General features: G+C 42.0%; 1 protein-coding gene and 1 non-coding gene across 5 annotated transcripts; both read left to right on the plus strand.

Moving 5' to 3' along the window:
- Positions 1-2,351: 2,351 nt before the first annotated feature.
- SLCO4C1 (solute carrier organic anion transporter family member 4C1) lies at positions 2,352-64,794 on the plus strand. Of its 4 annotated transcripts, none has more exons than XR_009461081.1 (13): positions 2,352-2,609; positions 9,515-9,778; positions 30,430-30,624; positions 41,506-41,602; positions 43,865-43,986; positions 44,236-44,351; positions 44,703-44,847; positions 48,754-48,949; positions 50,828-50,981; positions 52,821-53,005; positions 59,904-60,005; positions 62,629-62,766; positions 63,646-63,732. XR_009461081.1 is itself a non-coding variant. In XM_059724987.1 (13 exons), the coding sequence occupies exons 1-13, from the start codon at positions 2,396-2,398 to the stop codon at positions 63,768-63,770; spliced, it is 2,016 nt and encodes a 671-aa protein (XP_059580970.1). In that variant the 5' UTR covers positions 2,352-2,395; the 3' UTR covers positions 63,771-64,794. The 4 variants fall into 4 exon arrangements, 3 of the variants coding, with proteins under 3 accessions (XP_059580970.1, XP_059580972.1, XP_059580971.1); XM_059724987.1 differs by having other exon boundaries at positions 59,904-59,968; positions 63,646-64,794; XM_059724988.1 differs by lacking the exon at positions 2,352-2,609 and adding an exon at positions 6,704-6,815 and having other exon boundaries at positions 59,904-59,968; positions 63,646-64,794.
- A 68,164-nt stretch (positions 64,795-132,958) lies between these two features.
- LOC132249691 (small nucleolar RNA SNORD36) lies at positions 132,959-133,027 on the plus strand. Its single transcript, XR_009461257.1, has one exon. It is a non-coding gene; the product is annotated as a small nucleolar RNA SNORD36 (small nucleolar RNA).
- Positions 133,028-144,179: the final 11,152 nt, after the last annotated feature.

Below are 144,179 nucleotides of genomic sequence, written 5' to 3' on the forward strand. Positions count from 1 at the left end.
AGTTGCATTCCAGAGTTCACTGGTCTCCTCAAAAGGGTCACTTGCCATGAAGTATTTTTCCTCTTCTTTCATAATCACTCCTCTAGAAAAGATCAGGTTACCTTCTGAAAGAAAACACGTTCATATTCTTTATTCTGCTTTTGCTTTCTTAAGACCCTTGTCCCTTTCACATGGTATGTCCTCTTGCTTGCTTTGGGGCTTGAGGAATGCTTGAACCTCCATGCTATTGTTCTGTTGGCTACAAATGTCCAACTGGGGATCCTTAAAACTCTGGTTTATTAGGCAGATTGAAACACTGTAATGAAGTCAAATCATAACCTTGGAGCTGGTCCCCTTACATGCACACACATGCACACACACAGTAGCAAGCTACAAATGTTTGGGGGGGGGGGGGCACCAGAGTTGGGTATACTTATCCCACAAGCACTGGAGTCTGCCATCGATGGCCAGTCGAGGCTTCTTCCAGGGTGGTGGTATCTTCCAGAAGGGGGTCGCCAGCTGGTCCTTCTGGCTGGACAGGTCGGGTGCTGGTCAAGTTGGAGATCAAGAGGGCGCCACTGATGGTCACTTTTCACTGCTTTTTATCTGTCCTTGGCAGACTTTGGTGACTCCCCAGTTTTCAGGTGTGCCCAATCTAGGGGATGTTGACCCTTGTGGGACTTCCCCCTCTGTGGCTATTGGATGGCATCTGTCAGCCCCAGAGGTCATCTGCATGTACATGCAGGTTTGGGAGTCCGTTGATGAATTTTGAATAGGGCTCTGGGAGTGGTCGATCTGGAGATATTCAGCCCCAAAAGTTGGTCCCCAGGGTTGATTAACTCAGAACAGGGCTTCTAGCCCGTGAACAGTGAAGTTTCGAGAATTTCTGGTGGCTACATTGTTTTCTATTGATTTCTTTCTTGGTTGATCTGTGGTTTCCCTAGGTGTTAATTGGTGCTTGTTACTGAAGCCTGGTACTGTGTTAGGCAGACAAGGTTCCTTGGCTGAATCTGATATCTTTTATTAGACCAACCCAAATAGTTGGAGAATAGTTATTAAGCAAGCTTTCGGGTTTAAAAACCCTTCATCTACACCCTGGTACTGTGTTAGGCATTCAATCACTTTCACTTGTTCTTTCAGGGGCCTGCCTGATACAGGGGGAAGCAGGGGTTTGATTCCTGCCCTTGTTAACATTGTTACAGTGTATAACTTACTTCTGAAACTAAAACACATTTAGTTAAAAGGTGAAGAATATAAAATATAAGCTACAAGAGTAATGCCATGAAACACAAATAGATAAAAATACCAAAATACAAGGGGAGATACAAAATGCACATATACAAACTTTAAAACACAATTCCTTATCTTACAGTGAAAGAAAGGAAGGAAGAAAAGGTAGAAGAGGAAAAACATATCCAAGGAGGGGAGAGCAACTGCAGGCAAGAGGAAAAGGGGGCTGTTTGCTACAGTTCTAAGATGCGTGTGGACAGAGAGAAACCTGTTTGGAAAGTCTGACTTGAGGATTTAACCCAGGTCATTGCTGACACCTGCTGGCTCGGTTGTATTTCCCCGATCTAAAATGTTTTGACTCCAGAGAGGAGGGCGCTGTGGGATAAACCTATGGCCTGGTTATTAGCAGGTCTTGGGTGACAGGCACTGAGCCTTGTGCAGACACTCCTAGCACATGCAAGCCGAACTGGTCCTGCCACTGACCACTACTGCTGACACCTCAAAAAAAGCGAACAGCCCCGATCTGGGTTGGGGTATATTTCAAGGCTTAGTGGGGCGGGTTGATTCTCAGCACCAGCCCAGGAAAAACAGTTCCTGGCGACATTTTTCAGATGTCCAGCCAGTCGGCGGGGCAGGGGCCCTCCGCGGCGCTGGACGGGAGAAAGCCGCACAGCGTCTGCAGCCACTTCCCGGTGACTTGAAGTTTCCCCCAGGGGTCCTGGATGCTTGGCAGGTTTCCCTCGAAGGGACACAGCCTTGTAGTGGGGCTTGTTTTTATTCTGGGCACTTAGTTTCTTGCTTTCCAAGGGGGGGGGGGGGGGGACGACGACTATTTTGAGTCAACCGTGTCACTAACTCCTTCCAGTCGAGGCATGAGGCCCCCCGTCCCCCGCGTGGTGTTGTGCAGCCGTCCCCTCAGCCGGGCTCCCTGAGGGAAGCTCCCCGTAGCTCCCCCCGGCCTGAGCTCAGGCTGCGCAGCTCCCCCGGGAGTCGGGGCATTTCCAGGGAGCTTCCCTCCTCAGCTGGGAGCGGGGCCAGCGGAGCAGGCCCCCGAGGCTGGGCCGGGCCGGGGCGGGGCCTGCGGGGGGAGGTGGCTGCGGTCACCTGCGGCGCGAGGCCGCCCTCACGGTATTTAGGCGGGCCGGGCCGGGAGCCGCGGCAGGCGGGAGTGGAGTGAGGTGTCAGCATGACGGAGGGCGGCGTGGAAAACCCGGTCTTCGAGCCGCCCAGCCCCGACCTGAGGCGGCAGCAGCAGTGTAGCGCCGGCCCGCCTCCCGCGCCGCAGCAGGTGTACGAGGAGGGGCCGTGCGGCTGGGGCCGCTTGGCCCCCCGCGCCCTGCAGCTCTGCAACAACGCCGAAGGCTACCTGGCCGCCTACAGCCTGCTGGCCATCTTCCAAGGTAACCGCGGCCTCTCCTCGCCCTCCTGTTGTCCCCACCCTCAGCTCTGCGGCAGCAGGCGCCGCCGCCGGCTCTTTGCAGCGAGGGAAGTTGAGGTTGGGTGGTAGAAAAATCTCTCTTGATGAGGGCGTACCCAAAAACCGGGAACTCTTGGTTCTGAAATGATACTTTTTATTAGACCAACTGGGGAACTGTGAGGAAATAAGGCCCTGCAGCAGGTTGCCTGTGAGGTGGTGGCATCTCCATCCTTAGAGGCTTTCAGGGGTGAAGCCCTGGCTGGGATGATGCAGCAGGGGCTGGGCTGGGTGACCCCCCCCTTCCCCCCCCCCCCCCAGCAGGGGCAGGAAGGCACCTCTCCATGCTTCCCAGCTGATACTTGTGGATGGGGCTTGAGGTGACTTGGGAGTCTAGTCCTCCAGCTATGGGGCTGCCTGTGGAAGCTGCAACTTCTCTCTCAGGGGAGAGAGTAGGGTGGTGGGGTGCCACTCCTCCCTCTGCTCCCTGCTTTGAGGACAAGGTGTCCCACCCCAATGGGCTGCTGCTTGGTTGAGGCTGCAGCATCCTTGGAGTCGGTCAGTTGCCAGCTCTGGATGCCAGCCTTTGTTTTCTTGATGGCAGTGTGCCCTCCTAGTGTTTCCTCCACCCACTGTGGGATCTTGGGCTGTTGCTGAGCTGGGAGCCGAGTGCTTGTTTTGGGAGCTGACTTGAGATAACATACCACAGCAGTGTTGGAAAATGGTTCTCCAAAAAACCTTCTCCCAACCCAAAATCCATGTCTTTCCAACTAAGCAATGACAAGCAATAGCTGTGTGCCAAGGCAAGCTGGTGCTGCCTTTCACTCCCCAAAAAAGTATTGGTGAACTAGAAGTGGTTTTTTAAACCCTTGCTTTCCTCATGCTGCTAACCAGTGTAGCACTGGAAAGAAACCAACAGTGGATTCAGCTAGAGCGTAGTGCATCAGCCTGGAGGGCCCTAATCCTGGCAACCTATAACTCTGGGAAGTTGTATGTGTACCCAAGTCTTGTCAGGACTAGGACTGACACAGGCAGGGTAACTTAAGCAGGTCTTGCAAACACCTTGGGCTTTATGGAGTCTGAAACAAATAGTTTCTTTCTGACTTTAAAATCGGTGGTTCTTGACCTTGTTGAGCTCAAGGCTCCCCTCACTCTTGAATACAGAAAAATAACAGCAATCTTTCTGTTGCCAAGAACTCTGGTCAGACTGTTTTTAACACTATGGATTCCCATTTGAAACTTGTTTACCTTGTGACTCACATTTGCACATTAGACAGTTTTTCAGTGCTCTGTGGCACCCTTGAAAGGATTAAGGCACTCTGCTGCATCCTGGTTGAGCATCATTGTCATTACTATACACCAAAACCAATCATTAAGTCTTTATGACTTTAATAACCTGCAGAAAAGCTTGCAACAAATAGATGGCAGTTCAGTTTGTCATCATACAAGTAGTCTTAGTGAAGTCCTAGAGATGTGGGAATTAGTTTGTCAAGTACCTTCTAGATGGCATAGGTAGTGTAGCTTGAGTATGGATGTGGGTCCAACTCCCATCAAGGAACCATATGTATAAAGTATCTGATGTTTCTTTAGAAGCTGTTTGAAATAAGTTATTTTGTGAAAATGAATTTATGAAAATTCTTCCATATGGAGGTGAGGTGGGAGGCAAGAGTCTAAATTCCTTTCTTGGACAAAAGGCAGAGAGCCCTGTGCTAACAGTAGCCCATAGACTGGTTATGAGGGCACTTGCTTGGGTAGTAGAAGACTTGGTCAGAGCCAGGTAGGCTCTTCTGGGACAGAGGCTTGTCTTCAGATTTTGATCAGAAATGTGATTCTGGACATGATTTTTGGAGACCTGAACCACTTTCATGAAAAGCTCTTATTTTTGAGAAGTTAACATCATCTGATGAACTTGATGGATGCGGTGGTGGGGAATTCCACCGAGTAAGTCTAGAAATGTGGCCCAGATAGATTTGCTTACCTTTTTGAGATAAGAATCTGTATAGACTCGGATATAATACTGCAGACACTTAAAACTTCTTGATATAGGTCAGCCTTGGTTGCTATCCTTTTAGTAGTAAAATTGTGAGCTATTTTGAGCAGAAGCTGCCACTTATGGTGTGCTATTCTGATGTACATAACCTCTGCTGGACATGGGAGAAAGCAGGTTAGCTTCCTACTGACACTTGGCAATCTTGCTCTCATTGAAAATTTGTTTTCACTGTGTCTGGGGAGTTAAGGGTTTTCTAAAGTGTCTTCTAAAGCACCCAGGCTTGACTCAAATGCTAAAGGAGTTGTAGCACTCTGGCAAACAGTGCCATTAATCTATCAACATTTAGAAACTACTATCAAAGGCTCTCTTGAAAATCATGTTGCTCCAAATATATTTGGAAATTGGAAGGGGCATGGTAGGATTAGTTTGGTTTGGTTTGTTTTTACTAGGCAAACTTCTTTACTTACAAAATTCATATGTTTAGATGCTAGTAGCATCCAGGTTTTTATAGTTAAGTGCCTTAAATTTTTGGTTTCATGGTGCTTGTATTACTTGGCCTTAAATGAGTAACTTTATGCATGTCTTTGTATCATTTTTGAATGGTACAAAGTGGAAAAATGTTTATGGTCTTTACCAAGGTTCAAAAGGTTTTATAACAGGCCAAATGAGTTGAGAGTAGCTTTTTCAAATGGGAATTGGCACTTTAATGATCTATGCTAAACCCAATTGGAAAACTTGTTTGATTTGAACTGCAAACTAAACTCTTCCTTATTCCTTGTGGTACCAGTCACCAAGTTGCTATATTTGTTTAGTTCTTGAGTATTAAGTATCTCTTTGGGCCATGGCCCAAAATGGTGAATGGCTCTTAAAGTACTGGGTGCTGACTTGGACCTACAAGTTGTATTTCTGGTTATGTAGCACACCATCCTTGGGTAACTCAGAACTGCATTGAGATCCACATGCATGTTTGCATACTGAGCACTACTGCTGATGCCGCCACAAAAGTTAACAGCTGCTTGCACTAATGAGACTTATTTTAGGCTTTCACTAGCAGGAAACTTGCTTATTTCTTCCTGAAACAACACTTTTATAACTATAATGTAGGTGAAGCTGCTGTAGAAAGCTATAAAATACTAATAATATTGTGGTTAGTGAGGTTGAAACATAACTTTATGCCAGGTTCCAAGAAGACTTGGGCATACAAGTAAAAAGCCACTGCATAGCAGTTTGCTACTCTTACAGGTGGCCACCCTCACTAGGCACCTGTCCTTGAATTGAAAGCCTGTACCTGCTTGATGTTCTGATTTGGCATGTCTGGACTGGCTCTAGCTGAAATTAAGGTAATCCCTATGTGAACCCAGTGGGAGTGAGAAACTAGATTGTGATGTTTGTGGGAGATGTGCTCTATCTACATTGAACACATCCCAATAGGTGTGGGGCCTGAAATAGCTGTGGCACCTTTCACTTTCACTGCAACTGCTAAACATGGAGGTGGTCATGATTCTCTATAATAGAATAATTAGAGTACCCCACTAGAAGTAGGGGAGCTGGATGCTGTTCTTCTGTTGACTTAATTGAGTTCCAGCATACATTTCTGACCTCCTAGAAGAGTGCCCTAGCCACTTGGCTGTAGACTTATGGAGATGGAGAACAGAGATCCTTTCTGTTGCAGCTCTGCTGCTACTAAGAAATGACAGGGTGTATGGTTTTGAGGCTTTGGGTTTTGTTTTTTTTTTTTTCCTTTCGGGACGGAAGAAACTTCATAGCTTAAGGGCAAGGGTACTGAATTGTGTGGAGGAAGTTCCCTGGTCCTCTACATCTTGTTAGAATCCAACTACCTGTTTCATATTTGGGGGGGGGGGGGGGGAGTACCAATCTGTTTCCCAGATTCACTGTACATCAGAGACTTGCCCTCTTGTGGGCCTAAGCCACTGAGCTACACAGCCATGCATTCCTGCTATATCAAATGCATTTTTGCATTGCTTTTTGTATTATAGCCTAGCCTTCGTAGGTGTGAAAGGCACCCATGCTCAGAACCACCTTCAAATTGGGGTTAGGGCACCATTTTGGAAGTCTGAGGGTGTGGGTCTGAGGTGGAGGAAGACATGGAACCCTTGTCTCCTCCTTCAAAAGAACCCATATTTGGCTTTGGATGCATAAGAGGAATATTGCTCCTTTGGCAGCTGAATTTTAAAAAGAAAGGTAAGTTCTCGCTAGTTTTCATCCTTGGGAGGATTCCAGGTTCTGGATCCCAAGTACTACATGAAACCCTATTTTGATCATCCAGGCTAGGGACAGACATTCAAAAAGCCTGAGCCTGAATTGATTTTATCTTTGCAGGTTAGTCTAACCTGCCTAGCTTGAATCAGTTTGCAACTGTACAGAATTTCCCTCTGAACTGAAGAAATGCAGGCATATGCCTGCAGTGGCTTGGGCTAGAAACTGAGGGGAGGGGGGGGCACTAGAGCAGCCCTCCTTTTCCTTCCATAGTGCTGAGTAGGGTATGGCCAGGCCCTGGCAGGACCTTTGATTAGGGAGGGGTTTAAACCCCTACCCTGCCTGCACATTCCCAGGCTTTTCCCTGCTTACTGCTTAAGGCGTGAGTGTTGCCAGACCCTAGAGGCAAAACAGGTGTGTGGAGTGATGCAGCACTTTTCAGTCTCCCCCTCCTGGATTCTTCATACTGTCTGCAAACCTGACAGGTGAGGGAGTCAGCAAGGAGCTGATAACACAGCATTTATCAGCCCATCAACAAAACAAAAGCTTCTCATTGGTTCAAGCTCTTCTTAAACAGCTTTTTCCAAGCAAGGAATGGAGGAACACTACCAGTTCAGCTGTTGACTAAAGCCCTAAGTGGACACTGTTTTGTGTGCCTGTTCCAGTGAAATTGGATGGACACTTATACCTACCCACCTCTGCATTACCTAGCATACTACCTGCTTGGGGTCTGTGGGGTTGGGATCCATACTGTGGGAGATGGGGCTAGTTCTCAGTGATTCCACTTGATGCATGACCTATTCTGTGTTTTCCTTTTGATCTAAAATCTTTACTCCAGACCCTGGATTCTGTTGTGAAACCAGGTGCTCTAAAGAAGTATTATGTGAACTTGTCTGTCCTTTTTGTATTGATTTGAACCTCTGTAAATAAGACTGCTATTTATAGTCTTACAGTGTTGCTAGTGTCAGTGGGAGTTCTGAGAAAAAGTTTCTCTTGCTTAACTAGCTTTAATTGCCTCCTGTTACTAAATAGTAATGATGCATCAGATGACCATGTGTAATAGGGAAATGTTCATTCATTTAAAATATAATTGAAAGTTAATAGTGATTGTCAGGAAAAGCACTGCATATGCACATGTAGACTCTCAATGAGATGTGCATCTAGCGCTTAATTCAAAGTAAGTTTATGCACTGGCAATATGCTACAAAGTGTCTTAAACTAATGCATATTGTATAGTTAATCCATCTCCTGGGTTAGGGAGGGATAAGAAGCCTAACTTGATATCAAAGTGGCTTAGACTTGATATCCAGGTTATAAATTTGTCTTATGGAAGGGCAGTGGGGGACAATAGGTCACACTTTAAAAGAATATTGTAGCTCTTGCATATCCCAACTCCCTTTAGATCGTATCTAAAACAAACTTCCCACAATTGTTTGGAAAATGGTAGATGCAGAGTTACAGTAGTCCAAACAACTGAAATGCCATTGTTCACGTAGTGATATGGTGCAAAATCACTTCTGATGTAGCTACAAGTCTATCTGCCTTCCACACTTCAGAAGCCAGTATCTGAGAAGGTGAAATGTTCTTTGCCTATGCCAGTTCCCAGAATACTAAAATATCACCAGTATTATCCAGCATAGTATTGCATCTTTTATTGAGCCTCCAAATAATGTGTCAAACAGTTCCCTAACAACTTTTTTCTTACGTGGGAAGGAGGGAGCTCTCAATTTTTATTGGAGCATAAAATATTGAAAGCTGAGAAATAATTCAGCAGATTGAAATGGAGTAGTGTGCATACATACTAGTGTGGTCTAACTTAAGGCTTGTCAGCAATGCTTAAGACTTAATGAGCTTTTTATAAAGACTTTGCAGTGTAGTAGTCACTCCTGAAAGCAGCTACCATTATTAGTAGCTAATAGCTTTTTGTATGTCACACAGAACTGGCTAGAAAACTGCCTGCTTTCATTTGGCTTTGCCTTTTCTGGCCTCTTACGGTGTTGGTATTCCCACATTTCTGGAATATATCACTCTGAACTTGTAAGGCAGCATGTGCTTAGGTGACTAAATTTGAAATCTGAGTTGCTGCTGCATGTATGCATTTATGTATTAGCAAATCCAGAATACATGTCCAAGTCGAACTGCCATGAGTGGAGATCCTGCAGTATACAACTGCAGGAGGGAATGATAATAAAGACTGTCTTCACTCCTTTTTCCAAATATTGTTCTGTCTTCTGTGAAAATCCGGGCTTTGCTTGTGTAGGCAGATCTTGACTCCTTGTGCTGATGCCAGCAATAAGATAAATAGAGTAAAGTAGATTTGAAAATCATTGTCCACAACCCTACTCTAACTATATTCTGCCTATCTGGAGGAAGTTCAGGTACTTGAGCAAACATTTAGCAAGCAAAGCTAAGGGGGATATTGTTTATGGTGTGCGCTTTTTTTACTAAACATACCTTTCAGTTATGTTTTCTTTACAGTAAGATTTTTCTAAGACTGTTGGGAAGAACAGATTGTGAACTTGAAGAACATTACATATCCAAACTGATGTTTTAAATTATGCTTGGGCACAATGTCTGTAACAATGTAAGAGCTATTGGAACAGTATAAGGCAGGTAGGGATAGGGTAATCTCCTCTCTTTTTCCTTTTGTCTTGTCATAACTATCTTTCTTTCTCCTTCTCCAGGTATTGTGGTAAATGGCCTGGTAAATGTTAGCATCTCTACTATTGAAAAACGTTATGAACTGAACAGTTCCCTCACTGGATTAATCTCTTCAAGCTATGACATCGCATTTTGTGTACTGTCGCTATTTGTATCTTTCTTTGGAGAAAGAGGGCACAAACCGAGATGGCTTGCCTTTTCTTCATTTATGCTGGGATTAGGCTCACTTGTATTTTCCTTGCCACACTTCTATAGTGGAACATACCACTATGGATCCAAAATTGAAGGTAGGTGATGTGTCAATTTAATTTTTAAGAAAACAAAAGCCAGCAATACTACCATGTAATTGAACATGTATATGTTTGTATTAATACATTATATCCTCTATTCCAAATCTTCTGTCAGTTTTATCAGAAGTGTCTTATGAGAGAGTTTCTGTGGTGGGAGAGGGAACAACATTCTTTTTTCTACCTTACTGGAGGTTTGGTTATATTGAATTATACTTGCCTGTATGTAGCTGGGTTAGGTTCATGTGTAGGCTCAGAGTTAACTAGATTACACTGCACACGTTAAGAAACATAGACTTAAATGGTTTGGCTTTCCTTTCTGTTTTGTATAAACAAACACAATCCTACTTTCTAAGAGTTCTTCTGAATAGACTGGCTACAGGCATTGTAGCTTCTTTCAACCTGTGATTTATGTTTGCTAAACACTTTGTGCATCTCTTCTTAAAGAGGACTTCCTCCTCCCAGTCCTTTTATCAGATTAGTAGACCACAGCCAAGCAGTTTTTACTAGTCCAAAGTCTCTAGAAGCCAGCATGGCTTTGGGCCTTGGCCTCCCTTATTTTATTTTATTTTTTTTTCCTCTGGCATGCTTTCATTACATCAGGCAAGAATTGCCTGTGATTAGTAGGAGAAACTCAGTAGCTTTGGACAGTAAACTCTTTTTATTTTGGAACAGCTTGCAACTGGAAGATCTCTTGTGCCAAAAATACATCAGCCTTCTTATTTGATTTGGTACTTTCCCTGCTGCTACTCCTGTAAGTAGGGCTTCCTTTGATTTGTCCTATTTGTGTAGGTGCTTTTTCATAGCAAGATGTATTTTTACTGTATTTGTTTTCCTCCATCTTCCTGCTTCAGTCTTTCCTGTGTAAGTGGTATGTGGGGGGAGAGGGGAAGGAAGAACTATTGCACTCCAGCAGTCTCAGTCCATTCATCCTTGGTGTGCTTCCATCACAGTTACAGGACTTGGCTTAAAGCCCTAGGATCCTCATGCTTGCCTGTAGCTGTGACTTGTAGCTCTGGAAGTATTTGTTCAGAACTTGTCTATCTATTTTTGTGCTAGCTTAATGTCTCCCATGGAAGTGCTGTGAGGAAATAGCTTCCAAGGGGGTGGTATATGTGTGTGTGGCTTCATCTCCATCTACAGCTTTCTTTTCCTAGGTATGTCTCCTATTTGGTCTATGGCCCTGGCTTTCGGTTTGGGGAGGGAGTGGGGGGAGGAGGAACATAAGAAGAATCTAGCCATTCTTTAGAACAATAAAATTTTCTATTAATAGCTAATCAACTTAATCTGAGCTCAGTATTACAAGGTATCAAATCAAAGTGAGAGTATCTTGCCCTCCACATGCAAAGTTGTTGCTGTGTTTAACACGATGGGGAAGGCTCTTATAAATCGCTCCATCATCATAAAGGTAAATTTAGAGAGAAGAAAGTGAGTTCAATCACTGTATGTTAAGCAAAATCAATTGGGCATAACTAACTGCCAGAGAAAGTCGTGGTACTCGAGGAGAGATGGCCAAAAATGATTACTTGTGAACTGACCTTGTGTTGCATCCACTCCTTGCTCGAAAGGAGTAGATATAGATGATTCAAGTCCCTTTTTAGCCTTGAATAATGGTATTAAGATCTATGCTAATATTTTTATCCAGTTGCATAAATAATGCATTTTCTGAGGGTTTTTGTTTGGAAATCATAGCTTGGTATTTGAAGGTTGATCTGGGTTCTTGCCCACATCTCATGTAGTTGGGCTCTTTCTTTTTTTGTCTCAAATTTTATGCTATGTAAACTTTTTCTTTTAATGCTTTAATTTTTTTTTCTCAAGGTAAACCGTATCTAGGTATATATTTATACAATACATGTTTTACAATAGTTGCTACTAAAGTTGCATTAAGGTAGTCTACTCCAAAAATCTCTCTGATTTTTTCTTCTTGCCTACCTTGTTTCCTTTTGCTTTAAAAAAAACAACAACAAAAAAACCAAACAACTTGTTACAGTAGTACAAAGTGCAGGAAGTAGAAAACACACCTTCTAACAGGCAATAATTCACTATTCTTGGATGTTTCCACTCCTCCATTTTAGTAAGCAGTCTTTTTTTTTTTTTTTTTCCTTTTTAAAGGATCACACTTCCTTTCATTTAGGTGATTTTCCCCCCCCCCCCCCCCCCCAAATTGCTTTTGTGGGAATGTGACAAAATTGGGAAGATGCAATTTCTATGTTCTCTTACAATAGATGCCTACTACTTGAGGGGAGAGGAGGGTTGGAATGGAGTCTGTAACTCCAGGAATGGAGGTCTTGTGTGGATAAGTTCTCTTGGCATTTGGCTTGCCACTGAGCAGCTGGTTTGAAAACAATATTCAGTACTAGGTTTTTGTTTATTTTTTAAGCAAAATGTAAAACTTACCTGTTGATGTAAGTGTTCCCTCAATACTGCCAAAACTTTTAAATTGCAACAGTATTATTGTTTTATAAGACAGTTTGAGCAAAACTACTTGAAGTGTGAGACTTACAAATGGGCTTCATATAACTGCACTCCAGGAAACAGTTCATTATGGTGCTATTTTTGTTTAATGTTTGGCCCACTTTCAGGTAGGAAAAAGCAATTTAAAGGTGTGCTTGTGAAACTTGTTAATGAATTGCTTAAATTCCTCTGAAGTTGATTAGAAATGTTGCTTGTGCTGAGGAGGAAACAGAACTTCTCCTTTCTTGGAATAAACAGCACTGAGGGTAAGATACTGAACATGTCTGCTTCTCATGAGGCACAAATCAACATGCCCACAATATAGATGCATTGTGTCACTAGTTTGACAATTATTCCAACATGTAATTGGATATATAGAAACAAATGGATCTCTAAACTGTTTATCTTGGTTTGTAGTGTACTCTAAGCAATATTTTGGCTGTGAAATTCCTAACCTTTTAGAACGAAGATGGCCAATGACTAATCAACTCACTTTAATATGAAACTGTTTAAATTAGGATTAACAACTTTTTTTAATAAGTGCTTTTCACAACAGAATAATTCTGAGGTTATAATAAATCACTTATGCTTTTCAAAGCACTGTACAGAAACTGAGAAACCCTGAAATCCTTCGTTGCATGTTATTTCCCCACTTATTACAAGGGACTGGTTTTCTTTGTGACATGGTGATGGAGTCTACATGATGAATACAAGTTGTTTTGCCTAGTGAACTATATCATTCGCCTCCATCCTTTCTCTAAATGGAAAAGGGGTGGAAGATAAAGAACTTGAATTTTCTCATTATTTTGCTTTGAGCCATTGTCACTGAAATTAAGAATTGCTTCTGTAGGTGCAGAGTAGTATCTCCGCAAAGTATTGCTCAGCCAGTTTTGACTCTACTATCCTATTTTTAGGAAGATTTGGCATGCACTTGAACTACAACATCCAGTTCTAGTTCTCCAAATTATAATTCATGAGACTTGGCATTTGTCATGGGTGGATGTATGCTGTTCAGGGAACAGGCTAGTAAGGTAAAAGGAGGCAGTGTTGCCTCCTTTAGTAAAGATTAATATCCTCATCCTCTACTTCTTTCTACAGTAGGAGGTAACCTGTGTACAATCTGTGGCTTAAGGTAAAGGGGTATGGACAACAAGGGAGATGTCACAATGGGTATCTAAGGTTCCCACACCAAGAAGAGAAGGTGGACAAGGCCCTCTTCAACTTAATTGAGGATTGTGCATTAAAGGATCTAGAGCCTTGGGGTAGGGAGGGAGGGGATGCTAGCTACTAAGACATCCTGCTAGGGTAGAAACAATGTACAGGCAGTCCAGCAAATGGTTTCTTCATTACCTATGCTAAATGTCCATTCCAAATAAGAGCGAAAACAACTGGGATGAAAGCTCTTTTTTTTTTTTTTTTCTTTTTTCCTGCTTATTAATAGGGAAGAACTAGTTAAGAATCTGAATGGACTCAGAGTAGGCCAGGAGCCTATGGGATGCAAGTCAAGGGAGTGTGGAAAAGTGTGGGGGGATTGGCTGTAGGCTGACTATATTAAGGGCTCAAGATCATGGTTGCTCAATACAAAGGAATGAAAGGAAGTTTGGCCAGAGACGAGCTTTGCTAAACAAAGAGCTCAGATATTCCTTGGAACTTGAAGGAATCTATCAAAGTGCAACCTTGGCCATCTTGCAAAAGATCAGTGCAAGCATGTAAGGACAATTGCATGTCTGTCGGGGAAATAAAAAAAGAAAAAATAGCAAAGCATCCTAGATATCGCAGAAAAATGGATGGGGAAAGATTCCTCTTTCCAAAAGGAGAAGGAAATTGGGTAATGGACAGTGGGTGAAGCATTTATACTCTTCTATGGAAACCAAACTTTTTTTTTCTTTCTTTAACTGACAAATGTTAAGGATAGGGAAGAGGATGATGTTCTTTCCTATACTAAATTGATCAGGTTAAACTTCAGATTGGCAGTGCTGGAGAAGACTTGGTCCTAGAATGTTCTTGGAGTTTGCTGAAGTAATTGTAGAGTACCTGGCTATTATCTGTACTACTAGAAGTCAGCTAGAACCTCACCTCCTTAGGAAAGGGGAAATATAATGCACTACTGCTTAGGAAAAGGAGGATCTATAGAATTATAGACTAGTTGGGCTAAGACCAATATGTAGATGGATACTAGGATCATATTATCAAGATGATAACCTGTTTCTAAGCACCTGGAGTCTAACAAGGTATCTGGTATTGCAGAAGGACTTGCTCTTAAGTGCTTGCTTGATTTTTTTTTTTTTTTTTTTTTTCCTTCAGTGAGCAGATGATGGGCTTTGAGTGCGATTACAACCCCCATAAAGAAAAGCTTTTGAGATTTTTACCATGGCATTCTCATAAGTAAGCAAAGAACTTACAGTCCTGATAAAAACTATAGTAAAGCAGATGTGGAATGGTTTAGTAGAAAGCAACAAAAAGTAAAGGTCTAGAAGATATGACTGAAGTTTAGAAGTAGCATTGTTCTCTCTGGAGAGAAGGCTACTGAGTGGGGGATTTGGGACTTAGGATACAGAATTTAATAATCCTCTTTAGAACCACCCTTTCTTCTATGCAAGTAGGGAACAGGATAAGAAGTGATTTAGTCTTACCTTGAAAGAAGAGGATTTAGATGTTAGGAAGAATCCTTTGGCAGCGTGCTATACCAGATTGCCTAGGAGCTGGGCAGTTGTTTTCATTACAAAGTTTTTAAGAGGAGTTGGACACTCTCTCTCTTGTCTGGATGGTGTAGGTAAGAACATCTGTCTGAGCAGGGTGTCTTCTGGGGGGGGTGAACTCTGATTTGCCTCCCCCCCCCCCCCAATCCTCCTAAGTTGTTGGGTTTTTTTTTTTTGTGCTTAAGAGAGCAGAATTAAAGTGGCAATAGGTTCAGACTTGATGACTTCCAGCTCTTCTTGAGCATTTGACTTCAACTATACTCTTAATGTGTATTCTATATATTGCACTGAAGCATCTGTGCTAAACATGCGGTTAGTGCAATGACTATCACTGCTCTTCTTCAATGAATGTTTTGAGGTTTAGTACCACTTTCCTGTGTGACTTGTTTCAGGGTGTGGTCCTTATCTCCAGAGACTGTAGTAGGCCAGTAGGAACAGCTGCACATACAATAAATTGGATTTTTTAAATGTTAACTGCCTATATTTTGTAGGGCTCTGATATGAAACATCCAATCTGGTCACTGAGGCTAGGGACAGACATTCAAAAAGCCTGAGCCTGAACTAATTCAATCCTTGCAAGGTAGTTTAACCTGGCTAGGCTGAACCAGTATGTAACTGCACAGACATCCCCTCGTGCCTGTATTTCTTCAGTCCAATGCCTGCAGTGGCTCAGGCTAGTCCCCCTCTTTCCCCCCCCCCAGGCTTCTAGAGCATTCCTCCCTTCCCTTCACCAGTGCTGAAGGGCCAGGCCCTGGCAAGAAGCTCGGGGGGGGGGGGGGGGGGGGGTCTTCCCCCATGCTCCTAACCAGCCCAGCAGGGAGTTAACATGGTGTTTTATCAGCTCATTAAGAAAACAAAAGCCTCTCATTAGTTCAAGATCTTCTTTAAACGACTTTCTCCCCCCTCCCCCCCCCCCCCCCCAAGGAATGGAGGGACATTACCAGCTAAGCTGTTGACTAGCTCCAAAAAGCCTTAAGTGGGCACTGTCCTGTCTGCCTTAAACAGATACCTCCCAAGGATTTAACTAGAATACCACATACTGGCTATGGTTCATGCTGTGGGAGAAGGGAGTCGGGAATCCTTGCTTGAGCAGGGAGTATTTTGTGGGTGGGGGTTGCACAGAGAAATCAGCAAGGGGTCTGGGACAGACATTGCACAAACTGGTTTGACCCAAATTAATTGAGTCTGATACTACATTCAACCAGGTTTATCTCAAATTGGTTTCAGCCCTTTTCAGACTGGCTTATGTGTACTGAATGTCTGTTCTGTTACAGGTTTTAAACTAGTTTGTGTGTAGTATCTGTCCCTAGCCTGAGGAATCTGAAGCAACATCTAAAATTGCTTAGGGTCACTCAAGAAGTTGGGTCTCCTGTGCCCATCCTAATGCTGCTATTCTAATAATGCTTGCTCTTGCAACAGCAACCTCTTGGGTCTAAGGCTTCAGCAAACCCAATAGCCAGTCATGGTAACAGGTGCATGGTAGAAACTTGATGCAGCACTACTTCAGTAAATCAAACCACACTTCACTGGTTTAATAATAAAGAAGTCTGTTCCTTTTTATTCTATTCCTATATAACAGGCATCACTTTATTTTAGTAATCCCCTTTCTACCCTTGACTACCAACAGCATGTTTGAAAGTTATACAATGATACTTGGCATGACAAATGGGAAGAGTTCAGTCAGTGGCTTTGCATGGGGTGGATGACGTTTGATATTGACTAGGTAGTGTTGTATGCTTACTTTAATATTGGGAAAACCAAAGGGGGTGTGTGTATAGTTTTTGTTTGTGGTTTTTCTGTTTTTTAATACTTGGCTTGGTGTGTTTTGTTTTTCCCCCAGTTTTCACAAGTTCTTAAACTACTATTAAGAATAATGTGTGCACACATGTACAGGTTGGGGGCTTTTAAAAACAATTAAAAAAAATGGATTTTTAAACAGGGGGCTCTAAGCAGGGGTGAGCAATATACAGGAATTTGTCACCTGTTTCCACCTCCTGCAAAGAATTTTTAAAAATTACATACTAAGACAAGACACTTGTCAGCCTTGGCTACTGTGGTGTGAAGGACTGGATTGGACTATTTTGGAAGCTAATATCAAGTGCTAGTAAATTTGGTCATCAGACTATTTGTCCTGGTGACTTCTTAATTTTCATTGTCTACTGGAGTTGGAAAACCTTTCTTTTTTTTTTTTTTTCCTTCTCTCTTCCTGTTCTTTCACATACGAAAACTAGAAAAATGGTCTAGTTCTGGGCCCCACACATCAAGAAGGATGTGGACAGATTGGAAAGACTACAGCACAGAATAACAGTGTTTAGGGGCCTGGGAGGCAAGGCTTGTGAAGAAAAGCTGAAAGAACTAGAGTTACTTTAGTCTGGAGAAGAAAAGCCAGGGAGGTGGGGATTTGATCCCAGTCTTCAAATAGCTGAATGGTGATTTACAAAGAAGATGGAGACTGGCACTTATCTGGCTGTAGGGCACAGGAGTAGGAGCAATGGCTTCAGGCTGCAGCAGGGGAATTTTTTTTAGGTTGGAAATTTCTAAAAAGAACCTTTTAGTAGTGAAGCATTGAAATATATAGCATGTAGAGAAACTGGCTTCCAAGGGTGGAGATTCCAGTTACCCTAACACCTGGTGGGAATGATCCTGCCTTATGCAGTGGGGCTGCACTAGAGGACCTTGTGAGGTCCCTTCCAGTCCTACTTCCTTGGTCACAGTTTCATAGGATCACAAGGAAGTAACATTATTTGAGCAGGCCATGAGTTGTTTTGAACTGCTTTCCATGTTACTTCCTTTTTAAAGGATTTTGAGACAACTTTACCATGCACATTTTACCCCTCTCCCTCCATCCCAAGGCAGCAAGGGGTGGGGGATGGGACACTCAGAATTGCCTCTTGGCTTTGAGGGGATGTAAGAAGGCCAGGGTCACTCTTGCCTGAATTAGGTCTAAACTTCTAATAACATGGCTGCATCTGCCAAGGCAGTAACAGTACACATTCAACATCAGTCTGAATTTAAAGGTGTTCTCTGACTGCAGCTGCCTTTAACTTCTAGAAGGTTCTAAAATTGTACATTCATAAGAAGCTCACTTACAAACTGGTGACACTTGAAAGGTGATGTTGAAACAAGAATAGTGGTTTTCTTGGTGCAAGACTTCAGTATCTAGTAACTCTTCAGGTTATCTATAACAGATAAAGTTGCCTACATAGCATATTGAACCTAACACGCTTAATTTTTTTTTCTTCTTAATGAAGGGAAAAGGCATAAGAACTCTAGGTGTAGGCAAAATGTTTGTGTAGTATCTACACTATCCTTCAAATACTGAAGAGTGCTAATGTCTTAAGAACTAGAACTGAGAATGAGGAGACTAGTAAATTTGGTCATGAGATGCTGCCTAAATTCTGTATTCTTGGTTACTTTTTCTAAATACTTTTTTTACAGTGGTTAAAGTAGAACAAGTATGCTGATCAGAACATGGGGTGCACATGTCTAATTGTTCAAGAGCGTGAAAGGTACATGTACATCCTCTGGGGAGACAGTGGCCAACTGAATTTCATTGCTTCAGATGAAGCTTGCTACTGATCATCAGTTTAAAAAAAAAAATAAAAATAAAGACAGCAATGTTATGATCTATTAGCTTTTAGTGGAGGTTTAACTTTTTGATCTTGGAGGCCATTGGTCTCAGGCTGGGATACCAGAACTGCACACAGTATTTAGGTTTCTTCTCTTCTCACCCCTTCCTCCCCTCCCCCCCAATCTCCTGAAAAAAATCTAGAAGAATTAAAAAAAGTACAAAGAGAGGCAATAATGATCAGGAGTATGGAGGAGAAGGGGTTCCTTATGAGTGGGGACCTATCCAAATCACAGTGGTTGCCACCAGATTATAGTCCTGGTGCAGCACCAGTTGCCACTTTTTTTTATGGCAGAGTATGCTGCCCTCCCCCATCCCTGCTTCCAATTGGCCATTTTCCTGCTTTTTCTGTGGACTGGATTCTTCCATGGGGGACTCTGCAAATTTGCAGTTTCCTCAAAAATCACAAATTTGGTAGGTCCCTGCTTATGAGGAGAGTATAATAGTTTAGGACTCATGATACCCTATAATCTGTATGCTGATAGGATTATTAAAATAAATAGGGATTTATATCCTAGAGTTCTAGAATTTTGGAAAACAATGAAAACAATTTAGATAAAACTTTAATTTTAAAACCTTTCACAAAACCTGCCATTGACTGAAGGCTGGTAACTAAAGCCAATCCAAACGATTGGATAAGTGCAAGGAGGGTGCAGTCTCTGGATTGGAACTTCCTAACCCCTGGGCGCTGCTGTCTGTGCTGGGAGATGAGCAAGATGATGGGAAACTTGGGACCTGCCCTTGTACCTTGCCTCGGCATTCTCCTTCTGCTATGACAAGGACACACTGCAGAGTAAGAGTTTTTTGAAGTGATGGGAGCCCAAGAAGGGTGGCTCCTACTCCTACTCGATTTAGTTGAGTCCGATACTACATTCAACCAGACTTATCTCAAACTGGTTTCAACTATTTTCAAACTGGCTTATGTGCACTGAACATCTGTTCCATTATAGGCTTAAACCAGTTTCTGATCACTTAAACCAGTTTGTGTAAGGTCTGTCCCTAGTTAAGATGTTCTAAATGTTAATCTGTTTGATGCAGTCTCTAACTTCAACTTAATCAGTAGGGTTTAGTCATTCATTAGTTAGACTTGGCAAGCTTATCTAAGTGTCCCTTTGCTCTGCTATTCCTGAGAGGCAATAATAATGGATGCTTCCCCACAGAACTGGCAGAACACCTTTTTAATATTGTAGTTCAAGGCTGACTATCAGAATGACAAGCTTGACTTCATGATTTTTAAGACCTTTCCAGTCTCTTATGATCCTCTTTATTCCAGATAATTGGTAACTGGATGATTTAACATGCCAACTAGAGCAGGGGTGTCCAACCTTCTTGAATGTGGAGCCAGATCATGAATCTTCATCACCCAGTGGGCTGGCAGGAGCGGGTGCTCGCACAATCTGGGGGTGCAGGGGTCAAAGGATGCCACATGACCCAGCTGTGTCCTCCCTGCCACCTGGGTGGCCTTGAGGATGCTCCCACACCTGTGTGCCTGGGCTCAACAGCCAGAGGGCCATGTGGGGGCTCTAAGGGGGATGCGGGATGTGCAGGGACACCCCCCTGCTCCCTTTCCCCTGGGGCAGCCCTAGCCCAAGTGGCTGGGATCCCTCCCTCCCTGGGGCCCGCAACTCGCCACCCCCAGCATGATGTCTGCGGGTGCAGGGGGATGTGGGGAGGCAGGAGCGGCACTGGCTTCCTGCCCTGACAGCCCCAACAGTGGTGGCAGCAGCATATCCTGCAGGCCCAGCAGCAGCATCTTTCCAAGCTGGCATCCACACCCCCTGTGCCTGCCTGCAGCACTGTGACCTGCTCTAGCCCACACTGCTGTTGGGGACTGGTGCAGGGTGGGGCTGGCATGCAAATGAGGAAGGGAGGGGCAGGGCTAGGAACAGAAACCCTGCAATATGGGAGAGGGGAGGAACTAGCATGTAAATGAGGAAGGGAGGGGTGGGGCAAAGAAGGGACACTGAAATGAGGGGGGAGGAGAGGAGCTGCACCATGTTGGCTACATCAAGCTGATGTGGTGTGTATTGGAACCTTGTCCCTTCCCCAGCCCTTCAGCAGCCATTAGGAAGATGCTCAAGGGCTAGGGGAGGAACAAGGGGTGGGAACAAAAGTAAACAGCGTTTACTCTTGTTTCCCATTGCAGCACCGCAGGCCACAGAAAATGGCTTGGTGGGCTGTATGGCAGCCCACAGGCTGTATGTTGGACAAGCCTGAACTAGAGCATTGCAATATTCTACATGAAAAGCAGGGAAGGGTCACATCTGCTCAGATGTGTCTATAGAATTAGAGTTGGGATAACTTCAGACTATGAAACTAGTGAATTAAATGGCTACTGATTCCAGACTGCTCTGTTAACAAGGACATTTCACATGAAGTACACATTGGAACTCATTTTTTGCAATAATTTTAATGTCATCTAAATCTAAATTGGCTGGATTTTAAGTGTGGTAGAATGTAGTTTAGTATGTTTAAAGGGAAATGCACACTTGCACCTCATTAATCAAAGGGTAAAGCACCTTTTGTATGGGCTAGGTACCCTTTAGGTAGGTGCTAGACTCCTTTGAGGCTATTCTGAGTGTTCCCTAGAGTGTGTGTGGGTTTCATAGTAGTTAAGGGTCAGAAGGGACTTGACTAGATCATCTAGTCTAACCCCCTGCCACTGGTTGGAGCACATGCTGGGATCACATGACCCCAGACAGGTGTTCATCCAACCTCTTTTTGAATTTACCTGAGGTAGGAGCGAGGACCACTTCCCTAGCAAGTTGGTTCCAGATCCTAGCTATACTGACAGTGAAATAGTGCCTCCTAATCTCTAACTTGAACCTATTCTCCAGCAGCTTCTGGCCATTGCTCCTTGTCACCCCAGGTGCTGCTGGGAAGAATAGGGCTCTTCCTATTTGCTGTTGATCACCCCTGATGAGCTTGTAGGCAGCCACTAAATCTCCCCTCAGCCTCCACTTGGTAAGGCTGAACAGGTTCAGGTCCCTCAGCCTCTCCTCATAGGACCTGCCCTGTTGCCCTCCAACCAAGCGGGTGGCCCTCCTCTGAACCCTCTCAAGGCAGGCCACATCCTTCTTAAAGTGCGGTGCCCAGAACTGGACGCAGTACTCTAGTTGAGGCCGGACCAATGTTGCGTAGAAGGGGAGTATCGCCTCTCTGGACTGGCTTGAGATGCATCTTTTTTTTTATAGATGGGGACTACATTAGCTAGTTTCCAATCTCCAGGCACCTGGCCTGTGGACCATGATTGCTCATATAGCTGGGCCAAGGGCACAGCAATGACCCCTGCCAGCTCTCTCAACACCCGTGGGTGGGAGGGCATCGGGGCCTGCAGATTTGAAAACATCCAGCCCTTCCAGAAGATCCCTAACTACTTCTGTGCAGACCTGAGGCCTGGCAGTGCTATCCTCAAGATTGCCCCTACCTGTGGTGGGAGAGCTGTCCTGTTCCCTGTCCAAGAAAACAGAGGCAAAGAACTTGTTAAAGATTTCGGCTTTCTCATTTGGCGTAGCCACAAGATTACCACTTGAGTCTAACAGGGGTCCTACATTACCTGGTGCCTGCGTCTTACTCCCAATGTTATTTGAGGAAGACTTTTTGTTGTCCTTAATCCTGGTTGCTAGCCTGAGCTCCCCCGCCTTAGCCTTCCTAATGGCCCTCCTACACTCGCAGGCCAAGGAGGAGTATTCCTCTTTTTGGCGATAGCCCCTCTCTTCCAGTGGGAGTACACCTCCCTTTTGGCCCTCAGGCATTCTTGAATGCCTTTGAGCCATGGGGGTTTCAGAGCACTCTTACTCCTTCTTCTCCTCCTCCTCCTCCTCCCCCCCCCCCCTTTTCTATCGGGCACTGTTGCACTCTGAGCCTGGAGGATGGTCCCCTTAAAGTACGACCATCCCTCCATGGATTCCCATATCGCCTACCTTTTGGGCCCTCAGTGCCTCCCCCACTAATCTCTTAAATTCATTGAAGTTGGCCCTTCTGAAATCAGGGGCTTTGGTCTTTGGTATAAGCCCTCAACACCCTGTGCTGGATGGTAAATTCCAGCAGGCGATGATCACTGTTACCCAGGTGGTCAAGGACCTGCAGTCCCCTCACCAGGTCATTCCCAGTGGCCAAGACCAGGTCCAGCAAGGGTGTCTTGTTTTTTATGGCTTTCCCCCCACCCCTTCTTTTCAGGGACAATAACTTCAACCCAAAGAACTGCCCACTGAGTGTTTTCAGTTGCAGTCCCCTAGCCAATTAGGATCTCCTTGGGCATATGGCTTGCATTGTCCCACAGTGGGAGAGTGAATGTGACAACTGTTAAGATGTCTTAATGCTGTAACTTAAAGGCCTCTTTGGCTGACTTGAGACTTGTGTTGATTATATGATTGGTCTCCCTCCCCTACCCTCTGAGTGGTGGTGAATTTCTGTATATGGAATATACCAACTCTTTATATACAAATAAGCAGTTTCTTCCTTCAACTGGATTCCTTTAGATCATGTTGCCTATGCTTGACCTGCTTGTTTCTCTTCCTTTTCCTTTTATCTTTATTTTTTCCATTTTACTATTGAGGTTTAATTGTTTTGGGGAAGAATAGAGTATCCATCTTGTTTCCTACACTTTGGGTGGATACAGAGGTTCAAGGCATGTAGGGCTATGAGTAATCCTGATGGAAGCATCTCACTTGCTGCTATATGCATGCTCAGTTTTAAAACATGGGTAACTTCTTGAATTCCTGCTTGTTGACACGGTAGCAATTTTCTGCAACCCCCTCTCCCCCAGTTTACTATTAGTGCGTTTGATTTCCAGTCAACTGTGGGAGTTGGGGGGCTGTCTACATTTTGAGCAACTCTAGCAACTCCATTTTTGCTGAATCGGTTGCTACTCCTTTGACTCGGTAGCATTGCATTTGCCTATAGAACATGGGGGATGAAATGGTCCCTGGAATTGGTATCTGCCCAGTTAAAGAGACTTCGTTACTTTTTTGGGTGGGGGGGGTGGATAACCTTCCTCATTCCATAAGGAAATGCTATGATTTTTGTTAACTAGATGTTCATGGGATCTGTCTGGTTCCTGAGAGAATGTTTTGGTGTTCACAGCATGCGTCTGTCTTTTTGATGGTGGTGTGACTTGGTCAGTTTTATAGAATCTAAAAACAAACTCTTAACTTTCAAATCACAGGAAATGGTGCTCATCAACATAGCTGCTTGATGGAAACAAACCCTTTAAAACAGGAAGTGATTCAGAAATGAGCCTATTGGACTCCACAGTGAGTGGAGATCTGACATCCAACATGAGAGTTGGAGGAAAGAGGACTCAAGATGTGCATAACACTTCTTAAAAGCTTTTTGGTGGTTTTTATTGCAGTGACCAGAGCCTTGACACGGGCAATAATTTTGTGTGCTCCTGGAAGAAAAGGCTGGACCTGTGGCAGACATTAGAGTTAAGATGCCATTAACTAGTTAATGGCATCTTAAAGTGTAACATGGTTGCACATTCAGGTGACTTCAATGATGGAATGAAGTGGGGAAACCAGCCCCAAAGTTTTTGCCCAATGTGTATAATAACTCTGTGGCCAGTTGCCACAACATCAGAACTAACGTGTGTGGTGGTTTTTTTTTTTTTTTTTTTTTCTACTCATCACAAACATCAGAACTATATTCTATTTTTTTACTTTAAAAAATCATAGATTTGTAGATGCTAGGGTTGGAAGGGACCTCAACAGATCATTGAGTCTGACCCCCTGCCTAGGCTGGAAAGAGTGCTGGGGTTAGATGACCCCAGCCAGATGCCTATCCAGCCTTCTCTTAAAGACCCCCAAAGTAGGGGAGAGCACCACCTCCCTTGGAAGCCCATTCCAAATTTTGGCCACCCTTACCATATCACCCTTATCAGTAGAGAGATCCAAGTAAGACAAACTAATTCTCTTTGGAATTGTTAACTTTATGGTTTTTAAGTGAAGGGTATGTGTTTGGGTGTTTTTACCATGTTTAAAAAAAGCTGCCTAGTAAAAGCAAATATAGGACCTTCTACACTTTTTTTTTTTCTTCCCTCCAAACCTCTCCACTGTGGTATAGTAAGCACTTGTGATAGGCTTTTCTGTTTTTAAAAAGGAGTGCAGTTTGTCACAGGACTGAGTATTATGTAGCCTACATCTTGAGGAATTGCCATCATCTTGGATTTAGTAATAGAAAAAATGATTAGTATTTTGCTAAGATGAGCACCAGTATTGGAAGCTGTCTAGAACTGAAAGTTGTCCATGGGATTTGTCTTGCTGGATATGCTGTGCAACAGACTGAGAAGTAGGGTTTTTTCCTTCAAAACTGAGGAAGCTGTTTGTGTACATATGCTTGCCTAGGAGTTTGGGGGGGAGGGGGGGGGCGGGGCAGCAAGTGTAGAAGAAAAATTAACTTTTTAGACTTGGCTCTTTGGTCTAACACAACTGTATCAGACTTACAGCAAAAGGAAATGTGGGAATCCAGCTGCAGATCACAACTACAAAGTTAAGACCAGACTTGCTTTTTGAAATATCTTCTATTGATAGATGTTTGTCAGAAGCTGTTACCATCATATGTAAACTCAACTTCAATGGAGGATATGGCCTTACAATTTTTTTTTTTCAGATCCTTCAGGTCAGGAGTTGGTGTATCAATTGAAGTTACTGATTTGATGGTAATACAGCACAAGATAGTCTTCAAAAGCTTTTGAGCAAAAGGCTGGAGACGATTACTACTTAACTTTTATGTGCTTTTGAGACGTTACAAAAATGTAAAAGCTCAAAGCAGATGGCCTGTATGAGAAACAGTGAACATTGCTTGGATCTTCAGTCTTTGCATGCCATGGTGTTTGGTGTTTTTGTGTGTGTGTGTTTGTTTGTTTGTTTGAAATTTGAGGTGCCACATACCATCTTCACAATGAAGAACAGTGGTAAAAAATGTGCTTAGTGCAATAAAGCAAGTAAACTTAATCCTTTTTTTTCTAGTGAGTTGTTTATGGGGGGGGAAGAAGGTTGCTTTAAGAAGAAAAAAGCTTAAAGACTGAGGCAATGGAACTTGTCCTGATATTTAGTTTGACTACCTTTAATTCCCAATACCAAATATCAAATCCAAATCTCATTGGAACTGACCAGGGTGTCTCCAATCTTTAAGGTCAGGGCATTCGCCACCACTTTCTCTTCCTCCTTCCCTCCCCAATTGGAATGCAACAGCACTCCTGTCCGAGAACCACTGCTGGTACTGCCTCAGTTTACCCAAGTACTTCTCAGCTAGGTTCTTCTGCTGGGAAGATCTTTACAACTATAAAGAAACTGCCCTGTGTGGCAAAGCCACCCTGGGAAAAGTTGCACCATGTGTGCTTACTCCTCCTATATTAGGCTCTGATCAGAGCCTAAGCAGCAAGAGGTGCCTTGTGTAGTGCAGCTCTTCATGGTCTCTTTCACCCCCCCCCACCAGTACTTTTTCCTGGAAACAGAAATGGATGGGATAGTTGCACCTACACCTGGCTTCAGGAGGAGTTTGGAGGGAGGGGATAGAATTGCATGAAGCAGGTGGTTTTTTTTTTGGTTTTTTTTTTTGTTTTTTTTTTCCTACCTGTTTTTAAGGACCCCTAACATAAGGCAGTCTTGCCTAGCCACTGCTGTGACATGCCTGAGGGGGGACCCTGTGGCACCCCACTTGAGAACAATTGGAGTAGACTGTGCGCCAAACTGGAAAGGTACCTTACAGGCTTTATGAAAAGCTAATTAAACAAAGTTACTCTAGGTTTTGGGGAAGGGGAAGGCTTTTGCAGTCTTTAAGCATCAGATATCTATAGTTTATTAATAAAGCCAACTATTTTGTCTCAATCTGTGGATCACTTTTTTTTTTTTATATGCAGAACTATGCATACTCAGACTTTCTAAATCTGACCGCTTTTATTTAACAGCAAAATGAATCAAGAATTCAAGCTTTGTAAGTGACTGGAGGAAAACAGGCTTCTCTGACTTTTAACTGTGGCAAAAATATTCCAGTTTCTAGGACTTCTATAGATGTTTTTGTCTGGTTTCATAGTATTTATTAGTAAATGCTTTCCACAATTAAGGCAGAGTACCTGGATCATCTGCTGGCTGAACGTTGTAGACTGAAACTCAAACTGCATGATATTGAGCAATAAGTATTGCCAGTGTAGATTAATAGTACTTCAGCCTCTTAATTCCAGTTACTGGTGTTCTCAAAAGTTGTCTACTAATAGTATTACAGCAACAGGGTATACAACTTAACTAACATATGCTAAACATAGTTCTTTTACAAAAAATACTAAAGATGTGTGGTATTAAGGGGTTAGATCAAACTTTGTATATTCTGCTTTTTGAGATGAAGCCTATTTCCCCTCTTGTATTTTCGTGTGTGTGTATAATTACAACTGAACATTTTCCTCCACACCCCAACAAGTGACCTTGTTTATCTGGGCAATTAAACTCCATTTCTAAGATGCTTGTAATGAGAATTGATCAAGATGTTAAAGCCACAATTGCAAAATCCTGTGCAGGAGTTCCTAATACCTTATTTAAATTTCTAGTGCCACTCATTGCAACATGCATTAACTTACAAGTTTGTAGAACATCAGTTCCTCTGAAGGCTTCCTAATATCTAGATAATGGTAGAAAAAGCATGGTGCAGTACTACATCTTATGTTCCTGCTACCAACATCATGAAGGCATTGCATTTTTAAACTCTTACCTTTTATTTTTTTTATTAATCACTAGCTCTTGCATACTCTCAAGCTTTCATATTAAGCAATTGGTGTTTGTAATACTATAACTTCTGTTTAATATGGAAGTAGAAAAGTTTACCTCCATAGCAAAGGTAAAAGTTAAATATAGCAAAAAGTAAAATTTTATGCATTTGAAGTCTACTAAAATATATGAAGTTTTATATATGCATTCATACCAGTGGACCTGATAGAGGCTTCTTTACATCTTCCAAATATGAGTAAACAATCCATGCCTAATATTTTTAAATTGCTTAAAGATGTTCCTGCAACTTTTGAATCTGGAATCTCACAGGAAAAAAGCCAAAGCAAGGTATGACTGCTTGTCTGGCTTGTATAATGTTTCTCAACTGATAACCTGGACAGGAGTGCCTTCTAGTGGACTGTAAGTTATTGGCAGTCAATATTGTTCAGAACTTCATCCATCTCTGCATAATGTAAAGAATTAAATGGAACCTGTAAGTACAGTGAGGTGCAGTTTTGTAGGTTTTTAAATATACCCCTAAAACTGTATCTGAACTCAATTCAATCTTTGAAAGTACTTGTACAGCATTGAATATACGGATCTAATATTTAAATACACTTGCTTTTTAAAAACAAACCTCTGAACCTTGAACTATTCTGTGAGCTGAGAACACTTGATGGGCTAAGAGAGAAGATGGCTTAACAGTTGCAGCACTCTGTGGTGAGAAACCTGGGCCTATCTTAACCTGTCCCATAGGATTTTTCAGGTATCTTTGCAGAATTATCTTGGCTTGTCCATGCTGAGCATTGCCAAATTTAATGTTTTAACCACCCAGCCCAGGAGTACAGATCAACTTGATCTAGGTGCATAAATTTCTGTCACTCTGAAATGAGATGGCTGGATGCTTTAGAAATGGATTCACAGCAACGACCATAATGTATCTTACCGAATATAAAGAGTTTTAATACACAGTTCCTACTAGGGGAGTGACCATCAGGCTTTGGGTCAAACAGAGCTGATGAGCATTCCTCTTGTACAAGTAGATTCACTGTGCAGAAAGGGAGAAATTCATAAGGCCAAAATCTCTCTAAGCAAGACTACCTTGACTCCTGTACCATAGTTAGATTTATATTCACCTGGGAGTAGGGGAGTTCAGGATTCTGGTCTTACTGCAATACAGCTCTCAAATGTTATCGAGGAGCCTTTTTATAAAAATATTTCTGGTAGGATTAAACACCACAAAACCAAGTGCTTGAAGGGGCTTACCTTTTTTCTTTTTTTTAACTGTCTCTTGCAGGAAGAACTGTTGGTCTGAAGACTACTCCTCTATTATCTTGGCTTTTGCAAAGAAAATAATAGAAAAATCTCCATGGAAAAATAATTTGAGGCAAAATATTAATTAACTTTATCACTTTTTTAAATAAGAATCAAATTATATTACTAAGCATTACATAATAAATGCTTTCTCTTTTATTAATACCTAAACATGCTGCCATAATATAGTAGAATAAGTAGAAGTAGGGACTACACTATTTCGTTTTCTTGCCCCCGACCCTTTTCTATGGGAGTAGCTGCAATGTTAAAGCTGAGTGCTCTTTTTTTTTTTTTTTTTTTTTTGTGATGGGAATACTGCTAGTTCCAGTGATATTTTTTTTTTTTTTTCCCATGGTTTTTTTCCCCCCCCCCCCCCCCCCAAAAAAAAATTGGCATGTTCTTCCTCCAAATCTGGAAAAAACAGTTAGGTGGCCAAATTCTCTTTTCTCTAGAGACGTAAGTACTTAAGAGAATGTGCCAGATACCTAACCTCAGAGACAGGATTTGCAGTGCAGGGGGACTAGAGCCACACATGTAGACCATTCAATAGAAATGAGTTGGAACTATGGGGCTTATTCAGTGCTGCTCCATGTTGGCTATATGCTCTAATGCTTGTTTTTAAACTATACACTTTTTAAAAGGACAAAAGATAGAGCCAGACTAGTGTTTAAAATTTGTTTATTTTTTTTAAAAGTCTAGTTTTTTGTATTTCCCTAAACACAAGACTAGTTCACAAGGTAATTTTGGTATATAGGGGCAATCAAAAGTTAGTTTAAATACAGTTAATAGACCATATATCCCTGCTGGGGTAAAAGCATGGAAGGTAGCACCATTTTCTGTTTCCCAGTACTGCAATCAGGGCCATCCCTAGGGTACAACAAATTGGAGCCCCTGCAAGGCTGTTGGGCACCATGGCTCAGCTTGGGGGTAGAGGGGGGACCTACCACAAGGGTGTCCCTGACCTGACCCAACCCAGCTTGCCCCGCCCCACTTTGGCTGCCCTGTGCTGTAGACACCCCCTGGGGCAGGCTGCACCAGTGACAGCACTCTGTGCCTGGGCCAGGGTTGCTGCTTCTATGCTGCTCTGCAGCCCATGTTACCCAGCTCTCTTAAGGGGGCCCCACACAGGCTGAGCCTTTGCCTCAGGCCCTGCCCCCCCCCCTTTGGGCCACCACTGACTACAGCAATGTAACATGTATGTTGTGTGACCTTAACTGAGAATAGGTAAAAAAGGAAGCCATCTTGTAACTTCTAACGAGTTTCCTTGCATATATAGTATTCTTACAGCTATCCAATGTATCAATTTTTATTGTACAGGCAGTCCTTCCTTGCATTTTTCAGGAACCAATTGTGTTGTAAGTCCATTTCAATTTGAAACGTTTCAACTTGGGACTGACTCCCCACTTCTTTCCCCCCCCAGGAAACAATGTTATAAATGGGGGTTTGGTTCCTAAACCAAGGCCTGATACCTAATTTTCACCAAAAATAACCCAGAATGTTGTACTCTGTCAACTATAGATAAATAACACGGCTACATTAATGTATTTTATGTTGTAAATAGCAATCACATTGCTTTGGAAGGACTTCTTTGAGGTGACTGGACTTCTTGAAGGGTTCTTGGCTGGAGTCTTCTCAGGAGTCTTGGCTGCTTTCTTAAAGTGTCCAAGGAAGTTTGGACAGATGTTCTCCAGGGAGATAGGTGATGCAGTGAACTTGTTCGCTGGTGTGACATTGCGTTGGATCAAGTGTTTGTAAAGTTGAAATGGGGTGTCAGTTTATAAACATTTGTAACTTGACTCACTGTAAGTTGAAGGCTACCTGTACTACATAAATGTGTGCATCTTTTTTCTCTTCAAGAAACATGTCAAATATTGGGAACGAATGCTGCCAACCTCACTTGCAATGCTAGCACAAAATCTTCACTCTCCAACTACCTCTATGTCTTCATCCTGGGACAGCTGCTACTGGGAGTAGGAGGAACTCCCTTGTATACTCTGGGAACAGCCTTCATTGATGATAGTGTCCCAAAACACAAATCTTCACTTTACATAGGTAAATCCTATATGGGTAACTTTTTTGTTTGTTTTTTAAATTTAAAAACAAAGTTGGCAACTAATGCATGAAATTCTGTTTGTAAATGTATTGTCAATCTGCTGTTAAGTCTTCAAATCCAATCGGTCACTTTATTTACATACCTGCAGGAGCTGCTCTAATAGGTGGCGCACAAATATTTAGCGCCTGACCATGTAGTCAGACTAACTTTTAACGTCCTAGGCTGACTAACCTGGAACAAGGGTGGACTCCACAGTGCTTGGATACTTCATTTGGTTAGCTCTTCATGTGTATTCATCCTTGTATTTTGTAAAATACAAAGATAACCATGAATGCAAGATGACCCTCCAATAATTAGATTCTATGTATGGAAAACTTTTAACTTGTTATAATTTTTCCAGGCATAGAACCTTGAATTATTGGAGGCTTGCCTGGAGTCTTCCTCTACTGTAGCAGTGGGAGGGAGACTAATCTGGGAGTGCTCAGGTGGTACCCCTTCACTCCTTACTGCTGGACCCTGCTCTCCCTGAGCACCTGTAAGTGAGGGACAAATTTTTATAACACTGACTTTGAAATAAGCATGCTGGTACCCATAGACTTGGTTTGTACAAAATCTTCTTAGTTTGAACTGCTGCTGGTTTTAGCCCAGGTACTCCCTAAACATTTTTAAGCAGTACTTATGTACTGACTTCATCTATGGTGCAAAACATGCAGTGATACTAATCCCAAACCAAAAGGCTCGTGGCTTACAATGCAACTCATTGGGCTGGGCCCCAGCAGAATCTATGGCATTTCAAGCCATGGTGACCCCACAGTTCAGCATTACTCTGTGTAGGCTTGTACTTCAGATACCACCACTCTACCTCACTTCCCAATTAGAAGGAGGTGGTCTTGTCCTGAGCCCTAGGATCCTCCAAAACTGTATATGCAGATGAGGCACAGGACAACTTGGTTTGGCTTCACCTCACGGAATGTAGACCCACACTAATTGGGTGACTGGTTGGGGGAGAGGGGGTAACCAAAGGGATTTGGTTTGAGGCCCTGTCTGGTGAGGTTTGCTAGATGCTTAAAGCTGGTGAAGAAATAAGGCTTTTTTGAAATAGGAAAAGAAGGGTACAGTTTGGCTACAGGATTAAAGAAGTCAAAATGTGTGCAATGCTGTGCCTCACCGTGACTTTGGGGGGGACCTGTTGGTGCTGATGGGAATTGCACTAGGTGGGCACTACCATGTGTCTTAAGCAGCACCAACCTATCCTTGTGGTTTGCCTGATATGGGCTATGTTTCATAATTGTCCTCAGTGGTTGTATTTAATCAACTGCATACCTGGTTTCTGTGACTGAGCACATGCTGCTTTTTGTAGCAGTTTAATGATGGACAGTGTATACAGATGTAAGAAAGGGGCTCTTCTCTGTGCTGGGGAGAACCTAACTTTGAATTTGAGTAAATGCCATATTGCCTTCAAATGACAACTAATCCACTTTGAACATGACTGGGGTTTTATATCTAGCTATGCTTGGCATCTACTCTACCTCAAGATCTAGAAACTAATTCAGCAATTGATTTTCAGTGTACCTGTTAAATGTCCAATGTCTGGTTGTTCACTTCTTATAAAGAGTATTGCACTCGGCATTTTTGTATTTAGGTGAACTTCCTATGCAGGAATTAGTGAAACAGGCCTTTATTACAGTCAGGATAAATAATTGCTTTAAACATACATTTATCATACCTGCTCCTTTTTTCTCAAATCTTCTACATTGACATGTTGACCTATCTACTTTGTGAATTGCTCTTTTCTAAATGGTACAAGAAAGTCTACTGGTTAGATTTTCTAGTCCTATCTGCACTAGTCTGACTAAAATGTATACTTCTCCCCTCTAACTTTGTAGTGGCTCAAACAATTTTTTGCAGTGTTCTTGACAACTTTTATCTTTGGTTTTGGCTCTATACCACATGTGCATGAGAAGAGGCACAACTTTTGGATTAGATCTCAATTGCACTGTAGTAGGGCATTGGTGTGCCTGCCACTCTTTCTAAGGGTGTAGGGGCTCCATGTGGGGTGTAGAGGCTGTAGGGGCTGATTGCAGGCTCACCAGACTCAATGAAGGCCAGGCTGGGGCTAGATGAGCCAGTTGAGGAGCCTAGCCCTGTGATCATGAGAAGACTCTTCTTTTTTCTTTGTAGGAGGGATCCTGAGGGAATAAAGGATAGGGGAAGCAGAAAGAATATTACCTGGGGCAGAGAAGAAAGTTCAGAAAAGAAGAAACGGGCAAAGGGCCTTTGTTTTACACTGATAATATTGTTTGAGTTGCGAGCCTTGAGTCCTGCTGGAGACTGGCTCAAGGCTTAGAGAATTCCCCAGCCCAGAAAAGGGGCTGAGTGGGGATTGAGCTGGTAGACATTATTCTCTTGCCCTCCTGAGAACTGAGCAGAGCACTGAGGGCCCCCAGCTCCAGAGCAAGACACATGGTCAGATGCCCATTGTGCCCCCACGAGTTCCAGCACCCTCAGACTTGCCCCACCCCCCTAGCCTAGCCAGAGGTAAGCAGGGGCCTGTAGTGGGAGGGACTTAGCCCAGCTTCAGGGAGGCAGTTGAAAAGAGCAGAGAAGGGTCACGCCCTCCCTGGCGCATACTTCACGTAGCCCCCCAGGAAGCCACACAACTAGAGCCTTGTGAACAGAAAGCATAAATGGGCACGCTTCTAGGAGGCCTGGCATGTGACTTAGTGTGGGAGTTTGCACAAGAGGGGCCCAAGGACCTAGGCAGCAAGCCTCAAGGGAGCAGTTGTCACGGTAGTGGCCAAATTACTACTGGTGTAATTGTGGGTGGGATACGTCTTACCTAGGTTCCCCCCTGTGGCTGGATCCCTCCCCTCTGGTACTTCTGAAGTTTCCACCCAGATAAAACCCATGGTTCCAGCCTCTGTTCAGATGGAGCCCCTGGCTGTGGGGGCTGCCTGGCACAACTCCAAGCATTTGGGATAGGGAGCATTGCAACCTCCCTTTTTTGAGGTTTTTGGTCTTGGAGACCATAAAAGCTGAAGAGGCGGTAGTTATGGGGAACCTAAACTACCCAGACATCTGCTGGGAGACGCAGACGGCAAAGTCCCACCACTCACGCAGGTTTCTAACCTGTGTACAAGACCTCCACCTGACACAGGAGGTACACAGTCCCACTAGGGGGAATGCCATACTGGATCTGATATTGGCAACGGGGGATGACATGGTAGGGGACCTACAGATCGGTAGCCATCTGGGGGACAGTGATCACCTAATAATAGAATTCACCATAAGACATCGAGTGGGTAAGGTAACTAGTAGGGTGAAAGTGCTAGACTTTAGGAAAGCTGATTTCAGTGAACTCAGGCGATTAGTCAAGGACGCACTGCAGAGTAGGAGTTTTGAAGGGATGGGAGCCCAAGAAGGGTGGCTGTGCCTTAAGGAAACGATCCTTCAGGCACAAAGCAAGACGATCCCAATACGAGGAAAAAGAGGGAAAGGGTCCAGGAGGCTTCCTTGGCTGACCAGAGAAATCCAGGGCAGCCTAAGGGCCAAAAGAGGAGCACATAAAAAGTGGAAACAGGGAGAGATCACCAAAGATGAATATACCTCCTCTGCTCGTGCTTGTAGGGAGGCAGTTAGACGGGCCAAAGCTACCATGGAGCTGAGGATGGCATCCCAAGTAAAGGACAACAAGAAATTGTTTTTTAGATACATTGGGAGTAAAAGGAAGGCCCAGGGAGGAATAGGACTGCTGCTAAATGGGCAGAAACAATTGGTGACAGATAGGGGGGACAAAGCTGAACTCCTCAACGAGTTATTTGCCTCAGTGTTCCTAAGCGAGGGGCACGACAAGTCTCTCACTGGGGTTGTAGAGAGGCAGCAGCAAGGCGCCAGACTTCCATACGTAGATCCTGAGGTGGTGCAGAGTCACTTGGAAGAACTGGATGCCTTTAAGTCGGCAGGCCCGGAGGGGCTCCATCCGAGGGTGCTGAAAGCACTGGCCGACATCATTGCAGAGCCACTGGCGGGAATATTCGAACGCTCGTGGCGCACAGGCCAAGTCCCAGAGGACTGGAAAAGGGCTAACGTGGTCCCCATTTTCAAAAAGGGGAGGAAGGAAGACCCAGGCAACTATAGGCCAGTCAGTCTCACCTCCATCCTTGGTAAAGTCTTTGAAAAAATTATCAAGGCCCACATTTGTGAGAGCCCGGCAGGGCAAATTATGCTGAGGGGAAACCAGCACGGGTTTGTGGCGGGCAGATCGTGCCTGACCAATCTAGTCTTTCTATGACCAGGTTACGAAACGCCTGGACACAGGAGGAGGGGTGGATGTCGTATACTTAGACTTCAGGAAGGCCTTCGATGGGGTGGGATACCGTATACTGGTGAACAAGCTAAGAGGCTGTGATGTGGATGACTGCACAGTCCGGTGGGTGGCGAATTGGCTGGAGGGTCGCACCCAGAGTTGTGGTGGATGGGTCGGTCTCGACCTGGAAGGGTGTGGGCAGTGGGGTCCCGCAGGGCTCGGTCCTTGGACCGATACTCTTTAATGTCTTCATCAGTGACTTGGACAAGGGAGTGAAATGTACTCTTTCCAAGTTTGCAGATGACACAAAGCTAGGGGGAGAAGTGGACATGCTGGAGGGCAGGGAACAGCTGCAGGCAGACCTGGATAGGTTGGACAAGTGGGCAGAAAACAACAGGATGCAGTTCAACAAGGAGAAATGCAAAGTGCTGCACCTAGGGAGGAAAAATGTCCAGCACACCTACAGCCTAGGGAATGACCTGCTGGGTGGTGCAGAGGTGGAAAGGGATCTTGGAGTCCTAGTGGACTCCAAGATGAACATGAGTCGGCAGTGTGACGAAGCCCTCAGAAAAGGCAATGGCACTTTATCGTGCATCAGCAGATGCATGACGAATAGGTCCAGGGAGGTGATACTTCCCCTCTATAGGGTGCTGGTCAGACCGCAGTTGGAGTACTGCGTGCAATTCTGGGCGCCACACTTCAAGAAGGATGCGGATAACCTGGAGAGGGTCCAGAGAAGGGCAACTCGTATGGTCAAGGGCCTGCAGACCAAGCCCTACGAGGAGAGACTAGAGAAACTGGACCTTTTCAGCCTCCGCAAGAGAAGGTTGAGAGGCGACCTTGTGGCTGCCTATAAGTTCATCACGGGGGCACAGAAGGGAATTGGTGAGGCTTTATTCACCAAGGCGCCCCCGGGGGTTACAAGAAACAATGGCCACAAGCTAGCAGAGAGCAGTTTTAGGTTGGACATTAGGAAGAACTTCTTCACAGTTCGAGTGGCCAAGGTCTGGAATGGGCTCCCAAGGGAGGTGGTGCTCTCCCCTACCCTGGGGGTCTTCAAGAGGAGGTTAGACAAGTATCTAGCTGGGGTCATCTAGACCCAGCACTCTTTCCTGCTTATGCAGGGGGTCGGACTGGATGATCTATTGAGGTCCCTTCCGACCCTAACATCTATGAATCTAGGTTGTCTCCAGACCCAAGGCTCACTGTCCCAGGGTCACTACCCTGCCCCCCTCCCCCCAGATCTCTGCAACAGGTATGAACCTCTTCAGCACCAGTAGAGCCTGCAGAGCTTCCAGCTACTACAAGTGAGGAAGAAACAACCAGCTATCATCCCCAAGATGGAACCACAGACTGGTGGTTGTGGGTGACTTCCTCCTGAGGGCAACAGAGGGAGTGGTCTGAAGGCTTTGGCTTCTATGACCACAGTCTACTTCTTGGGGAGAGGCAGTGATATGTTGGAAAGACAGCCTCCAACTCACTGCACTGGGGAAGAAGCTCTTCTCAGCCAGTATGGCTGACCTTCTCAACTGCTTTAAACTAAGATCACTGGGGGATGGGTGGACAACCACCAGAGCAAGCTTGCCAAGTATCAACCAGAAAACCAGCACGTTAGGATGCTCAAGGGAACCCACTTGTATCCCAGCCCAGGAGCAGGTTTTCCATTGGTACAAGGAAGCCTAGGGTCTCCAAAGGGACACTTACATTGCCTGTACACTAATGCTAGGAGTTTGGGGAGTAAACAGGAAGTACTGGTCCTTCTGCTAAACAACCTACTACGATCTCATGGGGATCATGGAGACCCGGTGGGACTCCTCCTATGACTGCACTACCAGTATAAATGGCTATACCCTGTACAGGGGAGAGTGCTGAAAAAAGGAGCAGGGGTGTAGCTCTGTGGAAGAAATCTACACATCCCTACAAGTTGAGATTGGCACCCAAGGAGGATGACTGGAGACCCTTTGGGTTGGAATATGGGGGGAACATAGTGAAGGGGATACAATGGTAGGAGTCTACTACAGACCTCCAAACCAGGAACCAAGTGCTTTACCAAGAATTTGCCAGGGAACTGGCTGAGGCTGCACACTCTTGGTGCATGGTTTTCTGGGTAATTGAAGTCTCCCATGACATCTCCTGGGATGAGCACTCAGCCAAATCCAATAGGTGTCAAAGCTTCCTTACATGCGTGGATGAGCTTTACTTGTCCCAAGAAGTTTATGGGCTGACAAGAGGCAGGGCGCTGCTGGACCTGGTACTGGCCAAAGGGAATGATCTAATCGGCAACCTAAGAATCAAAGGGAAGCTGGGTGATGGTGACCACAAGTTGATCACTTTCACTATCCTTGCAAAGCTGGCAAGTCAGCCAGCAATGCAGTAGTCCTTGATGTTAGGAAAGCTGACTTTTTTTAAATAAATTAAAAAAAAAAAAAAAGCTCGGGCTTGTTTTTGAGGCCCTGAAAGGCTATGACTTCACAGGGAGGGGAGTTTGTGAGTGGTTGCTTAAGGAAGTGATCCTAGAAGCACAAGGTGAGTCCATCCCCTCCTGTAGCAAAGGTGGTAAAAGGGCTCAACAACCCCCTAGGCTCAACAGGGAGCTCATGGACCTCCTACATCTAAAAAGGCATATAATGGATGGAGGATAGGAAATACCACCAAGGAGGAGTAGTGCACTGGTCTGCACCTGCAGGGAGTGAATGAGAAAAGCCAAGGCTGCAACTGAACTCTAGATAGCTACATGAATCAAGGACAATTTTAAAATCTTTCAGATATGTAGGGAGTCAAAAGGAAAACAAGGGCAACACTGGACCCCTGCTAAACCAGCTGGGGCAGCTGCTTACTGACAAAAGACAATCTGCTTAATAGTTACTTTGCATCGGTTTTTCACCAGCCCAAAGGGACCACCCTACCTAACATAACTTGGGATGACCCAGGTGAAGATGAGTATATGCCTGCCACTAGTATGGATCTTGTGAGGGAACATCTTGAGAGGCTGGACCCCCACAAATTGGCTTATCTGGATAGATTTTTACCCAAGAGTGCTAAAGGAACTGGCAGACATAGCGTAGCCACTGACGAGGATATTTGAGAATCGTGGAGCTCAGGTGAAGTACCTAAAGACTGGAAGAGGGCCAATGTGGTGCCCATCTTCAAGAGAAGGAGGAAAGACCCGGGAAATAACCAGACAATCAGTTTGACCTCAATCCCTGACTTAATATTTTTCCAAAATCTTCCCAAAGAAACCATTCTTGACAGGCTAACAGAAGGCAACATTCTGAGGGATAGCCAGTATGGGTTTGTTGTGGGTAGGTCTTGCTTGACCAATCTCCCTTCCTTCTATGACCAGGTGATATACCACCTGGACAAAAGGAAAGAGGTTGATGTGGTCATATACTTTAGTCTTCAAAAGCTTTTTTTTGTTTGTTTGTTTTTTGTTTTGTTTTTGTTTTTGTTTTTTTATAACCTGGTGTCCCATGATGTCCTCATGGAGAAGAATTGGGCAACTGCAGCCTCAACTACTCCATAGTCTAATGGCTGGGGAACTGGCTCTGAGGTAGGACCCAGAGTGGTAGTTGATGGAACCGAATCAGCCTGGCATTCAGTGACTAGTGGTACCCCCAGAGCTCTGTTCTTGGACCTGTACTCTTCTTAATGTTTTAAACTGCCTGAACACTATCATCAAAAGTGGACGGGCCAAGTTTGCTGACAACACCAAACTTTGGGGAAGAGTGTCCACACTTGAGGATAGGCTGGTGATCTAGGCCGACCTCAATAGGCTTGCAAGGTGGGTGGGTGAAAACCTGATGGCATTCAATACAGATAGATGCAAGGTGCTCCACCTTGGGAATAAAAACCCACATCACACTTATTAGATTTGGTGATGCTGCACTTGCTAGCACCATGACCGAAAGACTTCAGGGTCATGATTGACCCCAAGATTAATATGAGCCACCAATGTGATACTGGAGCTGGCAAAGTGAACAAAAACTCTGGCTTGCATCTAGAGCAAGACCCAGGATGTCATCCTCCTGCTGTACTTGGCCTTGGTGAAGCCACAGCTAGAGTACTGCATCCAATTCTGGGCTCTACAGTTCAGGAAAGATGTGGAGAAGCTTGGGAGTCCAGAGGAGAACTACATGCATGATCAGAGAGCACGAGAATGGGCCTTATGAATAGAGGCTGTGAGCTATGGGACTCTTCTGCCTGGGGCAGTGCAGGCTCAGGGGTGACTTGGTGGCAGCCTATAAGTACGTAAGGGGTATGCATCAGAATCTGGGGGAATGCCTGTTCACCAGAGCACACCAGGGGATGACAACATCCAGTGGTCAGTAACTCCTGTAAGACTAGTTTAGGCTGGACGTAAAGAAAAATGGGGGCTTGGACTGTCCAAGCCCCCAAGGCCAAGAACAGACTCCCTCCAGAGGTGGTGCAATTATCCCCATTAAAATTAATTGAACTTGTGGTTGGGCCAAATTGTACATCTTGGAGTACTCTGTATGTGTCTGTTTAAAGCTGACATATTTGCGTAGAGGTTTACTATTGCAGATGGTATTGCGCTTTTGCCTTATGACACAACAGAACAAGAAGGGTGGTACAAATAGTAATTTCTCCCCTACTGGTATGTTAGTACATATCCTAATGTACTTAAGAACTATACTTTTCCTACTGTAAACGTTTAGACCATTTAATGCATAGAAAACAATGGCCCACTCTTTCTGAAATGGGAACTAGCTAGACTTTCTCCAAGCATCTACTGACAACTGTGAACTATGACTAGGGCCCTACCAAACTTGAGGTGGTTGCAGGCAAATTTCATAGGGAAAATGTAGGCAGAGGGACCCTGTTGACCTGCCCCTTGCTGCTGATGGGCTACCTGTTTTTGCAGTCTCATCCCTCACTGGTGATTGGAGGGGTAGGACCATATGACAGGCAGCCATTAGAGTCTATCAGTGGTGAGGGGCAGGGGCATTGGCCATATTGGGCTTCTGATCATGTGAGCAGCACCCCCACCCCTGGCAGGCTACACAACCAGGCCAAAGCATTTTTAAATGGGGGGGAGGGGGGGTCTCTTTTTTCTTCCCTTTATTTGTGGGCATTGCCTATTTTGCAAAATCACAATTCTGGTAGGTCCTTAATTATGACCTAAGGTGAGATGAGTAAATTCTGCACCTTAGAAGCCCAGAGGCCAAAGTAACCTGATATTCATAAACTTTTATCTTTTATCTACTAGATATAATGCAATACCAATGTCTTGTGAAGGACTAGCTTCTGTGAAACCAATGGCAGCTGTCCTCTGACTCTGAGGTCATTAGCTTTCTCTCTATCTAAACTTTATTGAATGAGGAGCCTGTCTTGTTTCCAGAAAATTGGAATCTTTGCAGCTAGCCTGATACCTGAGGCCATGTGTAGAGTAAATGAAGGATGCTGGAACTTCATCTTAATGGATTGGATTGGGCATTGGATCTCTGTAATTGTACCTCTTTCCATGCCACATGTGCATAGCAGGAGGTGCAATTATGGGGATTGGGGATCATCCCAATTGCATGACTACCAGCTTGAGGTATAGGTTTTCAAGTGCTGCTCGGGGAGTCAATTTTTCAGTACCAGTGTCCTTGGCTACAAACCCACTGTCTCCTTTGCCAGGACTTTGGGATTGAGAAACCTGAATCCCAAGAGTGCTCTGCACTGGGAGGGCTAAAACCCTGGCGCATATATAGCTGAGCTGTATGCACAGTTCTAAAGGTCCTAGTGTGCTGGGAAAGGAAGCCAGGTGCTGGGGTCTCAAGGTTTCCAGCAGGTCAGGGGGAGACCTTTTGGCTCCTATGGATAACCGTGCAACCTGCTCTTCCAGCAGCTCCCAGTCCCCATGTTGAAAGGGTCCATCTCCTTTGCAAGGATAAAGCAGACTTGCCCTTGCTGGCATGAGGGGATATCACACTGGTCTGTTTTATGCAGCCATATAACTAAGCCATATGGATACTCCACAAAACATGTGGGATCTGTGGCTTGGCTGCCACTGGTTCCTTAAACTAGCCAAACATGTAGCACTTACCATGTTAATTGCACTATACCTGTAATATGTGCCTGGGGCCTGAAGCAAAAATACTTAAATTTTTTCAACAGCAAGAACGCGGAAGTTACTCAATTTCATTACTAATCTTTTGAGTCAGGAAGTTATTTTTACAGAGACTTTGTTTAAGCTCTGTGGTACCCTGACTTCAGTCTTCCTCAAAGCCAAAGTGAAAGCAAAGCATGAAGTAGTTCCTGTAAACTACTCTCAAATATGAGACACTTCTGTGGTTCTTTTGACTAAAAAAAATAAAAATTAAATTAAAAAAGGGGGGGAAGGTGGTTGTTCCCTGCATCCTGTGCATGTAATTATGCTGAAAGCAGTAAATGTGAACTTGTTTGCAAATACCATGGAAAATACTGTAACTTTCTGTTTTAAACCTTACTATCTATTCAAATAAGCTTACTTCCTTCTTTAAATTAACTTCAAAATCTTGGTGGTGATTGACTCAAATGGTTTGTTTGGCTTTTTTGTTTTGTTTTGTTTTGTTTTTGTTCTCCTACTTAGGAATTGGCTATGCCATGTCACTTCTGGGTCCTGCTATTGGCTATGTATTAGGAGGGCAGCTGCTGAACATCTATATTGACGTGCATCTTCGGGAAAGGCAAGCCAATATTTATATATAATTTTTTTTTTTTTTAATAATAGTACAAAATTCTTAGACGCTTCCTAGCACCTTGCTGAGCAGCAGACTTTTCCCCATAAGGAAGGGAAAATGGTTCTGGCCCATATAGTTAATGTCTTCAGAAACGCTTGATGCCTAACAGTTTATATGGTCTCAAAAAAAGCTGTCTCCCATAATGGCTTTCAAGAGGAAACTTGAATAGAGATAAGTGATCTGCTGTAGAAAATTTTCCCAAATATAAATCTAGTTCTAGGTTTTAGAAGTGGCAATTACTGCTTTTTGTCAGTAAGCCCACAACCATCTAGAACATCTAAAGAGACTACCACGTTTGGACTTTTAACCCTTTCTGTTCATGGGCTTTACATATGATGTGAAAAGCTGACACAGGTGAGTCCAAGGGGGTGCAGCAGTGTGGTTGCACTCTCCCCTTTTTGCCTGGGACACATGCACGGAGCTCTCCAGCTGATTGGTGCAAGCTGCTGCCAGAGCTCCATGGGCTTAGTGAGCTCCTCAGTTCAATGGCTTTGGCACAGCTCCAAAACCTGGAGGTGAGTGCCAGTGCTGTTTTGCCTTCACCCTTGCTCTTTCCCCTCTTTCCCCTCACCTCCCCATTGCTTCACTGAATTGAAAGGTAAGGTGAGGGGAGGGGAAAGAAGGGATAAGTAGCAACAGTATCCTGGGTTCTGGAGTCATACAACAGTGGTGGGTCTAACCAGACCTAACTCCAGTCAGCTTGTGAACTTAAAGCTCGGTGTGTACGCAGAGTTGTGGCAGGAGCTTGCATTGACTAGGTGGTGAGCTTATAATTCTTTGTGCGTATGTGGCACAGCAGAAAAATGAGGGGGGGGGGGGAGTATGGGCGCACTGCACTTGCCTCACTCCTGGATTTGCTGCTGAAAGTTGGTTACTACTTGTTTAATTCCAGAGGTGTGTTGCAGGATGTCATGCCTCTTTGGAAGCCTAACTTGTGAAGAAAGTGTGAAAGAACTAGAGCTATTTAGCCAGGAGATTTGGGGGACTGGAGGGGTTTGACAGTCTTCAAATACCTGAAGGATAATTAGAGAAGATGGAAATGTCTGTGGCCCTAGTGGACAGGCCTAGGAACCAGTGGTCTTAAGCTGCAAGATACATTTTAGGGTGGAGATCAGGAAAAATGTTCTGCTCTTGAGGATGGTCAAGCATTAGTACTACTTAAATCGGTATCTCCATCCCTGGAAACTTTTGTAAGGTGAGTTAGATGGATACTTGACTTGGATGGTTTAGGTGGGGATGATCCTATTTTTGAGCATGGGGCTGGATTAAATGACCTCATGAGGTCCTTTTCACCCCTACTTTGCTATGATTGTATATCCAGTTACATTTCTTAGTCTCCCTCTAGGCAAGGGTGTTCTGGAAGGGTAGGATGAGCAAGGGGCTCAGTCTGCTCTGAGTTCTTATATATGGTGCCCTGTTAAAGACCTGCCTTTGTGGTGAAGGGGCAAGAGATGGGGGCATTAATCCTTGCAGTGGTTAATGCTGCTACCACTCAAGCCCACCTCCAACAACAGGCTGAATCTGGGCTGCAAGGCTCCCTGTAATGCAGATCTGGCCTGGCAGAGCAGAGGCAAGGGAGTTTGAGACTCTTTATCTTGCTCTAGCCTCTCTATCCTGCTTCTCAGATTCTTCAGGCCTTGGGAAAGAGCCTTTGCAATAGATATACTGTTGCAGACTCACTTTACTTCCATCTCATAAGACACTGATCTGCTGTAACAGTAATATCTATGCTCCTAAATTGGTAGAGTTCAAGTAGCATTTTAAGAAGTGCAGAATGAATGGAAAAGCCAAAATTGGTGGGCAAAATCTATAAACAGATTCTTTTGATTTGGATACAATTTAGTGATAGCAAAAAAAATTGCTGTAACCACTTAAATAGGATTAAAATGTGCAATATAATTTAACTCTGAATATGACTTGGTTTTGTTTTTGTCTGAATTTCACTGTTCACATGCATTCTGCCCAAAAGCCCCTCTATTGACTTAGTACATAGTATATTATCCCTAATCAACGCAGTGCTTCAACTGACTACAAACTCTAAACAATAGAATTTTAATAGATTGGAACAACTTGAGGAGTGAGAAGAAAGTGTAGCTTAGTGTAATGGGAAGCCTTCTCTGTTTTTGTGACTTTGCTAATATAGCAAAAGTTGTTTAATATTGTATTAAACAATTTGGGACATTAAAACCTGCCTCTCAACTTTTCTAGTGCAGAGATTGATCCAGATGACCCACGTTGGCTTGGGGCTTGGTGGATAGCATTTCTCTTGTGCAGTTTCGCAACATGGCTTCTGATAATACCGTTTTCGTGCTTTCCAAAGCACTTGCCAGGTAAATGTTAAATGCTACTGGGATGACAGGTGGGAGACTAGACTTATGGGTAGTGTAGTGGACTGCAAATGGTTTTTCCTAATTGACTTATGGTGTTAGACAAGTGATTTACTTTGTGTTTACAGTGTACCATATAAAATGGACATAATGGCTAAGTACAGATGATTAAAGCACATGGTAGAAGCATTATAACTTAATGTGCTTTACTCACTTTCATAGCATTTCACTTTTTTGCAACTTGTTCTTCAGGTACAGCAAAAATACAGGCTGAAAAAATCTCTGAGACTCATAATGATGGAAGTAAGGAACTTGTTGAAGACAAAAATATTGGAAAAAGTTTTAAAGACTTTCCACTGGCTCTTTTGGTAAGAAACAATTAACCAATGTAAATCAGCAGCTTTCTGCATAATAGCACTCTCACTTTGAGAGAGACTTTGTTATACATGTGGGTGGAGTACTTGATGCAATTTTTGTTTACTTTTCTATACTGGTACTTTTTATTAAACAATTTTAGTGCTGTTGAGAATTTCAGGCTGTCCTATTCATACCCAAGACCTGTTTTAAAAACTAAATGGGTAAGCAAACTTTAATAGTGCTGGCTGTGTTGAAATGTGCTAGGGCTTGTAACCAGCAAAGCCAATGCACATCCAACAACAATATGGTACTGCAATAAAAAAAATGCACAGAATATTTATTAACTTTTTTCCCCTTCTCAGATACTGCTGAGAAATCCTGTCTTGATGTGTTTAATAGTAGCCACTGCTACAGAAGCTTTAATTGCTACTGGCTTTGCTACATTCCTGCCAAAATTTATAGAACATCAGTTTTCGCAGTCATCCAGTTTTTCAGCAACACTAGGAGGTAAGGTGGCTTTTCTCTTGAGATTCAGTAATAAAAATATCCTTTTCTGGGTATTGCGTTGCTTATGCCAGCTAGCAGGAGATGAAAATTAATTTGGGATCCCTCTGGATTTCCAGTTGCAGGGTTTTTGGTGTCTATAGATTTTGCTTAGACCAACTTACATAGTTGGAAAACAATTTATTAAGCAAGCTTTCAGGTTCAAAAACCCTTTGTCAGGTTTTTGCTTGGAATTTGAGGTTTTTTTGGTCTTGCTACAAAGATATGGACTTCAACGAGCAGGCTGTCATCACGTCATTCTCTTTACTTTGGTCACCTTTCAGAAGAGTAGGCACTAATTCATAGTGCAGTTATAATAAACTGTAGTGTGAAAACTTAAAGTGGGGCTAAACAGACAATATGGTGTAAATGTGGTTCTATTCCTATTCTAATATCTACCCTTCCTACCTTCTGAATATTGCTTAATTTTTCCTAGTTCAGTTTTTGGCTGGAGAGGTGTTTTAAAACTATTTTGGTGATGCTTTAAAGTAGCTAAACTTCCAAGCTCTTATGATGTCTTCAGGTAAAACTTGTAGGAGGACAATTAAATGAAGCCAGTACCACTTGGACACTCTTGTGCTTCATTTTCCCTAAGGTGTCTTGGAGGGCAGTAGGGGGAAACAATTGGAGTGAAGACATTGAGACAATGCCTGCCTCCTTGAAGTGGGCTTTATATGGTACTAAAACTATATATTTGTTTAAAACCTGGTCTCTGACACTAGTATTTAATTGAAGTAAAGTGCATTTAATGAAATGGTCTCTATATATTAGTTTGTCCTGCCCCTTCAATATAGGCAAGAACCTGTAAGGACTATGGGTAGAAATGATTTTCCCCCCTCTCCCCAAACTGAGTCTTAGTTAATCCAAATCGGTTCCTTAAATCTATGGAGCACTATGTAAAACAATCACTTGAAAAGGACTGCTTGGTGATAATGGATAACAAAGTTTTGTGGTACAAGAAATGTTTAGTCTGCATAATTAAATATTTTGCTCTGTAAAACGATCTGTTCCACAATGCATAGAGGCTGTTATTGTTCATGGAAGTGTATTCTAAACTGGATGGAGATCAGGGAAATGACTGTGATCATCAGAATACTGTATAGATTTTTAAGGGGGGGGGGGAAATTACACATTTCAGTTGCATGCAGATATAAAGTTTTCATACACATGCTTTACATTTGTAAAGGAATGTGGGTTTCTTTTTGTATATAAATAAAATATTTTAAAGAAGTTACTTTCTGGACTACCCTAGGTAACATTTCTGGAAAAACAGAAGAAAAGATGCTTAAGATGTAGAAAAATCTATAGCAGACAGTCATGCTGTTTAGAAAGCTGTCCAATAAAAATGCATTACTTGTACAGTTCAGTATTACCCGACTAAATCAGCACCATATGAAAAAATCTCCCTTGCTAGAGGTGCCCTTTCTATTGGGTCTCTTGCTAGCCTGATACCTTTGAACTTTATGCCTTGATGAGTTTGGCTTTGTTTTTCTTGTTTGTCCCTCATAGTAATATGTGCAGGACTGCTCTTTCCTCAATGTAATCCTATTACCTTCTAGACTATTCTAACTAAGTTGCCTCCTTTGGGGAAAAGAAGTCTACCACCTTTTACATGCAGAAGTACTACTTAATATTAGCTTTTTCCCTCTCTAAAAAGAACTAATTTTAGTCCTAAAATAACTATTTAGTTGTTGGGCTTATCTAGAACCTATTGCAGGCAGAAGTGTTTCCTGTTGCAGGTGCTTCCCAGTCCAGTCCTGCACACACCACTTGGTACATGGGACAGTTCCACTTGTCCATAGTACCACTACAGCAGCCTAGAGAGAGTGTTAAGAACCACTGAAATTGGTAGATGCCAGTTATGTCTCATGAGCAGGGATCTAGGCTTTCCATTTCCCATGGGGGGTGGGGAAAACAGAAAACTATGGATTTTTTTTCCCCCTCTTTTATCAGAGAAACCTGTGGATTCCATGCTTTTGCAAATGGTTCTGCAGGCTGGTTGAGCTCCAGCCTGCAAAAGCTATTTGAAGACAATATGGGAAACCTCTAGCCCTGCCTGGAGAGGGAGGGAGAAGGCAGGGCCTGAGGAGCAGTCAGCCATGGCTCAGTTTGGCTCAGCCTCACTTTTTTTACTCCTGGAGCTTGTGTGGTAAGTAGGGCTTGCTGGGGGCCCCTCTGGCAGGTCTGGTTGGGGGTGCTGCAGGTCATGGCTGGGGGTACCATCAGGGCTGGGGGGAGCCAGGAGTTGGCCTTAGCTCCACCTGAGCAGGTAGCAACAGTGGGGGAGCTGGCTCCATGCTGCTTCTGCTGCAGCTGCCTGCTGTTGGGGGGGGGGGGGGCACGGAGCTGCAGACTTGGGTCCCTGGCCCCATAGCCCTGGCAGCTGGGGGCCCCCTCTGGCAGGCAGGGGCTGTGGGTAGGGGGCAAGAGGCATAAGTAGGGCTGGGGGGCTGTTGTAAGGGCCACCAGCAGGGCCAGGGTTGGGGGGCTTTGGGGGCAGTGAGGAGTGCCAGCAGGGCTGGGGGGTGCTGCAGGGGGCTTTCAATTTTATTTATTTATTTATTATTTATTTATTTATTTTTTTTTAAATAATGGATTTTGGGGCTTTTATCAATTTGAATTTTTTGTTATCAGAGAGAACCAGGATCCCTGCTCATGAGGACTAAATATTTAGTGACTAAATGCTCTGTGTGTATAGGATGGGAGGGACAGAACATGTCTGGTGCATCTGTTCATGGCTTTTTAAACTGCTAAATTTTTTAACTATAAATTTATTTTCAGTAGTAACTTCCTTGGCAAATCCTTAATGCAAGTATTATTTATAGTGGTTAATGAGCTAAAAAAAATTAGGACCAGCAGGGTTCTGCAGAGGCTATGCTCTTAATTTTGCTTGTTAGTAGATAACTCATTGCAGATGGTCACTGTCAGGTGGGTGCAGGTGAATAATAGTACAGATCAGGACAAACTGCTTTCTGAACAACTTTGGAAGTCCTGACTTAAACTTCCACTTCGAAGCCTGTCTGCTGCTGGTAGGCTTTCCTTATGAGAACTCTCAAGTTCTCTAATGCCTAAAGCAGTCTTTCCGAGTTTAGAAACGCCCTACTAGAGAATAATTTATGAAGGGATGCCTTAAATCTAAGGAAGCTGGGAACCACTGGCTTATAGCAAGGCTGTAAAAATATCCTTGCCCTAACTTTAATCTATATGAATTGAAGAATTTGTGTGTATAATTGGCTTTTTTGGGCGAAGGGGATAATAGCTTTTTTTAGGCTAAGCCTGCTCTGACAATAGATTTATAGCCAGCTAGACTGCATCTCTGTTTCTGCTCCTGATACCTACTGGAGGTTATACTCCCGGGAAAGAGGTGGTTGAAGTAGTGTGCAAGTAGAATGAGGATAAAATGCAGGAGAATGATAATGTATGTTACTTTTAGTAACTGCTGGGAAGGGGAGGAAAATTAAGGTAAGTGGGCTTAGTATCTAACTTGGCACACTGCTGGCAAATGGAAGCACCGCATGGCAAAGATTATCTATTAAATCTAATATTGCCACACTGAGCCTTGCTAACTCTAAAGTCCTGAGCATACTAACAAACATTAAGGAAATGCTAAATTACTAAAGAGGCCACAAGTTGAGTCTGAGGCCAAGGAAGAAAATTTTATTTTTGGTGAGACTTTATTCAAGCCTTTTGAAAGTCTGCTTGTGTAATTTTGAAAGGCATTCTGTTGTATCATAGGATGTAACTTTTTTTTTTTTTTACTATTCTATATTTTTTCATAAATATGAAAGTTAGTTTCTGAATTGCTTCATTTTCACTTAAACTTTGTGTAATTGATGCTATCTTTTTCCCCCCCCCCCCCCTTTTCTCTAGGACTTGTATTAATTCCAGGAGCTGCGCTAGGCCAAATCATAAGTGGCATTTTGGTTTCCAAGTACAAAATGGATTGTAAAAACATAATCAAGTTCACTCTAGGCACTTGTTCAGTGGCTTTGCTGTTAAACACAGTATTTTTATTTGCCAGATGTGGGAATGAACCTTTTGCAGGAGTCTCTGAAACCTATAATGGGTAAATATTTCATGTACTCTTTGGTTCAGTAACAATAATGAAAATAAATTGTCACCCTATGTTCCTTGAAGTTGCCACTTATCTAAAACATCCAAAAGTTTAGTGATAGAAACCAGATTCTTGTCTAAGGCCACAGACAGTTAATTTCTACTGGCAAGAAATCTCCTTTCATTACCTGTAGGAAAATAGCCTGGGTACTAGAGCATTGGGGTGCTCTTCAGCTAGTGGGCACTAAATGGCTGTTTTCTGCATAACACTTACCTTTATTACTTTACTTTATCCTGCCCTTTCCTTTGTCTAGAAAGGGGGCAGGCTGTCAATAGGCAGCCCCCCAGGGTTTCTGTTGGCTTGTGTAGTGCAGATGGGCTGCACTGGGGATGGATTGGGGGGGTGGGGGCAGAGATACCAAAACTATTACTGCAGTAATAGTTTTGGTATCTCACAAGTAGCTATTTATTCCTACTTCACAGAAGTGTTTTGGGTATCTATTCTTCTCTGGTTAGAGGCCCATTAGCTTTCCTGGGATAACATGGGTTGCTCTACTATTGACAGCCATTCTTGCATTCCTGCCTAGCAACTTAACAAGGAAGAATTGCCTCAGTTGTTATGAACAACATTAGTAGTGGTCAGATTTTCAAGTAGGCATCAGAAGGTCAGGAAAAACAGCTGCTTTCCCTGAACTATTACTACATCAATCTCTAGTAGATTCCAAATGCCAAGTTACTTCAAATGCCAAGCACCATGTTTGAACATGTATGGTTTTCTTTACTTTTCCACTGCCCAAGAGTTGAAAAGTTTCTATTGCTAAGAAACTAGTACAGTTATTCTGAAGTTAAGTCTAACATGGAAATGCTCATTTGTAACAATGAGCACTTCTACCTACTTTCAGGCAGAGACTTGTGTCAGTCTTCAGCCTAAAAGTAAAAGGTAATCTTGTGGAAAATTGAGGGCATATGAACCTGGACTATCCTGGAAACCTTGCTTCAGGAAAGGGGGGTTGCATTGCTTTACAATTGTATTGTACCTGCTTTGTTTGTAGTTTTATAACCCTGGAAAAACTTCATTTTTGAAAGGCCAAACGAAGGGAAAAGGTGTGCATTATTCCAGAGTACATTGTATGCAAGTGCAGCAATAATGCACTTTAGATATTTAGTTCCATTATAGTGTAGCTTGCTTGAACTGTACAGTTAATATAGAAATGCATTTTAATATAACTATATAGTATACTTGAGTAAAACACAAATACTTGAAACCGAGTTCTAGTCCTTGACTAAGAAGCTTAGTACCTTCTTAATGGACTTCTACAACTTGTGTTATCCCTAGGAAGGCTCTGTCTCAGAGCAGAAAGTCACTTTTCAGGACTTGCACACCTGAGATGATTCCTCTAAATGTTGTGCCATTAATACATATAGCTGGGTACTACTATACCTCTTCCTGCTGTCTTGCAATTGGAAAATGGCAGTCTTCTCATTTAAAGGGCACTCTTTTTTTCTTTTTCTCAAGTGTGTGTGTTATGATTTGGGGGGAGGGAGAAGAAGCATAATGGATCTTCTATCTGTTTGGTTTCCCCATCAGAAATAACTAGAAAGAAAATGCTTTAAATGTACAGAGAACATGACGTGGAGCTTAAGGAGCAGAATCCTTCAATGGTGTCTTTAAAAAAAAAAAGTTTTTTTTTTCATAATTTAAAAATTGTTCAGACTAGTGCTTCAAGATTATATATTGCTTGAAGTTTGCTATGGTAATGTTTACTTCTGTACAACTAGCTTAATGAGTATGAATACTGCATTTCTGGCTTGTTTAAAAATGTTGTATATACTATTCCTAATGTGACTTTGTGGAATCTGCAATGTACAGTTTTTCACTTTCCTGTTACAGAACAGGAACACTGTGGAACTTGACAGCACCATGCAATACTGACTGCAATTGTCTACGCTCCTTTTATTACCCAGTTTGTGGCAGAGATGAAATCCAGTATTTTTCTCCCTGTTTTGCAGGATGCACCTCTTCTACTTCTGAAAAAAGGAAAAGGGTATTTTATGCTTTATCCTTGAACTGAGGATAGCTGCAGTCTCCCCCTTCTTCCTCTTCCCCTGCCTCCCCTTGCTGCCTCCTTCATAATTCTGTAAGCAGTGTTCAAGTTCTTAATGGTATCTCTCACTGAAGCAAAACAAGTTTAAGTGGTGTACAGCAAACTGTGGCCCCCACTCCCACTCCCTAGATGTCTTGCACATGCGAAATGTGATGATGTCTTTAGTCCCTGTCTTCAGTAACTTGCTGTAAATTTTGGTTCTCTGTGGTCACTTCAACCTTGCAGTAATTCCAGGAGGAATATAAATAAAAATCAAGCAGTTTAAGTAACAACTTTCTTTCTTTTTTTTATAAAAGATGAATAACTGCATATGAGTTCATGGCTGCTTTATTACTCTAGGGATTATATTTTGGGACTTCTACACAGTTCTTTTAAATTTTTTTTTTTTTTTTAACTCCCACTAGAAACAAATCATGAGCAAACATGTGAGCCTAAAATAGATGTAGGAAGTTTTGATAAGCACTTAAATCCCCAGTTCTCATAGTTTAGAGGAGTGCTAGGGCACAACTTTCTGAAAGGCATTGCCTTGCTGTATAGGGTGCTAGAGTAATGTAGAAAAGGTAGAATGCCAGTGCATTGGCATCACTACTTTGGGACTTAAACTGAGCAGAAGAAAGGACTTTATGATGTATGCAGCAATGCCTTAAGTTCCTGTTTTTTGTAGACAGTGTTGTAGAACTGGTAATAAGCATGCATATAGATATAACAAGGTGCTAGAAAAGCCCAAGTCCAAGGGTAATTTTAATGAAGGTGAGATGGGTCCAATAAAAAAGATTGTTTTAGAGGAGACTTGTGCTACCAGAGAGCTGTCCAATTGGAGTGGCTGGGCCTATGCCAATAGAAACCATGTGCTTTGGAGACCAATTTCCTAGTAAATTCTTGCAGTACTCCTTAACTCTGGAATGCATACAGTCTTTGTCCTGTTCTCAGATTGGGGCAGGGAGCATACAGTACTTGAATTCTTATACAGTAAGAATGCTTGCAGGAGAGGTCTTCCATAACAGATGAACTGTACTGCAAGGGAAGGCTGCTGCTGCATGGAGTTATTCATTAGCTGGAATGTCTAAGCTAACACTGGAAAAATATCACAAAATACAAAAAAATTTACTAAATTGTGCTGTCCCTGCAGTGAGGAAATCCTGTGCCATGTGTATCATATTTACACATACAAGATGGCCCTGAATATAAGATGACCCTCAATTTAGATTCCATACATGGAAAACTTGTTTTTTCTGTTTGTTAATACGTATTTGGTGATGTTTGCCAGACACTTTAAGGCTGGCGAAGAAATGGAAATCATTGGAAGTGGAGGAGAGGAGCGCAGCTCAACTGGAAGTGAAGCTGAAATATGCTATATGGCTCACCCCAATGTTAAAAGAGTTGGCATTGAGCACTGCATCGTATCTTATTCCAATAGTTTGCACTAGCCTATCCTTGTGATAAGCTCCCATTACCTGATATGACCCCTATAGTCCTTATTAATGTTGGCTGCATTTTTCAAACCATCTTCAGAGTCAGTTTTCATGACTGAGCACATGCTGCCTTTCGCAGTAACTATAGGCAGTGTCTTGTATTTGTATACAAGGAAGCCTCATTAAATATGTAGGGCTCTTTCCCATGCTGCTTGTTGGGGACAGGATCTTGTCTTGTATTTGGCTAAATATGGTTTGTCATGCTTGCCATTTCATTTAAAGACCTAGCTGAGGGCTATTATCTATTTTTATTATAGTTCAGCTTTGTGTGATTGGAATGACTACTACTGTATTCCTCTATTTGCAGACTTACCACAACTGTAGCTGTGTTGGGAAGTCACCACGCTTACCTGAAGTTAATGTTGCCTATGAGGCTATTCCTGGGAAATGTCGAGCACAATGCATGCTTCTGCCTGTATTTTTGGGCTTTTTCTTCTTCACTGTTGTTTTCACGTTTATGGCTGTTACTCCAACTACTGTGGCCATTCTCAGGTATTTGTTTTTTTTTCCCCATACATACTAGTTTCTCCATAGCAGTGTCTGGACTTAGAATAGCAAGGAGTAAAGGGCAAAGAGATCTTTCCTTTAAAAGAAAAAAGAAGGCCTACATAAAAGCAAATGAGGATACAGCACATTCCCTATACTGTCCTCTAGTTTGCAGTAGTCAGTCAACTTTTAATGTACTGCCACATTTTAGAGGTGGTCCTCCTGCTCCTGAACACTAAATGTAGAGAGACCCATCTGTCAAATAGAAGGTTTTGACTTTTTAAACAAAGAATTTTAAGTACTTTTTTCCACTCTGATCCAAAATTATTAATAATTAACAGTACAACATTCCTGTTTAAGGGGAGATCATGCTCTTATTGAGAGGTTGAAGTCCATACTTTAATGCACTACCCCACCACTGTTCTTGCTCTTAATTTTGAAACATGGCTGAAACTTATGTAGGTCTTCCCAGTATGTCCAGTCTCCTCAATAAATTTATTTTAAGCAAAAACTGACAAGTGTACCAGAGAAGAGTTGAAAATGGTCTACTTCCATGCAGTTTGAAGCCTTTTTCTATGCAGGAGAACGTTAGAGGAAAGGCTTTTTCCTTTTTGAGTAAAGGATGAGGAACTAAGCAGTTCTAGAAGTGGTCAGAATTCTAGATGGAAGCTGATTTGGGGGGGGGGGGGGGGCGGGTTCTGGAGAAGACTAGCTACTGACCACTTTGGTACTAGAATACCCTCATAAGATGCCATGGCCTACATGGAAAACATGGCATTCTTTCTTTCAGGAAAACTTAACTTGGTCAGTTTTGTGTTTTGATTTTATTAATTGATTGTTTCTGTGGGACTGTTGGAGATGCTATCCCAACTCACTTTGGCATATATTATACTTTTTCCTACCTCCAAAAGCTGTGTGAGTAATCACAGTTGCTGGTGATGCACTATTATTAATGCCTTGTTCCCAAGGTGTTCCCATCATTGACTAAGAATGTCAACATGGCTCACTGTGAAACTATGGCAGGGACACAGGCAGGAAGCTTTTTATAACAGTGGTGCATCCCTTTGCTAGCAGGACAAACTACACTCGTGGGACCAAACCATTGAAGTAAATGGGTAAAGCAAAGCAGTCTGCATAATAGAAAAGCTGCCGGTAAAACCTTTTGCATAGTGAATCGGGTAACAAGCACATTTGTTGGACTTCAAAACTGGTTACTGAAAAGCTATCAGTAGAACAAATTCTGTCTAGTAATCGTAGTGTGTCTCTCTTTATTTTTTTTAACCTGTAACTAAATTTTGGCCTCTAATAAGGCGAAAGTACAAGAGGCTCTAAAAAAATAAGCTGACCCATGGAATGAATTCAAGCACAACATGATTAGAAAAATTAGGCAATAAAGAACAATTATGACCATCTTGGGGAAATTGATAAATCCCTTTTCTCAGAATAACTAAACTCTTTAGAAAAATATGGACAGTTGCTTTAGGAACAAGTAAACTAACACCCAGCCCTGAAGAACTACTGTCTAGCTTTCAATCTCTTCTTACTGGTTAAGATCCATTGAGAACTAGATTACCAAGCTCTAGTCTACATCAGTGGCCAATTTACTGACTGGCTCAAATTGGGGCACAATGCAGAGAGTTCATATGTCAATGGATACAGTTGAAATTTCCCTTAGTACTTCGACTGCTGTGTCTCTTGGTTTTTAGTGGTTCTCTAAGGCTGTGACTTGCAGGCTGGACCAGATCTGAGGACCCTTCTAGCCCTATGAGCCTGTAATGTGAAGTGAACAAATCTCTTTGCTTAAGTGACTGTTCCTCAGGTAGCACTCAAATGATGATTTGGTAACTTTTTGTCTGAAGACCCTTCTCTAATGGAGTAGTGGACAATTCCCAAACCTCTGGATCATAATGTAGATGAAGGAGGTCTAGTCAGATGCCTGATGAATCCATTTATGGCTGACAAGCCCAAGGTCCATATGTTGCTTGAGTTGGAGTCCAAGCTTACAGCATGCTGCTCTGCTTTCTCACTTTGTTTCCATCATTGCAATCAAAGCTGATTCATGTTGACCTGCACTCAATGCCAGATGTTCCCTCCGGGTCAGATGGGGTTTTGCAAGCTCTGCCCAGCTTTCTATGTTGATGTTGAAGGACTTCATATAATTTTTTTGCATGTATTGTGGTACTGACATAAAGGGCAACCCTGCTTTCTAGAGCAGTCTTGGATCTCTATACAGAATATTCTTGGGGATACCATCTTCTCCCATTCTCCTGACATGGTGGAGCTATTACAAAATTTTCTTAATGATGGTGGCTTCTAAGTGTCAGTCCTGCATGCTCCAATACTTCTGTTTTTATTTTTTCCTTCTGCTATATTTTCAGGGTCTTGCACATCCATCTGATATGGAAATGTTAAGTCTCTTGAAGTGCCTAGCATATGTAGTCCATAGTTCTGAACCATAAAGTAGGGATAATAGTGCAAGTCCTGTAGATGTGTATCTTTACCTTGGCTGATAGCTTGCTGCTATTTCTTGCATGTTTCTCTAATAGCCCAAAATTCTTAATTGCTTTTCTGATTCTGTTAGTCAGATCAGTCTGAAGGTCAAGATTCCTGCTGATGGTAGAACCCAAGTAGCAAAAATGGTCAACCACACCATGAGACTTCATCCTCCAGAGTGGTGTCAGGTATTGGTTCTTCCATGCCATTGTACATATTGCAGTCTTCTTGAGACTAATTGCCATCCCAAAGCTTCTTGCATTGCTAGATCTGCCCAGGAGACTTTTGCAAAGAATATGCACTGTAGACAACCCTGTGATGCAATAAACCTTGTGATGTTGAACAAGCCTCTGTGTAGTCTGGTTTGAAGATAAATGCTATCATTGCTGTCAGTGAAAGCATGAAGAAGCAGGAATAAAAAGTAGATGTTAAAGAGCATGGGGGCTAAGACGCGTGCCCCTGTTTCACCCTGATGTCAAAGACGTTTTATTCTTAGTTCATGCGCAACCACTGCCTTCATACCTTTTGTAATGAGCAATTGATGCCCAACAGTTTGGAGAGATGACGCAAGCTGCTTCAGAATAGTAAAAAGGCCTGTCTTTTGACTGTATTGAAGGCCTTCATCAGCTCAGTGAAGGCTATATACAGTGGTATCTTTTTTTTCTTTTCTACTCCTTCTCTTGCTCTTGCTTGACCAAAAATATTATATCCGTGGCAGAGCATCCGGAGCAAAAAGTTTAACTTTCAGGATAGATTCTTTCACTTAAAGATTGCAGCCTAGGGATCATGATGCGAGTGATAACTTTCCTGCTTGTTCAACAGGGAGGTACCTCCATAGCTTTCAGTTGCTTCTATCCCTTTTTGTTTTTGTATAACTGTACAAGTTAAGCATCTTCTGAAATCTTGGGGTACTACTTCCTCTTTCCATCAGAGCAGTATAACATTATGAAACTTTCAGTAATTTGTTGGCACATCTGTAGACTTCCAGAAAATGGTCATTGCTGGATGCCCTGTTTCCAGGGATGGATTTTATGGCTTTCAGCAAATCTTCTAATATAGCTTCATTTTCCAAATTCATCCTAATTTCAAACTGTGGCAATCCTTTGAGCTCATGTGTAGACGTGGTCAGTGAGACTGAAATCAAACTAGATGCTGACTGTGCAGTTGTTACTGTGAAGTAATTTAGTACTTCTATAAATAGAGTACTAAGTGACTTGTGCAGTAATTGGAGTTACTGTGCAGTAGCATTGTCAAACAGCTCTTAAGTGACACTGACTGCACAGTAGCTCATTACTACTGCTTGGTGTTGCATCATGTTTCCTGTCATGCGAGGCTACTGCAAAGTCGGTGCCTTTTTAGATGAGCCCACTGAGCATGGAATTCTGTAGTGGTCATCAGTAATGACCTTTCCAACTTTAATCCTTTCAGTGGAGCCATTTTATTTTTTGGCTGGATCAGTTGCTTGCTTGATGCCTTCATAAATTCGTGGCCATTGCCTGCATTAGCTGCTTTCTGAATAGCATCAATTTAAGCCAGAAATCTTGGGCATACCTCTTAGCCTCCTTTTCTACTTCTTTCTGAACCTTTTCTCAGATTTTCCAGGGTTATGGTGTTGGGATATTTCTTATGGTTGGTTAGTGCTATCCTTTTTGTTCTCAACCAGTGGTAGAAGGGTTTCAGAGTGCTCCTCAAATCAGTCTACATTTTTCTTGCATCTCTTGCCAAATGCTGTTACAACGGCATTATGTTGGCTTTTATAATTTCCTAAGCCTAGGTGGCTGAGCTGTGAAAGCAAGTTTACCTAGAAAAATTCAGATTATCCAATAAAATGTTTCTTTTTAATTTGGCTGGTGTTTAATCTGAGAATAGCTGGTAGTCTTCCTATGGTGCATCTTTGTCATTTAGGTTCTGACTTTGCTGGAGACTAATGCATGGTCAGTATTGCAGTACTGACTGTGACAAGACCTTGTATGCAGGATTTCTTTCAGGTTGTTATGCCTGGTCAGTACTAAATGTAATTGGGTTCAGTGCCCTGACTTTACATGCTTCCACAATGTCTGTCCTTATGACTCCTCCCTTCCCCAGCAAAGGTGTTGGTAATGCATAGATTTTGACTTGCACAAAGTTCTAACACTTGCTGGCCATCTTGATTCATATTACCAATTCCATGTTTGCCTGTGTACAAGGCCAATTCTTAAAATCATATCCAACTCTTGCATTGAAGCTGGCAAGTAGTATTATAATGGCCTAACTTCTGTGAGTTATCTCAGTCTCTTCAAGTTGTTGGTAGAAAACAGCCTTGGCTTTGATAGCTTGAAGGGTAGATGCATAGACACTAAACATGATGAAGCCATTCTACGTGCACTTTGGGCATCACGAGTCAAATAGATACAGCAGTGGGGCTTTCACAGAAAGATAGGAAGCTGCTTCTAATAATAAAGCCTGGTTCCTGTTCTCTCCTTTCTCTTGCTGACTTCCCATGCCAGAAGATGGTATCATCATTCTCTCAGAACCTGTATCTGAGACATTGGCGACATGTAGGGGACGCATGTGCACCCCCTGAAAAGCATTGCCAGTCAGTGCTCACCACCCCGCCACTGCTGACCCTGCCATTCAACTGCTTATGCCTGCGGGAGCTCCCTGCTTGCCACCGCCACCTGCAAGCAGTCATTCACGAGCTGAGTTTCTGATAATGCAGCAGTATCAATTGCCTAGTCTAACCAATGCATAGTCTAGTAGTGCAACTTTCCATAAATTGGAGTCCAAATTGGACCCATGGGTCAGTCCAAGCATTTTGGCATGTCACTTCTACCACTTTTGCCTCTACTCTGGAGGTTGCAACACTAGTGGCTTTTATAGGAGCTGCCCCATGTTGCCACCAAGCCCTCTAGTTGAATGCCATTTATGGTCATACCCAGGATCACTTTTAGCATGTACACGCATCCTAACTGGATCTTTGGCAGTTGTGCATGCACGCTCTTATGGAATCCCCCAAGAAACCATATGGTGGTTCCTTCCTGCCCCCTCTGCTTAGATCTCTCCAACAGCTTTCCAGCAGCAGAGTGTAAATGTGATCATCCTACTTTCCACTTGTGCCAATGACACTGAACTATCTGATTTTTATCTAGTAATATAAAAACTGTCATTGCTAGGAATTTTGGAATGTCTTGATGAAGTTGGCTCTCAAAGAGCACTTCTGTTTTGTAGCAACGCAAGATAAGAGATACTAATTGGCAAAAGATGCTCTAAAAAGCTAATAATTTTTTGTGCCTCTTTTAAGAGGGAACTTTTTAAAATGTTTTTTACCAAAGTTGTGAATGGTACCCAAACATGTGTTAATTCCCTCCTAGTTTGAATGATGGTTGCCTGAATTGCTGCCTGTCTCCCTAGTGATCTTTGGGCCTTTCTTGAGAAACCTTGCCACAGTAATTTATTAATCTGTCAATTTGATCTGTTACTGTAACTTCTTGTAGCTGAAATTTGAAGACCATTGTGACTCCAACTGCTTCCACAATGTGACTGCTATTTCCAGTGTTCAAGCACATTAGGCCCGTGCTAAAATGATTCAACTAGCATTCAGTCAGTTTCCAATCTCAGTTTGAATACTGGGACCAAGGCTTTATATCTAGTTCATGTTTAAATTTGGAATTTTACTTAAAGACCTGAACTTGCATTTGTGAATCATCACAGAAACCTGTACTCTTTGGAGACCATGTTGAACACCTAAATCAAAGTAGTTTGAGAGCTGCGGATAAATCGCTCTGGGAATTGCTTTATTGGATCAGCTGTTCGTTAACAATTTTTTATTTATTTGCCTTGGTTAAAGAACCACTCAAGATGAAACTAAACCACAAAACCCTTATATAGACCTATACGTCTCTTGTTTTTCCCACTCATTGTAATTCAACTTCATATTAGTTATTTATGAGTAAGTCAACATTTTGGAGTACATTTAATTGCATCCTTATAATACTTCAAGCACTGTGGCCAAACTTAGAAAACGTATTTAAAATTTTGGTTAAAACTCAGTATGCTTTTCAAAAAAAGGTAGTGTTAAACTGAGAGAAGCAAGCATTTGTTAATCTATTGTCTTACTTGCATGCTATACTGCATTGCTATACTTCATTGCACTGGATCTTCTGTTCTCAGGACTGTCATGTAAGTCTACTTAAGACTTTAGAGAAGTTTTGTTGTAAGCTTCTAAATATTCTCTCCAATCCAATGTAGCTGATAAGAAGGAAAGCACTATTGTCTTCAAGAGTGTTTTGTACTCTTAATCCTACAAAGCAAAGTATCAGTAGATAACTTGATTTTTGTTAGGAAATATAATTTTAAGGTAACTTAAATGTTTAAACTATATCTGGTTTGTAGAATGCTCCATTGTTGAAGGTCCTTTTAACTTATTTTACAGGTGTGTGCCAGACAAGCAGCGTTCATTTGCTCTGGGTGTGCAGTCACTGTTTCTACGATTACTGGGTATAACACTTTGTTTAAATAAATACCTAAGCATAAGGTATCTAATTTAGGATTCTGTAACTTTACATGTATGTAATTTCTGTGGTGATAAGTATGGCCAGAGGGCTCCAACTTAACCCTGTATCATGCAGGCATAATTGTTACTGTAAGAATTGCTGTGCACACTCCAGAGCAGCAGCTTTTTTTTAAATGGCAAAAATGTATGTTCATACCCTAAGTTTGGCTGAAAGACTAGGCAAAACAAAGCTAAACCTTGTAATAGATCTATTTTTATGTAGAACTTTAATCTATAGAAACTTGTTTAATGGCTAATTGGTGGACGTTGAAAGTGGCAAAAGAACAAATACAAACTTATTGGACAAACTGAGGCGGGGGGGAATCTCAAAAAAATTGTCCTCTTCTGCTTGCGATTTCCCAGTTAGTATAATAGAAAGGTATGTATCATTTTGGAACCAAGAGTTCTAGGTTTTTTTTATGTCCAAATTTTATTGCCATTTACTTAACAACTGAGACCTCTTTCTCCAAAGTCAAGACCATTCTTGGAAGTGAGGGATTCTACATGTCCACTAATCAAGAGATTGATCTATAACCATTAATGGCATAGTTAGCTGACTGAGCTTTCGTCTAAACTGAAAATAAGCTTTAGAAGCTAAAAGCATGAAATCTGATCAGCTGCTTTGTCTTGTTTCTGGTGTTCTACATCATAACACCAGAATTCTGTCAGGCAGATATTATACATTTTTAGCATATTTCATATAATTTAATACAACAATAATTTCACTGCCTTTTTTTAGTTTTTACATTACATAAGTGTGCATATGATGTAGAAGCAGTGAAATAGTGTTACATGTAGGGGGCACAACACAATCCCATAACCAAAAAGGAGTTGCCTAAGGATGGCTTGAGGATCCTGCCAACACAAGTGCTAGTGAGACGCATAGCAGTGTCTCAGAGCAGCTTGGGCCATACAATGTTGTTACATAAGCATTGTGCCAAGGGCCTGTGTTCCAGTAGGCTACTGTTACTGGGACCCTGTATCAGATATTTATGCTGCTTTCTTCTCCCATGAGCAACAAACAACCTATACACAACTTCTTACTACTTTTTAGGCTGTTGTCGCTTGCTTTTTAAGCCAAGGTCTTTCATGAAATGTTCTTCTCGGATTGTAGGGAGAAGGCAAAGTTGTCAGGTTTCTTGGGGTTTTTACTATCAAACTTGAGTAGATAGTGGTTTTTCTTTTTGAACAGTACCTCTGAATTCTAGCACTGAAGCAATATAGAGTAGCTGTATGATGTAGTAAGCTTTAGGGATGCTGCATATACATGGGTATGCTACACTGCAGTGGAGAAGAAAGTAAATGTTTAGTCAAGAACACTAAACCTTACCCTGGCAAAAGTGATATAGTATGCTGTCTGTTCTACATAAAGGCTAGGATCTCTTTTACAGTGAAGTATGAAAGAGATCACCTTAAGTAAAAAGGCAGGCTGTCTGCTGAGGGTTCTGGGCCAGGGGCAGTGCCAGCCTCTTCCCAGTGTGGGGCCTGGGCCAGGGCTGGGCTTGGGGCAGGCTCAGCTACATGAGGCAGGTAGGCAGCAGTGGTGACACTGGGAGGGGCAGCCACAGGGGGGCTCTGGAGGCTATAGCCAACCCAAAATTTGCTAGTGTCACCTGTGCTCAAGGCACTGCACTTTGCTGCCTTTCCCTTGGGAGCCCTGCATGGGCCACAAGCCCCCTATCTGCCCCACAGTGGGGTGCATGGCCAACACAAGTTTTTTTTTGTTAACACTCCCTATAAGTTTTTATTAGGGGTGCTCACCAGGATCTGGGGGAACATCTGTTTACCAGAGTGCCCCAGGGGATGACAAGGTCAAATGGTCACAAACTCCTTCAGGACTGTTTCAGGCTGGACATAAGGAAGAAATTCTTTACAGTCTGAGCCCCCAAGGTCTGGAATAGCCAGCCACCGGAGGCGATTCAAGCACCTATACTGAACACCTTCAAGAGATTTTGGATGTTTATCTTGCTGGGATCCTATGACCCCTGCTGAATTCCTGCCCCTGGGGCAGGAGGCTAGACTTGATCATTCTCCCAGGGTCCCTTCCAGCCCAAATGTCTATGAAAACTATGAAGTCTGATCCATTAATAGTTTCTACTTGCTTGCAGTTATTCAAAGGACTAAGTATCCATTGAAAGATGGATCTATGCTTCTCCAGATTATAACTATAGTCTCTTATATACTTCCACTTGCTGAAATACTGATGTGTCCACTATATTCCCTTACCTTCCAAGGCTTTTATACTCGGATAAAGAAATAAAGTTTGTTTGGCACAATTTGCAACAAATCCATGGTGGCTACTGATGATCATCCTTTCACCCCCACCCTTCCCCCCCCCGCCCAAATTGTTATAATTTTGTCCTTACCTGCAAGGTACTTAAGGAAGTTTTAACTTAAGTCAGAATGAACAACCTACAGAGCTGGGAGTAGAAGGATGTTTGTTACTCTGCATACATAAGAAAGGGAGTCGTGGTGGCTCCAATGTGTAGTTTCACCAAGCTGGTGTACTGCTAAATCTGATGATGCTCTAAACCCCAAACTGAACAGAATTCATAGAATGACCAGCTAGATGTTAACTCCTCAATTTTTTCCATCTCTCTTTTAGGTACTATTCCTGGGCCAATTTTCTTTGGTGTGGCTATAGACAACAGTTGTACTCTGTGGGACCTCAATGAATGTAAAACTCGAGGGGCTTGCTGGGTCTATGACAATACAAAAATGGCATATATGCTGATAGGTATAAGTAAGTAACCTTATCTGTACTGTGTACTTATCATAAATATGTTCAGAATTCCATTCAGACATTTAAATCCCCTTTCTGATTTGGTTTATTTCCATTTTTTTCCTTTGGGGAAAGTGAGTCTCAGTGGTAGCTGCAGGTGTATCATCGTATGCTTCCCTCCCCCTACTTTTAGGAACTAAAGCTTATTGAAACAAAACAAACTCTACAAAGCTTCTTAGGAGTGCTTGAATGAGGTACACAAAAATATGTAGGCCTAGTTCTTTTCTTTCTATGTAATTGAGGAATCTGAGAAGCCATGAATAGGAAAAATGCTGAGCAGATAATTGAGAAGTGGAAAAATAGTCTAGTTTAGGTGACTGATCATCCTTTTTATGTAAGGATTCTTTGCATAGACAGTTCTAAACAAGTTTTATATTATTGCAATATATTGGCAAGTCAGTAGAAGGGTTCTACATGAGGCAGTGCATCAAAGCAAGGAGAAAGAGAAGCAATCTTCCAGAAACTAGATTGTGGGGGTGGAGTACAGAAATCAGACTAGAGGATTACAGTAACTGCAGCAAGTGGGAGATGGGTGAAATGTCTGATCCAAGTACAAAGACTGTTTGCTAGGCTGTGGATCTGCTTCATGGATTTTTGAGGTAATGATCCAAGCTGACAAATTTTGAAACAGTGTTTGTTTTTCGTGTGTGTGTGTTTTTTGTTTTTTGTGGTTTTTTTGGGGTTTTTTTTAGCCCTTTGCTCTGTGCCTCTTATGTACATTTGTGTTGGCTACACTTGTTGTCACAGGCCAGTTTTTTTTTTTTTTTTTAATTTTTTTTAATAAACAAATTCCCTTTTGTCCCCCCCCTTCCCCTTCTCTTCCCTCCTCCCCTTATTCAGGTGCAGCTTGTAAAGTCCTCACAATCTTTTTTGTGATTGTTGCATTCTGCTTGTACAAGGCTCCATCAAGCAGTTCTGTATCACTGGAAAAGAATGCGGAAATGGCATCTGGTGTACATGTGTGAGAACCTCAATCAACTACCTGGGAACTTTTTAAACCCCTATTGCAGAAATGGCTGTGGTGCACACTTCATGTTACAGGTCCAGCATTATGTAAATATGGAAGATCCCAATAGTTCTTTCTTGAACAACTTGAAATTGGGTTTTAAAATATCTGGATATTTTGTGAGATTAATTTGAAGCTCGGGAGACTTGATATCTTGATAGCATACCTTTTTTAAAAATCACAGAAAAGAAGCAAGTTGTTTTACTTGAGTATTGGGAAAGCTTTTTAAAAAGCATAAAAACTTTAGTTAGAAGTTGCAGTATTGCTGTCAGAATATATGAAAGATGACCATGAGCTGAACTGGGGAACATCGGTAATTAACCACAAAGGCAAATAGTACACCTCAAGAAAAGACTGAAGTACAGCGAGAGAGAGCATCTTTAACATGGAAGAGCAGTCAATGTTTACTTCAAAGCTGCAGGAATACTTTTTTAATGTGCCAGTGTTTTGGGTAATGTTTAGCACAAACTTTATTTTTTCACCACAGTTTCTTGAGTAAGAACAAATTGACAGTTTTTTTTTTTTTTTTTTTTGTTTTAATTTTGTTTTTACAAGTTGAGTTGAAGTTTAAATTAATCATTTGTTTTCTACAATTTTTTTAAATAACACTCCAACTGGTAGCAAAAATGTTGTAAATTGACTACATTGGTTTTTGTATTAACACAATCTAAAAATATTGTCAAGACTTTTATAGAAAAAATATTTTAATATCTCCATGAAATTTTGAAAATGAAGCCTATTTTCTTAATGTTTCTCATTGGGCATGTACTAGCTTGTTCATAAGTGCCGGGTGTTCACCCTTATTCTGCTTAAAGCTATTGAATCACTTTCCTGAAAACACATCAACAGGAAAAACAAATCCAGTTCAGACTTCACAACCTGAAGTAAACTGTATATATGTACCATATCTGTAATGTAACACTATTTATAAGCAGAACTATAACTGTCTAACAAATTTGAAATAAATTCCAGATTTTAATGAAGTTGTTGTCATTTTAATTTTTTTAAACGAATGAGATGCAGCTTCAAAAATACTATGTAATTTTGAAGCAAGTCATTTTAATCGCATTCTTTCTAAACCAGCATTTCTGTGAGATTCTTTTATTGTGTGGCATCTGATAACACCATTATTATAACTTTTGCCTTTCCTGACTTTTTTTTTTTTTTTTTTATGATTTTAAATCGCACCACGAAAGCACAGGTGCCATAATGACTTGCACTCAAATGTTTTCTGGCTATTGGAGTAGTGCATCTGAGTGAAGGCCAGAACGGTATTGTCAGTGTACAAAGACACTGCCCTAAGCTTCCAAAGTGCCTCTTGTTTCCATGTGACTACCTGGGCTTGAGACAAACTGGTTTGTGTGTAACTTCTAAGTGATCAGAAACTGGCTTAAACTTGTAACAGAAGTTTAGTGCACATAAACCAGTTTCAAAATGGCTCAAAGTGGGTTAAGGTAAACCTGGTTGAGTATAGTATCAAACTTAACTGATTAAGCTCAAACTGGCTTATGGACCTTTTTTTCCAGACCCCTTCCTTGTTTACATTTTTAAATCTGAGTCCTCCAGCATGCTGTAGCCATGGGCTGGGCTGTCTGTTCTAGCCAAGCAGGACTGGCCCCACCCCTCTCCTCCCTGGCTGAGAAGGGGAGTGAGGGTATAAAATCCTGTGCTGGAGTACAGCCAGGTCTGCCTGGCTGGGGAGGCAGCAACACTTGCCAGGTGTCCCCAGCTCCAGTACTTCTGCTGCTGGGGAAGGGGAGGAGGGAGTATGGCCAGCCCCCAATAGCCTGAGGGAAGGTGGGGGTTAATGCCCCCATTGCCAGGGGGTGCAGCATGGGCATTAATAAGCTCTGCTTATGCACCTGGGGCTATGGCAGCCAGATCTCAGTAGCCTGGGAGAAAGGGGGTGGGGGTGGGCAGCTTAATCCCTCCCTCCCCAGTGCAGGCACTAACATGGCACTGGCTGTCCCATGCTGAACACCCCTTGAGGCCTGCGCTGCAGTGCCTGGGCTGAGTCCTTGAAGTGGCAAGCTATGGCTGATGCCAAGGCAGGTCTGGCCAGGGCTGGAGGAGGGGACAGAAACGTGACCTGGCAGCAGGTGTGGAAGGGAGGTGGGGAGGAGCCAGGGTTTATCCCAGCCCTGACTTACTATTGCTGCCTGCTGTGGCAGCATGGCCTGGGCAGGGGCAGCCAAATGGGGTGGCAGTCAGCACCTGCTGCTTTCTACTTCCAAGGTCTCCAGGCACAGCTGGCTTGTAGGCAGACTGGAGCTGGAGCACAGCTTGCTACCCTACTCCCTCTCCTGGCAATGGCAGCAGAGCAAGCCATTGCTGCAGGCAGAAGTGAGATGCCTGGGTAGGCTGCTATGAGCCAGTTTCTGCTCACACCCTTGGGCTGCAGGGCAAAGCTGGACTCAGCTGTAGCAATTCATTGCCTCCCCATGCCCCTGGCCTGCAGCATCCTGTCCTGACTGCCTGGTTCTGCTGCAATCGGTGATGGGTGCCCCACTTCCACCTGCCATGATGGTTCACACTGCTGCTGGGAGAGGTAATAGGTGGAGAACTATGCTCCAGCTGCAGTCCACCTGCAAGTTGTGGCCTCTGTGTGAGGCTGGAGGTGGCAGACGCTGTTCTCTACCCCCTAAGTCTGCCACAGCCCAGGCTGCACTGCTGCAGTGGGAGGCAATGGTGAGACAGGCTCTGTGATTAGCCCTGGTCTTCCCTGCCTGCAGCTGGACCAGTATTGGCATTGGGCACTGCTTGCCACTCCAAGGGATTCAACACAGCCCCTGCCTGAAGGGATCTTCAGTGTGGAAAAGAGCCAGTGCTGTGTTCGTATCTGCACCACTCCCCACTTTCCCTCAAGTTACTGACATATGGCTGCTGTGGCCCTGGGTACATAGGTGGAGCCTATTGGTACCTACACTACCTCCACTTGCAATGGGAGGATTAAACCCCACTTTCCCTCAGCGTACTGGGGTCTGGCCGTGCTCCTGCTGCTGGAGCAGCGAGCAAGTGAGTGGGGATGTGAAGGGCTAGGGGCTCCTGGCAGGGGTTGCTTCCCTCCTTTCTCTCTAGGAACACTCTAGCTGGGGCCATGCAGGCCAGGGTGGGGGCTTAAACCCCTCCCCAATTGTACTCCAGGGGTGGGGCTGCCAGCTCAGTTTCCCTCCAGCTGAGGACTTTCTCTAATGCTCCCTGGCTTCTAGCCTGAGCCACTGCAGGCATGTGGCTGCATTTCTTGAATCTAAAGTGAATGTTATTCACTTGCAAATCGGTTCAGTCTACATAGGTTAGATTAACCTGCACAGAATGAATCAATTCAGGCTTGGGCCCTTTGAATATTTGTACCTAGCCCTGGAGTTGTTCCTCAAGTTCAAAGCAGCACATTTTTCTAGTGAGACTATACTTACAGACCTAGTTCCTCCTCCTCAGTTCTGTAATCCTTTTCTAGCCTCGTCTGTCCTCTGCCATGGATTATAAATTGGTGCTTATAAAGTAAGTATTTTTTTTCGTAGTAGGCCTATATCTGGCGATCTGGGCTAGATGTTGCTGTACTTGCTTCTTCTGGATGTTTGATATTGTACTTAACTTGTATTAAATATGACATGCAGTATTTGCTTTTTTGTGTGGCTTGTAAAGGTTGTACATGACACTTAATTTTTTCCAACTGGCTGAGTTGAACCAAAGAGTATTCTGATACTAAATTGGCAGGGCTTGGAATTTCTTCATATGGGGTCTTGATCTAACTTTTTTTTATATAAAGTAAAGCAATCTTTACTGTCTGAGATTTGTTTTTAGCAGATGGCACACTCATCTATCATAAAATGTTTGTTTGGATTTTTTTGTATAGCATTACAGGCATTCATTTAATCCCAATATGCTGGTCAAGGCATGATCACTCCAGTCCAAAACATCCTAGCTGTGTGTTTTCTCTTGCTTGTTCTTATACCTTCTAATTTTGGTGTGGTTTCCACAACCTCAGGTAGTCTGTTTCAGTGCTTACCTACCCCTGCATAATTGTATAGCTCTATATAATATCCAATCTGAAGTTTTTTGTTGAGATTAAAGTGTCTTACTTTTCCTGCTTTTATGTTGAAAGAAACAGAACAACTAGGTTTTCCCCCGTGCTCTCCATATCCACCCTTCAGGAACTTTGAAGATTGACATCAAATTACTTCCTTTCCTTCTGACCTACCACTATACCCATCTCTTCTCCAGGTTAAATGATTCTACTTTCCCCAACCTTTCCTTGTAAGTCATGTTTTCTAGACCTCTAAATTTCTGTTGCATTTCCTGTTGTCTAGAATTTCTTTTTAAATAAGCTGCCTGATTTTTACTGAACCCTTTTGTTTTTTTTCTTTTTTCTGGAATGTGAAAAAAATCACCTTGTCCTTTCTGCACTTCTGGCTCAGGAAAATTGTTGAAGTCAGGGACTTTGCTTAGTGATTCCTCTAATCACTTAAAATCAGTGTTATAAAAATAGCTTAGGTAGAACCTAAAACCAAGTAACTGTAAAAATTCACTATCTAGTCTTTTTGAAGAAGAATCTGCCCATAAGTAAGTGTTCTTATACAGGGTATGTTTTGTCATGCGAAGCTGCCTTTTTAAGACAGAGAATAAATAAAGTAGGGTCCTCCTTGCCAACCTTGTGGGGGTGAGAACTTCTCCAACAGGCCCTTCATAGCTTTGCAAGATTTTCCAAAATGGGGGGCAAGGGAGCTGCTACTAGAATAAAAACAATTCTGTCTTGTTTTGTCTGGGAGAGTGCTAGCTTCTTACTGCAGACCAATTTACTTTGACTTATTTTCTTTAGCTGAAGATCGCAGATCTGATCTAGTTAATGGGGGAAACATTTTGTTCCTTATACATCACTAACCTTTTGTTTCTATTGTTAGAAATTAAAGTCATTTGCAATCTTTACTGAACCCAAGGGTGGTGACAGTTGCCACAGATTCTTAGGGTGGATCTTGTTTAAAGATATGTTGTGGAGCCAGAACAGTTCCAGAAACCTATCGTTTAGAGTTAAGCGGGGAAAAAAAGATTATGTAAAGCTAGTCTAACACTAATGGTTCTCCTCTGTTCTTGTGAGGCAGCTGTTTTAAAGACCTCTCTTTGGAAGACTTTTTGGAGGAAGGAGATGGTGCAAAGGAGACCCCTTAACTATCTAAGTGGTATTTGTCATCTTCATCCATCACTAGACCCATGTGTGGGGGGGGGGAAAAATCCAGGGAGAAGCTAGCTCCAGAGACCAAAGAAAATGGTGAGTAAAGTTGCACGGACGCCTGGGCACTCTTACAGTTAAGACTGCATTCTCTCCCTTGTGGTGGCAGCCTTTTCACTAAAGTCCTCTTTGTTATCTTCCTTACTATCTCTTCAACTGATTGAGTTCCTATCTCTCCGTTCCAGACTTTCAGCCCTGCTTTGTTTTCCAGTTTAATTTAAGGTCCATCTCTCTTCCCCCTCTCGCATGCCACTAACTACCAGAAACTACAGAACCTTTGTTTAGGCAAGCACCATTATGAAAATATTTTTGGAAATACTTAGTCCTAGTTCTATTAAGATGTACAGGCCCTCAAAGCTAGGGGAGATGCTTCCAGAAGAGCAAAACAGAATTAGGAGCCTAAATCTTCAATGGAACTTGTATTCCTAAATCACTTAAGAGTGGAAACTTTGTAAGATACCCTAAAGGTGCTGTCCTTATTGAAGTATAAAAATGGATTAAGATACCTAATGCTATACTTTCCAGTTTGAAAATGTTGACCTAAGGTTAAAATGAATAAAACTTTAACATGGAAAAAACTCAACTGCCCACCTTCAGGAAAAACTAGTAACAGGAAAGGGGAAAAAAGCTGAGTTTTGAATTCTTTGTGGAATGTAGTCCAGGTCTTTGGCTTTTAAACCATTCTGTATGTCTTGCCCTTAGTGTAAGTTTGAGAGGCCAGTGCATGTATTTCAGAACTTCTCCGCACGTCCATATATCAGTCCTTGTTAAAAGTTAATATATTTTTTTTTATCTGTCTTTCAAACTAGCAAGCTTTCTGGAAAGATATTACACTCAAAGTTCAAGAGCTAATAAAGACTAGTGAAATAGTCATTAGTAAAGTCTAGGCTCTGTTTCTCTGTAAATGTTGCATGTTGGATAATTCTGTCCCACTAAAAATGATGTATGAGCCTGAAGAAACTGCTTTTTAAGGCAAGTGAACAATTAGTTCTAGTAATGCCCTGGGGCCGCATAGACGCATCCAGTTTCTCCTGGGAAAGTTGCTGCTCTTGTAGGACAAGCCACAAGTGTGCAGATGTTCAGGGTTTTGCTCACAGAGTAAAAGAACCTGGAAACAACCAGGGTTAAATCGCTTGCAGGTGAGTTTCTTCTGAGAGTGAATGTCTGTACGTATTCTCTTTTTAGCAAAGTCACAGTACAGGCCTTCAGCATCCCAGGGTGCCTTGCTCCTCTCCCTCCTTCCTTCCTCCTGCCAGAGACAGTGTCCTGCTAACTAGACTCCGCTACTCCAGTCAAGCATGGAGCAGAACATGCTTCCTTCACAATCCCCACAGGATTGTGCTACCAGGAGACAGTCTGGGTGGGCCGGCTGTCCTGTGCACTGCTGCCATCTTTTGTCAGGTGGGCTAGGGAGCCTTCAGACCATGTTGAGATGGTGCACAGCCAGTGGGCCCCCATATACACACCAGCACTGAAAACTCTGCTTTTTGCTCTTTAGGAGCTCAGTGCTCAAATTCCTGTTCAGGCATCTCTCCCTACATTTTAAATTTATTTTCCTATAAGAGCAAACCCAAGAGAATTCTCCTGGATTTGAACATTTGAATGCAGACCAGGTCTTCACTGTGGTGAAAATTATTGTTGCTGTGTAGGATTTCATAGCCTTATGCTAAAAGGCAGAAGAGACCTTGTTTAATTTTAACTCTAACCTTAAAATAAAAATTAAGCATAAAAAGGCACCCTGGTAGCAAAAAGTAACATGGGTGGAAGAGATGCCACAATAGACATGCAACGTGAACTGCATATGGAATATGGATCTGTCTCTCTGTCCTAACAGGACAGCAAGTTGACAACCAATACAATTAAAAAGTAATATTTGGAATACAGAAAGAGAAGCATTTTTACCTTAAGTTTAACTAAACTTGGAGCTCATTACTGCAAGATGATATTGAAGCCAGGAGTTGCAGGATTCCAAAAAGGCTGGTGTCAAGATGTGAATTGTAGGAATAAATATTAGAAGGATGCAAACACTTAAGTGAATAAGGTGACTAGTAATAGGTTAGGATTCAAGCTTCCTTGAGGAACCTCTTAATGTCTGTAATTGTAACCCCCAGCTATAAGAGTTATAAGTGAATAAAGCAAGGCAGAAATGTCAAACTCATCTGGCTCTGTGGGCTGCATGAGTGGCATAGGCTGGTCCATAGGCCAGAATAGATCCACATTCTAGATCAGTGATTTTTAACCTGTGGCCAGCGGACCTCTGGGGGTCTGCAGATTATATCTAAGGGGTTTATGAAAGATGACTTTGGGTATTCACCTGCTTTTGATTGACCATACTCAGTTCAAATGGGGTCCTTACCTCCATTTGAAATTTCCAAAGGGGTCTGCATTTTCATTCAAAATTTTTAGGAGTCTGCAAATGAAAACAAGTTTGAAAGTTAGTGTTCTTACAGGTCCTGGAGTGGGTGGAGTGGATGCTGTGTGCAGCACAGTCCTGCTCCAGCCATTCTGGAACTATGTGGGTTCTGTGTGTGGTGCATGAGGGCCATCTGTCACACCTGGAAGCTGCCTGTGAGTCAAGTCAGACAGCCACAGGCAGCATTTGGGGCTGGATAAGAGGACTCTGCAGGCTCGATGCGAGCTGCATCTGTGACACGCCTGCTCTAAGGAAGCATATAAGAGATGCTCCATTACCTCTACTATCTTTTTGGTTTTGGAATGATGGCATCCATGTTTACTGTGTCTGTACTGAACTCAAATTGTTGGTATGTGTTGGGGACCTTCCAAGCATGCTTAATCCATCAGACTTCTCTGGCATTTTAAATGGAGTTTAAGCATCACTGTCTAGCCTCTGGATTACCAATGAGCTTTGGGATGTAGGTGCTTACCTGTTTAAGTTGTGGGGCTTTTGCACAGTTGTGGAAGCCAAAGCTTAGCCACCTAGGAGACTTTGCACCTACCTGACACTCCAAAATCCAAGCTCTGAATGACTTTAGGCATGTAATGAATTTGGTGGCTGTTGGAGTCTGAATGATTTTAAATCACTTTATTTTCACCTAGGTACCTAAATTATTTCTAAATCCTTCTTATGCCCCTGGTTTGCAAATCCAAGTTAGGGCAAATAAAGGATACCTGAAGGACGCAACTAAAAGACATGAGCCATGAAATATGCCTCATATAAACTTAGTCCAAGGAACGATCTTGGTTTGCTCAAAAGCACAACAAAAATATCCGATGTGCAGAACACCATTTAAAAAAACAGAGTCTTTTGACTGGGGAGGATTTAAGAGAGATTGTATTATATGAAACTTTTTAATTTGGTTTACTGCTTGGGTTGAGAAACTGAAGTGTAATTAATACCTGTGGGGAGAGAATGAATAGAATATGATCATTTTTGTGTGCGCGCAATTTTCTGCACTTGTACCTGTCATAGCACAGTGCACAGTCCAGATGTAGTAACTGATTGTACTTGCAGTTCCCTTTGTTTTGCCAAGAGATGGCTCTGTTGCTTCTGCTAACACGCAATAATGTTGTTTTGATTTGGATGGAAAGTGAAGGGTCTCTTGAGCTCAGCAGAGAATCTACAGCAGTCATAAAAATGTTTTGGGAGAGAAATGTGGTTATTGTCTTCTATTTAGTTGGTTTGTTTCTGCGGTAGTTGCTGCTTTCTTCATTTGGCATTAAATACAAATATACCTATTCATGTGCTTTTCCTCCCTCTTCTCCTGCTCTTGAGATCTCTTTTCATTCTTTGAGGAAAGAAATGTAGTGAACGAATTTAGTGAAGTTTTGAGACAAAAGTTCTTGGGCATTTTGGGTCATGGGTTATAAAATTAGATAAGCCCACATGCTTCTAACCACTGCATGTGAAAATGTGGATTTAGGAATCTACATAAAGGAAAAATGCCCTTTCTTGACATGCTGAACAAAAGTTTCAGGAGAATGAATGAATTTTATATCTTATTGAGAAACCAATGGTGAATTTTTTTATGGTGCATAGGGGAGGACACAACAGGTAACCGAAAATGAAAAGTAAATATTTACCAGGGAAGAATAGGGACCTGACTGAAATAATAATAATTAAAAAAAAAAAAAATTGCTGATCCACTTTCACCTGTACCCCGCATAAACTTTGGTGTGCATTCAAAAGTCTGTGTACAAACCAAGCATGTGCAGTTTTGTCTACAAACCGACTCACAGGTGCCTCTCCAGTTTGCATACTTGCTTGTGGAAAGTGGATACATAAAAGTAGAGACTCGGGGCACATGTAAAATGTATGTGGAACTGACATTGTCAGCGTCAGATATCTTAGAATACGTGCATGCTCAGCATAGCCTTTGTACTTCCTCGTCAAAACTGTGACAGGGCTTATGTATCAGAAAAGTTTTAAAATAAACTAAAAAATACCAAACAACCCTCCCCCCCCCCCCAAAAAAAAAAAAAAAAAAACCAAACAAAAAAACCCACCAAAAAACCCAACCTCCTTGTTGGGCCAAGATGTAGGAATCCTAAAACGAGGCTTTTAACTATAAACATACTTGGACGTTTTTGTCTCAAAAGTAGAAAGGCATGAGGGAATGTGAGACATTTAGGGTCTGCCAACCATTTTTGACATAGCCTGCCTAGTGCAGGGGGGCTAGACCCGATGATCTTGTGAGGTCCCTACCAACCCCTAACAATCTATGAATCAACCCATGAATCTAAGTTACAACCTCCTATTGACCCTGGCAACAGGTCAGCCTTGCAGCAACTGACAACTCTCCCATCCCTCCCTTTCTGCTTGGCAGATATTTTAACTGATCCTTGTGCCTTCAGGTTCTCAGCCATAGTAAAGTAACTGTGGTACCAGAGCTGTATGTCTGTAACAGTATGTATTCAAAACTGTTAACCTGGCTGTTATGTGTGTGTATGTCCTTTTTATGTAAGGCATTGTGTTGCTTTTTACTGCTTGGCTTTGCTGACAGTAGGCAGGGTAGATATGTACCTTATGCACTAACTAAATAAGATGTGTGTGTGTATGCAAGTGACTTTCATATAGCGCAAGCTTTCATGAACTTGAGGTCACTTCAAGAACAGCACAGAGCAATGTATAGAGAGTGATTTGAATACAAAAGACAGTGCGGAGAGAAGCAAAGAACCCATAGCAAGAAAGGGGTTACAAAAGCTAATCCAGACAATGGAATGAAAATCCATAGTCCCCATTTAAACTGCATTGAACACTGAGTCTGTGGATGATTTCTTGTTCTATGATTTCCTATTTGAACTGGATTTAAAAATGTTCCTGCCTGAGAACAGCAATCCTGAGACCACTAATGGATTGTCCATGGGGGGTAAAGTGTGCTTCTCCAGGCCTTTGCTTATTTCTGTAGCCAATGTCAGATCCGTGTTCATTTCTTCATTCTTAGCATGTAAAGATTGCCCCATCTGTCAGATTTAAACAGCAGAGGGGCACTGTAATATATGTGTATAACAAGTGAAACTTAGGTTGGAGTTTAGGAGGAATTTTTTGACTCTGAGGGTAGTCAAGCATTGGAACAGGCTATCCAATGCTTGATCACCCTCATAGTCTGAAAGTTCCTCCTAATCTCCAACCTAAGTTTTACTTGCTGAAGCTTGAGGCCATTGCTCCTGGTCCTGTCACCTACAGCAACAGAGAAAAGCCCATCTCCATGCTCTCTGCAATCCCCCTTCAGGTATCTGAAGACTTCTCAAATCCTCCTCCAGTCATCTCTTTTCTGACTAAATAACCCTAGCTCTTTCAGCCTTTTCTCATAAGCCTTGCCTCCCAGGGCCCTAATAATTTTTGTTCCTTTGCACTGAAATCTTTCCAAGGTGTCCACATCCTCCTTGAAGTGTGGGGCACAAAAGTGGACACAGTACTCCAGGCAAGGCCTCACCAATGCTGAACAGAGCAGCAGAATCACTTCCCATGATTTAAGTGACACTCCTGTTAATACAACCCAATATGCTCCTGACAGTTTTTGTAACAAGAGCAGCTCATATTATGGTGTACTACAAACCCCCAGTCCTTCTCTGTAGTACTGCAGCCTAGCCACTCATTCCCCAGCTTGGAAAGTGCATGGAATGATTCCTTCTCAAGTGTAGAACTCTGCACTTGTCCTTGTTGAATCTCACGTTGGATCCTAACCCTGTACTCTGTAGTTTCTGCAACTCCACCCATTTGGTGTCTGAAAATTTGCTAAGTGTGACCCAATCTCACCACCCAGATCAATAATGAAAATGACCCATTGGTGACTGCTCATTGAATAAAAAATAATGATCCAACCAGTTGTGTCCACCTTACAGTACTTTCATTTAGTCTTTATTTTCTTAGCTAGTTAATGAGAATATTTTTAGAGATGGTGTCAAAGGCCTTGATTTAAAATAAAGGTATATCATGTCCACTGATTTCCTCCTATCTGGAGCCTGTCACCTTATCATAGAAGGAAATTGAGTGGGTCAGGCATTACTGGCTCTTGGTGAACCCATGCTGGCTGTTCTTGATCACTTTGTTCTAGGTGATTCACAATAGATTCCATGAGGACCTGCCCCATGATCTTTTCAGGTATCAAGATCAGGCTGGACAGGTCTGTAATTCCCTGGATCCTCCTTCTTTCCTTTCTTAACGATGGGTCCTCTATTTGCCCTTTTCTGTTCATTTGGGAGCTAATAGTTCGTGAGCTATGCGAGTTCTCAAAACTAATGACGCTGAAATTACCTCAGTTAATTTCTTTAATACTCTACAGGGCATTTCATCCAGCTCTGATGACTTGAAAGCATATAGCTTCTTTAAGAAATCCTTAACCTGTTCTTCTACTACTGTAGGCTGTTTGTCTCCTTCCTGATCTTTGCTACCAACTGCACTCATCCTCTGGTAGTTAACCCCTGTTTGTAAAGACTTGACACACACACACACACACACACACACACACACACACACACACACACACACACACACACACTCTAATTTAATACTTCAGCCTTCTCTCCTGCTAAACAGGTGAAGCCACATTAACTTTAGTAGGTGTGGATCTTGCCCTGGTTCTCTTTTAATTTTAGACTCAGCAAAAAGAAAAGTAGTAAAGGATTCTGAAGCAAATGGAACAAGCTGAGCTACAGATAATGGAGGCTCCAAAACGCCGAGCTAATTACCTACAAAAAGTGAACTGAAGCAGTTCCAGTGAGATATTGGCGAATAAGCATATTAAAACAGCTATAATAGGAGACATGAAATGAGACAAAAGAAATGAGGGATGAAAATGTAATGCATGGAAGGAAATTCATACAGGAGATTAAGAAAATTACATTGCTATAGTGTTTCTTTCTAGTCAAAGTGAACGACCTTCATTTGAAGTGTTTTATAAGTCAGTTATTTGTACCTAAGGGGACACAAGCAACTACAGTAGTTGATTTGCATATAGGCTTAACCCCCTAAAACCTGGAAAAGAATTAAATGTAACATACATATTATGATGTTTTGTTTTGTAGCTGGAAGAGAGAAGCACAAGGCAAATTTACCAAATGGTCTCATTTTGCGATGCTGCAAAGGTGACTTAAAATTTCACAAGGCTGCATTTTTCACACTCATGCAGCTTGGAACTTAAATTAATATTGCAAAATTGGCACCATATAATAAAGTTAATATATATTTTTATCTTAATGGAGCCTGGCTCTTCCTGTGTATTTCTTAGAATTGTTTAGTATTTTGGCTGGAGTGTGGCTTTGCTTTTATTTGGTTTTTGTGTTTTCCTGCTACAGACCAAGACCACTTTGAAATACCTTATCCTGTCTCTTCTAGCTTAGCCATGTGCTCTGTCATTTGACATAGTAATTATTTTTATGTTATGTGATTTTTTTTGTTTGTTTGTTTTTTACAGCTTCCTTGTTCTTGTCTTGCATTTATTCCTGACCAAATGCATTTTAAGTACATCTGTGGAAAAACAAGTGTATTCTGGCAAAATAGTTTCTTAGAAACTGAATGTCAGCTTTAAGATTTCTTATAACTATTGCCAGTTTGAGGGATTACCCCCACCTTTGCAAAAAACTAAAAGTTTTTATCTGGGAAATCTTACTCAAATAATGCTGCATTTCAAATTTCTAAGCCACTTAGTTTAACTGGAAAGAAGGAGATGAAGGAAAAACAGAGAGAGAAACCAAAACTGACTTTTGCAAGACAGCACTCTTATTATTACTTATTTTTATTTATTAATCATCACCAATGTGCTCTTACTTGTACAAGGGGACATGTAAGAGTACCTGCCCACAGTGCATATCATCCAGCACAAAACCAACTGAAAACATGTCCCCTCTCGCTCCTCACCATTTGTTGACCTAAAAACTACTTTTAAATAGGCTGAGAACACATAGAAAACAGACTGTGCTGAAGCAGGAAGGCGCAAAAACTTTCAGAGCTTGCTTACTAACTAATGGGCAAGGACGAATGTGGAATGCTTTCTGTCTGGTAGCTGGACTAGTCATATCTGTGTTTCATTTGGTGGCTGGACTAGTATATTTACAAGGACATAGTATTACAATTTGAAACTTCCAGATTGCATGTCAACTCTGGAATAAAAAGTATACGTTTTCTTATCTTGCTTACTCATAACTTCTTTAGTTTCCTTCTGCTACTGTAGCTGTATGTCTCCTTTCAATCTCCCTTGTTTTTAATCCCCTTTTCATCTCTCCTTCTTCCTGCTTTCTGCCTTCCTTTTAGTCAATTTTCATTTGAATTAACCCACTCCTCCATCTTTTTTCAATAATACCTTCTTCTTTACTTGATGTCTCATGGTTTTCTCACTCCCAGGTAAATGTGAACACATAAATAGAACACGTGAGAGATGCATGAAGCACACCTGGGTTTAAAATAGCCTGTACCTGCATCTTTCAGAGCACTTTAATGTCTAAGGAGAGGGGCCTTTCATTTGTGCTTTGTCCTTTCTAGGTCAGAGCATGATTTCCTGTATGTTTGTACAGTGCCAGGCACAAAAGGTTCTCTGCATGAGGTGGGAGTTTGATTAATAATACCAGGACCTAAGAGCAACTGGAAAAAATGAGCATGCACTTAATTATATAAGAATCAGCTCAGATTTTTTTTTTTTAGCAGTTACTCATTGAGCATAGGCAGGAGCAGGGGAAAAGTCCCAGGAAGGACATTGCCATAGATCCCTGACTTCCTGCTCTGCCAGTCCTGTCCAGGGGTGGAGTGCTGTGGCAGCACCTCTCTCTTCACCCCACTTCTTACCATGCTGCTGGAGGTCCAGCCATGGATTTAAGTCTCAAAAAAAGTAACCATTCCCCTCCTCCCCTCTCCCTATCCCTCTACTCCCATTTCCCCCTCCCCTGCCTGCCACTTGGATACAGTGGGGAGGTGGGGGGACAGGAGGGAGCTCCTGCTCACTCCAGCTGGGCTGCATCTGGACTGCGCTCAGCCCAAGACTGTAGCAGTGACAGCAGTATGCAGGCACATTTCCCCTTCCTGCCGGTTCTTCCCAGGTGTTCCCTGTCAGCCTGGGAGCAGATTCAGGGAGGGGGAATTTGGAAACATGCTCCCTGGCCACTGTCACTGCTGCCATAGTGCCTGGTGAGTACAGCACCTGCGTAGTCCAGCTAGAACAGGCAGGGAGTTCCTCTTACCCCCAGAACAGCCTCTGGCACTGGTAGACAGGAGAGGGGAGGAAAGGGGAGGGGACAAACCTCTGAACATGGAGGGGAAGGGAGTGGGGAATGCTTACCTTCCTTGAGACTCAAGTTCTCAGCAGCTGTTCCTGCAGTGCTGTCTGCCTGCCCTGGTTGGGGGAGCAGGGAGTGCAGCTACCCTTGCAACACTACTTACTGCAACAGCACTCTATTTTGTAAAATCCTGGATCCACTTCTGGCCCTGTCTCCATCAAGGTGACTCATGAAGCAGCCTGCCAAACCAAAGAAGCATACCATACAAAATGCTTCATGCTTTGGACATGGGCACTCAACATGAGGCTCAGATGTAGACTGGCACAAGACATGGCTACATCAGCTGGGAGCTGCCTGTACAATCCTCTGCCCATTTCCAAATACTTTCTAACCCTTTTGTGTTGCTGGTATGGTACAGAGGGACTAGTCTGACTCTCTTTATTGGCCTTAGCCCAATAATCTTTCATTCTATAGATAGCCTCAGAACAGTCACTGATACACAAATATACCTTGTCAAAGATTTGCTGACTTTGATGAGCAAAACTCATTCAGTTTCTGGACTGTAGTAAAATGACATGAGAGTAGGGACGTGATATTTTAAGTGTATTTCTAAACTGTAATCAGCAATTTCTGAAGAGGCTTTATACATCTTTACTGCATCACAGAGAATATGTTCTGTGCTGAAAATATTCCTAACGAGCTAGTTATCTTACCAAAAGCAATTCTTTGAACTTATAAAAGAAAGTGAAAATTCTTCTGCACAGGAAGAAGAAAATCTCATTCTTTCAAACTAATCAGTTTACCTCACAGTAGTTTATCCATTTCCCTTGAAGTGCAGTTAGTCAACAGCTCTGTTTTGATGATTTTTTTGTCTTTAAGTTTTTGTTGTCTGTCAGGATCATACAGTTGCATTATTTTCAAATCACATGCATCTGATGCCAAAAGGAAGACTCCATTTTAAAGAATTTTCCTAGGCCAGTGGTACCCTATCTTTTGGCCCCATGGGTCTCATGAGTAACGTGGGGTGGGTCTGTGGGCCTGATCCAGAGAGCAAAGGGCTAAGGAGCAATCTAGTATGCGCCAGTTCCGCATGCCATATCACAACTGTGGCCCCGTACTGGATTGTTCCTGCTATCCTGGCCCTATGTGTGCTGGATCAGGTCCCACTGCTCCAGCCCTGTGAATGCTGGATCAGCCCTGCCACCCCAACACAAACCCCATGCATAACAGCTCTGGCCTCGGCCACACATGCTGGTTTGGGTCCTGCCATTCTGCCCTACCCATGGCCTTGTGCCTTCTGGAAAGATTTCACAAACAGGGCCACGTTACCTGGCATACTGGGCTTGGAAATTTGGCAGTGGACGAGTGGTGGCAAAACTAATCCTCTCCCCCCCCCCCCCCCCCAATTTCTAGGCCCTTGGGATACCCCATGGATTGGATTACACACAGGACAGGCAGGGGTACTCAACCCCCAGCCTAGGCAATCCAGCCTGTTTACTAAAGATATCAATGTCAAATAATGTTGTATATGTACTCCATAGCTACAGGAGTATAAACTGACTTCTTTGTTGTGCCAATTCATTTTCCAGATCATATGATTTTGCTCTACAGCAGATGAATAGATGAGTGGTTTAGGTCAAATATATCTAGTTTATGTCTTTGGCAACAGTTCTATCAACATTTTCAAAGCACAAAACTCTTTTGATGAGAGCAAGGACCCCTCAAGTAAATCAACTTGAGAAGTAACTCTGGTAAAAATGTACACAGAAATACATAGCATGTTACACACTGCAGAAGTGCTCAGGCACAAAGCTGAGTACTACAACTTTTATTTTCTGAAGTAACTGAATGTAATATAAAATAGTAAGCTTTTACAAGCACACTTGAATCTATTTTTTATTATTTTAACAAAGGATAACCATCCTGCTTAAACAAATAAATCTTCCAGTAGCATAACTGGAATGTGTAAGTGACCAAGAGTGTTGCTGGGTAGTTTTCCTGAAATAGTTGGTGTATAAGTCCAACGTGTGGCTCCATCCACAGCGAGGTGTTCACTCAGGTTTTTTTAAGAGAACATTGTAAATAGAAACTTACCAGTCTATTGGTCTGAGGTTATGGCATTGCAATAAAGTGAAAACACTTGAGGTCTGGAGACTAACATTATGCAAGCAAATCCTAATTTAACATCTCAGAAAAGAATGTGAACTTTGAAAATGTTCATGCTGCGACCAGTTTCTTGTTCCTAATATGCTAGCAGTAATGCACAGAAGATCCATGGAAGTCTTTATTTGAATAGATGTGATAGAGATTTGAAGACTTTAATTAAATGGAGATGTTCAGCATCTCTAAAAATTCAGACCCCTTTGGTTCCTCAGGAAGCCAAGTTAGAAAAGATTGTCAATAATAAAAGAAGGAAGTAGAAGAGGAAAAAAAAGAGTGCAATGTAGACATTTTAAAATTTTATTTCCTGAGATACATTTTTTTTTTTCTTTTTAATGACCAGTGTCTCTTGAGTTGCCCTTTCTTCTTCGTTATCTATACATACCGTGTGCTTCTAACCTTATGGTAAAATATTGGGTTTATGAAATGAATGATTAATTTTGTTCCATGCTCAAAAGTACTACATCAATGGAAGACCAAGTAAAACATTTCGTTATTGTACTACCACCAGAAATAATGAATGGAAATAACTGGAAATTGAACTTTTTCTAGAAAGAGCTTCCTGCTGCTGATGAGAAAGTATGTGCCATTATTGTATGTTTTAGGGAAGCTTTATTATATTGTACTTTCCTCAGTTACCAATTGGCTCATCACCAGCAGAATTTGAAAGTTAGGCCCCAATTAGTTCTCTTCCCATTAATGATTTTATCCCACTGATGTTTTTGTCATATCTGAAGTAATGCAGATTGAAGCATGGAGATTAGCTATACAAAATGAATGCAACAGATATTTTTGTCCTTTTACCCAAATAATCCACAGAAAGCTCAGTTTATTATTTAACACCAAATACAAATATTGCTCACTTTTAATCAATAAAAGGCTTTAGAATAAAAATCAAGCAATAGGCAAGGAGCAGAAGGCCAAAAAGGTCCAGTTGAAAGCGTCTATTTGTTTTAGGGGTACAAGTTGTAGCCGTGTTGGTCTAAGGACATAGGCAGACAAAGTTCTTTGGGTAAATCTGATATCTTCTATTAGACCAACTCAAATAGCTGGAAAAATTCTTATTTGCAAGCTTTCGGGTCTAAATATCCTTTGTTAGGCTGAGGAAGCATCTGCAGTTCGTGTGTGCTCTTTCTGGATGGAAGAGCACACACCAACCCTGACACAGGGTATTTAGATGCGAAAACTTGCAAAAAAGATGTTTTCCAAGTATTTGAATTGGTCTAATAGAAGATATCAGATTTACCAAAGAACCTTGTCTGCTCGTATTCATTTTAACACTTGTACCAAATGTATACACTAAGCATTTCATTCTGTGGTTTTTTTATTATCTTGTGCAGTTTGCATGCCGTGCTAAAGATGTACTTGATTTAAAGTAATTTTAAAGCTTTTGTGAGTCAATTCTGAATCATGCTGTTGCAAATGAATTGTTATAATGGAGGGGTTTAGGTTGTAGCTGTGTTGGTCTAAGGATATAGGCAGACAAGGTTTCTTGGGTGAATTTGATATCTTTTATTAGACCAACCCAAATGGTTGGAGAATAGTTATTAAGCAAGCTTTCAGGTTCAAAAACCCTTCGTCAGGCTAAGGACGCTGCAGCAGTTGCTGCGTGCTCTCCCTGGATGGAATGAAAAGTAAACAAGCCAGCGGCTGGGCTGGGCGGGGGAGTCAGTTGCCAGGCGGATTGTAATGTATCAAAAATCCAATGTCTATGTTTAGTCCCTGATCTCTGGTATCCAGCAGGTTTGATGAAATGGAGCTCATAGGCTCATCTCTGGGATGTGTTGTGTAAGTTTCCCTTGAGGATCAGGACTGAGAGATTGGAGAGAGAGTGGCCCTCCTGTAAGAAATGTGCCCCCACCGGTAATTGGGTGTTTCTGTCTTTGATGGATTTCCGGTGTGCATTCATTCTGGTGCGCAGTTGTTGTCTGGTCTCTCCTACATATCTTCCATCAGGGCATTTGGTGCATTGGATGAGGTATACTACATTCCTGGAGGTGCAGCTGTAAGATCCTGGGATGCTGATGGCTCTGTTGTGGGGTGTAGTAATAGTGGAGGTAGTGGAGATGTGGGGGCAGGTTTTGCATTTCTTGTCATGGCACGGTCTGGATTCTTTTGGTGTGTTCTGGGGTTGAGGAAGTTTGCTTCTGGTGATGAGGTTGGCGAGGTTCGGTGCTTGTCTGAAGGCTAGGATGGGTGGCTCTGGGAAGATCTTTTTAAGAATAGGGTCTTTTTCTAATATGGGTTGCAATTTTTTGAGGATTTTCCGTACAGGTTCAAGGGATGGGTGATAGGTCATAACCAGCGGTGTGCGATTTGTGGGTGTTTTTCTTCTGTACTGCAGCAGTTCTTCACGTAGTATCCAGGTGGCTCTTTCAAACGTGCGATCTACCTCTCTGGAGGAGTGTCCTTGCTGTGTGAAAGCCTTTTTGAGATGGGTGAGTTGGCAATCCCGGGTGTTCTCTTCAGTACAGATGCGGTGGTATCTGAGGGCTTGGCTGTATATCACAGCTTTTTTGGTGTGCTTCGGGTGATTGCTGGTTCTGTGCAGATGTGTGTTGGTCTGTGGGTTTCTTGTATACTGTGGTCTGTATTTTACCCTTCTGGATACTGATCATTGTGTCTAAAAAGGGGATGTTGGTGCTGGAGTATTCTAAAGAAAGTCGGATGGAGGGATGGTGACTGTTGAATTTCTGGTGGAACTCAATTAGAGATTCCCGGTTCTCATTCCAAATGATGAAGATGTCATCGATATATCGTAAGTACAGCAAGGGTTTGATGGTGCAGTTCTTGAGGAAATCTTCTTCCAGTGGCTCATAAAAAGGCTTGCTTAATAACTATTCTCCAACCATTTGGGTTGGTCTAAGAAAAGATATCAAATTCACCCAAGAAACCTTGTCTGCCTATATCCTTAGACCAACACGGCTACAACCTAAACCCCTGCAACATGGAAGATATCGAATTCAGCCGTCTGAAATGGAAACTGTACAACATGAAAAAGAAAGAAGCCAGACTCAACAGCGACATATATTTTCTAAGCCTTTGCAAGAAACACAACTTCATTCCTTAGGACTAAACATCTACAATCCCCTGACTACTACACACAACTCCAAATATGATGCACAGCTATGCAGAAGAACTTCAGAGAAAATTAGAAATCATCTACTTCACCTACTCTACTCCAAAAGAGACCAGCTCAGGAAGGAAATCGTCATACACTACAACAACTTAAAAGATAGAAATCCATGCATGTTCCCTGACAATATACAGCAGATACAAAGAGACTACGAAAAACTTTCTACAGCATTCTTCCTACATAAAAAGAAGAAATGGGACAAATTACTCCAAGAACAAGCTCCCCAGCCACAAAACAACCATCAGAGGAACAACACCAACACCTTACGACCTTCCAACCTCAGACTTGATGAAACTGCAAGCAGCAACCAACCCACAAATATTATCAATCTCTCCACACACACACTTACCAAAACTGAAAAATCTGTCCTATTTAAAGGCCTAAATTTCTGTCCAGAAAAATACCCTAATAAAATACTTCAATGTGGAGAACTAGAAGAATTCTTCCGATGCCTGTGCCTCAAAGAATATTTCCACGACCAAACTGAACCCACTCCCAACAACAACTCATCCTCTGACAACATTCAAGAAAAGATCAATGCCAAAAAACCCAAAAAAAATCAGATTTGACACCTTGCAGTGGACGAAACCCTAACCTTGACCACTACATTGACTACTTCAGGGAAAGAATGAACAATGAAATAATCAGCAACACGCGCCACCACAACAACTTCTCTCTACCAGAGAAAAAGGCCATAGAAACTCTAAGATCTAACCACCAAATAGTAATAAAACCAGCAGATAAAGGAGGAGCCATAGTCATCCTAAACCGTGAGGATTACATAAAGGAAGCCAACAGACAGCTCTCTGACACCACCTACTACAAAGAACTACAAGAAGATCCTACTCCCCTTTTCACCAAAAAACTCAACAATACCATCAAATCATTTCCATCAAGATTACAAGAAAAACTACAGACCTTGATCCCCCCACTACCTAACCCAGGGACTTTTTACATGCTCCCTAAAATCCACAAACAAGGGAACGGCAGACCTATCATATCCAACCATTGGACCCTAACTGAAGGAATATCGGGTTTGGTTGAATCCATCCTAAAACCGCTTGTCACCCACAGAGCAAGTTTTGTCCAAGACACCACAGACTTGCTACGGAAACTTAAAAACATAGACCACCTTCCCAGCAACACACTCCTAGCCACCATGGACGTTACCAGCCTATATACCAACATCCCACACCAGGATGGCATCCATGCCTGCCTTACATATCTACAGGAGCAAGATTACAACCCAGAATACAGACCCAAAGACATCATTGAGCTTATACACTTCACCCTCACACACAACAATTTCACTTTTAATAATCAACACTTCCTCCAGATGATGGGAACAGCTATGGGCACTAAAATGGCCCCACAGTATGCCAACCTTTTTATGAGCCACCTGGAAGAAGACTTCCTCAAGAACTGCACCATCAAACCCTTGCTGTACTTACGATATCTCGATGACATCTTCATCATTTGGAGTGAGAACCGGGAGTCTCTAATTGAGTTCCACCAGAAATTCAACAGTCACCATCCCTCCATCCGACTTTCTTTAGAATACTCCAGCACCAACATCCCCTTTTTAGACACAATGATCAGTATCCAGAAGGGTAAAATACAGACCACAGTATACAAGAAACCCACAGACCAACACACATCTGCACAGAACCAGCAATCAGCCGAAACACACCAAAAAAGCTGTGATATACAGCCAAGCCCTCAGATACCACCGCATCTGTACTGAAGAGAACACCCGGGATTGCCACCTCACCAATCTTAAAAAGGCTTTCACCCAGCAAGGACACTCCTCCAGAGAGGTAGATCGCATGTTTGAAAGAGCCACCTGGATACTACGTGAAGAACTGCTGCAGTACAGAAGAAAAACACCCACAAATCGCACACCGCTGGTTATGACCTATCACCCATCCCTTGAACCTGTACGGAAAATCCTCAAAAAATTGCAACCCATATTAGAAAAAGACCCTATTCTTAAAAAGATCTTCCCAGAGCCACCCATCCTAGCCTTCAGACAAGCACCAAACCTCGCCAACCTCATCACCAGAAGCAAACTTCTTCAACCCCAGAACACACCAAAAGGATCCAGACCGTGCCATGACAAGAAATGCAAAACCTGCCCCCACATCTCCACTACCTCCACTATTATTACACCCCACAACAGAGCCATCAGCATCCCAGGATCTTACAGCTGCACCTCCAGGAATGTAGTATACCTCATCCAATGCACCAAATGCCCTGATGGAAGATATGTAGGAGAGACCAGACAATAACTGCGCACCAGAATGAACGCACACCGGAAATCCATCAAAGACAGAAACACCCAATTACCAGTGGGGGCACATTTCTTACAGGAGGGCCACTCTCTCTCCAATCTCTCAGTCCTGATCCTCAAGGGAAATGTACGCAACACATCCCAGAGATGAGCCTATGAGCTCCATTTCATCAACCTGCTGGATACTAGAGATCAGGGACTAAACATAGACATTGGATTTTTGATACATTACAATCTGCCTGGCAACTGACTCCCCCGCCCAGCCCAGCCCCTGGCTTGTTTACTTTTCATTCCATCCAGGAAGAGCACGCAGCAACTGCTGCAGCGTCCTTAGCCTGACGAAGGGTTTTTGAACCTGAAAGCTTGCTTAATAACTATTCTCCAACCATTTGGGTTGGTCTAATAAAAGATATCAAATTCACCCAAGAAACCTTGTCTTGTTATAATGGATGCACTTGGAGTGAGACTTGCAGATATGTAGAATGCATGATGTTCTTTAAATAACAGAGGGCTCCACTGACCAGCAATTGAGTGCTGTGTGTTCCTTATTATTCCTGTTTGCTATGGTTTACCTTTTTACAGTCCTGCCTGTTGCAGGTAATATGGCTCTTGCTGGAGGCTGTCTGTATTAGCTGAGGAAAAGGCTTTGCTTTTTTTCCTTTTGTTTTTCTTTAATCATGGTAGAAAACATAAAAAGTACTTGGTGGCAGTGTGTGGACTTCTGTCTAAACTTTCTGTAAAACTGAAAAGGCATAGTGAGCAGTTGCTGAGATCGTAGCTTGAAATATTTATGGAGATATCACTGCTGGACTCAACAATATATCATGTAATAGAATGATTTGATGTGCACACTAAAGCCCTTAAGCTATAGTGCAACGGTTTGTTGACAATAAAATGTGATGGGAATTAATGGTGGCTTGAATAGAGTTTGATCCAGTAGAACATCTGTCCTGAATTCTAAAAGATGCATGTGATGATGTCAGTGCATCTGTGAATTAAATGCAATCAGAAGTCTATGGATAAACCATGCCAGTTATTACAACCCCAAAGCAGTGGGAGATCACAAAGACAATATATTATTTAATAATAATAGACGCAGAGATCAGAAAGTTAATTCAGAGAAAAATATGACGAAATAAACTGAAAAATAAGTTGTGATTGAATTAATTTCCCATCCTACTAGCTTTATGATACCTTTTAGTGGTGTTTTCCATTCAGCATCTTAGCTCATTATTACTATGAGTATGTGTATATTTCTGGAGGAGCCTTAATCGTGGCCCCTTAATCATGGCCCCTTAGCAAATTCTACCTACAACATTGTACTTAATGAGATAACATTTGAGGAGCATTTAAAGTTAAGTTCATGGCAAAGGTCACATTTATGGCATGATTAACCTGTGAGCAACATGCTCACTGAATTTATGGTGCTATAAAATGGTAAACCAGCTTCAAAGATGTGCCACAATAAATGTGGAACACCTCTCAGATCCCAATCGTGCTGCTATTTGAATAGCTTCCAAAGGCCTTAGATCCAGCAGTAACATGGCCATGTCCAGAAGCTATATGTCCTTGTCCAATACAAGTCTTTAACAAGACAGGTAACAAGTCTCAAACGTACTTAGAAACCTAGGCCTAGAAGGGGCTTCCTAAATTGGTGAGTACAAGCATAGGTTTAATAAAAGTACCTCCTATAAATTTAGTTTTACCTAGAGGAGAAAGATATTGCAGGACCAAATCTGGAAAAATCTAATACTGTACAGCACAATGCTATCCATTACACTATCTTGTGTGGGTATGCAACTGATATGCTTAGGAACCTTACACTTGCAGGATATAAAAAATACTGAGATTTATTCATGGTCTTATGACCTGGTTGCACTCAATAATGAAATAGCTACAGTTCAGCATGATCTCCCTTTATATAAGCATTTGTATATTAGAGCTGATATAGACACAATGATCTTTTTTTAATCTAAAGAACAGGCAAGCTGAACTAGACTGACAAAGCCAACATAATGAAGTTGGGTTACAGTGTCTGCTTACATGTGATAGTCTCTTCAAACATAATGCTTTGGAAACGTTGAGCAGAGAATACTGATCTTTGGGATTCAGCGCTGTTATTAGTGGCTAGCTGTGAAGAAAGAAGCAGTAAATAAATTTGCTGAGCTCTTATGTATATACAGCCAGTGGCTTATAATTTTCTAAATCATGTGCTTGTATTATTTCAATATGTTTAGACCTGACACATTTTTAATGATAATTTAATTATTTTTTCAGATTTTTTTTTAATGTGTTGTGAACAATGTAGCAATCTATGAGATTAGTTTTAGATGCAATGTTTATGTGCTTTGTCGTCCTTCGTTTTCCCAGTGAAATGAATGAAGTAGAATGCCATGTTTATTCTATCTCCCAGCTTTTCCACAAACACTTCATGCTTGGCAGCTAATATATTTTGAATTCCGTTCTTTTTTTCCTTTATCTAGAATCTTATTTTCAAGGTAACAGCGTCAAATATGTATGTCCACACCCATTCCCACATTCATGCATACATAACATTATGGGGCAGAGATGATATGTCTCTGTATTAAAGTTACTTGTTTTGTTCTATGTATTACAATTACATTTTTCCAATATATTCCTAACTACATTAATGGTGATTGTAGCATTGTATTGTCATAGTATTATCTATGTTTTATAATATATTGATTGTCCCAGCTGCCCGCGGAAGGTTCGGGATTGAGAGTATGATTCAGGGGTAGAAAGGTAAGAAAGGTTTATTGACTTAACAAAAACACAACTACGTGTAGTAACAAAACAAAAAATGACAGACAAAAGCAATTCACGTCAGCAACTTATCGGCAGTCCCCTCTGATGCCTGATACACAGCAAGCTTCTCTTTTCACAAAGTTCAGCAAAGTCAGGTGTCCCTGAACCACACTGTCCGAGGGGTACCAGGAAGGACCCTGTTATGCAGTCCTTGGGCTCCTCGAAGTCCACGGGCCCACAGCTAACTAATCCTTTTTACAGAGCTGTATCTTCCTTCTGAATGGTTTCCAGATATTCCACGCAATTTAAAGCTTCTGAATGATACTGATAACAAACAACCACTCAGATTCCTTTTACTTCAACTGTCCTTAGACTGACCAATTAGCAGTACAAGCCTTGCATTCCTTTGATAAGGTAATTTTAACTATGCCACAAGGCCTTACTACTTCAAGGCTTTGCTAAATTTACTAGGCCTTACTTTATACAAGGCTTCACTACATCTTAATCTTTAATTAGTCTTTTAACAACAACCTACAGCTTAATATTTAAACAAATATAGAAAAACACTTGGTCTAATCTTCATAGGGCCTTCAGCAAGCACCCATATCACACAGGCCTAATTTCAGCTGTCACAATTGATGTGTACAAGTGAGAAGAGAAATAATGATCATAGAAAAGTAGAGCTGGAAGGAGGTCATCAAGACCAGTCCCCTGCTCAAGACAGGATTGTCCCCGACTAGATCATCCCAGTCTGTCTGTCTAACCTGCTCTTGAAATTTCCAGGGATGGAGAACCTATAATTTCTCTAGGTAGCCTGTTGCAATGCTTGGCTGTCCTCATAGTTAGAAAGTTTCTCTTAATCTTCAACCTAAATTTCCTCTGTTGCACCTATAGACCATTGCTCCTAGTTCTATTCCTTATGGTCAGAAAGAAAAGCTCATCTCCAATCTCTCTCTAAATTGCCTTTCAGGAATTTGAAGACAGTTACGATATTCTTCCTCAGCCTTCTCTTTTCCTGGTCAAAAAGTAACCCTAGTCCTTTCAGCCTTTCCTCATAAGTCTTGCTTTCCAGGCCTCTATTGATTTTTGTCGCTCTCTGTTGGTCTTCTTCCAATCTGTCCACAACTTCCTTGAAGTGTGTGTCTAAAACTGGACACAGTACTCCATGTGAGGCCTTACTACTGTCTAACAAAGTAGAAGAATTACTTCCCTTGAAGTGGCCCTCTCAGAGGTATAATGATGTGGCCAGTTGCGCAGGGCTGCTGCTACACAAGGAAGCTTCAGGTTGCCATCAGGTTGTGTGATCACAGTTGTGATCACATGTGGCTGCAGTATCAGCTGTTTTCCACCTTCCTCCACCTGCCCAATTTGGCACCCAGGGTGACTGCACTAGTCTCCCCATCCTAGCCGATGCACAGAAAGCTCTTATTATTACAAGCCAGTATGCTGCTGACTTCAGTATAATTTCACTGGCTAAAGTGTTTCATGCAGAGAATCCCCAGAAAGCATTTTGTCATTTATATTTTAATGGTACTCTCCTCTTGGAAGATTCCTGAGAATATTCAGGATAAGTTAATTGATGTTAGCTTCGCATGTTAAATGTTTTAGACAGCCAGGGTACTTAGGTGCTGCACTATTGTCTTGGAGTATGTCTAGCCAAAGACTTCATTGAAGTGTAGAGATACTCAAGCTAGCTTTAAATAAACTAGATCAGATGCTGGAAGCATTCCAGCTATTGCAGCATTGAGTTCCACACAGTCAAATTTATTCTGCTTCTGCTTCTTGGCTTTTACAGCAAGCTTGGTTATATCTATGCTGCAGTGCAGTCCACAACGCAGTAATACTTTTAGAAACCTATTTCTAGGCAGCTATTAAAATATGGAGCAGCTCTTCTATTTATTGATTGAAATATTTGTTTATGAACTTTAGAATGGCCTGGGTCTAGTCATTCTGGACTGGGAAGAATTCTTTGGAGGATTTTTTTTGTAGACGATCGGGAATAATCACTGTAATTAAATGGAGGTGCCTTTTTCACATCACATACTAAAGACACTAATAACCAAACTTAAACTGAGGGTGTTTGCATATGTACCCTCTCACTTAAGCGTAGAGGCTCATGTGCCAACCCTTTGGGCCTTCCTACACTAGTCACCTCACCCTAACCATAGTCTCGTCACTGTCCGTGGTCTCGCTAGACTTGATAGAATACACTGACTAGAAACATTTCTCCAGCGGAACAGGCTCCTGAATATTTGGCCCTTGTCTAGACAGGGGTCTGCACTACCTGCCCCTTTCTACTCTTACTCCAGCTGTGTCTAGTGGCTTTGGGCCCACAATTCAGGGCTACTGGTTTCAGGTGCAGTGTAGTCTGTTCCAGGCTCACAGCTGCCAAGCTGGGCAGTGTTGCCATTTATTTTCCTTGGCAGGTACTTCCTGGATGAGCTCAGAGCCAGTCCCTTGCCCCCTTATCTGGCCAATGCCTGAATCTCCCAGCTACTCTCCATGTCTCTGTCTCTCCCTCTCAGACTCTGTGCAACTTCAGTCCCTCTTTTCCTTACTCCAGCCCCCTTTCCAGAGTCCAGGCTCAGCAGCAGTCTGATTTTGGGCCCAGGTGCTAAGCCAGGGTTCACTCCATCCAAGGCAGTTGCATCAAAAAGCACCATCAAAAAGCAAAGGAAAACAGTTGCATACGTCTGGGGACTTCACTGGCTCCTTTGTATGATGCCTTCCATCATCCTTATCTGGCCACTGTGTCCAGTTTGCTCCTTGGTGCTGACACCAGTTGCCTGCTGCATCTCCTGGGATTCCCTCTGCTGCTCTCGTCTCCTCCTCACCACCTCCAGCTGGCCCCAGCCTTGCATATTGTGGCAGTGGGTCACCTGACCCTTCTACTTCTACCCTGAGTAATCAGCACCACATGCAGTATATTATAGCTGCCATTTTGTTCCACTTGTCTATAGTGATCACCAGGTTCAATAGATCTAGGCATATAAAAAAAATGAAGAAAATTAACTATGGGCTTTATTGTGGAGTAGTAGATGAGCCCCTGCAGGCTTTTCATCTCGATTTAACTGACTGGCTAACTGAGGGACCATCTCCAAATTACTGACTTAGTTTCTTTCATTAGGGATCATCTTCAAATTATAACTTCTATTGTTACAATGTTGGGAAAAGAAATAAGAATTTCCAGAGCTAAGTGCCTGAAATATAGAGCTAAGGTTCTGTTTGGAGTGCCAGTAAATTTCCATGATCTTGTACCCTCTGTCAGAACCCAGTAATTAAGTGCCTTGGCACAGTGGAATTTTTCCACTACGATGGAGAACCCCGGTGCAGAAAGGTTCCCGCCATCCTTATGCAAATACGCACACCATTATTGGCCGGTTCTAAGTTATTCCTACATGGCAACTAGCAATTGGCTCGCTAGCCGTATAAAAGTTGGAGCAGTTTCCACCCCACCACTCCACGCCCACCTCGGAGTGAACTTGGCGGACTGATCACCCACCAATGACTCCCCGTCATTGACCTTCTTGACGTACCCCGTGTCCTGCATGCTCATTCAATTGTTGTACCCATGCCTTGCATGCTCATTGAATTGTTCACGGACATCTCACCTCAGTTTCTAGAGCTCTCGTTCGGTTTGCAACTGTAACTGAAGTTAACTTTCTGCCTACGCTGTATCCATCGACAGTGTAAGTAAAGTAATCTTGGTTTAACAAATACGCTTCCGTGCCTAATTCTGCTCCATCGCGGGAAAGTACCCACCTGCCGTTTCCCGGCCTACCACTCGACTGCTACACCCTCCATGGGATCACCTCATCATTTAACAAAAAACTTTTATTCTCTTTATGATATCAAAGTTCATATGATATAAACTATTTTGTAATTTTCTTTGTCCATAGTGGTATATACAATCTGTAAATAATAAGGTCACAATACATACATTATTGTAATAGGTTCATTCTACTGGCTAAAATTGTAATTATTCATCTGAGTCTTTGGCACAGGTCTGCAGTAAGAACAATAAGGAGTTGTATTCCTCTAGGAAAATATGCCACTTCCCAAGACAAGTGTGGTGTAGACAGAGAGTCGCATCTCTTTCCCCCCCCGCCCCTCAGGATCCACAAGGGTCCAGAGTTACATTCCCTGCTTTGACCAATAGTCTTTCTTGGCTGCTGAGGAATTATGCTTGAATTATTTATCCCTCTTTGGGATTAATTTATGATCTAATCAGCACAAAGACTTTTGCAACAAACACCTGAGTGGAGAGTGCATGGAAATGTACTGATGACCTTCCTTCTCTGGTAGATTTGTAGAGGGGCCAATCTCACACTTGTCTTTAGTGTTTTATGACTTGAACCAAGCCACCAGTTGATAGAATGATAGAACCACTCCCAGGCTGCTACTTTGCTCTCTCTAGGTCTGATGGGGATACAGAAGAGAATCCTCTGCTTATGGCTATGAACAAAATACTTGATAGGTGGATTGACTGATGAGTAAAGATTGCCCAAGATAGTTTGAAACATGAACTGTGAGGAATGAACTGTTCTACTCATCTTGGGATAATCATGGCAGAAATCAAATATGCTAACAATATTAATGTTTAGGGTAAAAAAATTTACCAATAATCAAAGCAAGTAAAAAAGGAAAGAAACCTATTGTGGTGGTGTTCAGATCTGTATAGTCTACTCTCAATGACATCATTTTGATGTGGTGAGTGGATGGGTTTAAGGAGTATTCCTATTTATTATTTTTCCTCAATCAAGAGGGGGCAGGAGCTGAAAAGGGCAGCAGAATATCATAGCCCAACTAAGGGACTGGGCAGAACACATGATATATTTGAACCCTGCTGAACAGTAGCCCAGGCCAAGAATCCCAAAGAGCACACCTGATCATAATCTTCAAGTCTGTACAGCCTGAGAATAACTTGGCAGGATTTTAAAGTGTTCCTACATGTTATTTTTTCCTCTCAACCAATGTAGTGATTAACCATACAATGTAAGTGGTTGCTGATCCCTTGATTGTGCTGTTTTCTAGTGTTTCCTTTCTCAAGAAGCAGCTTTATTTAACAAGTTCAACGTATCAATAAAATAAAATAGAAATAAAAGCATTTTTTCTGTCAGCATTTGATGCAAAGCAATTTACCAATATCAGCGATGTCAGATTGTTCACTGCGGAGGAAAAGGGATCACCTTTATTTTTAAACCTTCCTCTTCAACTCTACTGCAGTTGAATCTACCTTTTTTCCCCTAGGAAGTGCTGGAAAATCAGCACCATTTAATCTGCTTCAAGATGGTGTGATGATTACCTGTCTCATACTTTGAGCAAAATGGCCTGCACACTGCCTGAAATCTCTCTCCCTTTTTAGGGTATGGAGGAGCCATCACTTTACTTCTACATAAGTGTCCATCTGGGATGATAATCTTATCTGACCATAGGGCTATCTCTTATGAAATAACTGTTGTTTGTGACCATTTTTTTCATAGTAGATACATTCATGTAGCATCACTCTCATGAAGTGGTGGCAGCTCCTGGGACCCTAAATAATACAAAATTTGTTTCACTATCTATACGTAGTTGCAAGTCCTCGGTGACTCTACCATCAGTCTCTAACAGCACAGGCATTTTTGTTTTTTAATTTGCTGTTGAGCAAAGAGAACCAATACTGCTTTAGTACCATTCTGTAATTTAGTAGTGCTAAATATGGATCATAGTCTGACTGCATAACCTCTTTCAGTCGATGCTTTATCTTGACACTGCATTCCATTACTTGCTAGACTGGCAGTTATGGGGATTAGAGGTCATATGTCTAAACCCATACTTCACTGCACACACTTAAACTTATGCCCACTAACCCATGGCTTATTGTCAGATGTTACTTGGGTATGATGGATTTAGAGAAAATAAATCTGATATGCATGGTTACTGTTTAGCTATAGAATCTTCCATAAAGCTATCTTAAAGAAGTGAGAATAACAGCCTAATGTAGGTATGCAGGTGGTTTTCTCCAGCCCAGGTAAAGAAAATCCATGTTTACATTCCAGCAGGGAATATCTTTTTAAGTGTTACTAATATTGGTTCATTCATTGACTTGACCTTTATATCTTAACAGCTCATTTCTGGCTTTTCTTTCAGAGGATTTGAATTGCTAAGTGACCATCATGTATCTGTTGTTCTGTTCTGAGATGTGTGGTGTTGGGCAGCTCTTGCTTGCTGTCTCTTGCTGTCTCTTTTGGTGTTCAGGCTTTTGGGGGGTGTTGGGCGCTCCAGAAGGCGAGTAGTAGTGACCTTCTGGCATCCAGGTGTAGTGCAGAAAGAATGACTCAACTTTGTGTTCAGCGGCAAAAACTTAGGGAGGTTTATTGTCACACAGACAGTACACTGGCTGATCTTTTTAGCAGTTAGCCCAACTCAGTAAAACTGCTGGGACAAGGCAGCAACTCCTTCAGTCCCCTGTATTGCTACTAAAAAAAGACAAATAATGCTGTGCTATTTTTTTTTTTAATACCTCAAATACCCAAGTTTGTGTGCCACTGCTTACATATTTTTCCATCCAGATATCCATTTTTACTTGTGTCTCTGCCAAGTTCATATACTGTACCTGGAATCTTCAGTCCTCGTTATCTCGGCTCCAACCTGTATTAATTTTTAATTTGCTCTTACCACTTCCTTCTTGTATCAGCTTTTCTGCTCATTAATGGATTTTTTCTTTTTACATTTCTTCTCTAGTCCTCTGGAGGTCAGTGAAGCCTGTTCTTCCCAAGCTCCTTTTTGGCACTTTAGCTTAACTATGGCTTAGAATAACCATGAGTCCTACAGAATCCTTTAACATTTCCTGTAATGCCTGAAAAGCAGCTAGCCTGGCACCATGGATCATAAATCAGTCAAACCCAAAGGAGACCTGTGGAGATCTCCATTTGGTATCTGAGTTCTATATGATAAACGTTCTGTTTTGTGAAGTTTTGTACAAACACGATAAATAGCTCCAATTGGCTCTTGTAAGAACTGCTTCAAGGTATAGTTCTTTATACATGGACTTGGGTGGGTCTGGGGTGGGAGGGTGCAGTTACACCCTCTTTGGCTGTGTTGTGCATGCGGTGTGCAGCCCTTTGCTCTAAGCTCATGGACTGATCAGTATTGTTCCCTGCCAGAGCTCAGGATGCACAGTGAGCTCAGACATCTTGGAAAGCTCCAGCAGGACCTAGGCTGATTAACCAGTGAAGTCAGAGAGCTTCCTCTGCATGCTTTGCTCTCGTCAGGGAACCAAGTATGGGTTAGCTCAGCCTGTGGAGCTCTGGCAGGAACTGCGTGTGCCATACAGTCAAAGAGGGGTGCTAGTGTACTCTCCTTACCCGCCCCCTCCCCCCCCCAGACACGCACACACCTTGGATCCACCCCTGCACACTGACAATACTTGTTTGAAGTTTAGAGCATATTTATTTTTCATAAGATGTTATAGATTTGACTTCATTTGGACAACCCTGCTGTTTAGCATTGATTCACTTGCATTGCTTCTCTTTTTCCAAACTAAGCTTTAGTTTAACAGCCTAAGCTCTATCTTTCATTGTCAGGGGTCCAAAACATCTGGCGATTACTATGCTATATACTCCAAGGTGCTCTTTCAAATAGAACTCTTTCCAGTGAAGAGCTTATGGCTTATTCAAAATATCAGATTATGATGGTGCCTGTTTTTGCTGAAAGAACAGTCTATTTCAGCTCTTTGGGCAATAAACAGAAAGCCTGATCCCCTTAGTTAGTTGTGCCTTTTAAAAAAAGAGATGGCTATGAGCACAGGGAGTATTTGCTGTTTGCTTTGGCTAAAAGTGAAAATAAATGTGCCAGTGCCATGCTACAAACACACTTTACAGTGTATTAAAGCAGTTTCACTACCTTTGCTTGGAAAGACTTGGCCTATTAAATTGATCATGGAGGTCGCAGTAATAGGCCCTGAGTTGACAAGAGAGTACAAATCTACAGCTGTTACTGAAATGTGCAAAAGTAGTAGCAAGCTGAGCTAATACATCACTCTTCTATTTAGGCGTACAGATTTTTATTTGCCTACTCTTTCTCCCTCTTATTTTTGGGTTTCATCCTTTAGGAACTTAACAGTGCTATTGCGTGAGCTGAGGCACTTCAGAGTGTCACACTGTGACTGTTGTGCTGGTGGTTCTTTGCACAGGGGGATGTTAGGCTGTACTGTGGTTCCCTAAGATAGTTTAAGTAAGGTTTTTTCCCTCTATAGACAACCTGAACTGATTCTTTGTGCCAGACAAATTAATACATTTGGACTTGGGGCCAACCTGCAACATCATTGCCAAGAGAGCTAGGTTTTGAGTTGGGATTCCTCCCATCATTCTTCCCTGTGACAGTAACCAGTGTCTCTAGCTATCCCTCTCCCAGCAATGGTTTCTGAGCTACCAATAGCACTGAAGCCAGTCACGCTTAATTCCCTCTGCTGGGCCAAGCTGTTCCAGCCATTTAAATCTCTCATGGTCTAGAGCTTCTCTGTTGGGCAAAAAACCAATTTGGAGAGCATGTCCAACAGGGAAGGCTCAGAGATACGTGCAAATGAAAGCAATGAGCCAATCTGGCAGCTGAAAAGAGATTAATGCTTGCTGGGTTTTATGAAGTTTTCTTAAAGTAGAAAACTGAGAACTGGTCTAAACATGTTTTCCCCCTCCTACTCACCCTTCCCCAATAGCCAAATAAAACTATTTAGTTAGGATATAATATATACATGCATGGTGTGTGTGTGTGTGTGTGTGTGTGTGTGTGTGTGACAGAGCTTCATATAGATTTATTAAAATGTATGTATTTTGGAAATAGTTATACTACTTGTGACAGGATGATTACATCTTATACCCAGCTGATTAGCTCACTCATTTGGAAGGTAGGAGATAGGGTTTTAAATCGCCTCAGATGGGGAAGAAATTGAACTTGGGCTTTCTGTAACCCCTATGAGTGCTCTCACTATGAAGCAATCGGTAAGAGAATACAAGTCTTATTTTCTCTTACTGAGGCAGTGTTGTTAGAGAGGGGTGGCTTTGCTGCCCATATCTAAAAAAGGGTTTATGACCATGGTTAAAAGAGAGCTGCAAGGATTTGTAGACGTCTTGGATTAGAGGGAGGGGATAGGTGCCAGAGGGCACTTCCCTGACCTATCCTATTATCTAGTACTCCATACTTGCTGTGCTATCTTTTGTGACACCCTTTCTTGTGGTATGTCTATTCTGCAGTTTTAAAGTGTAGCTCAGGGGTTGGCAATGTTTTTGGGCAGAGTGCCAAAAACATCTACAACCTTGACTTGTAAGATGTTGGTGTGCTAGGGCCGGATGGCAGGGTAGCCATGAGGGGCCTGATTCTTGTTGTGGCAGCGCAGCCCCAGCCCTTCCCCACCTTTTGCTCCAAGGCACACATGCCAAGGAAAATGCCTTTGTGTGCCACATTCTGGCACCTGTGCTGTGGGTTGCCTATCTTTGGTGTAGCATAAGGATACTGGAATTAGCATGTGTACCATGGTACCAATCCTAGCTTAGGTATTTTTATGTGGTGCACATGTACCCATAGACGCCTAATTCTCCCTATACATTGTATAAGGAGCCCTGCTCCCAAGTCAGTCGATTCCACTCGGCAGCTATGTATCTGAAAGTGAGGCTCTGCAACACTTGCAGTTATGTAGCCCTAAAAGTCCCTTCTGTGGATCGAATCTCAGTTTTTTTAAAGAGATTTTAATGCCTGAATCCCTTTTATTTCTGCAGGACATGAGTACCTAAATGTTTAAAAAATCTGTCTCTTAGCCCTTTGATGCTTGTGACTGATCCTAAAGCAGGGGAAAGTCACCAAGAACACTGGTAAGTTCAGCCATGCCAGTGATCAAGTTTCTGCTATTATGATTATCTGAAAAGTAAAACTGTCTCCTATGTGAAGGGCATAAACAGACTTTTGGACATCAGTCTGTTCTGGACTGAGGAGTAAGCCTTCAACAGTATAACCCTTAGCCAGGATACAGTTTTACTGATAAAAAGGGTACCATGTGTAGCTACAGCAGGACAGAAATGGAAATTATATATACTGGTGTGGACCCATTTCTACCAGTATAACTATGTCTAGTTTATAGAGTGCTGCATTGCTTTAACTATCTGTTCTGATGATATCTTTTCACTGCAACAACACTCCAAACCCAATTTAACAGTGATGCAGTTGAAGTGATACAATTTTTGTGTGTAGACAAGAAGGGCATATTTTTGGGAGCTTGGGAGCAGTGTAGGATGCTGTTTTGGAGGCTGGGTTGGTGAAACGTATATTTGTGGAAGAGGTGGAATTAATAGTTTTAGAATTATTTTATCTCTTAAATTTGGACTTGGTCATAGTTCCAAATACTACTGGGTCATCTACATGAGCTATTAATGCAGCTGAATAAACTCAATGCAGCCCCTTTGCTGCCAGTCAACTGTTCCTGGGTGCAGCATCTTCACATGGTCCCAGAACCATGGCAATTCCAGCTGTGGAGGAGTAGCCCTGGGCTGGCAGCAGGCTTGGGGGGTCATCCCTGGGTTCTTGGTGGTGGCATCAGGCAGCAGAGGGGCTTGCTTTGTCACGAGACTGTCAAAACAGTGGAGCCATGATGCTGACCCCCAGAGCCTGCTGCCAGCCTGGGGCTGCTCTGTTAGGGCTTAAACTGCTATTGTCCCAGTCACTGATACTATCCTATAGCGGAGTTAATTAATTTATTGAGTCGTAATACTGGCACATTTGTAGACGGTGATGCTTTACTACAGAGCTAGTCAATTGTGCAGTAATGTGTATGTGTAGACACATCCACTGTATATTTGTGCTTTTTTTGTGTGTTTTTCTCTTCCCAGCACACTGTGGAAAAAATGCTATCTACAGTATTATCTTTTAGAGAAAAGAAACAAGTATGTATTATTAAACCAAGAAACAGTTATACTAACATTTCCAGCCTAGTTGTGGTTGAATTTTTTTTCTGTAAAAATAACCCTTTGGTGTTCTATATTTATTTTCCATCAATGACTCCAGATCAGATTTGCTCAGTTAATAAGTCAGAGAAGAATTTTTTCCCTAACAGTCAGCCTTGCAAGCACAGTGATTTATCTGGAATACAAGCTGTGTGCATTCTGCTTCCTACATCATCGCTGACATAAACGTTCTGGAATTGGAATGTAGTTGGCAATCTCATTGATGCATTTTGTAGATTAAACATCTTGCTCTTCCTCAGTTATATTGGCTCAGAAATACTGACTGTGTATAGTGCTTGATTTGGACATTAAGGTAAATGGATGCATCTTGGAGGACACCAAGGGAGGAGTTATGTGCAAATAACAAGGTGCCATTTTTTGGTAACTTTTTGACTGGAATCATAAACTGGCTGAATTGGCTCAGCTGCTGAACAAGATCCTCTTTATGCAGTCATCTAAACCATCAATCTCATCCTACTCTCAAAATTAACCTCAACCTTTGCGAAAGACTGAGACTGATAAAGATTTTTTTTCCTTTGCTTACTTTTTATAGCTGAGACAGGAGATCAAACATTAGGAAATATTTTCTAGGTAACTTCTTCCCAATCAACTGATGAAAACAGTAGTAATCTTTTAAATGAAAGATAAGTTATTTATGTTATGTATTAACAGTTTAGTTTTTAAACATATAGTATTATTAGTCTATTATAATAGTGCCCAGAGAATTGGGATGAGTTTTCCCCAGTATTCCACAGTGAGAGGCAGATGTAGTTCCAATAGCATATCATGTATTGTCTAACGTAAGTCCTTCCACCTCTACTCTTCTCTAGCAGAGCTAGTCTGCAGAAATATTCAGGGTTCAGAACCCTACCTGAATGGAACTAAAACTAAATCATTTTATTTAAGCTATCGTTGAACACTTTTAAATCTAACTAAACTTATTAAAATGTTTGCACTTAAAGTTGTTTTATCCAAGCATTGCAAAAAGGGGCAAAGGCAAACTATGTACATAGTATTGTTTTATAGGTTGGGAGACAAGGGAAGCTGAATGTGGTACAGTAATGAGGGTTCAAAGGCACTTAGTAAATCAGTGGCAAAATTCAGGACTCCTGACTAGTCCTTAATGCCATGTCTGTGTCTACTAATCCACGATTAGATCTCCTAAACTACAAAGGTCCCCTGAAAACTCTCTCTCTTGTTTTTCTGAATCATTATATTCTGATCATTCCAGCAAAGTAGCTCTCTTTCTGCCTTTTTTAATCCTCTTCACTTGATATCTTTTTCTGGCATGGGCAAAGCAGAAAATTTACCTATGTTAAGCTCCAAATTCTGAGAGGGGACAGTTAGTCTTTCTGTTTCCCATAGACCTTTCTTGGTTCTTTTTAAAATCACTTTAAAATGCAGAAATAGGCTATCTACATTCTGTGCATTGTAGTAGCAGAGTGCGAAGAGAGATATTTAGTATCCGGAGAATTATGCAAATGAATCTTAAGTAATAACAGTCAAGCTGCTGAGCACTTCTTGCCACTTAGTGACCAATTGGGAGGAGTTAATGGCCCTCAGCTGCATCTTGGACCATCAACCTCAAATGAGATTATTTCCCTGAGCTACGATGCTTTTTGCTATTGCAAGCTAAATATGTTTTAATGGTTTATGAAATGCCTTTGTTTTGGTGGGGCTTTGTACTTGAAGTTTTGTGCATCTGACATTATTGATGTATGTACTGCTGGATGTTGGACCAACTGCTGTCTCTCCACATGATGCCACTTTGTATGTCAGCATGGGAACAAAAGATCCTCCTCAAGAAGGGATGTCCAATTTCAGTGGCTAGGGGCTGCAGGCCTTGTGGACCATGCTAATGAGGGCCACATGCTGTGTGGGCTGCACCAGTGTAAGCCACAGGCCCCTTTTGCATGTGTTTGGGTATTGCCTTGGCCTCACTCTCAGCTCTTTGGCCATGGTCTCCCTTGTTGCTCTATTCTGTGGGCTCCCCAGGCACCAACACCTTCCTGAGGCAGGGCTAGGAAGTGGAAGGGGGTGGGGAGGAGTTGCATGCAGCCCATGGGTCACCAGTTGGAAAGCCCTCATCATGGGCCTAAAATACACCGTTTATTTGACAATACCACAAGTATTGTCCTCCCCTGCAAGCAATAATGAAATGGTAGGTTATTGGGGTAGTTTTTGTAAACTGTCTTTAGTACTGAAATATAACTTCACCATCCTTTTAATGCACCAGAATCCAGATTACTAGGTTTTGCAAAATGCCTTTTTTTGAGAGGGGATGAGGAAGAGAGTTGGAGCTTGGGTTGAACAAAAGGTCTAAGTGTTGTAATCATATATAGTCTTTGGGGGTATGACTTTAATTGGCAGATATTACAATGGCTTATAAGGGCCAGGTATATAACCACTTTTGCACATATAGCACTGTGGTGTTACTATTAAACTTTTTTTGACATTACCCATTATTCACAAATGGCAAATCAACAAATGAGTTTATTCATGGCACCTTAAGCATCTGACTACAAATATCTTTATAGCTCATTGCCTTAATGTACATTCTAAACGTGTCACACAAGACAGAGAAAAAAATGTCCATGTTTCAGAAGAGTAGGTTATTGAAATTATTTTTATACCCTTTTACTTCTAGGGCCCTGTCCCTTTGGGCCTCTCTACATGTGCAGGTAAAGTTATGATAGGATCTAATATGTGATCCTCACAATCTTACCTCCTGCCATGCCCGTGTGATTGTGGGATTGATCATTGGATCCTATTGCATCTTATTGCATGTGCTGGGGGAGCCTGATCCTGAGCTCCCTCTGCACTTGCAAAAAGCAAGTTCCCGCAGCTGGGAGATCTCAGCTGAGGTCTCTCACAGCCATGGAGGAGCTCCACCTCCCCCCACTCTCCCCATAGCTAGGAGACCACAGCTGCTGCAATCTCCCAGTCATGAGAGTGCCCTATGGACCTGTGGCCTGGGATATTGAAGCAGCGTCCCACAGTATACCCCTGTAGCTGGGGCCCTGGCCAGCTGATGGGGCTCCCAGCCATGGGGGAAGACCCTGCTACTTGTGCAAATTAAAGATGGATAGCAACTAACTATATAGTTAGTATACCTTTTTGAAGTGTAATTTGATAGGTGGTTGGAGCTTTTAATGTCATAATAGGAACTTTGCACAAGTAGCTGGTCTCAATTAATTGTGCATTTAACCAGTTAATTGCATAATAGCTGTAACATGCGTGTGTGTGAGGGGATGACTAAATATGAATCCACTTGTATAGCAATCATAGGAATCCCCAAACCTCAGGAAATAAATTATATGAACACTGAGACATTCTTAGTTGTAAGAAAGCTAAAGTCTTTGACTCTTTCATTTTTAGTGGCATAATACAACTCAAGTTTCTAGCCCTGCACCATCATTAGATTTCAATGCTAGTACATCAGAACTGAAAGTATGTTTCCAAATTAGGCTTGATTAGTACATTTTGCTGATTGTGAGGTAGCTGCTCAGTGAGGGTGTCTACACATTCATTAATGCACTGTAATTACAGCACATTAACATCACGACTGGGTGGTACATATTGAGGGTTATAGATTGTACAGAAAGGACAGGGTGGGGAAAAAGGGGGGGGGTTGCGCTCTATGTCAATGAGCAATATACATTGACCCTCATCAAGACGGAATCAAAGGATGAGGAAGTAGAAGGATTGTGTGTTAGGCTACATGGGGGGCAAGGAGAAAGGGATTTGGTGGTAGGGGTCTGCTACAGACCCCCACACCAAGGGGAAGAAATAGATGCGGGGCTCCTGAGGCAGCTCTTGGAGACCATAAAAGCTAAAGAGGCGGTAGTTATGGGGAACCTAAACTACCCAGACATCTGCTGGGAGACGCAGACGGCAAAGTCCCACCACTCACGCAGGTTTCTAACCTGTGTACAGGACCTCCACCTGACACAGGAGGTACACAGTCCCACTAGGGGGAATGCCATACTGGATCTGATATTGGCAACGGGGGATGACATGGTAGGGGACCTACAGATCGGTAGCCATCTGGGGGACAGTGATCACCTAATAATAGAATTCACCATAAGACATCGAGTGGGTAAAGTAACTAGTAGAGTGAAAGTGCTAGACTTTAGGAAAGCTGATTTCAATGAACTCAGGCGATTAGTCAAGGACGCACTGCAGAGTAGGAGTTTTGAAGTGATGGGAGCCCAAGAAGTGTGGCTGTGCCTTAAGGAAACGATCCTTCGGGCACAAAGCGAGATGATCCCAATGCGAGGAAAAAGAGGGAAAGGGTCCAGGAGGCTTCCTTGGCTGACCAGAGAAATCCAGGGCAGCCTAAGGGCCAAAAGAGGAGCACATAAAAAGTGGAAACAGGGAGAGATCACCAAAGATGAATATACCTCCTCTGCTCGTGCTTGTAGGGAGGCAGTTAGACGGGCCAAAGCTACCGTGGAGCTGAGGATGGCATCCCAAGTAAAGGACAACAAGAAATTGTTTTTTAGATATATAGGGAGTAAAAGGAAAGCCCAGGGAGGAATAGGACCCCTGCTAAATGGGCAGAAACAATTGGTGATGGATAGGGGGGACAAGGCTGAACTCCTCAATGAGTTCTTTGCCTCAGTGTTCCTAAGCGAGGGGCACGACAAGTCTCTCACTGGGGTTGTAGAGAGGCAGCAGCAAGTTGCCAGACTACCATGTGTAGCCTCTGAGATTGTGCAGAGTCACTTGGAAGAACTGGATGCCTTCAAGTTGGCAGGCCCGGATGAGCTCCATCCAAGGGTGCTGAAGGCACTGGCCGACATCATTGCAGAGCCACTGGCAGGAATATTTGAATGCTCGTGGCGCACGGGCCAAGTCCTGGAGGACTGGAAAAGGGCCAATGTGTTCCCCATTTTCAAGAAGGGGAGGAAGGAGGACCCAGGCAACTATAGGCCAGTCAGTCTCACCTCCATCCTTGGCAAAATCTTTGAAAAAATTATCAAGGCTCACATTTGCGAGAGCCCAGCAGGACAAATTATGCTGAGGGGAAACCAGCACGGGTTCGTAGCAGGCAGATCATGCCAGACTAATCTAGTCTCTCTTTATGACCAGGTTACGAAATGCCTGGACACAGGAGGAGGGGTGGATGTTGTATACTTAGACTTCAGGAAGGCCTTTGATATGGTATCCTACCCCATACTGGTGAACACGTTAAGAGGCTGTGACTTGGATGACTACACAGTCCGGTGGGTGGTGAATTGGCTGGAGGGTCACACCCAGAGAGTCGTGGTGGATGGGTCGGTTTCGACCTGGAAGGTTGTGGGCAGTGGGGTCCCGCAGGGCTCGGTCCTTGGACCGATATTCTTTAATGTCTTCATCAGCTACTTGGATGAGGAAGTGAAATGTACTCTGTCCAAGTTTGCAGATGACACAAAGCTATGGGGAGAAGTGGACACGCCAGAGGGCAGGGAACAGCTGCAAGCAGACCTGGACAGGCTGGACAAGTGGGCAGAAAACAACAGAATGCAGTTCAACAAGGAGAAATGCAAAGTGCTGCACCTAGGGAGGAAAAATGTCCAGCACACCTACAGCCTAGGGAATGACCTGCTGGGTGGCACGGAAGTGGAAAGGGATCTTGGAGTCCTAGTGGATTCCAAGATGAACATGAGTCGGCAGTGTGACGAAGCCATCAGAAAAGCCAATGGCACTTTATCGTGCATCAACAGATGCATGACGAATAGGTCCAAGGAGGTGATACTTCCCCTCTATCGGGAGCTGGTCAGACTGCAGTTGGAGTACTGCGTGCAATTCTGGGCACCTCACTTCAAGAGGGATGCGGATAACCTGGAGAGGATCCAGAGAAGGGCCACTCGTATGGTTAAGGGCCTGCAGACCGAGCCCTACGAGGAGAGACTAGAGAAACTGGACCTTTTCAGCCTCCGCAAGAAAAGGTTGAGAGGCGACCTTGTGGCTGCCTATAAGTTCATCACGGGGGCACAGAAGGGAATTGGTGAGGTTTTATTCACCAAGGCGCCCCCGGGGGTTACAAGAAACAATGGCCAGAAGCTAGCAGAGAGCAGATTTAGATTGGACATTAGGAAGAACTTCTTCACAGTTCGAGTGGCCAAGGTCTGGAACGGGCTCCCCAGGGAGGTGGTGCTCTCCCCTACCCTGGGGGTCTTCAAGAGGAGGTTAGATAAGCATCTAGCTGGGGTCATCTAAACCCAGCACTCTTTCCTGTCTATGCAGGGGGTCGGACTCGATGATCTATTGAGGTCCCTTCCGACCCTAACATCTATGAATCAATACCTATAATAATGGGTACTAGCCTTAATGCAACATAATCAGTGCAACTGCACATTTGTGCAGATGAACAATGTTTCTGTGATGTTTAATGTGCATTAGACTAAGTCTATAGTGTATTAACATGAGTTTTGCATGACATGCTAATACACAGTAGAATCAGTCTAATGCACATCAAGTGTCCTGTGTAGATGCACCCAGTGTCCTCTTAACCTGGTTCACAGGTCAACCTATTTAATTGTTAATCTGAAACAAATGAAATGAGAGAAAAGATGTGGGTGGTAGAATTTTCATGTTGAGATTAGGTTGGTTGCAGTAGAAAATGTTTTAAAACATTATTTGCCATGGCTGAGTTGGAGGGAAGGAAGTGATTTATTTATTTTTTTTAATTCAGTATAGAATCCACAACATCTAGTGTGACAGTTGAAAATTATTTCTGTGTGTTAAAGGTGCTTGCTGAAGACTCTATGAAAATTAGACCAAGTGTTTTTTCTGTATTTTTGTTCAGATATTAAGCTATATGTTGTTGTTAAGAACCTAATTAAAGTCAAAGATGTAGTGAGGCCTTATATGTAGTAATGAGGCCTAGTAAATTTAGCAAGGCTTTGTAGAAGTAATGGTAGGCCCTGTAGCATAGTAAAAAATAACCTTATTAAAAGAATGCAAGGCTTGTACTGCTATTAGTCAGTCCTAAAGAAAGTTTGCAGTGGGAGAATCTGGATGGCTGTAAGTTATCAGCATAGCTTAGAAGTTAGAAATTGGCTGGCACATCCGGAAGTCATTTAGAAGGAAGATGCAGCTCTGTAAAATAAGCTCCTAATTTAAGATGAGCTGCTGGCCTGGATTTGGTGGGCCTGTGGCTCTTGAGGAGCCCAAGGACTGAATACCAGGGTCCTTCCCAGTACCCCTCAGACAGCGCTGATTGGGGATACCTGACTTCATTGAGCTTTGTGGAAGAGAAACTTGTCGTACATCAGGCATCAGAGAGGACTGCTGATAAGTTACCAATGCAAATTATTATTGTCTGTCCTTGTCTTATTATTACTATGCGTAGTAGTGTTTAAGTCAATAAACCTTTCTTACCTTTCTACCCCCACCACACTCTCAATCCTGAACCCTCCGCAGGTGGCTAGGACATCTAGAGCAGATGGCAGGGATCTGAGCAGACCTGTTTCAAATTTCAGAAAGTCTAGTCTGTGTCTACTTGGTGGCTAGTCTGAGCCCATCAGGCTGCAAGGTGATTACGTGATTCATTTCGTGGAGAAAATTGATCAGATTAAACCTTGTCTTCCATTATGTTGAGCTGGAGGAAGGACCGGGGGAAGGCCACATCTCTGAAGTTCCAGGGGTGGTGCTCATTGTGGTATTGTCAACTAAACTTGGTGTTTTGAGCCCATGTTGTGGGAAACTTAATAGGTCCCTTGCTAGTTAAGACTATTTAACCCTTTTAGAGAGAACAGGAGGCAATTTAGTACAGGCAATTACTGGGTAATTTAGTACAGCTTGAGATGCTACTATTTGCTGATAATAAAGTTGATTGTTAAGCAGAATTTCTATCATGAAGAAATTTCTGATACTTCAAAATTGTGTTGCTGTGTAGGGATGAAAAATCAATATATCAAAATTTTCCACAGATTGGAAAGTTCTTCAGAAAAGACGCAGACATGTCAAAACACCTTGGCTCTGTTGCATATTAATCCATCCCTCAGCTCTGCTTCTGAAGTATCTTTTTCTCTTACATGCCAGTGTCCTGCCATCCTTGCTGTCCCATAAAGTATGGTCATTGAATAACTTCCATGAGGTGCTAAAGCAGTTCAACCAGAAGGAAGACTGCAGTGCAACATGGAATGTGAAATTTAGATATTGTGCCTTCTCCATAATGGAGAATGAGGGGCTGTCAAGTACCTGAATGATAACTTCCATGAGGCAGAACAGCAGTTCAAGTAGACATAGATTAATGTTGAGCAGGCACAAAGCAGGTTAGGTTCTTTGGGTAGATGATATCTTTTGTTAGAGCAACTGAATAGTTGGAAAAAAAGTTCTTTGCAAGCTTTTGGGTGCAAAACAAAGTCTCAGAACAGCAGAGACTCCTGTGCCTGAAGAAGGGTGATTGCACTTGAAAGCTGGGACATAACTTTTTCCAACTACTCAGTTGGTCTAATAAAAGATACTACATCTACCCAAAGGACCTTGCCTGCCTATGTCCTTAGACCAACATGGCTACAACCAGAAACCCAGCAGACTGGCACATGACATTTAGTTTTGGTTTGAGGCAATATATTCCAATGTGGGGAAATCTTCCCTAATAGAAAATATTCACTTAGACTTCTCTGGAGGGAAGCTCAAATATTCCAGCAAAATCTAAATTTTAACTTTTTTTCTGTGCAAAATAATCATAACATTTTACTGGAAAATGTGTACACTTTTATCTCACAATCTGGCCCATTCCCTTGATATTGCACCTTCTTGGGTATGGTTGTGGCAAGAAAGCTTGCAGAATGTTTGCATGACTGGTCCTCTTGAATGTTTTTAGTGTTGGTATAAGCTGACTGGCACAAAGACTAATTTGGCTATATTAGTCATTGATTTCCACTGTTGGTAATGGATACAGATCAGGTGACCATGCTCCAAATATTAGAACTATTGCTTGTCTCTTATCCTGCTAATCACAACATATTGCTACTTCTGCAGATCTTGACAGGGACAGGCAGATTTAATTATTCAACTACTTGATTTGTTTTTTGACAAATCTGAATGAGTAATTGTAGATAATTTCTCTTACCAAGCAGCTCTTGGTATACCACTCTTTCACTCATCCTGTTCATCATTTATATGGGACTAGGAGGAGGAGTAATGTAGAATATGGAGCAGTATTTTCAACAGATTGATACCCAGTTCTGTGTATCCATATTGTCTGTCTTGAATGATTTCATGCTGCTTCAGCTCACGTCCTGTCAAGACTGGGGTGTGAGTGAGAGCAAGCTTCCTGATATCAGCTAAGAGCAGACTGCAATGACAACTGGAGGTGCTTGGAAAAAAATCAAATTTGATTGTGTTTTGGAAAGAAAAACCTGCAAAAACATTATAAAGTAGTCAAGGTTTTGTTTTATTTTTTTAATGCAATTCAACCATCTGCTACAGATTTGGTAAAAGATGTTTTTGTTGTTTAATAAATAGAAATGTAAAGAGAGATTTTGTTTGTTTGTTTTGTTAAAGAATGGTCTAATGTCATGATTGGTTTTTTGGGGGTTTTTTTTAGGCAAGCTACAGTGATGATGATGGGTTGTGGTAGCAGCTAGACTGCTAGTATCAGCCCTTTTGACCATAGAATATCTACCACTGTTCACCAAGGTTAACAACTTTAAGTTGATTTTTGGACAACAGCTAATGACTGTAACCCAGTAAAGTGTTATTTATTTATTTTTTAAATCATCTATATCTGATAAAAAGACCACAATGTTTTCTATTAAGTGCAGACCTTGTCACCTCAAGATTAGACTGGTGTAATATGATGTAGGTAATTCTGTGCCTAAAAAACATTCAGGGATAGGGCAAGATGCATCATCTCTCTTACTGAGATCCATGTTTTGCTGCCAGTATGTGATTCTGATCCGAGTTGTCAGTTTATTGCTCTCTAAGAAGAGAAGTATAAAGCCTTAAATATTCCATGATTATATAGATCCTATGGACATAGGTCCCTGTGCTAGAATTACATATATTTCATAGCACCTTGGAGATTCTCCTGGGAACATAGACCACATCTTTATTTGTACCCTTTACAGCCCCAAACTCATGGTTTTGTCCTAATACATACCGGGTGCATCTACACAAGATGCTTTACTATGAAGTAGCATAGTTTAATGTGCAGTCTACACATGCACATGCATACTGTACAGTAAACCTTACTAATTGCGAGTAAACTTTCCACTTGCATATGCAAGTAGCAAATATACTCATGAGTAGCTATTGTGCAGTAGCGCTCACATAAATGCCTGACGGGTCACCCAGCTACCAGGGGCGGGAAATTGTTGCCCGCTGCTGGGGTGGGCTCTACCACTGGAGTCTGGGTGGAGACTGTCCCCCTGCCCCAGCAACAGGGAACTCCAAGCCCCAACTCCAAGATAGCCCCCAACTTCCTGGTAGCTGGGAGATCCTTATCTTCCAGTGCCTGGTTCACCATCATGATTGGGAAGCAGGGGTTTGGGAGATCCATATCTCCTAATACCAGCTCTGTGACAGTGGGGCCAGCGCTAGGAGATCCTTATCTCCCAGTGCTAGCTCCATCATCATGGGGCTGGCACAGGGAGATGATTATATGTGAATGAGGATCTCCCAGCCCGAGCCCTGTGGCTGAGGAGCTCGGGGTGGGAGATAAGGATCTCCCAGTGCCAATCCCATGGTTGCAGAGTTGGCGCTGGGAGCTGCCTGCTGGAGAGCCTGTTTCCTGCTCAGCACCATGATCACAGAGCTGGGTGGGAAAGAGGCTGGGGAGTTTGTTTCCTGCTGAGCTCCATGAGTGCAGAGCTGGGAGGGGATCAAGCTCCCAGCCTCTTCCCCACCCAGCTCCACATTTGCAGAGCTAGGGGAGGAACAGGCTGCCCAACCCCCACCCCACAATCATGGAGTGGGGGCTGGGAACTGTCTTGGGGCTGGGACCTGCTTCTGACCCATACCCTGATCAGGTGACTGAGGTGTGGGCCTTAGAAAGAGCTGCAGGAGTGGGGTAGGTCCCAGCTCCCTGTCCCATCCACCTGTGAGGCAGCTAGTAGTGAGCCCTCAGATGGGTGGGGAATCCCTGTCCAGCCGGGGGCTCGTTGCTAGCTGTACCACTGGTGGTTTGGGGCGGGGGCTGGAACATGCCCCTCCCCTGCAGCTCTTCCAATTGCCCTTCCTTGATCAGGGAGCTGGGGCTGGGAGCTCCTGATGCTAAGGCAGAGGGACATTGTCCCTGCCCTGACACCTGGCAGCCCTCTGGGGGCTGGAAGCAAGGTACCAGTCCTGGCTGGGGGACAGCTGTCTCCTAGCCCATTGCTCCCTGCAGCCCCTGGGCTAGCACCCAGGGGGAGCCTAGAACTCCCCCAGGTGGTGCCAGGGTCCTGCTGCAGGGCCACAGGAAGTGGGAACTGTTTGTTGCTAGGAGCAGCAAATCTGCTTCCACATCCCTGCATGTGTAGACAGCTGCCTGGGAGCATTTACTTGTGAGTAGTTTACTCACAACTAAACTGACCCGAGATCAAATGCATGTGTAGACTTACCCACTAAGGAAGATATAAAAATAATTTGTGGCATAGAAACTCCAGCTGTTCCTCACCCTGCTCTGTTCCACACAACTCTGTTTTCCTGTGGAGTTCAAAATACAGTATGATGTTCAGTTCTACTGCATAAGGTCTCTAGTGACTGGTTTTTCAAGCACTGGAAATTTGGCTTTTAAGTTTGGTTTTTGTCCTGGATGTGGAATGTAATGGTGGGTAGCACTAGTCTTAAGTTTGTTTCCTTTTCATTATAAGGCTGTTGAAACAGGAGAAGCACTACTTCTGCATCATACCATAAGTAATACATCTTTAACTCACCAAGCACATAAAAATATTTCTTCTTAAATATTTTATGTAAGAAGTTGAACAGTGGAATTGCTGTGCTGAGAAAATCAACTTTGGTATCTCACCTCAATGCCATACCTTGTATTATAAGATGTCAAATCAAGTACTTGAATGGTTTTCCTTTTTTATTCTTTATTTTATATACCTTTTTCATGGACTTGCTTATACAGGAAACCCTCACTATTCACAGGTTTGGCATTCACAGTTTCAGATATTCGTGAATGCTGAACCCACTTCTTAAATGCACTTAAAGGAGCTTTTCGGGAGCTGGGCTCCCACCATTGCCAGAGCAGCCATGACATCCTCTCCCCCCCCCCCCCCCCACTGGGGGCACTGAGTTCATGAACGCAGATGGTGTTCACGAACACAGTGCCTTAGTCATGGATTCCGCCATTCACGGCTGATACGAGAATATATCCCCCACGAATGGTGAGGGTCGCCTGTACTCTTCACCCTGATCCTCAGTTTGCAGTCACCTGTTTTTTTTTTTTCATTGCACACCTTTGGCACTGTCTTATTTCTGCACTATCTTTTAGGAGATAGAATTAAAGTAGAACTGAGCACAGTGTGAATGGTCCATTGGTTTATATTATGGCAGTAGAACACTTCTGGTATTATCCATATTGGCTGACAATTTGGGCTGTCTTGGTAGCATTCTGTGTGCATGGAACAGTTATTTCCATTGAATTGTCCACTACAGGAAATAACTTCTATTAAAAGTGCATAATAGCAGGGGAAAACATCAGGATATACATCTGCTAGTACTAATAATGTTTTTGTTTTTGTTTTTTTAATTAGAATGTGATTTTTTTTTTTAAAAGCTGTACCTTTCCACGACTTGAAAAGATAAAGGTGTTTGTTTATTATTTCTTTAATATAGACTAGGATAAGTTGCATACAACTTTTGTCTATCTGATGATTTGGAAATGTACAGTAACTGGGATTTCTTTAATGTGACTGTTTTGTACTTGAAAGATATTCACAATGTAATATATTTGAGTTATTTACAACATATAACTGAAGTCCTTCTACATTTTATTTACTTGAAGGACTGCTGTTGCTAGTGCTATCCACATTATATTCTGTAGTTTTGCTAACACTGCAATATGCATGTGAGACTAATCATTGCCCACAAATGGTAATTTCAATCCTTCATCTTTTGATTAGCATTGTTTATGAAAAAATGTTGGTGTTTTTACTAGAAAAAGATGAATGAATATTTAATCACAAATAATGTACTGGCAGGTGACAAGCATTTCTGAATAAATTATTTACTGAAAGTTACAGCATCTGATTTATTTTTATAGACGTTTGTCAATTATTGTTCAAATGAGTAAAATTTAACTAGATACATTATCTTCTATATTTAGAAGAGAATATATGGATTTATACACCTGTAATTAGGAACTAATGATTGGACATCATGTTGGATGTAATATAATTGCTTATGGACTCTTAATCCCTGCCATTAAATATGCTTTGTGGTTATAGCTGACCTTATGGTATTTTTAAAGTGCACCTTGGTACTGTTAGAAAAGTGTTTTGTGTTTGTTGTGGAACAATGTGCTCTCATGGAAGTTTCATTGAAAAAAAATCTAAGATTTTGAGGGAAAAAAATAAGTTTGAGCACATAAGAGTGATGTTTTAATCTGCTCTGAGTTTTACCTTGTTAGAAGCCTGTGTGAGCCAATCGTGTGATGTGATTACTACTCCAGGAATTAATACTGAACATTTATTCATGGAGCCTGACTTTTCTGAAGATAGCTTAAATGTAACACAGGCATAAATAAATAAATATTTTACAGGAGAGCTATTCAAACAGAGCATTATCATCTCATGCCCTTCTGATGGCTGAAGGTGAACACACATTTATAGTCTTAGCATAAAAGCCTTTGCTGGATACAGTATAGATAGTCATGTGGTGTTTCTCTGGTTATTTTGGATACATGTTTTCACTAGATGGAGTAGTAGACTATCACTGGATATGTTTGCCATTTGGTTTATGACCTGGTGAGACTAAAAATGAGCAGCTGTTTTTCTTTTTACTGGTTTCTGTGCTATGCAGAGGTATAGTTGACAATTATAATTGAAGAAAATTCTTACACCTTAAAGGTCATCCCATTTCTTATTCCTGTGGTATTACTACTCTGGAAAGGACTAGATATTATAATGATATACAGTAACATGAGATCGCAATGGCAGGAAAGTCATGTATATTTAAAGTGGGTGCCAGATGTTCTTTAAAATGCAGACAGGAATTGAACTAGACAAAATCCAGGTTTTTGCCCTCTGGACTGTTATACTTTTCATATGCTTCCTTGGTGAATTTCATACCAAATTTCTTCACTAAAAATGCAGTTTTTCCAGTAGGAAAATGTAGGTGAATAACTAGCCATGGGGTTACTAAAAATGCTTCATCCCCTGCAAGGCAGAGGTCATGTGTCTACTTGTTTGTTGTTTTGCTTATGTTGCTGAATTTTCTGTTTAAAATGCTTTTGAGTTTTTAAACACTTCACTCAATTAATGTTTGAGATCCTTCTCATGTTCACTTGCTGTTTAATTAATCTAGCGATTTAACTTGCTGAAACAGTGGATTCTAAATATTGCATTCACACAGAAATTGTACATTTTGTGGCTGCAGTTTATTTATATTGGAAATGTGTCTTTCATAGCTGAGCCCATTTAATCAAGGAGTAGACTCATACCATATGAACTAAATGTCCAGTCAGATAATCTGGGGGTGTTGAGCCCCAGCTCAAGTCTGGGTTTGTGCCCGGTATGCAAAGGCCAATAAAGATACCAGGGGTGAAAGTATAAAGAAGATTTATTGCTAGCAATAAAAGGTGCAAGCGGAATAATTTCACATAACAAGCACACCAGATTTTCAATTCTAAGCCACTTTTATACAGGGGTTTTGGACCTTCATAAGCATCCTTGTTTGTTAATTGGCTATAAAGGAGTGACGCAAGGAGTTCTTTACTGAGCATGTCTCTATACCTGTGTTTTAGCTATGTATCTCATTAACATACATGTATGTTTCATTAGCATACCTTTTCCCCACCTAGGGGCATGATTTTTAGTATTTTAATGAGCTCTTTGACCCAGTACTCTGATTCTGCTTTTGTTTTCAAGCCTCCTTTATCTAAGACTGTCTCCTCCTTATCTTTGCAGATGGGCATTCATCACATAACAGAGACTTTTGCTTAGGTTTTGCATAGTAGTTTCTAGGTCACTCCTTACAGGGGGAGGCTATATGTAGCTAATGATTTGTGAATAATTTAAACTAGAATATTTTGGCAGATATTGTTCAGAAAGTAACATTTTGGAATATACAAAGCAAAGACATTCTTATCCAGCTTCAACAATTCAGAGACAAAAGAAAGGGATGAAAACCATGAAATCAAAACCTATTGCTAATTATTCATCTGTTTATAATTGTGGAATGTACAGTGCTCCATATTAAATGATATTCTCAAGGATGGACAACCCTGGAATGGCTTGACTGAAGTCATGATGTTTAGCTTCTCAGAAAGAAAATGTGTATTTTGAAAAAAAACAGATTCTGATTAATCTGTAAGCCTTCAAACTGTTTCCTATTCAGTTGAGGATTATCAAGTTATCTCTCCTTATGTTGGAAGGTCCAGAAAAATAATGGGAAAGAGACTGATAGCTATGAACACTTCCTTTATATTGAGACACGGGTTCCATTCCCACGCTCCTCCCTACCAACTGGTAACCAAACATCTGTGACTGCATTCTACCACAACCTTTTGGAGGTTTTCAAAGAAGTAAAGAAATGTTAAAATAAAATAAAAAAAAAATTGATCCTCAAAATTAACTATGTTGAAAAGCCTTCTGCTGAAATAATAACAGATGTGCAGAGATAATGATGATCTTACAGTTATGGGTAGTGCCTTCCTTCAGAAAGGATCACAAAGCTTAACAAGCTGACATGTCAGCTAAATACAGGGATCATTTAAACTACTGAATAACAGTCCTCCAACTGCCCCTGAAATTAATTGGAACTGAAGCATCTTCTGTTTAGTAAATAAGAGAACCTAAGCAGAGTCTAAATAGCATTTTGTTAGGAACTGCTTTGTTTGACAGTCTGAAATGATCCAAAGACTTTGTAATTAAAACAAGGGAGTATGTGCAGGGCAACATTTTTATGCAGAACTACTGAACCTTGATTTTATTTTTTGACTAGCAGATGCCTATGGAGGGCTGGATTTATGGTCATGCTGAGTACATTTTTAAGTGGCTAGTCATAATTGTCAGTAGCAGTAGCTTAAAGCACAGGAAAATCTCTAGTGGAGCTAGATTGCTCTGATAATTGAAACAAGGAATGAATCTGTAAATTACTTTTGTATCCTTGAGAGTGGCAGTAAAGCAGAAATGCCATAATGAAGCTAACTACAAGTGATAGCAGTGAAAGATACTCTGCTGGTGGCTGGCATTGTTCCAAAGTGTCCATTTAGGCTACCTCTGATATACAGTCAGTGTTGTGCTTTTACTTACAACTTCATTGAACTCCTCCGTGAACTTCTTTGCAATATAAGTATATGCCACAGACTGAGAGCAGTTGGTTATAATGTGTGCATGCATGTTCTATAATAATACTAGTAGTTAGATGGCAGCTCAGTCACTGTATTTAGCAGATTAAAAAAATGCTACTGGCAGCTAATGACTAATTACTACATTTTTGAGGTTAGAGGTTTGTGGATTAGGGTTGTTCAGCCATTACTGTTAGTCACAGGACTCCTTTCAAAGCAGACAGATGATTAAACAATAGGACTGGACTATAAAAATGATGGGCCGCATCCTGATGTGCATGACCCAGCTCAGCAAACGGACAAGGCGAGTCGGGTAACAAGAGTGCCTTTCCATTATCTTTCTGACCTATCAGAGGTTAGGGCCTGTTTAGTCAATGTAGCTGGGTTTTGTGAAGGAGAATATTTCTACATGGCTAGAAGTTGATAATACAGGCTCTTTGTCAACCACTATGTTTTACCAGCTCAGAATTTCAGGAGCACAGTTCTTTCCAAACATAATCTTCCCTTCCGTTTCAGTTGTATCTCACCTGGGAATTCCTTTATGCAAGAAGAAATGAAACAAAGAATATAAATGTTATTAAAATTCGCACTAATTGGTAGAAATGTTTGGAAAAATGGTTAGAACAGTTTTTTTTCTTCAAAATTTTGCTGATTTATTGAAATAGAAACATTTTATGGAGAAGCTTCGTTAAGATGCAAGTCTTTCCAAGACCCGGGGAATATTTTAACGGGATCCAGTTTGCCAGGCACTATTGAAACTTGCCAATTTGGCCTCTTTACAGGATTTCCAGGCTTTACAGTTCAAGACAGCCCTCGAGGTAAATAGCCTTAGTATCAGGGACTCGAGGTGTCATGGATTCCCCTAGGGGAGCGTTTGCTTGTGACCCCTGGCCGTTTCTGGCCTCTTCAAGTAACCCCTAAAGCCAGCCCAGGCAGTGATGTACTGTGGGTCTCTGGCTGTTGCATTTGCAGCCCCCCACCCCCACCCCCTGGGCCTCCTTGTAGCAATACTTAAAGTCATGTTGCGCGATAAGGACTCTGAAGGGCCTGGCTTGTAGAACAGTGCGAGTCCTGGTATGATCATGCATGTGCAGGATGACTAGGAGTGAGATGTTTGAACTTCTAACCTTGATAATGTCATGACCTACTTTTGAGGTCTGGGCATGCACAGAGCATCTCTGATATGTAATTGTTTATTGGGACAGTTATGGTAATTAGCAGGACAGTTATGACAATGAGGATCTGCATTAATTTGAAGTGACTGGTCCTTTCAAATATTACCAGTGCTTGAATTTGATTGATTAGTGCAGGTGGGTGATGATTGGACCATCACATGATTGACAGGGGGCGTGATTGGAATATTATAAATCCTGTCTAGTGCAGGGTCAGCAGGCTCTTTAGGGTCTGTAGAGGCTCTTTTGGGGGTTGTCCTCAGGATTAGAGCTCGCTGAGACTTGCTTTGTCTCATGCTCTCTCCCTCTGGGATTAGTGCAGATCAGGTAAGTGCTTGTAATTGATATTAGACTAGTGGCTGGGGAGGTTAGAGAGCAACTGGGTGTTGGCTGTGCATTGTGAAAGAGTGAGACGCTTGGTGAGTGTAGTGTAGCGCTCGGGGAGCATCTGATGGGAGGAGCCGTTTTACCTGCATTTGACCTGCCTCACTTCCACCACAGTTGGGTAATGTATCACCCCTCCCTCTTTCCTGAGGTGCTGAGTACCTTGTAAAGGAAAAAGCCAGAAATCCTCCAAGGGTGTCAGCAGACTTTTCCTGTCACCTAGTGCAAGCAAATTTATCCTTGGTATTACAGTTCACTGTTAACTGTTGATTGACTGTAGGCTAATTGAGTTCTTTTACAATAATTGTGTCATTGTTGTTGGCTTGCGTTTGTGTTGTGATTTGGGTGTTATGGGTATTGTGTCAGGTATTTGTTGTGTGGGTGTTTTATTGTGGATTTGTTTTACAATATATAGATACCTTGTTCAACTTACCTGATTGTGTAGTGTCCTAAATCTGATTGGAGTTGGGTTGTAGACCAATTTTCAGGGGAATTAATTTACTTTGGTGCCCCTGAACTTTGACTACTAGTGGGGTATTGAGGATTAATTACCCTCTGTGTATATTGATTAGTGTGTTAATTAATTGGGGTGTCCCTCCCAGTGGGCCCTCAGGCCAGCCCCACCCCCAGGCCTCTGCCCAGTGGCCACACCCCCATCCTGTCCCCCTCATCAGTCCGCCACTGAACCCAGGTATGGCTTGTGAGTGGGGTGAGCAGCTGGCTCCATTTCAGTCAACCTGGTTAGTTAGTCCTTGACCCGTCTTAGTAACTTCTGGCTTTCCCTTACGGAGCTACTGTCTAGGTCAGCTTATGAGATAAGAGGCTTCAAAAGGGAACTTCAAAGTCCAACTTCCAAGCAGCAAAACACAGAGCTTGTGTTCAGTAAAGTATTTATTGAAGAAAAGACCACAGAGCAAAAAGATCCTATTCCCTCCGAGGGCGTGTCCAGGTGAGCCCGGCCGTGCAGTATGTGGTACCACAAACATGTCTGCAGCACCATGTACTGCACAGTATGGCGTTCTCTATGCTGCAAGGGCACGCTGCCCGTGTGTAAGCAGTTCCTTTGTGGGGGGGTTTTTTCCCATAGGTTTCGTTAACTCTTGGATATCCAGGGGTCAAAAAAAACCATGGGGAAAAAGAAATTGAGCGGTGCATGCTTGGGCAGCACACTTATGAAAAGCAGAGCTGGGCCTCCTGGAGCCATGCTGTGGCTGCTGGCCAGCCTCTGCCCAGCAGGATAGTCATGGCTGCAAACCTGAGAGGCCCCCAGGACCCCAGTGATGGTCCCAGCCTCCCATACCACCCCCAGGGTAACTTGTCATGTGCCAAAGTGTGTATGGCATGGGCGTTCCCTAGGGACAGTAGCTGCGGTGCAAGGTGCACCGCTGCTACTTGTCCCCGGGGAACCAAACATCCATGCTTGTTTGGATGCACTCCAAAGGGTTAAAAGCTCTCTGCCCCTAATCCAGCCCACACAGCCCTGAACACCCCAAAGTAAGCTTTCTTGTCTCTAGTCTGCACAGGATTGTTACCAGTCCCACCTTGTTCAAGTGTCAACAAGGATATTCAGTTATTTAATGATGGATATGTCTTCTGTCACATAGCCCACGCAACTGTTGCTTAAGTGTCTCGTAACCCCCATACAAGCTACTGAGAGAAATGGAGTCATGCACATTATTAAAAGATTTGAACAGAAATATTACAACAAAATCATAATCTGTCACACCAGGTGAACTACCTCAGAATCAAGGTCTGTTTCATGAAGAATTTCAAATCTCTTGGTTTTCATTTGGAACTGAGGCGGCGGGGAAACCCAAATTCTGAAATACCAAAATTCTCCAAGAAATGGAGATGTTCCCTTTGCTGCCTGCTTCTCCCAATTGGCACCTTTTGTCAAACATTTCAGTTGAGAGGTCAAAAGCTGAAATGAGTGTGAAGTCTGGAAAGGTAATCAATCCTTCTGTGAGACAGTGGGACAATGCAAGCTGCTTGGAGCCAGTCTACCACTTGAAAGAGAACTACTCAACTGATAAAAGTAAACATTTCATTCTCCGTGGTTTTTCTGGGGGAGGTGCACTGAGTTCTGGGACTCCTCCTTCAGACATTCCAAGATTTAACTATGCTGGCAACTTTCTTTAGCACTAAATGCCTTAATTCTGTTTTTAATCATACTGAAGTAAACAGAGTCAGATGCTTTATGATTAAAAAAGGATTCTGAAATGAGTGCTTGTCAGACAGGAATCTGGCAGCTTTGGAGTGTGGGGCAGTGGTGTGGTATGGGCATTCCAAAATATCATTGTGGGTAGAAATCTGGATCCTGTAGAAATCACTGGGGGATAGAAGGGAACTAGAAATTCACATTGTAGACATGAAACATCTTTGAAGGTTAATTTCAAATATGTCCTGATGTGCAGGATAAGTTTGATTTATGCTTCTGGTAATCTTATTTTATTTTATTTTTAAAGAGCATGGGGGATGGGCATAGGCAGATCTAGGATTTTGATAAGCAGGGGTGCAGATGGTATGGCCCATCAACACACACAATACAACACACATTTTTCTTTAGTTAAAAAGATACTAGAAGCTTTGCTAATATGCTAGGAGGTAGCACTATATTATTCTGTTTAAGAGCAAAAACAAATTAATTTACTAGACTATATATAATTTACAGGGATCCTGATTTTCTCTGATTTCACCCCCCCCCCCCAATTTTCAGTTAAAAAAAAAAGAAAAAAAAAAGTAACCCGAAATCTACATTTTTCCACGAGTTAAATGAAACACCACAATACTATATATAATATATTATGTTATATTATTAATTATGACTATCATTATATATCATTTATATATCCTTATATATTAATGATGGATATAATATAATATATTAGTGGTGTTTCATTTAACTCGTGGAAAAATGTAGATTTGGGGTTATTTTTTAACTGAAAATTGGGGATTTTTTAAATTGGGGATTTTTTAAATCGGGGAAAACCAGGATCCCTCTGTGTGTGTGTGTGTGTGTGTGTGTGTGTGTGTGTGTAAAAGCACAACAAACTAGACAAAAAATAGTCAAAATACTCAAAAGATATTCTCTCATTAGTCCAGCAGTAACTATAGTTAAATATATGTCTCTTTCCAGAATCAGAAAACAAAATCTAGCCTTCTTGAGAATCTTGACAGCACCTCCAATACTTCACTGTCAATCATTTCTACACTTAATGTTACCACACATGAGTTAAGATTTTTAGCTGAAGGTAAAAAAAATCTGAATGGCTATGAAATAGAAGAAGGACATTACCAGGGATGGCTAACAGACAGGAAAATTGTAGCATATAGGGCAGTTTTTATAGTCAGACTCAAGACCATTAAAAAGATAGAGGATTCTTAACACCTGTGGTGTGGCGAGAGATTAGCAGGGGTCAGGGAGATGATAAGGAGCCAGAAGTCAACTGACTCTTTCTTCTCTGGCTGAATAGAAATGCCATTGCCTTCCCTAGGCTATTGGTTTTCAATTTTGGGTGCAGCAGAAATCAAAGCAGGGTGCAACTGCACCCTGCCCTCCAGATCCACCCCTAGGAATGGGTTTGAGAAGACCTATAGGCATTCCATTCTTTAGGGAAAATGGCTGTTGCATGGAGAGCATGTGATTTACATTTCTTGAGTGCAGTGGCAATTTACATCAGTGATTCTACTTGCAAGACAACTGACATGACAAAAGAAAGGCAGGCCAAGTGGAAGAGAAAAAAAATCAGAAATATGACAACTGTAGGAACTGGCAACTTGAAACCTTTTCTAGTTAATTAAGCTTAAACCCTGCGTTAGAATTGAACCCAGGTCTGTCTGTTCTTTGTTCAAAAAGCTTTTATATGAAGAGTTTGTGCTTAACACACCTAGCAAAGCAGCTGGATGAAAAAAGATGAGTTTTATGGCATCAAGACCATTGGCACTAACAGTCAGTGATGTGTCATCATTAAACATGTCCTTTATTGCTGAGTCCTACTGTTTTGGAAAAATGTTAGTCACAAAGCACTACCCCACCCTCTGCCTAGTAGTTAATACAGTGAAACAGCAGAACAGAGGCTGGTGATGCTGCTTAAATGGGCCCACCTGACACTAGTCCCTTGCCCAACCTATGTAGCAAGTTGAAGAGTCATGAACAGTTGTCAGTGGGGCAATGGGTATAAAATATATCCTTAAAATATATATAACCTTATTCCCCCTCACAAGGTATCACTCATGATTTAAGCAATTGGCAATTTGTACAATACTAGATCTAGTGAAGAAAGTAGGTTCTTGATGCAAGACTGATGTTATTAATAATGGGAATTAAGGAAAGGTTTTATTGTTGAGTCTTACTCAGGGGGCAAAAATGACACAATGGCATTCGGAGTGATTTGCTTGCTTTAATTGTCAGAGCAGTTAAAGAGCAAGTGGTAAGAAGCAACCTTTCTGGGTGGGACTAAACCGCCCCCTCTCAGGTGCACAGACTTCAGATGGCTGGCATCTCCAGCCACATGAGTAAGGAGAGGTAAAAGCAGGAACTTCCAGAAGTGAATCCAGAAAGACATTTTCCCCCCCCCCTTTTCCCCAAGTAGTTAGAGTAGCTGCAGAAGACAGGTGGAGTGAGGAACCTCTGATGTTAATCATGAGTATTATCATTGCACTTGGCTGTGCATAGAACCAGTTTGTGCAGTCTGCTGTCCTATATTGTCTTGTAGATCTCAGTTGGAACTGGGCCATGTTCCTGAATCCAAAAACATAAAGTACTCTGGCTTGGGTTTTCTACATCTGTATAAGACATATCTTGGCTGCATGTCACACTAGGTGCGTCTACATGAGATGCTTTACTGCGCATTAGACTAAACTAATGAGTAGTAAAGCATCACGATGTACACATGCACAGTAATTACTGTGCAGTAGATCAGTCTAATGCACCTTTTTCTAGCCAAGTACTAGATCTAGAAACTGGTGCATAAAACTAGTGCACTGATGAGCATGTGTAGACAGTTGGCCTAGGCAGCAGGGGGCTGGGAGAGCTGCCCCACCTTGGTGGGATGCTACCTCCCAGCCATGTGGAGTTTGGGACAGGTCTTGATTTTCATGTGGCTGGGAGGCAGCTGTTTGGTAGCTAGGACAGGTCTCCTGTACCCCATGGAGATCAGGACCAGCCCCTGTGCTCCCTGCCAGCTTAGGGCTGGCACCCTGGGGAAACTTGGAGCTCCACCTGGCTGCTGCAGGGGGGGGGCAGAGTAGGGCAGGGACAGCCCTGGACTGAACTCCCATTGGGAACAGATTTGATGCTGATGGGCAGATGTTCAGATTCATGCGGGGCCACAGTTTAATGCACCTCAATTTTCAGCACAAAAAATTCAGGTGCATTACTTGCACATGTAGATGTTCCCACTGGGTAGTGAAAGTGCAGGAATGTGGCCAGTGTATTCATAATTATGGAAAGGCAGTTGCACAATGTCCTTTCTCAGAGGTTGCAGAGGTTAAGGCTTTGAATCCAGGAGCTGAAGAACCACTGTAAAGCATTATCTTAGTAGGCTAGGTTTACAATTATCCTGTTGCTTCCTGCCCCCTACCCATCACCCCAGCCACTTATTCAGGAGTTTGGGAGTATTCTGAATGTTGCTTTGTGCTTACATTCATCAAAAATGTATTCATTCTACTCTCCTTCTCCTGGTTTTCTTCTGGCATTCCTGTTTGCAGGCCATCTAACTGTCATAACAGAAATTCAGCTGTGCTTTTGTGACATGTTCACTGTAGCTCCTTTTGTGTTTCTTCCATTGGTTTTTTTTATGCATTCTTGTTAATTGCCTCCTTTTGTCATTTGTCTAATGCTAAAACAATAAAGATACCATATTACAAAGAAAACCCAAATGGTGCCTCAGTGTTTTCATGTATAGCAGCACTCAGTTGCCATGGAATATTGTTTCATTTAGTGCATGCAATGAAACTGTTTTCATTAAAGCCTAGGTGGGCTCTAAGGACTTTGTTTCCTAAATGTTTATTTGAAAAAGTTGTTTAATAAGCCAAGGAAAAAGCATAATGATCAGCATTTTTTTTTACATGGTAACCTACATTTGATGTATACTTTATCCTATTTCTTCAAGAAGCGTATAGATCTGTAATTTTTTTGTAACTCTTTCTTCAGCAAAGCTTAATATACCTTATTAGTACAGAAATCGGCTATACAGTTAGCTTACACTCTGTTATTACATTGTGTCACATGGCAGAGTTTCCAAAACCCCTCATTAACCTTTTTGTAGCATACCTTGTTATATATAAATTAATTTTTTTTATGACTTTCATGCATGTATAGTGTTACTGTAGTTCACTTGAAAATCAAACAAAGGTATGCTTTATATCTAAGGTTCACAGTAGTATTGCATGTATTAAAAATATCTGAACTGTCACTCCATGAGACACAAGCTCCAGCTTATTTTTTCATTGTGTTCAGTGAGTTTTGGGTATGTGAAATCCAGTCCTTCACTTTAATTTTCTGGCAGTTTTATTGTATTGCATTGCATGCATGCATACATACATATGCATATAGTTCTATATATAATGATTGCTCTTTTTATATGTATACAAGTATAGATTATATGGACACATCCAGATGCGAGTGGATGTTTGGTTCCCTGGGGACAAGCAGTGGTGATGCACCTTGCACTGCTGTTTTTTGTTCCTGGGGAATGCCCGTGCCACGTGGGCTTTAGCGCACAGCAAATTCCCTTGGGTGGTATAGGGGAGGCTGGGGCCAGCATTGTGTTGGCCCCAATAGCCTTACCTGGGGTCCTGGGGGCCTCCCAGAGTTGCAGCCGCGATACTGCTGGGCAGAGCCTGGCCAGCAGTCAGTGTGGCTCCAAGCAGCCCAGCTCCACTTTTTAGTAGTGCATGCTGCCCAACCATGTGCTACTTTGAGGTTTTTTCCCTCTTTTTGACCCCTGGATATCCAGGGGTGAAAAAAAACCCAACCCAAACCCCACATAAAACAAAACCTAGAGCGGCGCATGCTCAGGCAGCATGCCCTTTCAGCGTAGAAAACTCTGGACTGTGTGGTATGTGGTGCTGCAAATGTCTGGGGTGACCAAACTTGAGTCAAGAGGGGATCTGGGACAGAAGTTTGCTAGATCAGTCTAACCTAAACCAATTAAGTCTGATAACAACATCTATCCATGTCTATCTTAGAATGGGTTCCACCATTTTTAAACTGTTCTAGGTACACTGAACTTTTGTTCTGTTAGAGACCAGTTTCCCTAAACCCCCTAAACTGGAAAAAGTGTAATGTCTGCACCTGGCCCAGAATGAACTCATGGGCAGCACCTGCCCCTTGCGAATCAGGTTCTTGCACTACTGTTTATCTAATGGATATTAAATGCAAGTTGCAGCAAAGGAAGTTAGGGACAAACACAGGACCCTCTTTTTTAAAGGTGGCATTACACTCACTAAGCCATATCCTGCTCATGTCCTCCTGACCCCTTCAGGTTGCCTAGTGAGCTAGTTCGAAAAGGTGGCTTGAAGGGTGATTTGTGTGACCTTAGCTTGTGACCTAATGGTTACAGTGCTTTGTTAGGAAGTAGGAGATGCATGTTCAAATACTTCTTTGCATGTGTTGGGTGGGGAGTAGGGGGAAAGAGGTGGCGGTGGTGAAGTGGGGAGCTAGAGCATGCGTAATGCTTATCTGCTTTCTGTGCAAGTGCCCTAGTCACTAAATGGCTCCATAGCAGGAAGATTGTAATTGTCAATGGTAGGAACAATGTAAAAAAGAAGTATTTTCTACTTTTACTTTTGGCAGTTATGCATGTACCTGGGTGATCCTGTTGTTCTGCTAAAGGGTGAAGTAGAATCCAAACTCCACTTAAGTGACAAAAATTGCAGTTACAAACCTATGTAATTAGCAGTTGGGGCATAAAGGCAAAATACGTTTTGGTCCTTGGTCTATGCTTTTCCACCATTTGTTTGTGATCTAAGGTCATATTTGTGTGACACCAATCAAATTAAATATACCAGATTAGTTCTCGAATTGGCAGAAATTGAACTTCAGAAAATACAAAAGCAACTACTTTTACCCATCATAACTAAGAATTTAATCTTTTAAACATTTATGTTTGTAGGATTGGGCTCAAAGATTTGACAGAAAACTGCTGATGTGTCTTCTAGAAGCAGTTGTTTTTTCAGCACTCATTTTTCTGCCTCTCATCAGTTTCTTTCACAGTAGACAAGTATGAGCCAAGTCTGGCTATGAAAAGTTTCTTAAAAAGTAATTAATATCAGGACAAGATCCAACCTGCACTGTGCTTTTTTTGTTTTCAGTGCAGTCGGTTTGTCAAAATCATTAAGAACATGTCTCCTCTTGTTATGAAGGAGGCATTTAGTCATACCTTATTAATGTTTTGTAGCACATACTGTTCATAAATTTTAGCTGTATGCCTGCTAAGGAGGAGACATTCAAAGAAATCTTATTGCACATTAGGGTTTATTAACATGAGCTTCAATGCCCATTACAATGCTAACATGCAGCATATGGCTCATTGTGATAAAATCAATGGGTTTGATTTTTAGATTCTTGTAAATCAATTCTTCAACTGAAGTCACTGGCATGACACCTATATGAAAATAATGTAAATGAGACCAGAATCACGCTGCAGGTACAAAAATCCTGAAAGGCCTGGGCTGTACATCCTTCAGTTTGATTTTTAAACATATAGACAATTCTATTCTCGGTTAAACTAGTATATTTTTCATGACTTCACAACAGGAGTTACAATCTAGGTAAATGGGTACAGAAGAAGACCTACTGATACCATTTCACTACGCATGCTCCTCCGCAGTTAATGCTTGTGCTAGTACCTTCAGTTAATATGTAACTGAAATCTTCCTGTTTCTGACTTGAATGAATGACTGTACTGAATTCCTTTAAAAAAACAGCTGGATTTATTTCTTGCTGGGGTCACTTGATTGATCACAGCTGACTTCCCGCCTAAGGTGGGGGTGGGGGGGGCTGGATCCGATGATCTCTTGATGTCCCTTCCAGCCCCTAATGTTTATGAAATGAATATTCTAAGCTGGCACAACAATTCTTCTGGACTTTGAAATATCAAAGGCATCACTGCATTCTTTTACTTGTGAGGAGGGAGAGCGGAAGGAAAAAGAACATCCAAACAATGATGCCTTTTTTTTTTTTAACTTTGTCTTGATTTCCTTTGAATGTCACAAGTTAAAAATGTACTTGGAGGAAAAAAATGTACCTGCATCTAGGAAGACAGTATCATGTGGGGCCATGTAGTATTCAAAGATGATTATAATTAATAGTGTGTGGTGCCCATCTTCAAGAAAGGGAGGAAAGTGGATCTGGCAAACTACAGGCCCATCAGCCTGACCTCTATCCCAGGAAGGTCTTAGAAAAGTTTATTAAAGAGGCCATCCTTAATGGACTGACCAACGCCAACATCCTGAGGGATAGCCAGCATGGATTTCTTGCGGGTAGGTCTTGCTTGTCCAATCTCATTTCCTTTTATGACCAGGTGACCTATCACCTGGACAAGGGGAAAGAGATTGATGTCATATATCTTGACTTAAAAAAAAGCCTTTGATCTGGTATCCCATGATCACCTCTTGGCAAAACTGGCCAACTGTGGCTTTGGGTCCACCGTGATCCACTGGCTGGGAAATTGGCTCTGTGGTTGGACCTGGAGGGTGGTAATTGATGGAAGTCAAACTTCATGGTGCCCTGTGACCAGTGGGGTCCCCCAAGGCTCTGTCCTTGGACCCATATTGTTCAACATCTTCATTAATGACGTGGACCTTGGAGTCAGAAGCAGACTGGCCAGGTTCTCCAGTGACGCCAAACTCTGGGACAAAGCATCCACACCTGAAGACAGGAGGATGATCCAGGCTAACCTGCACAGGCTCAGCAAATGGGCGGATGAGAACCTGATGGTGTTTAACACTGAAAAATGCAAGGTTCTCCACCTTGGGAGGAAAAACCTGCAGCATCCTGATAGGCTCGGCAGTGCTATGTTGGCTAGCACTACAGAAGAAAGAGACTTGGGGGGGGTCATCATTGACCACAAGATGAACATGAGCCTTCAATGCGATGCTGCGGCTAGTAAAGCGAGCAAAACGCTGGCTTGCATCCATAGATGCTTCTCAAGCAAATCCCAGGATGTCATTCTCCCCTTGTACTCAGCCTTGGTGAGGCCACAGCTGGAGTACTGCATCCAGTTTTGGGCCCCACAATTAAAAAAGGATGTGGAGAAGCTTGAGAGAGTCCAGAGAAGAGCCACGTGCATGATCAGAGGTCAGGGAAGCAGACCTTACGATGACAGGCTGAGAGCTATGGGGCTCTTTAGCCTGGAAAAGTGCAGGCTCAGGGGTGATCTGATGGCCACCTATAAGTTTATCAGGAGTGACCACCAGTATCTGGGGGAACTTTTGTTCACCAGAGCGCCCCAAGGGATGATGAGGTCATATGGTTATAAACTACTGCAAGACTGTTTCAGGCTGGACATAAGGAAGAACTGCTTTATTGTCCAAGCCCCCAAGGTCTGGAATAGCCTGTCATCAGAGATGGTTCAAGCACCTATATTGAACACCTTCAAGAGAAATGTGGATGCTTATCTTGCTGGGATCCTGTGACCCCAGCTGACTTCCTGCCCCTGGGGCAGGGGGCTGGACTCGATGATCTTCCGAGTTCCCTTCCAGCCCTAATGTTTATGAAATCTATGAAAAGATTGTAGATTGGACATAGTAACCAGGACTTGTGGTAGAGGTGGTATCTTTTATTAGACCACTTAGACTTTTGCAAAAAAAAAAAAAATCTTTAATTGTTAGGTTTGGGGCACAAACACCCTTCTTCAGGTATTGGAGAAAAAATTGTAAAAGTTCTCTTGGGTAGAAATGAAAGTTCATGTTTCATAGGAGAGTTGAAGGTGTGGTAAAAATCCTGTTTGGAAAAGTTCATTTTATATGAAGATTAGGCTCACATAATAGTTGGAATAGTCTGTTTACCTCACAGTTGTTTGGTGGTGAGCAGGATGTAGTCATATTTCTTTCTGGTTATGGTGTTTCATATTTCATAAAGAATATACATGGAATGCTTTTTATCTGGGAAGTTGTCTCTGAGCTTTGTTGTGAGGCTCTATGATGATGCAACTTACCATGAACAAAGGCAGGAGCAGTATCCCAGGTTTCAGGTGGTCAAACTTGCTTCCTCCTTGTAAAATTATGAAAATTTCATTTAAAAAAAATGGGCTAAAAGTTAATATAGATTGGACATAGACTTTTTTGCCACAATACCAGCTTCTGCACTTTTTCTTTCTCTGTTCACAATTCCTTGTGTATTTGCTGAGTTGTAATGCTTTTCTTGGATGTATTGCTTTTTTGGTGGTAGAACTTTTAGAATATAATCCCATATCCTGATTCATACTAGTTTATATTAATCATTGATAGGTGTGTTGCCAGTAGGTTAAGGGAAGTAATTATTCACCTGTATTTAGCACTGGTGAGGTCACATCTGGAGTCCTGAGTTCAGTTTTGGTACCCCCACTACAGAAAGGATGTGGACAAATTGGAATCCAGCAGTAGGCAATGAAAATGATTGGGGGGGGGGGGGACGGGACTGGGGTCCAAGACTTATGAGGAAAGGCTGAGGGGACTGAGCTTATTTAGTTTAGAGAAGAGAAGACTGAGACAGGGTAGCAGTTTTCAACTACCTGAAGGGTGGTTCAAATGTAGATGGAGCTAGACTGTTCTCAGTGGTGGCAGATGACAGAACAAAGAGCAATGGTCTCAAGTTGCAGCAAGGGAAGTTTAGGTTAGCTATTGGGAATAATGTTCTCACTAGGCAAGTACTAAAACACTGAAACAGGTTACCCAGAGAGGTTGTGGACTCTCCATCCTTGGAGGTTTTTAACATCCAGACACACAAAGCTTTGGTTCAGATGACCTAGTTGGGGATGGTTCTGTTTTGAGCAGGGGGTTGGAGTAGTCAGTGGTTCTCAACCTTTTTTGTACCAGGACCCATTTGTAATAGTCAATGGCCAGTCCTGACCCAGTGTCCCTTACCCCCAACCTACTGCCCCCACACCCCCAGGCCCCAGCCTCCCAGGATGTGTGGTAGGAAGTGGATGTATGGGGCAGGCAGGGGTGTGTGTGGAGCATGGAGGGTCCCAAGCAGCCTTTTTCAGGCTGGAACTCTGGCAGCCTGCAAGGGAAAAGCCAGTTTCCCATGTTTTTCTCCTTTAAAGGAAAATCCATTTTTAAAGTTTGTTCATGACCTTTTTGTATATTCTTGCAAGCCACTTTTGGGTTACAACCTATGGGTTGAGAAATACTGAACTAGATGACCTCCTGATGTCTCTTCCAACCCTCATTTTCTATGATTCTAAATTATTGATAAAGTTCTGAGCCTTCAGATGGAATTGATCTTTCCTTGATTTGCTCTTGCGAGTTGATACGAGCTGTTAAAGAAAAAGAAAAAAAAAGCCTTGCAAGGTCAGGGTGTTTCTCAAATTTGTAGACGGTAATGGTGAAATCAAAATACCAGCATACCAATGATTAGAGGTCTGTCTCTCTCTCTCTCTCTGTCTGTCTCTCTCTCCGTCTGTGTCTCCAATAGATATAGGACTTGTGGTCAGCAGCTCTGATAGGCCACAGGTCATGCCTTTATTCAGCTGCAAATCCAGTGCTCCCCAAGATCCAAATATAGTCACCCTAAAAATTTTATTTTGTCTCTTTTTTTAACAGTCACAGAAATATATCACATTGATTCTCCTTCTGGGGAATAACCGGCTTCAGCTACAATATTTAGCAAAATCAGCTTGCAATGCTGTATAAAAGTATTCCTTCATATTTACTTTAGAGATTTTTCTGGCACATGTACCCCATATACATAAGACTCTGGCTAGGAAAGAATCATGATGTACCTTAACCTGGCTGAATCTGCAGGGTAAACAAGATCTTAGAGGTATGAATTTGCTGTATGTAACTGTGTAAATATTTTGATTGGTAACTCAGTGCTGCTGTTGCAGTCTGAGAAATCTCAAAATCTCTTATGCTAGCTGTCAGTATTTACCATCTTTCCTTTGGGTTAGCTTCATTGCAACGTGTTTGGCGCTCTGCTGAAATGTTGACATGGTGCTCATGTTGGGAAGGTTTAATTTGGGCTTTCAGTGACAATTTCATGTCTCTTTGTGGAAGCACCTTCCTTACCACTGTTAACCAGGAGGAGCATTCTGTAATAAAGATACTGACTAGGATCAGAAGAGCCATTATGGGTCCATGTCCACTTTTTTTTGGAGTAGCAATTGTCCTGATTTTAACATAGCTTTGTTATACAAATCATTAACCATGTTCTATTTTTTTTCTCTTATGCAATTAATTTCGCATAAGGCTCTCAAATCAATTATTCTTACAATCAGATTTATATTTAATGAGCTCAGTAGGATCACAGGCAAGGCTGTCATTTGAAACTTCCACATCACTTACAAAGTAATATAAAATAGACTTTTTCACTTAATGAAAGATGGATTATTAGATCTGGTTGTTTTTCATGTGTGCTATATTTTATTAATAATATTATAAATTCTAAATATTAAATATATTCCAAATTTGACCATGTAGACAGACAGTAATTTCTGATCTGGGTTTCTATTACTAAGACAGCTGATTAAAAATGAAATCCATATGTTGCTGGTTCTAATCTCTACTAAGGATTCATAACAACATTTAAGGACACAGTTCATCTGGTACACGTGTACACACACACACACACACACACACACACCCACCCACCCACTCCCCAAGTTTTCAGGTAGGGCAGTAAATTTATGGTTTGACTAATGTGAGAACAGGGAATATGTGGGAAGTTCTTTTTCCCAAAGCTTGCTAACAGTCTCCAGACTGTGGGCTGTACATGTACAGATCCAGAAACCTTTTCTCAGATATTCCTTTTAGACTACTTTGGTCCATGAAGAACACCTCAGCAGAACTAGGTGGGCATCTAATTACCTCAACCACTCTCACACTTTCCCTGCCCTTTGCAAGGCCTTGAAGAAAGAACTACTCATAGCATGAACCCTGAGGTCCTGGATGCATTTTACTTTAAGTAGGGAGGTGCACATTAAGAATGAAATATACTGTGATTATTACCTTGAGGAAAGTTTTAATAACATTTAGTCTAATATGTATACATAACCTGCTAGAACAAATGTGTTATTGGTTACTGAGTTGGCAATAATTTCAAAAGCAGGTACTCGTTTACAAGAGGGGGCGCTTTATTTATAATTCATTCACTTAGATAATGATAGAAATGCAAATCAGCAGGTAGTCTTGAATTATTTCTTTAGGATATTAACATTCATAATTCAATCTGTGCATCGTTCTGTATTTGAAAATATAGTGTTGTTCATCGGTCTTTGTGCATCCCAGTAGTTTTACGTACATGAAGAGCTTGGTTTCGCTCACAGTGACTGAATGAAATTCTGCAACCTGCACAGGTAACTTAGGACTTACATCACTGAGACCATTTGGTCTTCAAAGGGGGCAACATTTCATTCTATTTAATTGCCCTTCAGTGCAGTTTAGCATCATCACCTTATTGGCAAGTGTAATACCATATTTACACAAATTGAAGACAAGGATTTTTTTCCCATTTAACATGCAAGAAAAGGTTCCTCATCTTGGATCCAAGTATGAATTTTGGGGTGGGGGTGGAGGGGCTGGCTCTGGCTCTGACTTGGAGAGGCAGCTGCTGCCTGCCCCCTTGCTGTATCTCCCACCCCATAGCCTCTGCCCTCCTTTCTGTTGCCCCACCAGTGGTTGGCCTTAGGGTTGTTGGGGCCCTGGGCAAGATAATCATTTGGGGCCTCTTAGAAGCTTAATTTTGATGACCTGTAAACAAGTTGGACATTTTCAATTTCACTTTGCTATATCCATGAAACTGTGATGAAAGTATCTTAATACAATATTGATGATACAAAGAAAGAGTTTTTTAACACTGAGTTATATTCTAACTTCATTCTAGGTTCAAAATGTTGGGGTCCCCTAAAGTGTGGGCCCCAAGGCAGTCGCCCAATTTGCCCTCCCCTAATGCTGCTACTGCCACCCCACTGCTTACCCTGCTCTGCTCCAGCCTGGGACACAGACCATGGCCCCAGCCTGACCCAGTAGTAGTGATGGTGGCAGGAGCTATGGCCTGGCCTCAGGAGTGGGGCTACCAGGCTGGGCTGAGCCATGCTTCATGCTCTAGGCTGGAGCTGGGTCAGAGCCTGACAGAACAGAGCACAAGTAAGAAGTAATAGAGGAGGGCAGGGGGAATACTGGGGGAAAGCAGGGGCAGGGGATCCAAGGCTTTATGGGGGAGACAGGCAGAAGGGGGCAAAGTATGGGGGGCAAGGGTCAAACTGTTTGACCCCCTGACACTTCCTGCCCTACCTGCTCCCCCTAGTGCCTACCCCCACTGTCTGCCACCTATGGCCTCTCCCTCTATTGCTTGCCCAACCACCTGTCCCCCCCACCCCCAGCTTTCCCCTCTGCCATTGTTTTCTCTGCTGCAGCAGTGGGGGGAGGGGGGGAGGGATATGTACCTAAGATGACCCTCCAATAATTAGATTCTGTACATGGAAAATTATAACAAATTTATATGTTCTCTATGTATAGAATCTAATTATTGGGGAGTCATTTTAAGTTTAGGGTCATCTTGGATTCAGGTAAATACAATAATTTTAACTATGAGATTATTCTAACGCCCTCCCCCCCAACAATAAGCCAGTATACACAGGGTCATGGTCATCAACATTACCATGATTATAAGCACTGGGAAAAATATTGGTGGGGGGGGGGGGAGAGAAGGTGGTGGTCAGAAGACATTCATGATCTTTTATAACCCCGTACACCCCTAGAATTCAGGTCCTTGTTTTATGATGCATATATCACCTGGGAGGAGGGGACATTCTGACCAGTGTTGGGGGCGGAGGGGGGAGGGAGGTAGAAAGGGAAATCTTACCTGCCCATGCTCTGCATAGGAAAGGCAGCAGCTGCTGCTGAAGCTAATGCACTAGAGCAGCAACACCACCACCAGCAGATGCTTTCCCTGTACAGAAAGCCTAGGCAACAGCAGTGGTAAGTGAGTCTGGTTGCAGTAGCCCTGTGGCACAAATTTCCTTGGAGCTGCCCTTGGGGCCGCATTTGCTCCCTCCCACCTCAGACATATACTACTGGATATTTAAAATCTATTATCAAATCCCTCCTTAGTCTTTTCTTCCCCAGACTAAATAACCCTAGTTCTTTCTGCCTTTCCTCATAAGTCTTGCTTCCCAGGCCCCTAATCATTTTTGTCAGTCTGTTGCTATTCCTGCCACTGATAGGAAATATTATTCTTGAAGAAGAAGGTTTTGAGATGAATTTCTGGAGTGTGTTCGTTTACTCAAGTTTCCTTTTTTTGCTTTTCTTGCAGGTTGGAGGGAGAAAGCAAGAAAAAAAATCTGAACAGACAAGATAGTGATTGATACAAGTAAGGAAAAAGCCTACAGTGATGGAGATGTGGTCTGCATAGCTATCGAGCCATGAGTCAGGTAGCAACTTCTGTTGCTAAATTCATTTGTTTAGGAATGATATTGACAAAATTATGATAAATTTTTCCAGTATAGGACCAATTTTAACATAAACAGTTAAAGAAAGCACTGGCTTGATTGCTGAGGGAGTGAAGAATTATGATGTCCTCTCACATATGTTCAAGTAAAAACAGTGTTTTGGTTAAGAAAAATAGTGAAAATTATTAAACTGCAGAACTTGTTTATAATTTTTCATGTAACAATTAATGAATGAGTCTGTTATACCACTACTAAGCATTGCTAACAGTGGTAGAGCCTAGAAATGTCATAAATTTACCATGGTCTAACTCAGGTTTTTCTTCCCCACTGTTTAAAAACAAGACCCTGATCCTGAAAACATTGACACGTGTGATTAACTTTATTAAATGTAGAGACTTCTACATTGACAACCCCTTGTGCCCACTTAGGCCCTGCTACACATTAGATATATTATTCAATTACATGGTTAATTCAATTAAATGGGTAACTCAGTAAATTTAGACTGGCCACACATGAACACCAGCCAGTAGTGCAAAATAATTATCTCACAATTAACTGGTTAACCATGCAATAAATTTAGACTAGCCACATGTGCGCAGTAATTATCACAAGATAAAAATGAATATTTGGCTATAAAAAGAGCCAACCAGTTAGCAAGTTAGTGCTTGAAAATGTATTTCAAGCACTAACTGGGTGCGTCTACATGAGAAGATAGTAACCATTTACTATGGAGTTGCCTAATTAGATCCTCAGTGGGTGTGTCTACACATGCACATTTACTGTGCAGTACAGGTGCATGTCTACAAGTGCATGGCCATACTGTGCAGCAAATATGGTGACTTATGCTGACTTGAGCTTAAATTTGATACCTGTATCATGCAAGAAGACATGTTAGACACTTTACTGCACAACAACCCAGGGGGTCTCCCTGTTGGATTTGCCAAGCCGTTAGGGGGTCAGCCTGAACCCAGCCCCAGGGCTCCTGGCTGGCTGCCTCTCCTGGCTTCAACTTGGGACTAAAGTTAGTTCCAAGGGTTGGCAGCCATATGGCTGGAGACTGGAGCTTCCACTGGTAGCCACAGGGGCACATGGAAGGCTGCTCTGACCTGGAACTAAATTTAGTCTCGGGTCACCTGCATGTGTATATGCTGGCCTATTCCCACTTACTGTACAGTAACGTACTGCGCAGTAAGTTTAAGCCAGTGTAAGTGCATATGTAGATACCCCCAGTGGGTGCACCTACAAGTGCCATATGTTGCCGAAGCAATGCGCTACAGTTGCATAGCATCTGCAGGCAAAAATTGTGACACTGCAGCTATGTCACAATAGCAAGGTACTCCCTCATTATAGCATGTTGCTATGGTGATGTAGCCTTTAAAAATAACTGTGTGCCCCCAGCGTGGCACAGTACAGGCTGTTACTGCACTTAATACTTTTGGAAGTACTAAATGACAGCACAGTAACAATGGCACCATAGTGGCACATGTAGACATGCCCAGTAAATGTTTCAGCATCTACACATGCAGCCCTACTAGGGTGCAGTGAACTAATAACACCAAATGAGTTTATTACAAGTAAATACATGTACTATCCCAAGGCAGAGTTTTTTAGTGCATAGCAACACATGAGTAGACACTGACCTGGCTGTCTGGAGCATAAGGGTGCTTCAGTACAGGGGCTAACCAGCAGGCAGCCCTTGTATTGAGGCACCCTTGTGCCCCAGCCAGTCCCTCTGCGGCACATTGAGCCGGGTTGGAGCAGTCCCAGGCTGGCAGGCTGATCCCCCCCAGGGGCCTCTGCCAGCCAGGACTGCTCCAATCTGGCTCAACATGCTGCGGTCCTAGGCGCATGTTCAAACATGGTGCCTGGGAGCAATACACTCCAGCATGATATGCGCTGGAGTTTATTTCTTCAAATTAATTTCACATGTAGATGTGCCCACTGAAAACTTGAAAGTTGGATAGAAACCAACTCTATAGCTGATTTCTATCCAGCTTTAATTTGCAGGTGTAGCCGGTTCTTTAAAATCCTATTGTCTGTACTGGATTTCAGTTCAGGCCCAGGGGTCCTCATGAAAGAATTCTGGTTTAAAAAATCCTGTTGTAGGCTTTCTTTCTACCCACACAAAATCATTTCTAATTATTGTCCCATAAACAGCTGTAAAGTGCCAACTTCATCTTAGCAGGCACACCTACTCTGGACTCATTCAAGAAACATTTGGATGCTTATCTTGCTGAGGTCCTTTGACCCTATCTGACTTCCTGCCCCTGGGGCAGGGGGCTGGACTTGATAATCTTCAAGGTCCCTTACCTCCCTAATGTTTATGAATCTTTAAAACTGAAAGTAGGGTAAGATGTATTTAAATCCTTTTAGGCAATGAACTGTCTTATTTACCTTTGTTCTTATGCATTTTACTGCATCTAGAGGAGTTTTATATTAGCTTGATACCAATTTTCTCATTGGGAATCTATTAGAAGGGAAGAACTAATATTATAATTGCTGATATATTTTTATACTAAATAAACATACATTTTTGCAGGACAGACCAAAGGCTATATTTTCTTGACTTCTTCTTTTAAAGGTATTGTTAATATTTATGATGCTAGGGATAATAAATAAAATATAATACTAATCCTTGAAGTGATGAGATTATTTTTCCCAAGGGAAGTACTAAATTTTATAGGAATCCCAGTCAAATATAGATCTCTAGGGCCTTTTAAAAGTAATTCATGGAATCCTTACAGAGTGCTATTGTTATCCCTGAAGAAATGCAAAGTTTCTTCTATTTCAGATGGCAGAAAGGTAACTGGACAACAATTATAGCAATTAATGCTGGAATTTCAGATGTCTCTCCAATTTGTATATTTTTATAGCTTTTTTGTCTAAGTAATACAGAGAAACATATTTGTACAGTAACATTTGACACACAATGGCTTGTGTTAATGAAGGACTGCATTCTAATTTTTAAAATATTCTTTTCTGAAAACACATTTTGCTTACTGTTTCTGGGTTTGTATCCATCCTTATTGTTGTTAACTAGAGTTCTCAAAGATAGTTGCTAATGGCTCCTGAGATTGCTGCAGCAATCCCTTAGATTCCCTAAGTACTTTAGGATTAATTTCATCAGGGCAGGCTGATATGAAAATATTGAAGTGAAATAAGTAGCCTCTACCACGTTATTTTCACATTTTACCCCGAGTTTCTACCTCCTTGTCCCTAGTGCTAGTTGTGTTAGCCATCTGGTGACAATTCATCTTTTTAGTGAAGAAAGAAGCAAAAAAGGGCACAGAACACTTTGGCATTGTTTTCACCTGTTATTAGCTTTCTTTCCCCTCTGGGGAGTAGACCAACTGTTTCCTTTACCTTCCCCTTATTACCAAAACTGTTTTCTTGTTAACTTGATCCCCTTTGCCTTGACCTTTCTGGTTTAGTCCCTATATACTCATTATATTCTTTTACATTCATCCTTAGCAATTTGACCTCATAGATACTTTTTGTACAATTCCTTCTTGAGTTTCAGGTCCCTGAAGAGCTCATGATTGAGCCAAATTGTTCTCTTACAGCTTTTTTCTCTCATTCACAATGAGATAGTTTGATCCAGACTTTTAAAAATGTGAATCATTTTCTCAGATGTTCAGTCTCAGGGACCCATTGTCTTCCTTGGCTGGAAAGAAATCTTTTCTTTGCTATCAGTACAGCTTCAGTGGATTACGGGGGAAGAGCCACTGTTGGTATTTAAAGTGTGTTATATGTAAAGGAGGTTGACCAAATTTTATCTGACTTCACAATGTCTGAATAAATGCCATGAACCAGCACATGAATCTCACTTCCAAGAAATGTACTTGTTCTGAACAACTTTTCCATGGAGAACGGGGTGGGTTTGGTTATTCCATGAAAAATACACATTGCACTATACAATGCTCTGTATTTGAGACTCTAGGCCATGTTTGTCTTGTGGCCTCTATTTTGGCTAACTTACATAATGGAGGATAAAAAACCTGTTTTAAAATCTATTACAGGAAACAATAGTAATCAGTATACTTTAAAAAATGTAATGTTGCTGTGTGGCATTGCCTGAAAGACTAATTTGTTTGTATTATGTGCAGATCAAAGGACACAAAATGTAGTGTGTAATTCTATATTCCTTGCAAACAAACAGCAATTATATTGGTCAGGATGAGTAGAATTACTGTATCTGGTGCCTGTGGAGCAAGTGCTAAACAACAACACAGCATTAAAGGAAAAAATAAGGGTTACAGGAATATCTCATAAGAAGTCTTTGTACACAGTGGTATATTTAAGGGAAGTTTTGTATTTGGGGAAGCAGTAAAGAGGATGATGAGCTGCATGTCAAATTTTTGGAGTGTGAATGCAAAGGGTGAAGTTACACATTACACTTAGAGCTTACTATGGGCACTTAAAATGCAAATGTCTGCATGCTAAAGCTCATTAACTCATGCTAAGTGCCCTCTGAGCATTTCCAAGTTATGCCACTTCAGGTAAGGGTTACTTGCTTCTGGCCTGTGCTATGTAGCTCATGTGAGGGTAACTTCAGGTTGCATTATGGAAATGAAATAAGCAATTTTCAGTCTTCCAGTATCCCAGCTTACGCCATTCCCAGCCCTCTCTCCCCCACCCAGAGGAGGGATAAAGCCCAGATGTCCTAGCTTCTAGCCAGACCCCTGTAGTGGCATGTCAGAACTCTGCAGGCAAAAAATGGTAATAGTCAATTACAGTGATGTGGTACATGAACATCAAACACCTGTGAATCTATGGAAGTATGTGTTTTCAGGAGATCCTGTTTGTGTTAGCCTGTAAAAATTGTAGCAAATGTAGAAATGTTCATGTTTCTGATTGCATCTGAAAAGTGAAAGCACAGAAAGATAGTTGTGGAACAAGAGAGAGAAATGTCTAGCTATAGATTTTTTTGAACCTTTGAAAGAAGCTTAATTCAATAATGTGCAAAATTTGGCTGGTCACAGTTGATTTTATTGTATCCAGAAAAGAGGAACCTAAACAGCCCCAGGGGGAACACTTTAGCCTTCATGAATGTTAAATGCCACACAACCTGGATCATATAGAACGGAAATAAGATTGAGTCCATTCCTAGCAAATTTGGGAAAGATCAGATTTGATTTGGAGATGTGTTAGGAACGAGCTTCGAACTTGAATAGTGTCACTACTCTTGTTCTTTAACAAATACCATACTTCATCACAGATTGCCAAAATGTGAATGCTGCTAGGTCCTGATTCAGCAAAATTTTTGATCCTATATTCATATCCATTAAACTGAGGCCAAAGTGCTCATCACTTTCTATATCAGGGGTGCCAAACATTCAGCCTGTGGGCAACAGCTGGCATGTGGATCCCCTACATCTGACTTGTCAGGCTATTGGAGCTCCTGTTGGATGTGACACAGCCCCATTTGCTCACAGCTGTTTGGGCTGCCACCATCACCAGTACTGCTTGTACTGTTTCTACCATGGCAAGCGGCTGCTTGCCCTGCCACCACCACTGCTGGTTCCTCTGCAGATCATGCCTGCAGATTCCCATGATCTGGATCTGGCCTAAGGAAGAGGGTGAGTTTAACAGCCCTGCTTTAGAGTCCTATATTGCATATATAATGTATATAAAGTACTTTAACCAATCATTGCCTCATTTTTAATGCATTGTCTCTGTAAGTAGCACAACAGGCATATATAATATTATGGTTAGGTGAACTTGATTTTGTTTTTTGAAGTATTTCAAAGTATGCATGGCATATTTCTTGTTTACATGTTTTCATTTTTTCCTGAATGTAGGTAATTGAAAAAGGAAAAATCCCTTGATAATAAAATTAAAAGAGTAAACAGTACTTGTTAAACTAAGTACCATTTCTATTGCTCTTGTAGCTTTGAAATGGAATAATAAATCACTGCAGCTTGTTTAGAAGGGTAATGGAAAGCAATTATTGAAGAAAGACACCAATATTTTTTCTATGGTAATTGTGCTCTTCAGTTTGGAGCTGAGAAGGTACAAACCTTCATTACAGGAATGTAGGTACTGCTTTAGTAAACAGACTTTGAGTCTGAACTAGTTTAGATGCCTGCCTGTATCAGTGGCCAGTACCATATGCTTCAGGGGAAGGTGCAACAATCCTGCAGTATGTAGACAGGAGATACTACACTGGGTATCATCCTGATCCCTAATAGTTAGTGCACCTTAACTCCTGAATCTGAGTCTCTCTTTTTAATGGTTTTAACTTTATTTGGTTGTGTTCATAAAATAAATAACCATAACAAAAGTGTGTGTGTGTGTGTGTGTGTATGGATGGAACAACATAACACATTTTAAGATGCAAGCTGTGATCATCATACACGCATACATGTTTCCTTGACTTCTCTGTAAGGCACTGTCCATTAGTTTTTGCTCAGGAGGGGGACATATTTTTCATTTTTGAAACTTATCTCCAAGTTAATATCTTTTATAGTCCTCTTATGATGCATATCTGTAGCATGGCAAGCAGGTAGCATCAAGATTTTATACTTGCCTTTCCGTGAAGTGGAGATGAGGCGTCCTTTCAATCACAGTTGAAAAAACAAAAAACTATTTTACTTGGTTCACTTGTGTTGGAAAACTGTGTTGTTGAATGAACAGAAAGATTTAATATTTCGTTCAAAAATGATTAACAGTATTAATATTATTGTTAATTACTATGAGAGAGGATATCTTTGTCATCTCAGTAAATGACCTTTTTTGTATCTTTCAAATTCAGGGTCTCAATGTTTTCCTCTGACAATGAGTTTCTCAGTCTAATACAGCTACTATATGCTCTTTTTATCAGCTTGGTTTGGAAATGCTTAGTGGGAAAATATTGATTTTAACAAAATTCTAGACTGAAAAGTGTCCAAGTGCTATTTTAATTGTATTAGTCTGATTTTGTTAAAAAGGCATTAGTCATAGTGTAATGAATGGGTTCTCAACCAGAGAGTCATAGCCACAGTCCCTTTCTTTGGGGCCATGTCAGGATCAGAGGGTCTGGATCAGAACTATGCAAGAACTAGAATTTCCATCCAGTAGGAAATATATAAGCAGCAGTCACACACTATCCACTGCCTAGGCAGGCTGATTTCCACTGGAACTTTAACAAAGGATTGACATATTTCTATGCAATATTTTGTTTCTTTCAAATCTGCTTTTTTTTTTTTTTTAATGAAAACTTTCCCTTGGAAAATTTCCAACCAACTCTAGTCCTGACCAATATTTATCCTTTTGTGATATGGGATCACAATATATACCAAGTAAAACCTGACTAATGTGGATTATAAAGTTCAAGCAGGTTTTCATAACTCTCATTCAATGTACTGCCTTTTGGGCCTTCCTGGACCTGATATTTTCCTCACTGGAGTCAGTGAAAAAGCTCTTCTTTAAATAAGTAGCACAGGATCAAGCCCTGTGAAAGGAGGACTAAAGCCTGTGAAACAGTGAATGTTTTCTACTATTATGTGGCATGGGTGCAGCACATCTCTGGATTTGGGCTGGTTAAAGGGGAAGAAATTAGTCAAGAGCAGAAAAGGAGTGGAAAACACCTTTAAGGCTCTAGTCCTAGATATTTTTGAAGAGGTACTTTTCTGAATGAAACGAAACATTTCCATAAAATTAATATGAGAACATATTCAAAAGTGTAACAGCTCCCTTAGGTTTTAAACTGTGGAAAATAATAATAAATAGAAAAACTGTCCTATTCTAAGCTCTGTTTGCTGCTTCATTGAAAGTAACATTCCTCTCAAAACTTCTTGTTTCAGAAACTTATCTCAGCAATTACTTTCCAGCCTCAGGGTCAGGACTGCTAAATTCTAAATTATTGTGACCAAAAGCTAGAATTGGTTCAAAATTATAACTGTATATAAAAAAAATATAGATATAATAATAATTTTGAACCTATTATATATTACACACAAATTAGAAGTCAAAAAGCCCATGTGATGATGTATATTAATTTTGGCTCCACCGTCACATGGGCTTTCTGACTTTTAATTTTGTCATCATGCCAGCATCACCAGGGATTGCATAATGAGTTGTTAATAAGTTCAGGGATCTTAGAATGGTGTCTGAGGTTTATTGCTTATTTCAAGAGAGAGCTGATGTGAGGTGATGACTGTGCATAATCATAAGGCTTATTTGCAAAGGGAAATTGGTGACTAGGAAAGTTTTAGTTAAAATGTATTTAGTGTATTTAGTTAAAATGTATTTCATTAAATCATTCATATGGGACTTAAAGGAGAAGAAAATAATTCTGTAGTGTAAATGTTTCTAATAAGAAGATAAATTGACCCACTTCTTATATTTTAGAAAAATCCTGCTCTGTATTTAAAGAATTTACTGACCTGATCTTGTTAAAAGAACTTGATAATAGCTTGCAACCTTTTTATTACTAAGCTTTGGGCCCCTGTGTCTCCAATATCTAATAATAATAATCAAAATCCTGTTGCGTTTTCATGCTCATTATTGAAGAAGTTCTACACCCTGGACTGATTTAAATTTCCATAAAAATGTAATGAATCTAGAGTTTATATGAAAGTGTTCACAAGATGACAGGCTATGATCAGTGCTGCTGCAAATGAGACTAGCTACGTAGAACTGAAATTTATTAATATTAGCAAGAGGTCACAGTATCCTGCTGTTTCATTAATAATTTCCTTCAGATACACTGTATTTTTTTTAATTTAACAAGGGGAGAGTTTTTTCAACTGGTTGCCCAGGATGGGGCCTACTGGTATGTGATGGCACTGTTAATACAGCCAGGGGTGACTTCTGCTTATACAAAGACTTCTGTATGCACAGGCTGAATACAGGATGAAGAGCAAGTTTGACATGGTGGGCTGCCCAAATGGTGGTGGGAGATGTATGTAGTTTATTTTGGGACTTGTGTCTTATGAACTCAGCAGCAAGTTATTATATTCCGGCTTTCATCTTGACGTACCATCCCAATCCTATTCCTAAAACAGGGCTTCCAGTAATGAACTAGATACATCAGAAAGTGCTGCTGCTGTGAGATGGCTCCTAGAAATAGGAAAGCACAAACATCTAACAGTGTAGTGAGAGTGGTTAACAGTTGGGGGAGAGTGGCAAAGTAGAGCAGGGAAAGGGGAAAGTAACAAAAGAAACGAGGTAAATATTAGACAGAATGAATGAATGAATGATCTCTTAAGTGAAAAAGGTACAAGTCTCATATACTGAATCACTTAAAATTGTTCTAAAGTAAATACTGACAATACAGTATATAGACCAAGGTTTCACTAGCAAGGGAATAAAATATATGGCCTAACAAGGTGCTCAAATTTCTAGTATCTGCTTCTGAATAGATGAGACAAACTATAATAACTTTATAACCTCTGAACACTTTGAAAATTTCCCAATCTCTGCTCATTTCGTCCTTTATCTGCTACTGTTTCATTTCAAGGAGCTCGATTTCAACACTGATTTGTTGGGAAGGAGACTTGCAGGATTCTTTTGTTAAATTGCTTTTCTTCATTTATTTTTTTTTTTACCCTCCTCACCCCCTACTGCTTTACTCCATGAAAGAGC

This window comes from Alligator mississippiensis, chromosome 3 (assembly GCF_030867095.1).
Source record: "Alligator mississippiensis isolate rAllMis1 chromosome 3, rAllMis1, whole genome shotgun sequence".
NCBI classification, from domain to species: Eukaryota; Metazoa; Chordata; order Crocodylia; family Alligatoridae; genus Alligator; species Alligator mississippiensis.

Coding starts and splice junctions, on each gene's coding strand:
- SLCO4C1 (XM_059724987.1), top strand. CDS start 2,396: ATGACGGAGGGCGGCGTGGAAAACCCGGTCTTCGAGCCGCCCAGCCCC. Junction 2,610..9,514: donor CCTGCTGGCCATCTTCCAAG/GTAACCGCGGCC, acceptor CTCCTTCTCCAG/GTATTGTGGTAAATGGCCTG. Junction 62,767..63,645: donor ATATATGCTGATAGGTATAA/GTAAGTAACCTT, acceptor CCCCTTATTCAG/GTGCAGCTTGTAAAGTCCTC.